Below are 119,673 nucleotides of genomic sequence, written 5' to 3'. Positions count from 1 at the left end.
TCATTTTTCTTCATTAAATGCTACGTCGATGGATGGTTAAAGAGATCTTAAATGATACGGATTAAACAGTGCAAAATTTACTCTTATTTCATAATTTTGCCTCTCAAAAACCAAAAAATTATTAAATAGGAAAATTATGTGGGCGTTTTTAGCTACGTTGGTTGAGCAATTTGCGTATTTGATTTTGTCAATTTGAAACTTAAATGAGTCTAACTTAATTCTCGTTACATTATTTTTCTTTATAAAGAGTATCAAAGATGGTTTCCAAGTTTTTTTTATTATATTATCTAAAGTTGTATTTGAATTGACGAATTTGATCTGAGAATTTTGGTTCTATAATAACAAATTCATCAAATTTATTTGGATAAATTTATGTTGCAAAAGATTTCAAATTTCTTGAACTTTTATTTGAATTGTATTTGTTGAAATGTAATAGGTTTCAAATGGAAAAAATGCAAACTGCACTCTCCCTATGATATGAGGTATGTACGCAATATCTCTTATAAAAAAAAAAAACAAAAAAATAATTTATCCTGCTATTATCTTCGGAATGAAGCAAATCACCCTCTTACCACTTACAAGAGGCGGTGTAATACATACGTCTTTTTAGTGATTTTTAAGAATAAAGCATTATTATATATAAATAGATTTATAAGATGATATATAAAAATATAGTAATAATAATACTATATATTTTACTATTTTAAAAAATAATATCAATATAAAAAATATATTATACAATATGTAATGTTAATAATATTTATACAAAAAAAGAAAGCAACATTCCCAACCTCCACAACCCCTGCCCCACCTCTCCCCCTCCAATTGCGGCCGCCGCCTCTTCCCTCCGATCCAGTTCTTCACCGCCCTCCCCATTCCCCTCTACTCTCGCCGCCACTTTCCCTTTCCACCGCCACTCTATCTCTAGCCCCCATCGTCGGCTCTCTCCTATTTCCCTCCTGTCGCCACCCCTTCCCTTCTCCATTGCCGCCGTCTTGCTGTTACGCTCTCTCTCTCTCTCTAAATATATATATTTATTTAAATATATATGTTTAACTTTAAATCATACATATAATTTATATTTTAATTGTAAATATATTATATATATATTTAAATTTAAAATTGTATATTTGATTAAATTTAACTTGATGATTTAAATTAAATAAAATAAGATTATTTTATAATTAAAAATTAAAAATAAGATTATAAAGGTAACTTTTATAATTAAAACTTAAAAATAAAAAGAAAAAGCACGTTAAGTACATAAAAACACATGAGGGGGTAAATGCTCTATTTTGAAAAAGATAGGAAGGTAAATTATCTTTTGTTTTTTAATAGGAACGTAGTTTGCTCATTTACGATATCAAAAGAGGGACGATAAATTACATTAAACCCAATTTCAAATTCATTAATGCTGAATCATTTCTAATTTTTATTTCAAATCCTCCAATCAAATCCAAATGCAGTCTAAATATACTCTTAATAACATCGATATGTTATAATTGGATGTAAGAGGTGAGCAATTACAAACAATTAGATAGTGTTGTTTAGGCAACATGTGAGGATATACCCTGGATATGGTGATTATGATAAGCGAAACCCCAAAAGACTACGATGCACACAACATCGAGAAATCTCTGGTTTTGTTTTTGGGACATTTGAATTGGTTCTTACTTTTATGCATTGTAATTATTGTATTTAATATGTAAGGAATCATTGTGTTGCATTCTATCACATGATAAATATAGCGTATATACATTTAATGGGGCTGAATTGTAACCTTTCCGGCCGGCAAAGATTCAACAACTTGGAAACGCGCAAATGAAATGAAGACAAAATGAGTGAAAATTCTGAGCCTGGAAGCAACAGTAGTTGGGGAGTGATTTGGGAATACAAAGATATAATTGACAAAAGGAACTCTTAGAACATCTGAAAGGGTGACTGAAGATAATTCGAAAGAATATATATAGGACTTGTCCTTCCACAATGTTGGAAATGGTTTTACATCCATTTCAACAAACACAAGCTAAAAACAAGCACATAAAACAATTATACACATCCCAAAAACTTTGTTGGTTATATAGATGTCACGTAAGCAATAAATGGACAGGGAGAAAAATGGTTTCATTCAACAAATTGTTCTTTACCAAATTAAGGACTGGATTAGATATGACTACCTTCATTTGTATTTTAACTTTTACCCCATGTCATATATAAATGAGTAAAATACACCCTCACATGATTTGATGTGTTACATATACTTTTTTTATAAAAAAAAATATAAAATCACATTTATTTCCTTATCTAAAAATTGTTGGATTTTGTATTTAAAATCCAATTTAACTAATAGATCAATGGTCTTGACTTTATTTAATTTGGATCAACGGTATAGATTTGAAATGGTATATTTGTATGAAATATATATTTAATATATTTATGTAGAGAGAGAGAGAGAGCGAGAGCGGAGGTGCAATGAAGGCGATGGATGGTTGGAGGGAGAGAGGCGGTAATGTGGATGAGAAAAGGAGGGCAGGGGATGGGAAGGCGAAGTGAACGGGAGAGGGGGACGGTAGTGGGGAAAGGGGTGGGCAAAGGAAGAGGGGGAGCGACAGGGAAACTGAGGGGGGCGAAAGAGGATGGGGAAGGGGAAGAGGGTCCTACGGCCTCAGTGGTGGGGGGCGATGGACGAGAAAGAGGAAGGAGGTCCTGCACTCGAGGCGGTGGCGGTGGAGGGGGTTAGGTTTTATTTATTTATTTTAATATATAATATTATAAATATATTATTATTATACATATATATTTATATATATAAAATAATATTTTATTTTTAGAACAAAATCATACTCAAAGTGCGTGCATTACACACCATCTTTGAAATTTTTGCTTTATTTTAAAAAATATTGGAGATATTTTTGTATCTCTTTTTCACAAAAATATTGTGCACATACCTCATATCACTCGGACCGCTTAAAATTTTCCCAATTTTATTATATATATGGGGTAAAATCTTGAATAATTTTCGAACCCTTCATTTGTTTCCTTTGATACACATACGAACAGAAATTAGCAAGTTCGCTTAACATGGCTGAAAGGGGAATCGGGTCACCGGGAAGTTCCATGCACGGAGTAACTGGCAAAGAACAAAGCTTCGCCTTCTCCGCGGCCAGAGATCAAACAGTCCCCACTGATTCAACAGCTCAATTTGCACTACCAGTTGATTCTGAACACAAGGCCACAGTTTTCAAGATTTATTCTTTTGCAAATCCGCACATGAGAGCTTTCCACCTCTCCTGGATTTCTTTCTTTACCTGCTTCGTCTCCACTTTTGCAGCTGCCCCCCTCGTTCCCATCATCCGCGACAACCTGAACCTGACAAAACGAGATATTGGGAATGCGGGCATAGCCTCCGTTTCAGGCAGCATTTTCTCAAGGCTAGTGATGGGAGCGGCCTGTGATTTGTTGGGCCCGAGATATGGGTGCGCGTTCTTGATCATGCTGTCGGCCCCAACAGTGTTTTGCATGTCATTTGTATCATCGGCAGGGGGATATGTGGCTGTCAGGTTCATGATTGGGTTCTCTCTGGCGACGTTTGTTTCATGCCAGTTCTGGATGAGCACTATGTTTAATGGTAAGATTATAGGGCTGGTTAATGGGACTGCCGCCGGGTGGGGGAATATGGGAGGAGGGGCGACTCAGCTGCTGATGCCGCTGCTTTATGAGGGGATCAAGAGAGCGGGAGCTACGCCATTTACTGCCTGGAGGATTGCGTTTTTCGTGCCTGGATGGATGCATGTGATCATGGGCTTCTTGGTTTTAGGCCTGGGACAAGATCTTCCGGATGGAAATCTTGGAACACTGCAGAAGCAAGGAGACGTTCCCAAAGATAAATTTTCCAAGGTCATTAATTTCATTTATAAGTTTCCATTAATAATCACAATTTAAGCCCTTTGAGCCCTGTCACGCATAAATATAAAACTTTGAGTTGCTTAACATTAAATATCAAAAGCCATATGTTAAAGGAGGAACAATTAGGACCTTCTCGAGAAACCCTTTTTAAATTCTCAAAATTAATATTCTATCTTATAATTGGCTTAAATGAGAAGTGTAGAGATTCCATTTGAGAGATTATTTGTGCTCAGGTACTTTGGTACGCCATTACAAACTACAGAACATGGATATTTGTTCTCCTGTATGGAATGTCCCTGGGCGTCGAATTAACCACGGATAACGTCATCGCCGAGTATTTTTTTGACAGGTTTGTATTAATGCTACATGACTAAGTTCTTTTCATATTGCTTAATTTCCAATGACCTATATCTATAATTGACTTCAACATGTAATTTATTTCCAGATTTGATCTCAATCTTCACACAGCCGGCACGATAGCAGCCACGTTCGGTATGGCCAACATAGTGTCCCGACCTGCCGGCGGGCTTATGTCCGATATGGCTGCACGGCGGTTTGGCATGAGGGGCAGGCTGTGGAACCTCTGGATTCTCCAAACACTTGGCGGAGTATTTTGCATTTGCCTAGGCCGAGCCAACACACTCCCACTTGCCGTCACATCAATGATCCTCTTCTCAATCGGCGCACAAGCCGCTTGCGGCGCCACCTTCGGCATCATCCCCTTTATCTCCCGGAGATCCCTCGGCGTCATCTCCGGTCTAACCGGCGCCGGAGGCAACTTCGGGGCTGGCCTGACGCAACTTCTGTTCTTCACGAGCTCAAAATACTCAACGGCGACGGGGCTGAGTCTGATGGGAATTATGATCGTTGCGTGCACAACGCCAGTGGCTTTGGTGCATTTTCCGCAGTGGGGAAGCATGTTTCTGCCGCCGAGTGAGAGGTGGAGCGAGGAGTATTACTATGGGAAGGAGTGGAACAAGGAAGAGAAGGAAAGGGGTCTGCATCAGGGAAGTCTGAAGTTTGCAGAGAACAGCCGCTCCGAGAGGGGCCGCCGGGTTGTTGCGGTGACGACGCCTCCTGATTCCATGCCGGCCTCTGCCTGAAAAAGGATATTGGAAATAATTTCTCGTGTAAGCTTATCGTTGTGATCGTGAGTGCTACTCTATAATTATGTGTTGAAACAAAAAATAGCTCATGAATATGCAAACAAACAGATAACGTACAGATCGCTAGGTTTGCAAAACACTTTCATCAAAATGTTTTGATTAACAAGAAAAACTCAAAAGGCTCATAAAAGTTCGATTTCACACCAATTTCTATCGGGTGGAAACCCCATTCGAGTTGGGTGGACTCTAAAAAATTAGAGAGAAAAGATAATAAGAAAACAAAACTGCTGCAATTTTTTTTCTCGGCATTCCCTTCCACCAACATGCAAGATAAGTACATTCCTACTAACATTCTTAACTGACAATATAATTGAACTCCAACTCCACTAACTCTAATAACTGCGATTATGTAGAACTAATAAAGTAACTGAAATCAAGCCAAAATAAAACTATCCTCAAAATTAAAACAACTGCTAAACAAACACATCATCATTCCCAGCTCATTTAAGGCCTTGTCCGCAAGGCCTATTGAAGGGCTTTGGCTTGTTGAAAGTTGAAGGGTGCTCGTCTGCTTTGTGATTTTATCTAGTAGGCGGTGTTCAGAAAGTTGATCAGCACCGGATGACATCTCAAGATGGAGCGGGTAAAATGTATTGATTAGTAGACGGGTTTGACCCTTCAGTTAATAGAGCAAGGTATTGTGGAGTCGTGCATCGGTTACCTGGTTGGAATTTGTCTTCGCAATTAAAACAGAGGCCTTTGCCTCAATGTGGTTGTATTTCTGCAGTAGTAAGACGATGAATAGGAATCGGGTTGGAAATTTTGGTGGGAATGGTCGTGGTTGTAATGGAGACGGAGAAGAGCTAAAGATTGGTTCGGAGTCGCTCTGGTCCTTGCAGTTTAACTTCCACCAATTTCGCCAAACGTATGGCTTGGGATATGCTCGGGGGCCACAGGATGGCTAGCTCTTATTGAATGTTGTCGCGCAATCCACAAAGAAAGCAATTCAATATGGTTTCAGGATTGAGATGCAGAACTTGATTGCAAAGCGGCAAAAATGTAGACTAATAGTCCAAGATAGTTGCTGAGCTAAAAAGGTGCAGCTTGGTGATTGTCATAAGAGGTTGGTCAAAACTGTAGCTCAAAGCGCGAGTAAATTCTCCCCATGTGGGAATTTGAAGGTTCTGATCATACATTCACTTGAGCCAGTGCAGTACTTCTCGCTCCATATAAAATGGAGTTGCTTGTAACCGGTGCTCTGCCGAAACATGATAGTATGTATGATATTGTTCAGCTTAGAAAAGCCAATCAAGTGGGTCGATGCCATCAAAGGCGGGCAAATGGATTTTTGGTGGCTTGAGGTTGAGTACCGATTGGGATCCTGTAGCGGTGTCTTGCAATGGTGGAGATACGATGTTATTGGAGGAGGTACCAAGGTGGAAGTTTGATGAGGCATAGTGGTTTAAGGAAGTCGAAATCTTAGGGGCCAATTGAGGTTGTCTGCTTGAGATTTGGGAGTGTCAATCGGCCATCGCCACTATTAGTTTCTCATGACGCTGGTTAGCAACTCGTTCGTCCTTCAATTGTTGTGCTAGTTGCTGCGACGATTGCAGTTTGAATTCATTGAGAAGATCATGAGTCCGACCATGGCTTCTTCAATGAAAACACCAATGATGGAAACTCGATTGGATTCAGGTGGACTCCAGAAAGTTTAGAGAGAAGAGGTAATAAGAAAACAAGACTGCTCTAATTTTTCCATCAACATGCAAGATAAGTACATTCCTACTAACATTTTTAACTAACATGCAAGATTAATATGATTTACATATTAACTATGGAATTTATATTATACTGATGCAATATGATTGACACTTTATACTGTTAATTTTCAACTCGATTCATACAAAATTTTCACCTCTCTCCAGAAAATAATTTTCGGCCAATTGAGCAGAAAGCACAAGGAATAATCAAAATTATCTCATACTTAGGATTGGAAAATATTCTTTTGATTAATTAGTGAGCTAACACGCAATATCAAAATCATTACCGAAATTCAATTTTATCAGCATTCGCTTTTGATCATATTTCCAAAGATATTTTTCTTTTAAATATTTCAGCGATTCAATTAATATATCAATACGACTAAAATTAGTAATAAATTACATCTATTCAATAAATGCATTAATATGATTAAAAATAATAACAAATTATGATAAATTACATTTATTCAGTTAATGCATTAATATGACTAAAAATAATAACAAATTATAATAATTCACATAAAATAAGACAAATACACACACGTTCAATGGAACTTGAACCCATAAACTCAAATTTCTAAAATCAATTTGGTATCCATCAAACCACATTATTTCTCAAACTGTTTCCTTTTTTTAGTCCTATTTTGCTCAAAGTAAATACAATTTTCCCATAAACCATCTCCAGCGGAAAGTAAAAAAGCAGGTCATTATCAGTCAGGGATTGCCGAGTCTTCAGTTTATTTCCAAACTTAGGAACACATCAACATCTTTTTCAAGAACAATGAACAGACAGCGACTGGACCTTCCACATTCCATGTGAAATTATCAACACAAACTGAATAATCAACCATTACTTATTTCTTATCGCAAAAATGCAAATTGAAAACCATATATTGCCTCACAAACTCAATTGTGTGGGAGGGAAAAAATGGGAAAAAAAAAACCAACCTATGTATGTTTTCTTTTTTTAAAAATGATAATTACATAATTACTGTAAGATACCTGTACACGTTCAATGAAATTCAAACTCCTGAAAATTCCAATCTTAACCACTGGACTAAAACGATACGCCTCATATAATTCACTATCGTAAGCAATTACCAAAATAAAACGGGGCAGTCCCACATACTCTTGTCTATCAAAGAATCAAAGGCATATATATATCCCCCCTCAGTTATAGCTCATTGCCAGTGATCCCCAATTCGTACTTGTCCTAGATTTCCTCTTTCCAGCCATTTAAAATATACACCGGGCAGCTGCAGCTGCAGCTGCAGTTAGCAGCTCCTCCACTCCACCCCCTCTGCCCATATATGATCAAAGAGTTGTACGTAGCAAGTGAAATCAGTAGTTGATGGGTGAAAGTGAAGAGTGCGGGCGGCGGGTGAGTGTTTCGTGCAGATGTTTGGGGGAAAAATGCGGGCACTTGGCGAAGCAGCAGCAGACCAAAGTTTACATTCTTTGGCGTTGTATTGTGATGCTTGTGTGCTGGCATGACAAGAAATGAGCTGTAATTGAGAGATCATCACATTCACAGCCCTCCAATCCAAGCTTATATTTGATAGTACTTACGTATGTGTTATGTATAGTTTGCTTCACGCTTAGATGTTATCTGGAGAAGTTCGTACTTGATGTTAATTAATTTTTAAGATTTCATTTCAAGCATTTGATTATTTCTCAAGTGGATTAATTAATGTGGATCGTTTGAACCAAAGTACGGGAATTTATGCTGATATATGTATGTCTGCAATTGATAATCCACTTGAATACATGACCGACGAACCAACGCATAGAATGTAATAATCTCCAGTTGAATATGCAAGAAAAATACTAATATTGATTACATTCAGAGTATAGTACTACGTTGTTTATATAGAAGAACTAATATCTAAACCGGTCGTCAATTATGAGAACAAATTAGCAAACTAATTAAACCATCAAGAGCCATAATTAAGTGGAGAACGCCATCTCTCGATCAACTCAAGTGTTAGCCGTGTTTGTTGAGCGCAACGTACCCCGGAATTATTAATGGTGTGAAAGAAAAGCAAAGCTTCAAACTGCACAACTTAGTTTGTCATAGTAATTAAGAGCTTGGAAATTATAATTCAGATTGGATTTGGTTGGATTTGAACTAATTATATAATAACTGTAATACACTTGTCGTATGATTGATGTACATTTTAAAAAAATGACCAGTAACATAACAAGTGCATCACACTTGATTTGATTCAGCCGAATTTGTTTTGCATAATTTTTTTTCTTAAAAGCTCAATTATGTCTTAAATACTTGACATATTAACTTATGAAACCGCACATCATGAAATCGACATGTAAAGAACTATAATAATATAAAAAGGCTGAAATTGAGTCCCAAAATGCTTCAAGAATTTGAAGAAAAAGTGAAGGTGAAGGAGGAGAAATTGGAGAAGGGTAGCCGACAGCTCGAATCCATAGAAAAGACATGCCGGGCGGGGGGGCAGTAGGTGTACGACGAATCCCCAGGCATCATTATATAGTTGCTGTTAATTCCCTCCTCACAGGTTGATATGTATATATGAAAATTAATATGTGGGAAGTTGGAAGGGAAGAGGAACAAAGGTGAAAGGATAACACGTGCAATCATATCCTCACAAGCTTCAAATTAATTACCAGTACTATTTCACTTAAAGGTGGTGCTCACTGCTCTCTCTACCCTTTGAGAAATCAGAGGTCCTTTGTATAGTTCTCATAAAGTTGAGTGGGTTATTATGATGTGTGTATATATATATATATATATCCAGCTTTTAAGGTCCTATCGTTTCATGTGTGTAGTGATATAAGATATGATGTTGCAATTGAGGGTAAAAGAAGCATGTGATGTGATGTGATGACTTCCAAATTATGGCAAGTTTTGCAGCATTGTACCACAATCTCTGTGGCTTTGACATAAAAACAGGGGGCCCTCTAAATATCATGAGCCACTTAGGGCGTATTCATAAATCAATATTTGTTGCCACTTGCTTCCAAACGGGGGAGGAGGAGGAGGTAGGTCCCTGCAGTAAATGCTGTACAGGATTTGTAGGCCGATATGAATTCTCTGTTTTATTTGAATTATGATCTGTGTGTTTAGTAAACTTGCCTTCATTCTTAAATATTTATTTAATTTGAAAACGATGAAGGATCCATCAATAATTTAATTCTTCATTGTAATCTTTTCCGGGACCTTCGAGTAATTAGAACTTAAAATACAGGTGAAATCTTTCCCACAGATCAATCCTGCCCCTCCTTTCAGGGCAATTGAATGAAATAAATCCAGGGGCATAAGGAAAGCAATTAACACGGGGAGATGTAGACAACCTAACTATACAGGTCATCATCCTCGGCTGCTGCGGCAGCAGGAGCTGCAAAGGGATCAGCTCCGGTAGCAGCGCTACTGTTCTCATTAAACCGGAATTCAGAACCAAACCCCCTTGATTGCTGCAACGTCTGAGCAAATGCCTGGTACTTGCGAATGTCAGCATCACTGACACTCCTCCGAGCATACTTCATTGATTCCTCAAAATGAGCAGCCTTAATCTCAGCTACCTCGTCTTCAACGTCTTCCTCCATTGCCTCAGGATTCTCTCTTCTTCTCCTCTCCCTCTCAATATCCTGAGAAAGACAAAACTCAGTGTTTAGAGTTTTGATTCTGCAAAAGTATACAACGCCCTAAAATAGACGGTACTTACTTTTTCAATGTTCTCTCTGATAGCATATTTGCACGCACGTTGGCATATTTCTGTAATGTCAGCACCACTGAAACCTTGTGTGTATTTAGCAAGGGCTCTAAGGTCTACGTCTTTGGAGACAGGCGACTTTCTCAAGCATGCCTTGAAGATCTGAAGCCGTGAGTCCTCATCAGGGAGAGGGATGTAAATCAACTGATCAAGACGACCAGGACGGAGAAGTGCAGGATCAATTATATCAGGCCTGTTGGTGGCACCGATAATGAAAACAGTTTTCTTCGCGTTCATGCCATCCATTTCTGTCAGAAGCTGATTAAGTACTCTGTCAGCAGCACCACCGGCATCTCCTACACTGCTTCCTCTCTGCAAGAAGAGATAGTCAATGTATTGTAAGCTAGGAAAAAGAATCCTGTTCGTCTCAATTAGTACATATCCAGATTGTAAAACAAACCTGAGTTGCAATGGAGTCCAATTCATCAAAAAATAGGACACAAGGGGCAGATTGGCGAGCCTTGTCAAAAATCTCTCTAACATTTGCTTCACTCTCTCCAAACCACATAGTTAACAGTTCAGGACCCTTGACGCTGATAAAGTTTGCTTGACATTCATTGGCAATAGCCTTGGCTAGTAAAGTTTTTCCACATCCAGGAGGACCGTAGAAAAGAACCCCCTTGGAAGGTGACATACCAAACTTTTCAAACTTCTCAGGATGTTCCACTGGATATTGAACAGTCTACATCATGACAACACATCAAAAACATGAGTTTGAAGAGAATATCAAGACTTTGCAAAATGCACACGTAAAAAGGTTGGCAGCAAAAAACATCAACATTGAGAAGTATAGATACCTCTTGCAGTTCACGCTTGACATTCTCAAGGCCTCCAATATCTTCCCAGCTAACATTGGGCACTTCAACAACCTATAGATGACACATTATCAGATCCCAATCAGAATGAATTAAAAATCAGAAAACAAGGAGAAATTCGATAAGCAAACTTACAGTTTCACGCAGGGCAGAGGGATTGCTTATTCCAAGAGCAGTCTGGAAGTGCTCATTGGTGACAGCCATGGAGTTCAGTATCTCTGCATCAATGGAATCGTCTTCCAAGTCAATCACATCCATCTTCTCCCTGATGCACTGAAGGGCAGCCTCGGTACAAAGAGCAGCTAAGTCAGCACCGACAAATCCATGTGTGTTCTTGGCAATACTTTCCAAATCAACCTGCAAAATCATCCGGCAGTTTGATTGGCATTACAAAATCTTCTATAAAGTATGAGCCCAATTAACTCAAAAGAGGCTGAGACATTCTAGCTTACTTCATCAGCAAGCTTCATGTTTTTTGTATGGATACGGAGAACCTCAAGACGCCCAACTTCATCAGGAACACCAATGTCTATTTCCCTGTCAAATCTACCAAACCTTCTTAAGGCAGGGTCAATGCTATTGGGACGGTTTGTAGCACCAATTACAATAATATGGGCACGGGCTTTCAGTCCATCCATCAATGTCAAGAGTTGGGAAACAATTCTCCTCTCAACCTCTCCATTAGTTTTCTCTCTCTTTGGAGCAATTGAATCAATTTCATCAATGAATATGATGGATGGTGCATTTTTCTCAGCTTCTTCAAATGCCTTCCTCAGATTGCTTTCACTTTCTCCTGCCAATTTTGACATAATTTCTGGCCCATTGATACAGAAGAAAAAGGCACCAGTCTCATTGGCCACTGCTCTGGCAATTAAGGTCTTTCCAGATCCTGGAGGTCCGTAAAGCAATATTCCTTTTGGAGGCTTGACCCCAATTGATTTGAAAAGTTGTGGGTGCCTAAGTGGCAGCTCTACCAACTCACGAATCTGAGCCATCTGTTTGCGAACACCACCAACATCATCATAGCCAACCTCATCCAACCGATCCTCGTCCTCCCTTTTAATGGGTTCCCCCTCACAGAAGATCTCAGTGTCAGGGGCAACAACACAATACTCGGCAGGATCAGTCTCAATAACCTTGAACTCTACACTTCTCATTCCTCCCCTAACAAGAAACAGGTCCCCTTTCCTTACTGGACGGTATGCCTCAAGGAAATATGCTGAAAAAGGAAAAGGAAACATTTAGCACCCAGAAGAATTTACAGTACTGAAATGTTCTTTAATCTTTTCCTCAATGACACTTCCATCAAGCAGGAAAATCCGGCAGAATTCCAATATACAATCAAATAAGGAAATCAAAGCTGTCAACCACTGAGCGTATCTAATGGCTTCAGCGGAGAAACTATTCCATGCAGTTAACTTATCACTACATCTCTAGCAGGGGAGCATAATTTCTCTACTTTCAGTCAATTAGGAATATAGTAAGTCTGATTGAAACAGAAAAAGACAAGTGCTGATAGTATTATGCAAATGCGGAACACATAAAAAATATTAATCAGTCGAAGCAGAATAAGAACTAGATGACTAAAAATGCATTATGTGTCAAGGACTTACGCTTCAGGTAAGCATCAAAGAGATTTCCAGTAACACCTTCAACTGTGTCATCCACAGGAAGAATGTGCACACGCTTCCCATACTTCACATCAGCACATTGATGCACAGAAACCACATCTCCGAGCCTAACCCTGAGGTTGTTTCTAACAACCTTGTTCATTCGAATCTTTGGTTCATCACATGTATCATCAGCAAGGGCAATGCATACTGTATCCTTTCTTTTCTTACCCTACAAGCAAAAGAATAACTCATAAGCCAACATAAACGTGAAAATTTTACTACCAACATATGAATTTCCAAGCAATCAAACCAACAACATCAGGTTCTTAAATTTGTACAAATATAGGAACTAATGAAGAAAGTTTTGTTACTGACACATAATGCACACAGGAAAAAAATGACGATCAATATAGTGATATAAATTACATTCTCGCATGTAAACACTTAACTAGAACTCCAAATTACCAGAGGTAAAAGTCCCATCCATCAGAGGATCCAAATCCTGTTTCATAATTCAAAAGTTCTTCAACAATATCTCCTATTCAGTCTTACATATAGGCGTCGCCATGGCTATAATTTAAATCCGTAACTCTTGCACAAACTGATAACTTGCACTCAATGTAATTAGGGGAAGGAAAAAAAATCCCACATCATAAAACAACTATATCCAAAGGTAACCATATATATCAAAAAACCAAGTGATCTTACTTTTAAAACTAATTCTGATTGAACCCACATTGTAAACCCCATAAATCTTGAAACCCCATAACATCGCCCCAATTCGAACCGCCGTTAAAATAAACATTCAAGTAAAATACATTAAAGGGAAACAAACCCACGTATCAGTGGAACACAAGAACTCATTAAAAAGATGGGGAAGAAAAAAACAAAACCTTGATTAAGATAGTGTCGCCGCGGAAAAGCTGGAGCTTTTCCATAGTTTCAGGGTGAAGACACACCACGGAATTATCATCATTGACAGCCTCATCCACCACCAGCCGATTCGGCGCCTTTTTCCTCTCCAGAATCGCTGTACTAAAATCCCTCTTCGTACCCTTACTACACATTAGAAAAGAAAACCCACAAAAAGTAACATAAAATACCAATAGAAAAAAACAAGAATGTCATTCAAGATGGACAATCATGTATGTGCATATCGAGAGAAAAAAGTTACAGAGATCCGAACATGTGTGGGAATACTTACGCATCAGAGGATTCTGCTTGATTGCTCATGGTGTCGGATTGAGAGAAACAATCTTGGTTAAGGTTTTGGCGTGATGAATGTATTGAGGAATGTGAATGAGAGATCTGGGAATTAGGGGTGAGAAGTATCAAATATATAGAGAAGATGGGCTCTGTTTCTTGTTAGGAAAGAAAGGTAAAATTTAAAAACTACTCGTGTAACTTTGATGCTTTTTCTCGACTGTTGCTTGAGCCAGGTGGACTACACGTCAGGTCTTTGTGGACTTTTGGAAAATATTTAATGTATATTTTAATAATTACACAATAAATATATTATATGATTAGTTGTTACTCATCAAATTTGATTTGAAGTAAGAAATTTTGCGTGGGTATTTAGATTATCCAATTCTCTGTCATTATCTAAAAACATTATTATTTATTACTATTGTCCTACATTTAATTTAGAGTGAATATAAAAGCAATGGAATACTTATTTTGATTGTTCAAGTGAGTATTCTGGGATACAGTTTCAAAATTTTCATTCTTGAAAACAGAGTAGTCTACTTTTGGGTTCAAAAAGCAAGGCTGAAGTGTAAAGTATGTAGATGGGCAAAGACTTGCAAAAAAGAGCCCAAAAATCAAGTTGCGGTGAGCTATTAAAAGTTCACTTGGGCTTTGCTTGTAATCCTGTCTCATTAATATTCTTCGCAACTTGAAACTCAAACATGAATCCCTTAATTCTCAAACAAGTTGACATAAAATCATTGCAACATTGAATTCTATTACAGCATAATTAAACATAAACACCCTTACAACTTAAAGGGACAGAAATCCTGTACGATGCCGTTGGTAAAGATAGCATTCTTTGATGTCAAAACATGCAATCACTGTTTCTATGATTTCATCCCATGTTTCTCCACTCTTCAAACCAACTTCGTCCCGGTTAATGGATATGCCATCATAAAGATTAACCCTATCTTCCAATCATCAACCAATAGTTTTCGATTGGGAGCTGATCATACTATATCGAATCACAAATCATTGGAACACCGTACCCTATGCTTTCCAGTATCGAATTTCAACCACAGTGTATCAAAATTCCTTTGATTGCTGGATTGGAAAGGACAGCGTTTTGATTGCACCATGAATCAACCCTCTTGCCTTAATATTATCCTCAAATTCAACTAGTAAAATATTTGTGTTGTCGTCGATGGAGCCAACAATCTTGGGCCAGATTGCCCAAATAAAGCTTACTTCACTTAGGAGAAGTCCTTGAGCTATTGCACCAATTACCTGCTTATTGGTTTGAACGAAGCTACCAAATGAGACATACAAGACTGACCCGGGAGGCTTGGAGCCAAGCCATTTGGTACAGTTTATTTCAGAACGCAGGCTCTTGAGACAATATTCACTAGGTTGTACTTCTTGGCAATGGTTTCTGGTCTATGAACAAAGTGTATCAGCAACCAATAGAATGATAGATACGAGTTCATCGACTCAAGATGAAAAATCATGCAACAGTGACTCCCCGAGCTCAACCACATGTTATGAATCCTGTCGAATTTCAGAGCAAAACCTTCCGGGATTTTAATGTATAAGACCAGAATTGCGGGCTTCAGAGGAAGAGATATGCTTGACTAGTACTATTGGTGGTAGTTACAATAATTTTGGTGGGCATATCCAGTATCAAGAAAAGTGAAGGCAAAGTCCTTTGAAGCTAGCTTGATATCGAGATGGACAAATGGATTGAGTGTTGGACACATGATTCTAACATGTTTTGTATATATGCATGAATATAATTTGGAAATAAATGTATACTAAATAAAAAATGTTTAAATATAGACTATTCTTCATATATATTCATGTGTTATTTAAGTAGCTTATCCTAATAGATTATATTAATCACATATATAAATATAAATGCGGTGATTAATTATAGAAATATCTATCTGAAGTATAATATATATTAACATTAAAGAAGCAATTGAATGTTTTTGCATGATGTGTATGTATAAGCACATTGATGTTTTTTTAACTGAGATTTGATTGGTAATCCTGTCTCATTATTATGCTTAGCAACTTGAGAGTCAAATTTCTTATTGGAATTGCATCATAAATCTCTCAGTGTCGAACAAGTTACATCAATTAATCCAAACTATAGACCAATATATATGATTGTTATGGTGATTATCGTTACAGAAAATTGACTCACTTTTAGAACAATGAAATACCAATACTCCTACAACTTTGGTGAACAAAAAGGACTAGTAACAATAATATAATACAGACAACATTATATTCCTAGATGTCAAAATATGTAATTCCGACATTTTCTCAATTCCACAAGAACATCTGAATTTCTGATGATACATTCTCCTTCTAAGCATGCATTTTATGTCTTAAATCCTGGATAAATTGATCAAAATTTCGGTTGGACGATCCCTCCTCAGCCAACGCATCATGCAGTATGCTCCTGAATTTCATCATCTCATTCCTGATGCCAACTGATGTTTTTTCGCACATTAGCTGCTTAATCTTCGATGCTACTTCTGCCCCATTAACAGATACGCCATCACAGAGATTAACTCCAATCTTCCAATTATCAACCACCAATTTTCGGTTAGTGGGCTGATCATACATTATCGGATAACAAATCATTGGAACACCACATGACATGCTTTCCAATATTGAATTCCACCCGCAGTGTGTTAGAAATCCTCCAACTGCTGGATTGGAGAGGACGGCATTTTGATTGCACCAGGGGACAATTAACCCTTTATCCTTAATATTATCCTCAAATCCATCTGGTAAAACATTTTCATTGTCATCAGTGGAGCTAACAATCTTGGGGCGAATTGCCCAAATAAAACTTACTTCACTAAGGAGAAGTCCTTGAGCTATCGCTTCAATTATCTGCTTATTGGTCTGAACAATGCTACCAAATGAGACATACAAGACTGAGCCGGGAGGCTTTGATTCGAGCCATTTGGAGCAGTCTATTTCAAAGAATAGGCTCTTGGATACACGGGTTTTGATACACTCAGAGGACAAATTGACAGGACCTATTGCATATGTTGGTTGTTTTTGGTTCAGGATAGATAGAGTGTAGAGTTCTAGTTCTTGCACTGTGTTGTGTAAGATGAAATCTGCCTTCTTAACCTCCTCAAATGCCTTGATAAGAATCTTGTGAGTGACTGTTGTGGTGTCAACTTCATGAAGATACGGCATCAAGTCCTTGTTACTAATCAACTCAACTCCAGGAATGTAATCAATGGAGTACAAGGGATCATCTGATAATCATCAAAGATGTCGAAAATACAATTTATCTAGTTGTGATATAGGAAATATGCAAAAATTCCACATGAAATTTTTTTTTGTAAATTACTCTTTTATGTTTTTTGAAATAAAGCAAAATACCATCCCATAACCAGTGGTGTAATACGAGTGCCCCCGGCATTTGTGCAAAATTTTTAAATAATAAAATCTTATGTATATATATATATTAATAAAAATATAATTATATAGACATACTTTTTTCATCTTGTTCAGTCGTCGCTCTCCCTCCCTTCAGTGCTGCGGCGCCGCTGTCGCCCCCCTATCACCACCCTCCCTTTCAAATTGTTGATTTGAATTAAATAAAATTTACACAATTGATCTATTAATTAAATTTGTTTTGAGGTTGAAATCAAGATTCAAGTTTTGAAATCAGAACATAGATAACATTTCAAATAAAAAATAAGAAATAAAAATGCGCATGTAACCCACACTATATGTGTTAGGTGTATTTTTATTTTATTTTAAAAAATATAAAAAGATAATTTACTTTATTTTCTTTTTTCTTTGTTTCTTACTTGGAGTTTTTTTTGCTGTAAATTGGAATTAACCCAATGAAGATATATTATATATTGTCGGGAAAAATAATTACAATTGTTTGGGAATTTAAATTTCAAGACCACCTAAAATTTTTCAAGATGGTTGACGTCATATATAAGATAGATGAAATGGGAAATGCAAGAAGGGAAAGCTGGGCAGATTCGGGATAATAAAAAGACACACCTGTACGTGGGAAATGACCATTTGTACTTAGAAGGTCGAAGTAATAATTACTAATAGCAAATACCAAGGCTGGCTCTGTCCAGAATGAGACGTTCACTAGGTTGTACTTCTTGGCAATCGTTGCAGGCCATGAATAAACAGTATCAGCAACCAGGAACGGCACCAACGACGGGTCAGACGACTCGATCAAATTCCCAATAAATTCATCGACACGAGATGGAAAATCATGGAACATAGACTCCCAGTACTCGTCGATGTTATGGATTCTGTCGAATTCCAAAGGAAAGCCATCGGAGATGGTCGTGTAACGTATATCAAGGCCCGAATCACGAGCTTCAGAGAAGATATCAACCTCGTTGCTATTACTTGTGCTGTTACGCTTCTGGTAGGATTTGGATATTCGATGGTGAGCATCTTCAGTATGAACAAAAGTGATGGTAAAGCCCTTTGAAGCTAGCTTGATTGCGAGATGGGTAAATGGGTTGGCGTGACCTTGGTAAGGGACTGCAATCATGATAGCATGTAGCTTCACGGCATATTTCTCCCCCATTTTTCTCTGGATGATCGAACTCAAGATAGGCCCATCGACTACTATCCTAAGTTCCCTTGGAATTGTAATATCTCCTATGATTATAAAGGTAAATAATCCAATGAAACATCTCATGGACGTCACTTTCGTTCACTTACAGATGCCGCCGGGTTTGACGTATTGGTCGACTGGGCAACGGGAAGTTTTAATTGAAAGTGACTTTAGCAGAATATGAGTTAAAGGGTAAATTACAGCAACTTTTCCTGAAGTTCGGCATAATTAATAATTTTTCAAACAAAAAAAAGATATTCATAATTATGTCAAACTTTAAAGAAGGTAGTTGTAATTTACCCTATGAATTAACTATATGACAAATATAATACATTTATTATGTTATTAATATAAAATTTAAGAAAAATAATCAATTACACTAAATATACTATATTTAATTTGTAATTAATTTGATTTAATCGAACTAAATTCAAATAAAAATTTTTATTTATCAAGCTACCAAAATGTTTCCAATGTAAAACGAAACATCCCACCACTTGGTAGTGCCGTATTGAATTGGGATTCATATGGTCACAGATTTTCAAAGCGTTAAATGTATGCTTCTGGACCATCTCTAGGAGTGGGGTTAATTTGATTAATTTGAAGGGGACACCGGTTTTGGTTGTGCCTATGATATATCAAATACATTACGTAAGTGAAATTTATTTTTGTTATAGAAAAAATAGTAAAAATTGATATGTGAAGAAAATATATTAAATTATTCCTATATCTTTTTATTTATTAAAGAGAAAGACCTGAATATGGTCAGTAGTGTAATGCACACGTCTCTTCTTTGTTTTTTTAAGTAATTTTTAAATAATATTTAAAATATAATATATACTAATATAATATTTAGAATAATAATATATTTTTTAATTTTTCATCTTCTTTCCCAATCCCAACATTTCCTCTTTGTTCTTTAGTCGGATTGCCACTGATCTTGCTCGAAATCAGTGATATGGAATGAGCGACCTCACAACAATTGACTAACTCCACCAAGATCAAGTGTTTGGGTTCCTGAGAATAGGACAATTAAATGAGCTCGTCGGGCACGTCCCCGACAACGATCCTCCGACGCTCAAGTCAGGTTGATCGAGGAAAAAGTATACGATTAAATGTGTAGATCGAAGTGTTTAAGCATTTAATTACCTCGAAATGTGGGTCTTGGGGTATTTATAAGGTTTAGCTGGATACTGTTGAATGGGCCACGTGGCCTTATCTTGCTAGCTTATGTCTCTGATCGGACGGTTATCGTTGCCGGGGTCTTCAAGTGGGTAGCTGGATTCGGGTCGAGTCCGCTCCGACCCTACCGATACAAAAGACGCGAATCCAAGATGAAAAGGCTTAAATGCCCTTAATGAAGGGTATTTTGGGCATTTCTCATGTATACTCATCAGCCACCTTCTCATATACTTTTATAGTGATTATCATTGCAAAAATTTGACTCACTTTTAGAACAATGATATACCAACTCCTACAACTTTGGTGAACAAAAAGGACTTGTAACAATAATATAATACACACAATATTATATTTCGTGTTGTCAAAGTATGTATTCTGACATTTTTTCAATTCCACAAGAACATCTAGATTTCTGATGATACATTCTCTTTCTAAACATGCATTTTATGTTTTAAGTCCTGGATAAATTGATCAAAATTTCTATTGGACGATCCCTCCTCAGCCAACGCATCATGCAGTATGCTCCTGAGTTTCATCATCTCATTCCTGATGTCAACTGATGTTTTTTCGCACATTAGCTGCTTAATCTTTGATGCTACTTCTGCCCCATTAATCGATATGCCATCACAGAGATTAACTCCAATCTTCCAATCATCAACCACCAATTTTCGGTTAGTAGGCTGATCATACATTACCGGATAACAAATCATTGGAACACCACATGACATACTTTCCAATATTGAATTCCACCCGCAGTGTGTCAGAAATCCTCCAACTGCTGGATCGGAGAGGACGGCATTTTGATTGCACCAGGGGACAATCAACCCTTTATCCTTAATATTATCCTCAAATCCAGCTGGTAAAACATTTTCACTGTCATCAATCGAGCTAACAATCTTGGGGCGAATTGCCCAAACAAAACTTACTTCACTAAGGAGAAGTCCTTGAGCTATCGCTTCAATTATCTGCTTATTGGTCTGAACAATGCTACCAAATGAGACATACAAGACTGAGCCGGGAGGCTTTGATTCGAGCCATTTGGAGCAGTCTACTTCAAAGAGCAGGCTCTTGGGCACACGGGTTTTGATACACTCAGAGGACAAATTGACAGGACCTATTGCATATGTTGGTTGTTTTTCGTTCAGGATAGATAGAGTGTAGAGTTCTAGTTCTTGCACTGTGTTGTGTAAGATGAAATCTGCCTTCTTATCCTCCTCAAATGCCTTGATAAGAATCTTGTGAGTGACTGTTGTGGTGTCCACTTCATGAAGATACGGCATCAAGTCCTTGTTACTGATCGACTCAACTCCAGGAATGTAATCAATCGAGTACACGAGATCATCTGATAATCATCCAAGATGGCAAAATACAATTTATATGGTTGTGATATAGGAAATCTGCAAAAATACCATGTGGAAATTTTTTTTGCAAATTACTCTTTGATGTTTTCTGAAATAAAACAAAATACCCTTGTATAGCCAGTGGTGTAATACGAGCGCCCGTCTGCAAGATTTTTAAATAATAATATAGTATATATATTTAATATATTAATATTTATATATAAAAATGTAATTAGGTATATTTTTTTTAATCTTGTTTCTTAGTCGTCGCTCTCCCTCCCTTCAGTGATGCCGCGCCGCTGCTGCCCACCACCCTCCCTTTCAAATTGTTAATTTGAATTAAATAAAATTTACACAATTGATCTATTAGTTAAATTTGTTTATGAAGTTGAAATCAAGATTCAAAATTTTAAATCAGAACATAAATAACGTTTCAAATCAAAAATAAGAAAAAAAAATGTGCATGTAACCCACTATATATATATGTGAGGTGTGTTTTATTTTATTTTAAAACATATAAAGAAATAATTTATTTATTTTTTCTTTACCTGGAGTTTTTTTACTATAAATTGGAATTAACCCAATGAAGATATATTATATATTGTCGGGACAAATAAAATAATTACAATGGTTTTGGTTCTAGACCACTTAAAATTTTTCAAGATGGTTGACGTCATGTGTAAGATAGATGAAATGGGAAATGCAAGAAGGCAAAGCTGGGCAGATTCGGGATAATAAAAAGACATACCTGTACGTGGAAAATGACCATTTGTACTTAGATGGTCGTAGTAATAATTATTAATAGCAAACACCAAGGCTGGTGCTGGCCAGAATGACACGTTCACTAGGTTGTACTTCTTGGCAATTGTTGCAGCCCATGAATAAACAATATCAGCAACCAAGAACGGCACCAACGACGGATCAGACGACTCGATCAAATTGCCAATAAATTCATCGACACGAGATGGAAAATCATGCAACATAGACTCTCAGTACTCGTCGATGTTATTGACTCTGTCGAATTCCAAAGGAAAACCATCGGAGATGGTCGTGTAATGTATGTCAAGGCCCGAATCACGAGCTTCAGAGAAGATATCGACCTCGTTGCTACTACTTGTGCTGTTACGCTCCTGGTAGGATTTGGATATTCGATGGTGAGCATCTTCAGTATGAACAAAAGTGATGGTAAAGCCCTTTGAAGCTAGCTTGATTGCGAGATGGGTAAACGGGTTGGCGTGACCTTGGTAAGGGACTGAAATCATGATTGCATGTGGCTTCAAGGTACATTTCTCCCCCATTTTTCTCTGGATGATCGAACTCAAGATAGGCCGATCAACTACTGTCCTAAGCTCCCTTGGAATTGTAATATCTCCAATGATTATAGAGGTAAATAATCCAATAAAAACATCTCACGGACGTCACTTTCGTTCACTTAGAGAATGCCGGCGGGTTTGATGTATTGGCCGACTGGGTAACGGGATTTTTAATTCAAACCGATTTTAGCAAAATATGAATTAAGAGTAAATTATAATCACTTCCTCAAAAATTTGGTATAATTATAAATACTTTTTTATTATTTAAAAAATTATAAAATAACTCCCTCAATTTAACTTCCGTCTAACAACGAACCCATATTCCGCTAGGTTTCTAAACAATTTTTGTGGTGGACTCATCAAAATGCCCATTTGAATTATAAATTATAATCTTATATATTCTTTACAATCTTTTAAATATATAATTTTTATTTTTTTAAAAATTTTTTAATAAGAATAAAATAGTAATATCCACCTCAGCTTTTAGGGGTTACATAATTATTTTTCATTTGAGGGGATGTTTATAATTTTTTAAACACCGAGTAAGTATAATTTACCCTATAAATTAATTATATGATAAATATAATACATTTATTATGTTATTAATATAAAATTTAAGAAACATAATCAACTACACTAAATATACTATATTTAATTTATAATTATTTGATTTAGCCAAACTAAATTCAAATAAAATTTCTTATTTATTGACGTACCAAAATGTTTCCAATGTAAAACGAAACATCCCACCACTTGGAATTGCGATTCATTTGGTCAAAGATTTTCAAAGCGTTAAATGTATGCTTCTGGACCATCTCCAGCCGTGGGGTTAATTTAATCAATTTGAAGGGGCCACCAGTTTTGGTTGTGCCCATGATATATCAAATACATTATGTAAGTGTAATTTATTTTTTGTGAATGAAAAAATGAGTAAAAAAAAAAAATGATACGTGAAAAAAAAATTATATTATTCCCATATCCTTTTTTTAATAAAGAGAAAGATTCGAAAACGGTAAGTAGCGTAATGCACTCGTCCTTCTTTGTCTTTAAGTAATTTTTAAATAATATTTAATATACTAATATAATATTTAGAATAATAATATATTTTTTAATTTTTCATCTTCTTTCTCAATCCCCACATTTCCTCTTTGTTCTTTTGTTGGATTGCGGCCCTCTCCCCCGCCACTAGCCCTTCCCCTTAATGTCATCGCCACCCGCTCTCCTGTATAATACATGTACATTTATTTATTTCCTACAAATACATATTTTACTAAACTCATACTAGCTAGTATTAATATTTAATTGAAAGAAAAATAGCAACATAAATAAATATAAAACAGTGATTCATTTCCAAAAGTTGAATAGAAAAATCCAATTATGATCTTTTTAGTTGTTTAACTTGCGTTATATTCCGACATCATGATATTTCTAAATGTCAAAATATGTAGTTCAGACATTTTGTCAATTCTTAAAAAACAACTAGATTGTTGATGATACATTCTCTTTCCCAACATGCATTTTATGTCTTAAGTCCTGGATAAATTGATCAAAGTTTCTGTTGGACGATCCCTCCTCAGACAAAGCATCATGCAGTACGCTTCTGAATTTCATTATCTCATTCCTGATGCCAATCGATGTTTTTTCACACATTAGCTGCTTAATCTTCAAAGCTATTTCTGCCCCATCTACCGAAACACCATCACAGAGATTAACTCCAATTTTCCAATCATCAACCACCAATTTTCGGTTAGTAGGCTGATCATACATTATCGGATAACAAATCAGCGGAATACCGTACCACATGCTCTCCAATATTGAATTCCATCCACAGTGCGTCAAAAATCCTCCAACTGCTGGATTGGAAAAAACAGCATTTTGATCGCACCAGGGGACAACCAACCCTTTATCCTTTAAATTATCCTCAAATCCAGCTGGTAAAACATTTTTGTTGTCATCAATGGAACGGACAATCTTGGGACGAATTACCCAAATAAAACTTACTTCACTGAGGAGAAGTCCTTGAGCTATCGCTTCAATTACCTGCTTATTGGTCGGAACATTGCTACCAAATGAGACATACAAGACTGAGCTGGGAGGCTTTGATCCAAGCCATTTGGAGCAATCTATTTCAAAGAGCAGGCTCTTGGAAACGCGGGTTTTGATACAGTCAGGAGAAAAGCTGACAGGCCCTATTGCATATGTTGGCTGTTTTTGGTTCAGGGTTGATAGAGTGTGCTGTTCTAGTTCTTGTAGTGTGTTGTGTAAGATGAAATCTGCCTTCTTAACCTCCTCGAATACCCTCAGAAGAACCTTGTGAACGATTGTTGTGGTGTCCGCTTCTCGAAGATACGGCATCAAGTCCTTGCTACTAATCGATTCAACTCCAGGAATGTAATCAATGGAGTACAAGGGATCATCTGGTAATCATTAAATATATATATATATATATATGGTCGGATTATTGTGATATAATAAATAGTAACAATGTTTTGGAATTTAAAGTTCAAGATCTAAACATACTGTTTGGTTTCATTTTTGAACCATCTCTGAGATGGGTTAAAATATGGACAATGCTTGTCTTGATTTGTTTTGAAAGTTTTGGTAGTATTTTGAAATGTTTTGAAACATTATCTCATTTATTTTTTGACAAAATAAGTCTACACTAATTATAAACCTTACAATTAAAAAAATTATATACATACTCATATATATATATATAAAAGAGACATGATTTGACAATAAATAGTAGTTTTTGTATCCCACTAAATAACATCAAATATAGCATACTTATTTTATATTATCTCCAAAAATAAATCCAAATATTAACAATATCTTTAACACATATATTTTTGTTTTTCACTTTCTATTTTCACTATTTTGATTTCATTTTTCACTAGAGGGAAAAGGCAGGGGAAATTCGGGAGATGAAAAGACACACCTGTAGGTGGAAAATGTCCATTTGCTCTAAGATGATCGAAGAAATAATAATTAATGGCCAACACTGCCGCTGGCCCTGTCCAGAAGGAGACATTTACTAGGTTGTACTTCTTCGCAATTGTTGCAGGCCATGGATAAATAGCATCAGCAACCAAGAACGGCAACAACTCCGGATCAAACGACTCAATCAAATTCCCAATAAACTCATCGACACGAGATGGAAAATCATGAAGTATAGACTCCCAGTACTCGTTGATGTTTTGGTCTCTGTCGAATTCGAGAGGAAAACCATCAGCGATGGTCGTGTAACGTATGTCAAGGCCCGAATCACGAGCTTCCGAGAAGATATCGACCTCGTCACTACTACTTGTGCTGTTAAGCTTCTGGTAGGATTTGGATATTCTATGGTGAGCATCTTGGGTATGAACAAAAGTGATGGTAAAGCCCTTTGAAGCTAGCTTGATCGCGAGATGGGTAAATGGGTTGGCGTGACCCTGATAAGGGACTGAAATCATGATTGCATGTGGCTTCACTGCAAATTTCTCACCCATTTTTGTCTGAATATCCAACTCAAGAATGACCCGTCTACTCTTATCCTAAGTTCCTTTTTGAACTTTGATAAGGTTTCCAATAAAAATATATCACATCCACGTCACTTTCTTTAACTTGGACAGTACCCCGCGTGTTTGAAGTATTGGTTGATTAGTTTGGCATGCCAAAAGGTTTCAATTTCAAATGGAAAAAGACATCTCCCATTACTTTGTAGTTCCGTGTGGAATAGCAATTCATTTATTTAAGATTCGTTTGGCTCAATAACAGAACGAAGGGAGTGGAAAAATTTTAGTTTTGATTAAGTTGTTTCGTATGAATGAAATTTGACTAAATTCCTCAAATATTTTTTCTTTTTTTTGGTACGAACAAATTAAATGAGAAAGAAAGACTAATTTTTAAAATTTTACTAATTATGCATTTCTTTTTATTTTGTATCAGAAAATAAACAAGTTAATATTATACTGAAATAATTTTAAATTACTAAAAATTTAAAAATATTAGTAATAAAAATATTCATCAAATAAGAAAATAGTATTTTTTATATGATTATCTTTTCTCTAAAATTATATTAGGGTATTATTAGTAGGAAAAGAAAAAAAGGACTAGAAGAAAATTATATATATGAGTACTAAAATAAATAAAAATAAAATATATATATATTATTTATTTTTTTGGCCTTATACGTTCACTTTGATTTCAATTTCCAATGGAAACAAATTTAGATTTTAAAGAAATTTCATATACATCAAATTTTACTTTGTTTCGTCTATTCTCCCTAACCATACGCCAAATTTTTTTTTATGCTTTCCTTTGCCTTCCACTTTTTTTCATACTTTATTTTTTCACTCCAATCAAACAAGTTTAGTAAAATATGTTTGGAATACTTAATTAAATACAAACATCTGAGGCCTAATATAAATAGCAAAAATTAAAGTTACAAGAAGTGACTAGTACTTGTGTCCTGGCTTCTGCCATGAACTTTTGCCCTCAAATCCTTAAGAAATTGATTGAAATTTCTGTGGGTCGATCCGTCTTCAGCCAATGCGTTCTGCAATATAGTCCTGATTTTCTTTATCTCATCCCTCAACCCGTTCGATATTTCTCCACTCATCAACTGCTTGATTTTCTCAGCAACTTCTTTCCTATCAATAGATGATCCATCACAAAGATTAATCCCGATCTTCCAATCATCGACCACTAGTTTCCTGTTAGTAGGCTGATCAGCGTAAAACGGGAAACATATCATTGGAACGCCGCACCATATACTCTCCAGTATCGAATTCCACCCACAATGTGTTAAAAATCCTCCAATTGCTGGACTTGATAACACTGAATTTTGGTTACACCATGAAACAATCAGTCCTCGACCTCTTATCTCATTCTTGAACCCATCAGGCAAGACATCTGTATTTTCCCGAAGCACCAATACAAAGTTTACTTCACTGAGTAGAAGCCCGTTAGCTATTTCGTCCACTAGCTGCTTGGTAATCTGAGCAAGACTGCCAAACGAGATGTACAAAACTGAGCCGGCAGGCTTGGAGTTCAGCCATTCTGTGCAGTCTGTTTCGGACCACAGGCTCTTGGGAACAACGGTTTTGGTGAAATCAGTGGAGAAGTTTATAGGGCCAATTGCGTAACTCGGCTGCTTTTTGTTTAGAGCCAGCAGCGTTTCGTGTTCGAGTTCATTCACCGTATTGATTAAGATGAAATCAGCGTGCTTTACTTGATCAAATGCCTTGAATACAATCTGATGGATAACTGTTGTTATGTGGGCATCCTGAAGATAGGACATCAAGTCCTTTGTTTTAATGGACTGAACTCCTGGGACAAAATCAATGAGATCCTCCTGATTACCTGATAATTATCAAACAAACATAACAGTCATATTGATAAAGTTTCAGCTCATAATGACTAAATATTCATAGGGAAACGCAGAATTGGGGAAAAACATACGTACCTTTGGAAGGGAAAAAGCCGTTTTCTCTAAGGAGATCCAAGTGATAGTCTATGGAAAACACCAGAGCTGGTTCTGTCCAGAACGAAACATTCAAGATGTTAAATTCCTCAGCAATAGATGCAGGCCATGAATAGAAAGTATCAGCAACCAAGAAAGGGACCAAAGATTCATTTGATTGGATTATCCTTCCAACTAATTCATGTACACGAGATGGAAAATCGCGTAAAATAGCTTCCCAGTACTCGTTGAAGTTGAGAATCCTGTCGTAGTCCAGGGGAAAGCCATCAGAAATTGTCATGTAACGTATGTCAAGACCCGATTGACGTGCCCCAGAGAAGAAATCTTCATCATCAACATGAGTAATGTTGTGGTGGGCTTTGGACAACATGTGGTGAATAAACTCAGTGTGGACAAAAGTAACTGTAAAACCATTTGAAGCAAGCTTGAGAGCCAGATTGATGAATGGGGTAATATGACCTTGGAACGAGAACGCAATCATGATCGCGTGAAGCTTTCTCTCAGCCATTCTTTGACTTAAATTCTTCCTGCAAGAATAACCGTACTGGAAAAAATATTAGTACATTGTCTGCAATGACAGAGTTAGTTTATAGATGAGATGATATTAGGGCCGGCAAATTGGCGGTTGGATCGGGTTCAAATGGGTTTGATTCAAAATGAATCAGGTTTAAAATAGATCTTAGTGTCAAAATGAGTTGGGTTGCAAATAGGTAGGGTCGGATTAATATAAACTATTTTATTAATTTGAATCTAAATATTCTAAAAATTCAAACAATGAAAAAAAAATAATATTTGAACTATTGAAAAATGTAATTTTTACTTGTAATATAATACGTCTAAACTTATATTACATGTCATTTCTGTCTAATAACCATGTGCTTTAATATTCATTTGTTAAATCATAAAGTAAAAAAATCTACTAAATATCTAATTAACAAAATACTACATTTTATCAAAATAATTCATAACATTTTGAATGCTCATCTTAAATGAACACCAAACCGTACAATCAAATTTTCATATATATGTGTCAGAGAAAAAAGGTTGTATGTGTGATAGAGATAGAGATGGGAGAGTGTGTGCGTGTATATGAAGGAAAATGAGTTGTAAGCATTTTTTTTTTTTTTTGGTCTGTGTGTATGTGTGTGTGAGTGTAGAAAAAGAAGGTTGTGTGAGAGAGAGATATGAGAGTATGTGCGTATATGAAGCAAAATGAGTTGTGAGTTTGTGTCTCAGAAATATATGTGAGAGAGTCATGTGAGAATATAAAAATGAGAAAATTATGAATTCTTTTAGTTATTTTTAATTTAGTTCATGGGTTGAACTTATTAAAATTTACATTAAACCCATTATCAATTAATATTGAATTTATTATCAACTTATATCCAATATATACAAAATATAATTTTATTTAATTTCAACCTATCTCAACTCATTTTAAAATATAACCAACTCAATCCAAAACCACCCCGATGATATTAATGCATGGTTGGTTGTTTACGAGGCGGCATCCTTGGAGAAGCTGATAGAGAAACATAAAGGCGAGTCAAGGAAGACTGTACATATAAACGTATTTGTAATCTTTGTTGCTTAGTTAGCAGAATTGTCATGTTGTTCGTTGCTGGTTGGCTGCTCTAAGAGGCATATTTTCAAGCTGCCGAACATTATGTTTAACCAAAATGATGTCCGACAAAGTGAACCTAATAGACATAGACACAAACTTGTGAATCAATGCTTTCTGGAAGCCCCACAGACCATTTAACGCAGCTTTCACATGGATGGCTCAATATTCCGCTCAAGGTTAGCATGTACTAGAATAAGGTAAATCGTAGCCGGACAAAGAGGCGTTAATTACGAGTTTAAATTAGAATTAAAAACAACGAGATTATGCATAATTTTTCTGTTGTTATTCACAAAATTAATGGTTGATGATTAATCAGTGGACTCTTGTCATATATATGGCTCATATCATGTATACTTAAAAGTAAAAAGATTTTCTGGGCTGTGATTGATAAATTTATATGAATAGTACACCAAGCTCCGCTTGCGGTTCCATCAAATAATGAAAAAGGGGAATAATTAGTTGAAGAGTTTCTATATTTTGTCACAGGGAAAAATCAATTTAACCACTGTCATAATATTTTCTTATAAAAAAAATTAAATACTTTTTTAAATAAAGCAAGAGTAAATTGCATTAAATCCTCTTCTCGCATCTTCTCTCTATTTCATCCTTAACATCCTCAACAAAACAATTGAAATTTTTCTCTGACGATCCGTCCTCCGTTAATGCATTTTGCAGCGTCTCTCTGACTTTCTTGGTTTCCTGCCTCAACTCGTCTGCCCTTTTCCCACTCATCAATACCCCAATATTCTCTGCAACTTCCTCCCTTGTAAGTGATGCTCCATCACACAGATTTATGCCAACTTTCCAATCATCAACCACCAATTTCCTGTTGGTAATTTGATCGGTGAATAATGGATAACAAATCATCGGAACACAAGCCCATATGCTTTCCACTATCGAATTCCACCCACAATGTGTCAAGAATCCTCCAGTTGCTGGATTCATCAAGACCTGATTCTGAGTGCACCATGGTACAATCAGCCCTCTATCTCTCGTCCTATCTTCAAATCCCTCCGGCAGAATCCCTCCACCTTCAGAATCCACCATTCCAGGCCGAAGAACCCAAATAAAATTCACTTGACTAAGTAAAATCCCACCTGCAATTTCAAGAATCACGTTTTTATCAGTCTTGGCAAGGCTACCAAACGAAACATACAAAACCGATCCAGCAGGCCTGGAATTCAGCCACTCCGTGCAGTTGGATTCCGGCAACAGGCTCCTTGCCACCGGGTTCTTCTTCAAATCCCCGAGGAACAAGGGCCCGATTGCATAAAATGGCTGTTTTTCTTTTAGAGCTGAAATCGCTTCTGTTTCCAGTTCTTGCACGGTGTTGCACAAAATGAAATCTGCGCTTTTAACTGTATCAAATGCCTGGAAGATTAACTTGTGTAACAACGTTAATTCTGAATCCTGCAAATATGACATAAAATCTTTTGTATTGATTGACTGGATTCCAGGCAGGTAATCGACGTTTTCCCGTCGACCATTAACTGGGACATGGCCGTTTTCTCTTAGAAGTTGCAAGTGATAATACAAAGAGAATACCAACGCTGGCTCCGTCCAGAAAGATACATCCACCAATCCGTACTTTTCAGCAATTTTTGCTGGCCAAACGGAGAAAGTATCAGAAACCAAGAAGAAATTAGAACCTGCAGAAGAATGGGACTGCATTATTTTTCCGACCAGTTCATCTACTTTCTCCGGAAATCTACACAAAAAAGCCTCCACATAAAGGTCAGTGGATCGGTCGAATTCAACAGCAAAGCCATCACTGATTGTTGTGTAATTGATGTCCAAGCCTGAACTTCGAGCTTGAGCAAAGATGTCAATGTCTGTGGAGTTGAACTGAGACTTGGAGATCTGGTGATGAACGAATTCAAGGTGGGCAAAAGTGACGGAGAAGCCCTTTGAAGCAAGCTTTATGGCCAGATTCACAAAAGGGATTATGTGGCCTTGTAGGTGAAGCGAAATCATTATGGCGTGTGGTTTCCGATTTTTGTTGCTTGCCATTGTATCTTATTGAGTGAGTATTCTACTGCTGAGCTCTGGAAACATCAACATATATACTACTTGGGTCATAAAGAGAAACAACCTCTCTTTGAGTCTCTCATGAATTTCCATACATGTCATTCTTTTTGGGTGAGTGGACTACACTAGACAAGGCACAACAGAAATTGCGTTTGGATATTTTCGAAATTTTGACTGACTTTGGTCACATTTGAATTAATTAAATGAAAAGTGTAATATATTTACGGTGTAATTGATGCATAATTTAAAAAAAAAAAAAAGACTATGAATAACATTTATTTTGTGATTGGTTTGATTTGACCCAACTTAGTTTGGATAAAAAAATTTTTTTGATGTCATACACAAATGGGAAAAAAAAGAACATTCTAGAAATTCTTAAATAAAATTCAGCTAAAATTAAAGTAATTATATCACAGATATATATTGCACTTAATCTGATGAAAATTTTCAAACTTGTTAATTGTATAATTAGTAGGATAAGATTGTAATATGATAAATTCAGTCTACTGGTCACTTTTCCTTCTGTTTCGCAGTGTATTGGTATAGATCTGGTGTTTAATTGTTATCATTTCTTTAGTAAGTCCAACTATCGTGAAACATGGATTTCCTTATTCAAAACTTTCTTTACTTGAACTTTAAATGTGTCCAAATTCATCCCCTCCAGACAGAAAGCGTAAAGATTAAACTCTATTCCTGGTTGTATCAAATTGTCCAAAACCGGAGGCATCATTATGTTGTAAGCATGTGTAGCATATTCAAATTTATGTACATAATTAATTGAAAATTTAAGAATTAGTTGTTACTTTTAAAAATAAAATCCAAGAAAACAATAGAGTGAGTTTGTCTATTACTCTTATCCCACCGGCACTATGAGCATTGGGTTGTGAGCTGAACGCTGGATGCCAGAGTCCAAACCTGAACCTTTGCTACTACTTTTAATTAGGAGTTATGAATTAATGGGCTATAAAACTAGTACTGGATGAGCTTTGTAATTGCTTCAAACAGCTATAAAGATTTTGAAAAAACTAGTATAACACTCTCTCACCCTCCTAACCACTTCAGTATCCCTTTGAAATAATACAAAAGAATAAAATAAATTTTTGGGGGTACTAAATGATTCCTTTCTGAAATAATAAATTATAAGATATATGGCGATTGGAACTTAGGTTCCTTTTTGCTTCTGCCCTTGAGATGTAAATACAAATTTTGGATTCCGGTTCCAAAATCTCATTTTCTGATGCATATATGGCCATGAAAATTAGGTTCCTTTTTGCTTTCTCGATAATAAATCCACTTATAGTTTAATTTTTCGACCACGTAACCTCATTGCAATGGTCACAATTTTTTCGAAAAATAAAGTCTCATAAATATAAATACATATCTATTTCTATAATAACTCTTCACTAATTTTATGTTTTCTAATACTCTCTTTAGTTTAAAATTATTGTTGTACCTAGAAATGTTAGTAAGGTACCTAGTAAATGTATAGTGAATGTTTTAAGGTCCGTAATGCTCTCAGCATTTAAATATGTTTTCACAATTATGCCAAATTCTCTAAAATAAGACAGCATTAAGCCTGAGTCCGAAGGAGTTGGGCCCATAGTTCTCAAATGCTCAAGTCATTACGGTGTCCAATGTTTTTTTACAGAAAAAGTGTGAAGAGTTGGGTAATAAAATTTGTATCTGACAGGGGAGAGCCAATATTTATATATGTCTATAGGTTATACGATTTCGCAAACATTCTTAATTTAAAATATGATTTACGGTGTGACAAAAGCCAGTACATACTTGAATTGAATATTGACAGGCTATGGTCACAATAGACAAAGTAGTACTTTTATCTGTGAAGAATGCTTGTTGTTGTCGCTAAGTACGGGAATCTCTTTGATACCTTGGATACTTAGTGAAATAAATAGGGGTACAATCTTTTTAATAAGCTTCTCAAAGATATTTGTTGGGAAGATTTTCTTACTAGCCTTGTATTGTAATTTCCTAAAAATAATAGCCTCTATCAATTTTGAAGCTCCCTAATATATGATGAATATACCCACATCAATTACAATGCATTTAATTAGCATGAGAAATTCACTTTAATCATCAATCCGTTCCCGAATTTGAGATTCTTATGACAACGAAAAATGAGTTTGGGAGATTATTGTTGTATATGTCGCTAAAAAATAAATTTAAAGTTTGGGATTTTTGTAAAGAATTTTTGGGTTGCTTGAGTTGAATATGGATGCATGATAAGAGGAAAAAGAAACAAACAATTTGATTTCTAAGCGAATTCCATTACATAACCTAAACACTAACAAGACCGCAACTCATGCAAGTCCAAAAGTACAAACTACTGGCTAATTCAGCCACCTCAATCAATTACATGATTGGAACAAAACCTATATTGTCTGCTCACGTAGATTTACTGCAGGGGGAGCCCAAACATGATTCAATGGTTCACCTCTTACTTCAAAGGCCAGCCCATCTTTTTTATTCATTTGGGCCTTTACATTCTCAATAAATAGATGAAAGTTTTCCTCAGATGATCCACTACTCATCAATGCATTCTTCATCGTACTACTCACCTTCTTGATTGTATTCCTCAACTCCTCCGAAGTTTGTCCACTCATCAAATACTTGACCTTGTCCTTCACCTCCTCCCGAGTTATCGATGGCCTATCACAGAGATTAATCCCGATCTTCCAATCATTAACGACTAACTTACGGTTAGTGAATTGATCCGTGAACAAAGGGAAACATATTAACGGAACTTTGCACCATATGCTTTCCAGCACCGAATTCCAACCACAGTGTGACATGAATCCTCCGATTGCAGGATGTGACATCACCTTCATCTGGCTGCACCATCGCACGATTAGCCCCCGGCCCTTGATGCTGTTTTCGAATCCAACAGGCAAAAACTTAGCATCGTTGGAGTTGACAATATCGGGCCGGACCACCCACACAAAATTCACCCCGCTCAATGCCAACCCATGGGCTATCTCCCAAATGTCTTCTTTACTAGTGGTGTGGGCGTGGCTACCGAAGGAGACGTACAAAACGGACCCATTAGGCTTCTCGTTGAGCCATGGGGTGCAGTCCGTTTCGGACCATAGACTCGTAGCCACTGTCTGGTTAGTGAAATCTGAGACGATTGGCCCAATTGCGTAGGTGGGCTGTTTCCTGTGGAGCGCAGCAAGTGTGTTGTACTCGAGTTCTCGAACTGTATTGCAAATTATGATATCAGCTTTTTTGACATCCTCAAATGCCCTGTAAATCACGCGATGCACCACCGTCCATATTTCATCAGCTTGGAGGTAAGATGTGAGGTCTGTCGGTTTAATAGTCCCCACGCCTGGAATGTAATCTATGATGTCCTGTCGTTTTTCTGGCATATATTGCAGATGCATTTATCATTTAACTTATATATATGACAAATAAAATTAAAATAGTTACCAAAAACAGTTAGTATAATTAGTTTTATATTCATATTTTTTTTAAAAAAATTTATAACATCTCTGTTCTCCCTCATTCCAATTTTTCATAAAGTTAATATTTAGAAATTTGATGAAATTTTAATAATTTACTCAACAAATATTATGAGAAAACATAAAGTCCAATTATTTAAGTCATCTAATTCAAGAGGACGAATGGTTGAAAGATTTTCTCAAATGTGAAAACTGAGAGAGGGTTTTGAGAAATTAAATGAGACAGGGACACTGGTGATATTCTTATCCAAATTAGGATGGGTAGAATCAATTCACTTGTATTATTTTTTTCAATTGTACATTAATTCCATGTCATATAATTCGATTCGATTTCGTCAAACTCGATTTAAATTAAAATTTTTAAAAAAAATTATTCAAATTATCCTAAATTTCAACATAGATCGTTGTAATTAACCAATAAAATATTACAAGAATATGTCCTCTACTTTGATTAAACAAATAAAACCTGTTCTCAATTAACATGTCAAAACCGTAATCATTAATTATGAATGAATTGAGTAGCAAGTGAGAAGGGAAAAAGAGGCATTTACCTTGAGAACCAAAGTGACCATTTTCCTTGAGGAGATCCAGGTGGTAATATAAAGACAAAACCAGCGCAGGTTCTGTCCAAAACGACACGCTAACCAAATTATGCTTCTCGGCGATCGCCGATGCCCAAACATAAAATGTATCGGCTATCAAGCACGTGACGGGCGGATCGGAGTCCGCCAAATTCGCCACCAGTTCGTCGACGTGCGCAGAGAAAACGTGAATCAGACCCTCCACAAACTGGTCGTGATTCAGAGACCGATCAAATCCCAGCGGGAACCCATCGGAAACCGTCGCGTAGCGGATGTCCAGACCTGAATCCCGTGCTCCGGCGAAAATGTCTGAGCCGTCAATCCACTTTTGGGCCCGGGAAATACGGCAATGTACGGATTGTGTGTTGACGAAGGTTATGGTGAAGCCCTGCGCCGCCAGTTTCATGGCCAGGCTCACGAACGGATTGATGTGGCCTTGGTACGGGTACGGGATCATGATCGCGTGAGGCTTCCGCGGAGTTCCTGCCATTTTTTTTTTCTTTTAAAGTTTTAAATTTTTAGTTTTTTTGGGGGGGATAGATGGTCTCAGTTTGAGGTTGTAAGGGGAAGGTTTCAAGAAAGGAAATAATGGGGCAGAGGCGGTATGTATACACGTGAGAAGAAATGTCTGTGGTCGAGAAAAAAGGAAGAAAAGAAGGCCCTAATTAATCAAGTTTTGCTTTTAATGGTCTTCTCTAATTAACAACCCTTGTTAAGATTTCTATTTTTAAGTTGTAATTGAAAACGTTAAAACTATAATGTAATAATATGAAATGGGTTGTTCGTGCCGGGATAGTTGTACCTTTTTTAATATTCACCCACTTTCAATAAATGAATATGTGCCGATATGATGCATTGCTCACCTTTTTATTTATTGGTGACAATTTGGACTTAGCTCTAAGGATTTTGGATTTTAAAATCACACATTGGCATCATTGATTTCTTGAGATAAGGGTTAGGGATGAAGTTTTATAAATAAGTTTCAGATTATTATTATGAATTTAATAGATGTATGGATATTTATTTTATGTATTTAGAGCATATTGTGAAAGGTGTAATATCAATTAATGTAATATAATTTTACTGATCAAATCGATATATTTCTTTATCTATTAATATTCATGAAATTATATAATCACTTTTAAAGAAAATTGCATTTGGATCATCACAAATTAATTGAACAAATTCATGGATTGTGTTATTTTATAAAGTGGGTTGTGGAATTAAATGGATGGAATTGCGAATTCGTTTATGACAATGGGCAGCGCACGTAACATAATTATAGAGTATTTTTTTTATCATTTACTTTATATTGTAGTGGGATTATAATGATGAGCTCATTTTTTAAATAGTAATTATAGTTCAAATTAAATATTTTATTAAAATAGAAAAAGGTATATATAATCACATTTAAGGTGGGCTGTTATGTTGGTAATCATCCCTCTACCTTCATTTTATAATCACCTTAAATAATTATTAAGCAAATAAAAAGAACTTTAGTGGAACAATCTAGATTCTAGAGTCAAACATACTTAATTTTTTTGCAATCGAATTTATCCGAAAAGGCGTTAATCATATATATATATATATATATATATATATATATATTTACAGATGTGGAAATCTATAACAACATTAGAATATCCGTAGCACTATGTTTTTAGCAAGTAAAATACAAAAAAGACAGGGATGTTAGAATAAATAAATATTTGAAAGACCATAATGCACGTGAGTGAGTGGGTCACAACGGACAATAATACTTTTCTCTGTCTGCCATCTTTCTTTATGAAGCAATGGGATTCTCACAAAGTGTGCATATAAACAAAGAAGGCAGAAGAAAATGGCCAATCAACGAGTTGGTCGGGCATGAATGAACATGATGGGCAACTTTTGGAATCAACATATTAACCTCTTTTTTTAAGAAAAATGAAGTTTATTACCACGAGAGCGTGTCAGAGTCGGACCAGCACCAGCACCAACTTATTGGTGGAATTTTTGTTTCATAAATATAAATAGACTACTTGTAATAAATTGGAATTTTAAAATTCAGGTTTTAGTTCAAATTCCCAGTTTAGAATTATCAGTTATGTCGTTCACGTCGTATCGATATGTTTTAGGATGTTCATTGTATCTGTAATTTGTTATCGCTCGGACACATTTAATGCATGTACTTTGCAGACATAGGTAGCGGGAAAAAGTGCAGTTGGTAATGAAAAATGCAGCTATTATTAACTCTGCCCATTTATTTAAGTGGGTTGAGTCATTTAGCTCAAACAACCTAAGTAAACGTAGTATAATTAGTAAATGCCTTTTTCTATTCTCATATCACAAAGTAAATAAGATATAAGGGGTTGAGTTTTAATAAAATAGTACAGGTGATTGCTAACTTATTACTTTTTTTTTTTTTTTTTTTAAAAAAAGAAAAAACTACCATCACTTATTTTCAAACTCAGCTAGTTTTATTTTTTGCGAAAGAGAAGAAAATAAAAAAGAAATAGCATGATTCGATTATTCAGAGAAGCTGCATGCCCCGTTAAAATTTCTTCTTGCGCCTCTCAATTCTGTCCTTGACATCGTCCACGAATTTGTCAAAATTCATCTGCGATGCTCCGTTTCTGCCCAATGCACTCTCCAGTTTCTTCCTCAATTTTGTAACATTCTTCCTCAATTCATTGGAAGTCTCTCCACACATTAACAACTTAATCCTTTCGGCAACTTCATCACTCGACACAAGTTTTCCTTTGCAAAGATCTATCCCAATCTTCCAATCATCCACCACGAGCTTCCGGTTTGTCGTTTGATCACCTACCAAAGGGAAACATATCAGCGGCAGTCCGACCCAAATGCTCTCCAGTGTCGAATTCCACCCACAGTGTGTCAAAAACCCTCCGACAGCAGAATGCGCTAACACGACGTTTTGTTTGCACCATGGCACGACCAAACCCTTATTTCCCACATTTTCTTGGAACCCGTTTGGCAAAAAGTCTTTAACCTCAGAGCTCACTATATCGGGCCTCAGCACCCAAATAAAACTAACACCACTAAGCAAAAGCCCGTTTGCAATTGTCTCGATATCTTCTTTGTTGCTATGGGCAAAGCTACCAAACGAGGCGTACAGAACTGAGCCCGGAGGCTTGCCGTCGAGCCAGCGGGTGCAATCTGATTCAGACCATAGGTTCATTTCCACGGCCCGGTTAGTGAAGTGTGATGGAAATATGGGCCCGATTGCATAAGTGGGATGCTTCTCTTTCAGAGCGGAAATTGGTCCGGGCTCCAGCTCTTCCGCAGTGTTAATGATTATCAAATCAGCGTTTTTCGCATCTTGAAAGGCTTTCTCGATTAGCCGGTGCATAACAGTCGAAGTGTCGGTCTCCTGGAGAAATGAGGTCAGGTCTCTGGGTTCTATCGACGCCACGCCTGGAATGTAATCTACGGTGTCTTTGCGGAGAACTAATCCAAACAAAAACAAAAACCTTAACAGGGAAAAATAAAATAATATAATTAATGTAAGTGCTAATAGTTGTTTGGATCTTCGTAGGAACTTTTTTTGATTGAGTTTTTTTATTATAAATCGCTTCATTTATCTACTTCATTCAATATACACACGTTATATGTAAAAAAAGAATTTCTAAATAAAATATTGATGTTATTTTTTATTCACATAACACATATCGATTGATTAACACTACAAGAAAACAAACTTTTAGAGACAGATTTTTTCCCAAAAATTCCTATGCGTCAAAAATTCAGTCAATATAAAGATTTATTTTATAATTTTAAGACGAAAATATTTTTCATCATTAAATCCGTATTTGAAAAATTAAATTTTCTTACGGATATATTTCCGTTTTTAATTTTCGTCTCTGATAACCTGGTCTCTTGCGGTGTAAACGGATAGAAAATGAAACACAATTAGTAATAAAACAACCCAATCAGACTCCTTGTCAGTCGTTACATATATGCGTGCACTACTGTCCAACGTAGAAATGTAAATGAAGACTTTTATGGAATCACATTCGTGAAAGCAGGAAGCTAACAATTCAATCAAACAATAAAAATCAGTCCCAGAAAATTAGGCCACTAGTTAAATTAGCTATCCGGCCAAAAATTAAAGGATGGTGCTCTTGGTGGAATCCACACAATTGTTTTTTTTTTCTTTATAATATATGGCTATTATCTATTCCACACATTCATGAAAAGTTAACCAATATGTTAATAATTTCAGACAAAAGTACACTTGAAATTTAGCATCAAATCAGTAGAACTTAAATGTAGCAACAGGTTCCGAAATTTCAAGTTACTATTTAAACAAGATATGTAAATATATATATACTTGAAATTAAGATAAAACTTTTGAATCAGGAAGATGGGAAGGAGGGTTGTCCAAGAATGTTATTCTAACTGTATAATAAAAAAAAACCTACTGCAGAATCACATGTAGAGGGGGGTGGGGGCCGGTAGGAGGGTTGCTCACCTTTCGAACCGTAATGACCATTTTTCTTCAACAAGTCCAAGTGGTAGTACAGCATGAAAACTACCGCTGGTTGAGTCCAAAATGAAACATTGACAAGCCCATATTTCCAGGCAATAGAGGATCCCCAGGTTGAAAAGGAATCGGCAACCAAGCACGTTGGCGGGGGATCAGAAGCCATCAGCTTCCCGACAAGGTCATCCACGTGCGCCGGGGAAACATGTATGCGGCCCTCTACGAACTGGTCACGGTGCAAGGACCGATCAAATGACAACGGGAATCCGTCGCTGACTGTCCTGTAACGGATATCCAGACCCGACTCACGGGAACCGGCAAATATGTCATCATCATCCTCTCCATTGCTGAGATGCTTCCGTGATTTTTTGATTTGGTCATGAGAGAACTCTGTGTTGACGAAGGTGACGGTGAAGCCCCTTGATGCGAGCTTCAAAGTTAACTGGACTGACGGATTTATGTGACCCTGGAAAGGAGGCGGGATTATGATGAAATGAGGCCTTTTCAGAGATTGATGAACTTGGTTCTCTCCCATTTCCGTAAGCTTTCAATTTACTTGACTGAATACAATTGTTACCTTAATTTATAGATAGTTGATGGTCGGTAGTCAAATTTAATAATTCATAAAAAGTTAGCTGGTCTCATTGATTACCAATGTACGTACCGTGGTCTAGTATGTAACGCCAAGTGATAAATATGTTGTACATTAATTTTGCCAATTAAGAAAAAAGAAAAAAAAAACCCCATAGAGAGTAGAACAATGTTGCTGGTGGTCCTAATGAAGATTAATTTTGTCAACTTCATTTTTACTGCTGCTATCATGGTTCCTGATCATGGGCGCATGGACATAATTTGGCCGCTTAAATGTTATGTATATATCTCAATTATTGCAATTGAGCTCTATCCATGGCACAACATGCACCAACATAAATAAGTATTTCATACAACAAAATGCAGAAAGCAAAGATTTTGATAGTACTAGAAGAATCCTTTTGCTAGCTGGTCCCAGCTGTCTTGTCATTTTTGCTTTTGATATCATTGTTAATTATCATGGGCCTACATAATTTGGCTTCTTACATGTGTAGATTTATGCTCCATCCATGGAACCACACGGTGCAATCTAGTACTATGTATGTATCTCATACAACGAAAAGAATGCAACAGCGAAACACATATATTAACCCATTTGTCATTCTGGGGTTCAAGTTCAAGGGCTTTACCATCACTTTTGCTCATCATGAATCTGTTCTAAAGCCCAACACAGCAATAAAACTGAAGTTGATACGACAGGTCTTGAAATACGCTACACAACTTAAGAGACGGTGTTCCATCCACGTTCTGAATCAGACTGCATCCTCAGCTGGATTCGCTCGAAGCCCCCCTGTCTGATCAGTTTTGTATGTCTTGTTTGGGAGTCTGGTCGGTACTAGCAAGCATGTTGAGAGTGGACGAAACAGCTTGTGGTATATATGATTGACACAAGCCATTATAATTTCTGAGATGATTTTTATTGACGCACATGAAGCCAGAGTGGTGTACATTTATACAAGTCGAAGAAGAAAACTTAATTGCTATGAACAAACTAGTAACTAAAAAGATTAACTCAACTAATTAACAGCTGCTACTCTAAACTAAAAATTCACTTATAAAGTCGCATGAGCTAAAACTCAACTTCATGAAGCAGGATAAAATGCTAGAATTAGAACGCGTCTTTGTGTCGAAGAAATGTGCCTTCTTCGCTGTGAACAGAGGATGATGACTGGAGCTTAAGTTAAGCCCCTGTATCTGTATTTCCACAGACGCTTTGAAGGAAAGAGGTCATCAAACAAGTGAATAAACATTAATTACTAGCCTGTAATGGAGCAATTTATCTTATTGCTAGTACTCATAATTTAGGCCACAATATTTTTTTAGTCCCATAAAATAAAAGTAGAATTTATTTTGATATCGCAATTATGAGATTAAAAGCGTCACTTGTCATAGTTGTGATACCCAAAAAAAATTCTATTCTTATTTTATGGAATTAAAAATATATTTTGTCGAATAATTTATTTGGTATCTATTTTGGGACTCAAGTTTGAGTTTAAGTGAGAGGGTTGTAAAATAAGGGACTCCATATTAAGAGATGACAAGCAGTAACCTACAATTATTTAATTTTTAGCAATCGGGGACTTCGGCCACCGGAATATTTAAAAGTAGTCGGAATTTATTGAGGTGGACAAAAGGGGGAACACTTTTTTATTTGGAAACTTCTTACTAGCTGGATATTTTTTTTAATTTATTTCTTTTGTGTCACATAAGTGCTTACATTAAAAAAAAAATTAAACTGCAAAGAAAATCAATTGAAGGGTATTATCCACAGAAAATAAGATATAAATATATAAAGATAAAATTATTATTTTATAAATAATATACATTATAAAAATAAATTTATAATTTTATAAAATATAAATTTAAATTTAAATCAACTATATAAATTTCAACAAATTCGTGAAGGATGTGAAATTAAGGGAAATTATAGCCGGGACTTGATTCATATTGCAAGTAAAATACTCTTCCAATGTGATTGGTGTACAATTAAGAAAAAGTGACCAATCACATAACAACTGTATCACACTTGCTATGTGATTGATTTGATTTTGCTAAACCCAATCCAAACTAAAATTTTTCATAAAATTAAAAGGTTAAATTGAGAGTCACATAAGTGGGAGAAATCATGCTACGGCAAGTTGTTAAAACTCCTATCATTCAATCGAATCTTTTGGCGGGCCGGATACTAATGTATATATTTTGTGTTGGTAACTTCATATTTTGTTCTATATATATATAAAAAAAAAACCTTCATTTTTTGTTGGGTTGTTAGGATTCCCTGTCGTGGACGCCCTATATCATTTGGCTATTGTACGCGATCAGCACCACATAGTTATAATCCACATAATGTGACGAGGTAGAAACACGCTTTAAAGTTAGTAAAATAGGCAGCTATGCATCACAAACAGCAAAGGCAAAAAATGGGTGAGAGTCATGGCAAGCCCCACGCCATAATGATCTCCGTCCCCTACCAGGGTCACATTAACCCATTTGTCAATCTAGCCCTCAAGATTGCTTCCAAGGGCTTTTCCATCACTTTTGTTCATCTTGAATTTGTTCACCACAAATTGTCCAAGGCTCATGACCATACCACTACAACTGATCAAGTCGACTTCTTTTCTGTAGCTCGCGAATCATGTCTTGACATACGTTACACAACGATTTGCGATGGTTATCCTTTGGAATTTGATCGAGATCTCCACTTTCTGGAGTACTTCAATTCCCTCTATCATGATTTTCCAGCTCGTGTCGATGAATTTGTTGGGAATATAATCCAATCCGACCCATATTCGCTACATTTCTTGGTTGCTGACACTATTTATCATTGGCCGGCAACCATTGCCCACAAGTACAACCTTGTGAACGTTTCCTTCTGGACCGAACCAGCTCTTGTATTTTCTTTAGGCTACCACTGGGATCTTCTAAGAGAAAAGGGCCATGTTCCTTGCAAAGGTACGTACGTATGCTTCCACACGCGCACACTGTCCGTGTTTTCAACCAAATTGTTAAAACATATATAATAGTGACACTGCAAAAATGTATCTAATTTCACATAATGCTGATTTTCTCTTGACCATTAGATAACAAAGAGGTGGAGATAAATTACCTTCCTGGAGTTGAATCAATCAGCACAAGGGACGTGATGTCATATCTCAGTGGAGAGGAGATTATATTGAGTGACGTTTTGTTCTTGGCATTTCAGGAAGTAAAGAAAGCAGATTTCATCCTGCACAACACAGTTCAAGAATTAGAATGTGAGACACTATCAGCTCTCAACAAATACTTGCCTAATTATGCAATTGGCCCTATTAATTTTTCCAAAATTCTCGACACCAATACTATCAGCAAAAGTTTGTGGGCAGAATCAGACTGCACTGAGTGGCTGGACTCCAAGTCCCCTGGCTCAGTTTTGTACGTGTCTTTCGGGAGTCTTGTTCAGACCAGTAAGCAGGTAATTCAAGAAATAGCTTACGGGCTTCTTCTTAGTGAAGTAAACTTTATTTGGGTGGTTCGAGAAGGTGTTGTAAGCCCTGTTAATACTAATGTTCTGCCGACCGGGTACCAGGACAAGGTTAGAGATAAAGGATTGGTAATTTCATGGTGTAATCAAATTAAAGTTCTTTCGAATCCGGCTGTTGGTGGATTCTTGACACACAACGGGTGGAACTCGACGGTAGAGAGCATGCGGTGTGGTGTTCCTATGATTTGTTACCCAATAGCCTATGATCAGCTTACTAACAGGAAACTAGTAGTTGATACTTGGAAGATCGGAATTAGTCTTTGTGATGGGACGTCGACTGTCGAAAGAAATGAAGTTGCTGAGAAGATAAAGAGCTTTATGAACGGAACTGCTGTAGAGGGTTTGAAGAAAGAGGCAGAAAAGGTTAAGGAGACGTTACGTGATGCATTACAAATTGATGGGTCGTCCGAGAGAAATTTTGATCAATTTATTAAGGACTTGAAGGAAAAAATTCATGCCACAGCTGCCAGAGAATAAACATTGGCCAGTTAGCCATGCAATTCATCATATTGCTGATGATACTTTTACTTACATTTCAGGACTCCACTCTCAGAAGTAAAATCAAAGGCTTGTAACATCGTCTGCTAGTGTCGCCGATCGTGGCGCTACAATTTTTTTTTATTATTATTTTCTACATTATTAATCACTATAGTTTGTTGTGATCTTGTAAATTTTAACCGCAGTTAATTAATATTTGTTATGATCTTTTATCTATGTTATAGTATTTGTCAGAATTTTTAGTTCTACAAAATATTTTGACATCACATGTAAAAATAATAATTAATAATCATTGTATAGTCGTAGTTAATTAATTTTTATTATGATTTTTTTAGTGTGGATTATCATATGGTGAGGGTACAACAAAGGGTAGTACTTTTGATGTAAATAATGCAAGTGGTCAGAAACATAGTTAAGTGATGTGGTCGAGGATTTTTACTAAGGGATAAAATTAAGAATTTTGTCTCGGCACAATTGCATACCAGGTGAATTGCGATTTTCCGAAAGAGGTACTATTTTAAAGGGAAATAGGTCTCACTCAATGAATAGTAACCCCTCTTAAAAAAATAATATTTTGGTATTTATAATAGCGTTGGAAGTTATATGGTGTGATGGGTTGTATTTGCTTAATGTATGTCTCATACATATCAAATTACTTTTTTATATTTATAATTTAATATATTTTTTACTAATGCACATCATTAAATAATTGCAAAATGACAACGATAGAGCATCTCATGTTTATGTGGTTAATAATGGGTCTCTCTCTCTCTCTCTCTGATGTGGTGAAGACATGGCCTGAAGTTAGGGAACTAAAATGAGAATAGCCTGAAGTTAGGGGACTAAAAGGCTTAAAGATGTGGTGAAGACATGACCTGAGGTTAGGGGACTAAAACGAAAATAGCCTGAAGTTAGGGGACGAAAATTGCCTTTAAGCCTTTTATTTTCAGTCAATCACAATGCAAGCCCCAATTTAAAAAATCACATGCTTTTTCCGACGAGTGACTCAACTTTCCGACCAAATTTTGAGATTTTTTCAGTTTTATGAGACCAAAATAGAACCCTAGTAACTTAGAGAACTAAAACAAAATTGACCTGAAATTAAGGGACGAAAATTACCTTTAATCCATTTCATTTTATGAAATAAAATCTTGTTTTAGAATATCTTGTTAATAAGCAACAAATAAAATAGATGAAACAACTTGGCATATATATGGTGAACCATACATGTCACATCATGAATTTAAATGAAATGAAATTATAAAAAATATAAAAAAAAAGAATTACATTTTGTAAAAATATTCTTATTTTTTACATTCAGGAAACAAAAAAAAAAAGGGAATTACAGCACTAAAGTTAAAACAAAATGAGATTTCCTTTTTTGCTTTTAATTTGATAGAAAATATCATAAAAGAGAACTTTGTATACTATTTAATAGAAACTAACTTTGTTGTCATATTAATTTGAAGTATTTATACATTTATAGTATCACAAGAATTACTTGTATTTTTTTTTAAATTTTAAATCTGGCCTTGGGTTTCAATCGAAGGGTTCTAACACTGTCGCAAACTTATCAGTATGATTCTTTGTACTTTTTTAGAATTGTATAGAAAAATATACACTATTACATTTTTATGTTTCATTATATTTTTAAAATTAATATAATTTCAAAAATTAATTAAATTATAAAAAATAAAAAATATATATAATTTGTGAATTGGGCCAAATTGGCCCAATTCACAAATGTTAATTGTAATTGAAACCAAATCACAATATGAATTAACAATGCCTTTATTCATTGAATATTAATTTTTTTTTTAAATAAAAGGGACCGCGGTGGCTTAAAAAATTATGTCACTGCGGTTTATCACCGCGGTGACATAATTTTTTTTTCTAATTTAAATTGTGGCACTGCATTTTTTCGGCACGGTGCCACTTAAAAATGTAAATTCTCCCAAAACACAGCAAATCTTTAATTTTTTTTTTTTTGGCATTTTTAAAATAATTTCACCCAATTTATCAAGGATTTGAAGGACAAAATTCACCCCACAACTACAAGTATTAAATAATAGTTGACTAGCTGCAAAGATGCACCGTTGATCAATCATCTTATTGCCTCTTATACATATGGCATAATTATATTTTTCGTCCTCTGCTATATATCTATTCATATTTTAGTCTTTTATATTGTTAGGTTGTAAATTAGTACTGTATATATATTTTTAATTTTCATAAATTTAGAACACATTTGGCCGGAAGGTCTCATGATTAGTTTTTTTATTTATTTTATCCAACAACTATAATTTTATAAATATATTTTATTAAGGGCCATTTTTTCACTTTTCGTCAAATAAAAAGTGAATATTTCAATTGTGTGAATGCATGCGCTTTAATGAAGTTATAGCGAGGTAAATGATTTTAATTTCACACCCCAATTTAAAAAAATTAAAAAAAAATCTAACACTCAAGAAGAGTTTTCTTTTTAAGATGGTAAAATTGAAAGTTTATATAAATTTTTTTATACTATCATTATATTCTGTTCACCCTAAAAAAACAGTCAGTTGTAAACAGAAAAGTTTTGAAAGATTTTATAAAGACAAATTTAAAAGGGTTTTCAAGAAAATATGTAATTTTTCATTTCGGGATGAAATATAAGTGTAATTAACCTGTTACTATAATCTTTTGTGTGATTTCGCAGTAGAAGAACCCGTTTCTGGTCCTGACATAAATGATATTGTCAAATTCAGCTTTGCTTCTGCTCTCATCACATATTTGGCTGCTTGTACATGTTACGTCGGTTTCATCATTTCAACTCCATCAGGATCATACAGAGAGATAAGTGAAACAACAAACAGAAACGAAGGCTGAGAATCGCGGCAAGCCTCATGCTTCGGTCCTCATCACATATTTGGCTACTTGTACATGTTTTACATCAATTTCATGATTTCAGCTCCATCCATGGAACTACACAGCGTGATCCAGCTAGTACTATGTATGTTTCTCATACAACGAAAAGAATGCAACAGCACACAGATATATCAACCCATTTGTCATTCTGAGGTTCAAGTTCAAGGGCTAGCCATCACTTTCGCAATAAAACAGAAGTCTATTCGTTCTCTGAAGCTCGGAAACAGGTCTTGATATACGCTACACACGTTAAGTGACAGTGTTTTATCCATGTTCTTAATCAGACGGCACCCTCAGCTGGATTCACTCTAAGCCCCCCTGTCTGATCAGGTTTGTATGTCTTGTTTGGGAGTCACGTGGGGACTAGCGAGCATGTAGGTAGTTGACGAAACAGCTTATGGACGAGTACTGCTTCTAAGTGAAGTATACTTTATTTGGGTGGTACGATGAGGTGAAGTCAGCTGTGCTGATACTAATAATCAACGTTTTGCTGGTTGAATGAGGATTTCATTGAAGATAAAGAGCTGATAGTTTCATGGTGCATCAAATTATATATGGTTCTCTCTGATTCAGCAGTTGCGGGAGGAAATAATCTATATTGAAGAGCATGTAGTGCAGTAGGTACCCCAATGATAAACCTACTAACAGAATGCAGAATGATATTCATAGAGATATTTCGACTTTGAAGGAAAAAGGTCATTAAACATTTCAGTTTTACCCCATCGCTTAAGTCACCCTTTTTCTTTTGGAAAATTCTAATCGGTGCTTGATTTGATTGAATTTGAACTAATTATACGGCAAGTGCAATACACTTACCATATGATTGGTGTACAATTTAGGAAAAGTGATCAATTGCATAACAAATTGGTGAAGTTAGTGAAACCAAAGCTAAATTGAGAGTCACAGAAGTGACAGAAATCATGGTAGGACATGTTGTTAAACTCCTATCATTCAATCGAATCTTTTGGGGGCCGGATCCTAATATAATTTGTATTGTCAAATTCATTTTTTGTCGGGTTGTTAGTACCCCGTCCTGCACGCATTAATTCATTTGTCTATTTGTACGTGATATGGCGTGTGAATCAGCACCACCAGTTGTTACAATCCACATAATGTGATGTACAAAGTACGAACACTGTCTGAAGTTAATAAATTTAGGTAGCTATGCATCACAACAGCAAAGGAAGATAATGGGTGAGAGTCATGGCAAGCCCCACGCCATAATGATCTCCGTCCCCTACCAGGGTCACATTAACCCATTTGTCAATCTAGCCCTCAAGATTGCTTCCAAGGGCTTTTCCATCACTTTTGTTCATCTTGAATTTGTTCACCACAAATTGTCCAAGGTTCATGACCATACCACTACAGCTGATCAAGTCGACTTCTTTTTTGTAGCTCGCGAATCAGGTCTTGACATACGTTACACAACGATTAGCGATGGTTATCCTTTGGAATTTGATCGAGATCTCCACCAATTGGAGTACTTCAATACCCTCTTTCATGATTTTCCAGCTCGTGTCGATGAATTTGTTGGGAATATAATCCAATCCGACCCATTTTCGGTACATTTCTTGGTTACTGACACTATTTATCATTGGCCGGCAACCATTGCCCACAAGTACAACCTTGTGAACGTTTCATTCTGGACCGAACTAGCTCTCGTATTTTCTTTAGGCTACCACTGGGATCTTCTAAGAGAAAAGGGCCATGTTCCTTGCAAAGGTATGCTTCCACACACACTTTCTGTGTTCTCAACCAAATTGTTAAAACATAAGATCGAGTGACACTGCAATAGTGTATCTAATTTCACAAAAGGCTGCTTTCTCTCGATTATCAGATAACAAAGAGGTGGAGATAAATTACCTTCCTGGAATTGAATCAATCAGCACAAGGGACGTGATGTCATATCTCAGGGAAGAGGAGATTGTATTGAGTGAAGTTTTGTTCGTGGCATTTCAGGAAGTAAAGAAGGCAGATTTTGTCCTGCACAACACAGTTCAAGAATTAGAATCTGAGACACTATCAGCTCTCAACAAATACTTGCCTAATTATGCAATTGGCCCTATTAATTTTTCCAAAATTCTCGACACCAATACTATCAGCAAAAGTTTGTGGCCAGAATCAGACTGCACTGAGTGGCTGGACTCCAAGGCCCCTGGCTCAGTTTTGTACGTGTCTTTCGGGAGTCTTGTTCAGACCAGTAAGCAGGTAATTCAAGAAATAGCTTACGGGCTTCTTCTTAGTGAAGTAAACTTTATTTGGGTGGTTCGAGAAGGTATTGTAAGCCCTGGTGATACTAATGTTCTGCCGGCCGGGTACCAGGACAAGGTTAGAGATAAAGGATTGGTAATTTCATGGTGTAATCAAATTAAAGTTCTTTCAAATCCGGCTGTTGGAGGATTCTTGACACACAACGGGTGGAACTCGACGGTAGAGAGCATGTGGTGTGGTGTTCCTATGATTTGTTGCCCGATAACCTATGACCAACTTACTAACAGGAAACTAGTAGTTGATACTTGGAAGATTGGAATTAGTCTTTGTGATGGGACGTCGACTGTCGAAAGAAATGAAGTTGCTGAGAAGATAAAGAGCTTTATGAAAGGAACTGCTTTAGAGGGTTTGAAGAAAGAGGCAGAAAAGGTTAAGGAGACTTTACATGATGCATTACAAATTGATGGGTCCTCGGAGAGAAATTTTCATCAATTTATTAAGGATTTGAAGGGAAAAATCCATGCCACAGCTGCAAGAGAATAAACATTGGCCAGTTAGCCATGCAATTCATCGTATTGCCGATGATACTTTACTTACATTTCAGGACTCAACTCTCAGAAGTAAAATCAAAGGCTTTGTAATATGGTCTGTTGTCGTCAACAGTGGTACTACAAAAGAAAATTGATATTCACTATATTATTAATCTGTACCACTTAAAAATAATAATAAAATAATATTATTTATTATGATTAGACAAAATCGATACGAAAATTTAAATTTTAACCACGTTTAATTAATATTTGTTATGATCTTTTACCTGTGCTATAGTATTTACCATAATTTTTTGTTGTACAAATTGAACCATAATATTTTATATATCACTCAATTTCTCCCTTCGAAAACGATCCCGACTCCGGCCTTCTGACCAAAGCTCGCCTTTGCCAACCCATAATTTTCTTTCAACCAATTTCCATTTCCATTCACTCATCTTCAACCAATTTTCACTTCCATATGGGCATAGAGAGAGAGAAATGTGAAAGAGGGGTTTTTTTCTTTTTAAACTTTTCCTTATATCAATCACTCTACGAGGATGCCACATTTTTAATTGAAGCCTAGTTGACAGTCGGAATCCTAAGTCTCAATTTGCTCGACTAAAATTTGATAATTTTTTATCTGAAAGATTAAAATTCCCACTAAATTAAAACTTATAAGATTACAATTGACAATCCAATATTTATGGGACTAATTTTACCACCCCTATACACAGAAGATTAATATTCTTACAATTTCGCCATATAGTTAAGCAATTGAAAAATGATAATGATAGAGCACGTCATGATTACATGACTAAAAATACCACAGCCTTCTAAATTAGAGGGCTATAATTACAATTTAATTAGTTAATGTACAATTCACACGCAATTTTCCCTTAAGTTTACTCACTTTCTAGTAATCTTTGGGAGTTAACTTTCATGGTAGAAGAGTCCGTTGTTGGTCTTGACATACATGATACTTTCAAATTCATTTTTGCTTCTGTTCTCATCACACAATTACATGTTACGTCAATTTCATCATTTCAGCTCCATCCACGTCCCACACAATGTAAATACAGCTGGCTATATATAGATGCATCAGGGTCATACAACGACACGAGTGAAACAGCAAACAGAAACAATGGCCGAGTGTCACCGCAAGCCGCACGCTATCATGATCTCAATCCCATACCAGGGCCATATTAACCCCTTCGTCAATCTAGCTCTCAAGATTGCTTCAAAGGGCTTTTCCATCACTTTCGTTCATTTCGAATCTGTTCACCACAGGGTGTCTAAAGCCCACCATCTCCATTGCAATAAAACCCAAGTCGATATCTTTTCTGAAGCACGGGAATCAGGTCTTGACATACGCTACACGACTATTAGCGATGGCTTGCCGGTGGAATTCGATAGATATTCCAACTTTGAAGAGTACTGGGGAAGGATATTGCGTGATTTTCCAGCTCGTGTAGATGAATTTGTCGGAAAGATTATCCAGTCTGATCCATATGTGGACTATTTCTTCGTAGCCGACACTTTTTTCCCTTACCCTGCAACCATTGCTGAGAAGTACAACCTTGTCAATGTCTCACTCTGGACTCAACCAGCCTTGGTTTTTACTCTAGCTTACCACTTGGACCTTCTGAGAGAGAATGGGCATTTCCCATGTAAAGGTATGCAAAAATATATCTATCTTCTCCGGCCTCTTCCATGTATTTATTAATTAGTTTCTCTAAATGTCTTCTTAATTTCTTGATTATTAGATAACATCCACGAGGAAGTAAATTATATTCCTGGAGTCAAGCCGATAAGTACAAGAGACTTGGTTTCAGTTATGAAGGAATCGGAACAAGGATATCACACAATGCTCACATCTTTATTCATGGCATCTGACCAAGCGAAGAAGGCAGACTTTATACTGCATAACACTGTGCATGAATTAGAAGCCGATACGCTGTCAGCTCTAAACAAATACCAGCCTAACTATGCAATTGGCCCTATTAATTTTTTTAAAAATTTGCCCACATATACTGTCAGCAAGAATTTATGGTCTGAATCGGACTGCACTGAGTGGCTCAAGTCCAAGCTTCCCGGCTCAGTTTTGTACGTCTCGTTCGGGAGCTTTGTGCACACTAGCAGGCAGGTAATTGAAGAAATAGCCTATGGGCTGCTTCTTAGCCAAGTAAATTTCATTTGGGCCATTCGAGAAGGAATTCTGAGTTCCGGTGATACTAATATTATGCCTAATGGATATGAGGATGAGGTTGAAGATAAAGGGTTGATAATTCCTTGGTGTAATCAAATCAGGGTTCTCTCTAATCCAGCCGTTGGAGGATTCTTGACACATAACGGGTGGAATTCGACAATAGAGAGCATGTGGTGTGCTGTTCCGATGATTTGCTATCCATTTTCGTATGATCAACCTACCAATAGGAAGCTAGTGGTCGATGATTGGAAGTGTGGGATTAGTCTTTGTGATGGAACATCTGTTGACAGGAAGGAAGTTGCTGAGAAGATAAAGAGCTTTATGAGTGGAGCTGCTTCAAAGAGCTTTAGGCAAGAGGCAGATAAGGTGAAGACGATTCTGCATCACGCCTTGGAAGTTGATGGATCGTCTGAGAGGAATTTCGATCAATTTATCAAGGATTTGAAGGACAAAATTCATTCTACAACTACAAGTATTAAATAATAGTTGACTAGCTGCAAAGATGCACTGTTGATCAATCATCTTATTGCCTCTGATTATTTGTAGTTGTATTATACATATGGCATAATTATATTTTTCGATTTTAGTCTTTTATATTGTTAGGTTGTAGTACTGTATATATATTTTTAATTTTTCGCAAATTTAGAACACATTTGGCCAGAAGGTCTCATGATTAGTTTTTTTTATTTATTTTATCCAAACAACTAATTTTAGGACAATATTTTATCAAGGGCTATTTTTTCACTTTTCAACAAATAAAAAGTGAATATCTCAATTGTGTGAACGCACGCGCTTTAATGAACTTATAGCAAGGTAAAAGATTTTAATTTCACACCCCAATTTAAAAAAATTAAAAAAAAATCTAATTTCTTCATAAAAAAAAAGTTGAAAGATGGGTAAAATTGAAAGTTTATATAATTTTTTTTATACTATCATCATATTTTGTTCAACCTAAAAAAGGAGTCAGTTGTAAATGGAAAAGTCTTGAAAGAGTATAATTTAAAAGGGTTTTCAAGAAAATTTGTAATTTTTCATTTCGGGATGAAATATAAGTGTAATTAACCTGTTACTATAATCTTTTGTGTGATTTGGCAGTAGAAGAGCCCGTTTCTGGTCCTGACATACATGATATTGTCAAATTCAGTTTTGCTTCTCCTCTCATCATATATTTGGCTGCTTGTACATGTTACGTCGGTTTCATCATTTCATCTCCATCCACGGCGCCCAGAAGTTAAATACAGCTCGTTATGCATCAGGATCATACAGCGAGATAAGTGAAACAACAAACAGAAACGATGGCTGAGAATCGCGGCAAGCCCCACGCTATCATGATCTCTGTCCCATACCAGGGCCATATTAACCCCTTCGTCAATCTAGCCCTCAAGATTGCTTCAAAGGGCTTTTCCATCACTTTTGTTCATTTTGAATTTGTTCACCACAGGTTGTCTAAAGCCCACCATCTCCATTGCAATAAAACCCAAGTCGATATCTTTTCTGAAGCACGGGAATCAGGTCTTGACATACGCTACACGACTATTAGCGATGGCTTTCCTTTGGAATTCGATAGAGATGCCAACTATGAAGAGTTCTGGGGAAGGGTACTGCATGAATTTCCATCTCGTGTTGATGAATTTGTCAGGAAGACAATCAAGTCTGATCCATATTTGCTCCATTTCCTGGTAGCTGACACTGTTTTTTCTTGGCCTGCAACCATTGCTGAGAAGTACAACCTTGTCAATGTCTCACTTTGGACTGAACCAGCGTTGGTTTTTACTCTAGCTTACCACGTGGACCTTCTAATAGAAAATGGTCATTTCCCATGTAAAGGTACGTAAAAAATTTTCTTCTTCACCCTCTTCCGTGCATTTATGAGTTAGTTTCTCAAATGCCTTGTTAATTTCTTGATTATCAGTTAACAATATCCACGAGGAAGTTAATTACGTGCCTGGAGTTAAGTCAATAAGTACAAGAGACTTGATTTCAGTTAGTATGGAATCGGCACAAGGATATAATTATACAATGCTCGAATCTGTATTCATGGCGTTTGAGCAAGTGAAGAAGGCAGATTTTATACTACATAACACTGTGCATGAATTGGAAGCCGAAACACTGTCAGTTCTAAACAAATACCAGCCTAACTATGCAATTGGCCCTATTAACTTTTTTAAAAATTTGCCCACATATACTGTCAGCAAGAGTTTATGGTCTGAATCAGACTGCAGCGAGTGGCTCGAGTCCAAGCCCCCCGACTCAGTTTTGTACGTCTCGTTCGGGAGCTTTGTGCACACTAGCAGGCAGGTAATTGAAGAAATAGCCTATGGGCTGCTTCTTAGTGAAGTACATTTCATTTGGGTGGTTCGAGAAGGAATTCTGAGCTCCTCGGATACTAAAATTATGCCTGATGGGTATGAAGATGAGGTCAAAGATAAAGGGTTGATAATTCCATGGTCTAACCAAATCAGGGTTCTCTCAAATCCAGCCGTTGGAGGATTCTTGACACACAACGGGTGGAATTCTACGATAGAGAGCTTGTGGTGTGGTGTTCCGATGATTTGTTATCCATTCTTGTTTGATCAACCTACCAATAGGAAGCTAGTGGTCAATGATTGGAAGTGTGGGATTAGTCTTTGTGATGGAACATCTGTTGATAGGAAGGAAGTTGCTGAGAAGATAAAGAGCTTTATGAGTGGAGCTCCTTCCAAGAGGTTTAGGCAAGAGGCGAATAAGGTGAAGACGATTTTGCATCACGCCTTGGAAGTTGATGGGTCCTCGGAGAAAAATTTCAATCAATTTATCAAGGATTTGAAAGACAAAATTCAATCTGGAACAAGTAATTAATGATCAATAACATCGAATGATCGTATTGGTTTTTATTATTTGTCAGTTGTATTATAATCCAAATGTTCGACTTTAGTTTTGTTGTATCATTTATGAAAGATGATGTCTAAAATATTACTTTGGACCTTTTGTTATAACTCTATTTTCATTTGTTACGAGAGCAAGAATATATGTTCTACAAATACTAAGAATACGCTTATAAATTTAATTAACGTACTTGATTTAATGAGTGAAATACAATGCAAAATTGAAGACAAAATTACAAGAGAATATGTAAACCAATAGAATATTTCATTAAATATACAGTCAGTAATATATCATTTAAAAAATAATAAAACATGCATAAAGCAAAATACAAAACTATAGCAAAAAAATCCAAACTGCCAGTAATATTCATATATATATATATGATAAATAATAAAATAGAGAGGTGTCGTCCCATAATAAACGAAACAGAAAAAATCGGTATCCTCTTCAAATCGAATCATTTCGGCGGTCCAAGTACATCTTAATTGGTCCTCTCGAATTATTTTTGAATCTTTAATGACATAGTTTGGTTTGTAGTGCCGGCCATTGTGGTCCAATCAGATTCCATCTTTAGCATATTCGGGGTTCCAATGGCAATCCAACCTTAATCATTCAGCTGCATGTCCATATCGTAGAACAAGTTTAACAACACACACAAACATGGCATCAAGGGTCAAACTCCACCCCATCATAATCCCATTCCCTTGCATCAATCTTGTACTCAAGCTTGCTTCAAAGGGCTTTCTCGTTACGTTTGTTCATCTTGAATTTGTTCACCACACGTTGTCTAAATCCCGTCATGACGAACAACTGACCAAGTCGATTTATTCTCCGATGCCCGTCAATCAGGTCTTGACATACGTTACGCAACAATCAATGATGGTTTTCCTCTGGAATACAACCGATTTCTCCACCTGGAGGAGTACTAGGGAGTCCATGTTGCGAGATTTTCCAGCTCTTGTCGATGAATTTGTCGGGAAAATAATCAAATCCGACCCATGTTTTAGTCCATTTCTTGGTTGCAGACACTCTTAATTCATGGCCTGAAACAATTGCTGAGAAGTACAACCTTGTGAATGTCTCAGTTTCAGACAGAAACAGCATTGGTGTTTTCTTTGATCTACCACTCGGAACTTCCAAAACGGTCATTTCCCATGCAAAGGTTCGCATAAACTGAAAACACGTATATATAAATACTAGCTAGTACTATTAATTAATAACTTAAATTTCACATATGCGTACTTTTTTTTTGGCTCAGATAATATTGAGGAAATAAATTACATTCCTGGAGTGGAGTCAATAAATACAAGAGACTTCATGCCTTATCTTAAAGAAGGCCTTACTGACATGGTTCACAAAAAGTTGTGTTCACTGCATTCAAGGAAGTGAACAAGGCAATTATACTACATAACACAGTTCAAGAATTAGAATCCGAGATACTGTCAGCTCTAAACAAATACCACCGCAACTATGCAATTGGCCCCGTTAACTTCTCCAAGAATCTTACCACAAATAGTATTATGATCAGCAAGAGTTTATTGCCTGAATCAGATTGCACACAGTGGCTAAACTCCGAGTCCCCTGGCTCAGTTCTGTACGTCTCGTTCGGGAGTCTGTTGAAACAGATCAAAAAAATGTAGCCAACAATAAAACAGAAAATCGAGAGAGAAGCCATTAGTTTCTGGAAATCTGTATGTTTCTAATAATGTGAAAAATGAAGGGGAAGAACCCTTTAAACACAGAGCCTAAACACCGCCATAAGCACAACTAATTCTCGGCTAATCCTAACAGAAAATTAGCTGACGTTAACCAAATCAGAAACATAATAAACAACAGAGCTAACAACTCAGCTAGTAAAAACATAAGATAAAGAAAAACGTGAAAACAAGAAACGCGAGTTCCCCTGCTGCGCTAAGCTAATTTATCCCTTGTCCATCATCATAACGCCTGATGCTATCATCTGTAGGAGGTCCTATGGCTGTTTCACCACATGAATATTCTACAGTCTTGTTCAGATTAGTAAGCATGTTTTTGAAGCAATAGCTTACGGGCTTCTGCTTAGTGAAGTTAACTTCATTTGGGTGGTTCGGCCTGGAATCGTGGCCTCTGATGATGCTAACGGTTTACCAGCTGGATTTGAGGACGCAGTTCAAGATAGAGGGTTGGTCGTTCCATGGTGCAATCAGGTTATGGTCCTCTCAAATCCAGCTGCTGGAGGGTTCTTTACACACTGTGGGTGGAATTCTGTATTGGAGAGCATCTGGTATGGTACTCCAATGATTTGTCATCCGATAAGGAATGATCAACCTACTAACAGGAACTAGTGGTTGATGATTGGAAGATTGGGATTAATCTTTGTGACGGATCATATATTGACAGAGAAGAAGTTGCTCTGAAGATTAAACGCTTGATGAGTGGAACTATCTTAAAGGGCTTAAATCAACGTATCATGGAAGTAAGGGTGAAATTGCATGATGGAGTACACATGGATGGATCGTCAGAGAGAAAGTTTGGCCGATGAATCAAGGATTTGAAGGAAAAATTTGAAGCCACAATTACTGAAAAGTAAATAAGCCTTGACTAGCTAGTCATGCTATGTCAAGTTTTATAAATTTGCTGGACTTCTTTATTCTCTATTCTTAATTCGTTCATTTGTTCTTCTTCATTGATTCAATTCCGTTACCGCGTGCTGAGTTTCATGTGTTTGTACTCCACCACTTGTGCAGGCCCCTTTGAGTTTTATTCTTGTGAATGTACTCTATATATTAGTTAATACATTCTTACAAATAAAACTGCTAGGCATTTCAGGCGGCGCTTGTCAATGTTGTTTTCTATTAATAAAGACAAATATAGATAAATAATCATATTTTCGCTGTACATTTTTTAGAACCTTGTGTCTGTCATATCGGTACCTGCATCTTGTTGTATTCATTTCCCTGCATCATAATGATATTCAAACCATTCTTCTTGGTCCAGCAGTCGTTTGTTATTTTCTTTGATTCGAAATCGTTTGACTTGTAATAGCAGTCACGGAATTTGAATTGGACTTGGCAAGCTCCATCAATGACTCCTTGCAACTCTTATATTGGCCAAATCTAAATCAACCTTGTGTATATAGATAGAACTTCGGGACAACCTTGTATCAAAATTGGACCAAGTCTAATATTTGCAAAATCAAACAGAAAAATGTCCGAATCGTGTCCAAAACCTCACGCCATTATGCTGGCACTTCCATACCAAGGTCATATTACTCCCTTTGTCAATCTAGCTCTGAAACTTGCTTCAAAGGGCATCGTTGTAACTTTCGTCCACCTCGAATTTATACACCACACGTTATCCCAATCCCAGCAGAGTAGTAGTGATCTGTTTTCTGAAGCACGAGAATGTGGTCTTGAAGTACGTTACACAACGATTGATGATGGTTTTTCCCTGGAATTCGATCGAGTTGTCCACTCAGACGAGTACTGGGAGTCCATGTTGCGAGATTTCCCCGGCCGTGTTGAGGAATTTGTTGTTAAGACAATCCAGTCTGATGATCCTTCGTTTGCCCATTTCTTGATTGCTGACACTTTCTATACATGGCCAGCAGCCATTGCCAAGAAACACAATCTCTTGAATGTATCTTTCTGGACAGAACCAGCGTTGATGTTCTCTTTAGCTTACCACATGAATCTTCTGAAAGAAAATGGACATTTTCCATGTAAAGGTATATGCTTCTGATCATCATCTCCTTAACAGCAGCAGATTTACTAACGTTCATTTATGTGTTTTCTTATTATCAGACCATGTGGAGGAGGAGATAAATTACCTGCCAGGAGTTGAGGAAATTAGTACAAAGGATTTGATGTCATATCTTAAAGCAACGGATACAGCAACCATAGTGGACAAGGTTGTGCCCAAGGCATTTGAGGAGGTGAAGAAAGCAGATTTTATCTTACACAACACAGTTCATGAATTAGAATCTGAGACACTGTCAGCTCTGAACAAGTACCAGCCAAATTATGCAGTTGGCCCTATTAATTTCTCCAAAACTCTTGCCACAATCACTGTTAGCAAGAGTTTACGGTCTGAATTAGACTGCACCAACTGGCTCAACTCTAAGTCCCCTGGTTCGGTTCTGTACGTCTCGTTTGGTAGTCATGTGCAGACTAGTAAGCAGGTAATTGAAGAAATAGCATATGGGCTTCTTCTTAGTGAAGTAAATTTTATTTGGGTGGTTCGAGCGGATGCTGTCAGCTCGGCTGATGATGTTCTGCCGCCTGGATATGTCAACGAGATTAAAGATAAAGGATTGATAGTTCCGTGGTGTAATCAAATGATGGTTCTCTCACATCTGGCTGTTGGAGGGTTCTTGACACATTGTGGGTGGAATTCTGTGTTGGAGAGCATATGGTGTGGTACACCGATGATTTGTTATCCTATAATGTACGATCAACCTACTAATAGGAAACTACTGGTTGATGATTGGAAGATCGGGATTAATCTTTGTGACGAAACATCTGTTGAAAGGAAGGAGGTTGCTGAGAAGATAAAGAGCTTTATAAGTGGAGCTGCTTCAAAGAGCTTAAGAGAAGAGGCAAAAAAGGTAAATGCCATTTTGCAGAATGCGTTGGAGAGTGACGGGTCGTCCGAGAGAAATTTCGATCAATTTGTCGAGGATTTGAAAGTCAAAATAATTGCTTGTAATGAGTAAACTCATTGAAGCCAATCCATTTAATTTCCAGGCAAAAGTGCTATTATACCAGTATCATGTTATCATACTAAGTACATTAACGTAGAAAGCGCATTTCCTTACATTTATTTCCCATCCAAATAATGGAAAAGAAAATTTTGCTTTATTTATCTTAGTTAGCTTGGAATCATTTGTGCTCATCCACACACGGCAAAAGAAATGTATGCAATCTCACCAATACTAGATTCTGTAGGAAAACTTTCCAGTCTATTTTTATACAGCAGAAATGAACTTCTGACTTTATAACGTAGAGCAGCATCATACACCTCTAGCTACACATTTCAGCTAAGACAAAGCTCAGATTACACCCATTAGATTCTAAAGTTCACTACTGATATTTAAATCCGAGAAGGAAGCAATTTAGCAAGGTTCAGCTGTTGGCACAGGTTCTTTCTCATCCAGCCCAAAGAATGTTTGCTACAAGGCAGTTCAAACCACCAAGGCTATTGCTAAGAATTTGATCATCGCTGTTATCAGTATGTGCAAAGCTAACAGACCTAAAGAGTCAGGCTGTGCCATGAAAAATCAGAATTAGATTATATGCCCCAAGTCATCACAATAAACTTGATATAATCATCTGAAGTTGAGCTGTCAGAACACAAATGAAAATTTCAGAACAGCTGGTAGTTCAGGAGTATACTCCAGATACAAAAGGCTAAATACCCAATAATGAGAAAAGAGAAAATCAGTACTTAGTGAAAGCTCACCCAAGATATGTCATCAGTAAGCCCACCAAAATCCATAGTGGTGGTCTGTGAACTGTGATCAGAACTGCTACAATCGCCATCATGTCTCACAAGTAGGATGTATATTCTTCACTTTTTCCTCTTCAGTCTCTTTGTTGTCCACTACTTCCAAATATTCAGCAGCATCAGCAATCAATAAACCCTAGCAGTGGCAGCTGTGTTTACACAGCTCTTGATGTTCGGCCTATAGCATAGATTTGGAAATCAGAGTTATTAATATGATCACTGTTATGTTACTCTGGTTCCGGATACTACTACATTCAGTTATAACAAAAGCAAAAATCTGTTTGAAATATACCAAAAAAGAAGATTTAGTAACAGAACAATACTTGTTATACAGAAAACTGGGAACATGATTACTGCACCCATAGAACAATTGATTCTTTTGTTCATTTTATCAATTGGGTGACTACTTACCTTTTGGTTAGGGTATCAACTTGAGAAGTTCTTTACAGGAGACAACCATAGTGGCTGGAGACATAGATCACCTGTCAGAAAGATGAATGGCCACCATACCACGAGCTTATTTACTTACAGGATTTTTAACCAAGGAAACACCAGGATTTGTTTGTATAGGGCTTCTCATTTACTTCAGTTAGGGTTGCTATGATCTAGCACATGTCGTTCCCAGTCTGATGGCACTCCAAAGGGATTTTTCTCCAGCCATCCTATTTCATTAACTGCCACATCTTCTGAATGTTCCATAAGTATAGGGCTTCTCATTTACTTCAGCCTCTGGTTTTCACTTTAGAAAGCAAAAGTCTGTACATACAGTCGCCACGGTCTAGCACATGTCGTTCCCAGTCTGATGGCACTCCAAAGGGATTTTTCTCCAGCCATCCTAATTCATTAACTGCCACATCTTCTGAATGTTCCATAAGTACAAGCTTTCCCTTACCATATTCTAAAAATTCATTTTTCATTCTCAGAGCGACAGCTTCTATATCAGATTGAAGAAATACCTACACCAAGAAAGGTTTGATCATCTTGTCACAACAAAATCATTCAATCCAAAGAAGAACAGGTTGAGCAATGAAATGGTTGGTTTTTTCTATTTGTAAAGCAATATCAGCATCTTCAATGCATAGAAATGGTAGTTGGATGAGCAAAATGATTAAGGAAATCATATCCCCATGAATAAGCTCATTAATTGTCAAAAGAATGGCATCGTCAAAACTCTCAAAAGAAAAGAACAGAACAGAAATAAGAATAAAACTAAGACTATAATAGCAAGATGAGAGAATCAAGAATCTATAACTATAAGCTAAGGTAAAATAGAAGAATGTAGTTTCTCCCTTCAGGTAATGCATCTTTGAACTTATCCCTTACTGATGGAATGTATATACTAATGTCATTCAAATACAATGAGTCAATTTCAAACAGTTGGACAGGGCAATACCTGGCCTCCAAACTTTAACATATCAGCTATTGCTTCAACTAATGGACTCTGCAACATTCTCCACCGGTATTCTGGCTTGTTGAAATCAGGGTTTGGACACTGAAAAGAGAAAGAATTTTGCGGAGTAAGAAGACACGTTTGGCATCTACCACTCAACATGATCGGGACAACACTGGGAGGATATTAAATTCAGCAACAGAAAATTGATGGAGCATAGATAGTTAAAAATCTTCAGTAAGAAAAAAGGTCTGCCTTTCTATTAGATGGAAAGACTACAAACTGCAAAATGAGAAAATAAAAGAGCAGTTTCCATAATAACATGTGATGGGCATAACTAGAAGGCTCATACCCATTACCTGTATTGATACAAGAACCAAGTCTCCTGGGTAACTAGAAACTATAGACCGAAAAGTAGATGTTGCATTCGTCGCAATAAAGTGCCTACAACATAATATTCCAGATAAGGATTACTAAAAGCTAATTTGATTAGATAAAGTCAGCAGCATTATATCTTCCCCCACCTCACCCCCAGACTGCACCATGGGGGAAGTGGTAGCAGCACTTAGGTGGCTTTATCATATAGCATAAGACGCTTCTAGCATATATCGGAAAGAATAAGTTTAATTTTTTTAAAAACACAATGCAAAAGTCTGATACTTGAGAGTTACATAGGATTCTCGCATGTTGGATAAGCAAATTTTTCGCCACAAACTTATAACTAATAGCACCATACAAATCCATATTCAATTCGCATCAGCATGTGCAAGTGCAGGTGCAAGTTGCAATGCAGGAGAACAGGAAGTTGTCCAAATAAAATATTGCAACTTCCTAAACCATATTACTGCAGCTACCTTAATAGTAATGCAAATTGATCTTTGGTCTTGATCCTCAGGCTGCGGACACCCTTATCCTTTAATGAAATTGTTTGTTATCTTTTATTGTTTACAATGGGAGCTAGATGTGTTAGTTAACTGATGCTAAGTATTAGCCAAGTAAAATTGAACTCATAAATAAAGAAGAGTTCAGCGGGTGGTAAAATAGTGATAATAATGGATTTTTGATAAAACTACACGGCAAAGGCATAGTTGAACAGGGATGAAATACATACACATTATGGAGGTCAAGACGATGAATATCTTCTAAACAACGATCCACCAGCTGAAGAAGTAACCAGATGCCAAAATGAGTAAGTCCAGACAACTTCAAATTCAAGGAACCAATTCATTATAGAAAATAGAAGACCTTCGCATTTATCTCTAGCCCAAGAAAATTCATATCTTTCCTCCTCCTTGCCATTCCAACTAGAAACAAACCATTCCCTGTTGTTTCCCAACCAAATATTAATTTCAGCAAGACAGCATTCATGATAATAAATTCACAGACTAAGATTAATCAATCCAAAAATATAAATTCAAAGAGCAATTATTCAAAAATGGAAGTTTCAGCAGATTAACATTCATTTCTGAGAAATGATACAATTTTCTCCAAATAGGATTCTATTGAAGATCTAAAAGTTTTGCATGTTTAGGATCTCTGAAGAAAGGACTTCATTCAAACTTCCATTTACTCTCTGACCCCTGAATCTTAAGATGCAGTTCCTAAGATAAACATTCCTAGTGCATGGCCACCTCATCTACAATGTTTTTAGCTATTAGAGAAATGAAAGTTTTTGTATTTTAATATCTCTAACGCGCTAGGAGGTACTCCCTCTCTCTCTCTTCCCCTCCTTTTCTAAGTGAGTATTGAAGAGAACATTCAAACAATTTTTAATTCCACAGTGTCAAGAAAGCTTGAACAAGAAATTCAAAAACACTGTACAGCTTCAAAATGAAACATCAAATCATGAACAAAAAACTTCTTATCCATCAAAATTAGGCAGTGCTTTTCTTTACCTTTTTCCTTTTGTTTCCTCTTTTGGTGTTTCTCTTGTCTGTGTTATAGAGGATGTCATATAAGGAGACGTAATAGCCAGAAAAACCTTAGGTCGAGAGCAAGTATCTATGCAGGTATACTTAATATTACTATTCAGCCTACAGAAGTTATAATATGTCGTGGGAAACATGGTCATATGAGAATTACCGCTTCCGACATCAACAACCAGAGGTCTAGTTGGATCACCGTAGGTGACGCTCCAGTCTACCTGATAGGGATATGCCTGCAAAGTTCAAACAATTATAAGGTACACAGTTCTCCAAGAATAGAAAATGATCGGTCACATATTGCTCCAGAACAGCATTATTATCAGCAGTACCTGCAATTTTTCGTGAACTAAAATTTTTGTTGTTATCATCTCTTTTCAGAAGTTCAGCAAAAAGGCATAGGATGAGATACACCTCTTTAAGATGGATATGATTTAAAAGAAGCAAACCCTTCTATCAATTAAGATAACTGAAAGAGCTTGAACAAGAAGAAGAAAAGATGATTTGATATGAATACTGATATAAGTCATGAAAAGATTGACATGAGATCTTGATGGCAAAACATTTCAGGTAAATTTTTCAAGTTACTCCAGTACAGTTTATCCCTTTTGGAGGTCAACTCTTACATCATTTAAGGTATGTTGATTGCTAAAGTTTCACAGTATAAAGATGAATGAACAGGGTCAATCGAAGACATAGGTTCTTCGAAATTATTCTGAGCTTTATCTTGATTCAGTGAGCTATGGAAAAGATCATTATGCCTCACTTTCAACATAAACTACAATAGACAACACATTCTGCATCATGGTTTTTGTGTTGGTAAATAACATCCTCAAAGATAATTATGCACGTGCATATCAAACCGCAAATGTAAACCTTGATCCAGATCTATGGTGTGTCAGTGGGAAGAAGAAAAAGGATGTATGCTGGATCTTGAGAATTTCCAGATCAGGTAGGATCTTGCAGATGTTAATTCAAATTGAAAAGAGGCCTGTTTTGTGATTCCAAACTTTCCACCTCAACATGATGAATCCATCTGCACATAAAGTCAAGACTGAGTTTTGGGACTTACTCTATCTAATGCCAGGAGCCCTGGAAGCTTTCTTCCTTTAAGAACCTCCCACACAACAGCAGCAGTTTTGACAAAATTATCATTCGAAAAAGACTTTGATTTCCCCAATAATTCCTCGAATTCTATTTTTCCAACAAAAGTGATGTCGCAACTGCTCAGATTACCCAGTGTTTCTGCCAGTTCTAATGTTCCACCTTTATCCTGTTTTGATGAGCTGAATCTCGATGGGCCAATCCAAATTATTTTCTGGAAAACTTGAAGAAACTTTTGTCAGTGCAAACAGATAGAAGCTGTAAATTCCACAGAACACAATTTCACATGGGGAAATCAGGAGGTACATTTAAAGCAAACTCAATGATGATTAATGAGTTCACGGAAACCCATCAATCATGAACCTGTGTATATGAGTGCTAAGTTTTCCCTCTGCAGCGAATTATAACGTAAAATACTCTGTTTACAACGTGGGTTCTTATTGTTATGGTAATGACTGCAAAATTGAAAGCACTTTTTGGATCCTGTGGTGACACATCATGTGAATATATCCACTGTCTGGCAAAAAGACCAGAAATCAACCAAGTGCAGGAGGAAGACAGAGAGGAATCAGGTTAGATATTCATCTGGATGACAAGTATATCTTCCACTCATCCCTTTGCTACAGCTAAATGGTTTCTTCCCACTAACTTATTACATCAGAAATCTAGAAATTGCAGTGTTAGACTCTGGATAAGATGAGTAGAACATATTATTTTACTATTGATTGGCATAAAAAAAGTGCTTTTAGAGGGAAAAAACAAATTCTTGAGTATGATAACATAATTTTAAGAAGTTGAAAAGCACCTTGCATTTTGAAGCTAAATAGATCATTTCTTGTAACGATCTTGGCCCAATATCAACAGGTTGCCAACCTGTAAGGAGAAAATTTTGAAAGCATGAGGCACAGTCAAAATTTGAAATCAATAGAAAATTTTGTATTGACTTTTCAAATTCGATGATAACATATGAAATTACAAGTATCTAAAGCAATTAAGATCATGAAACTTGGGGTGTTCATTTTTGTGCAAAGAAAGAATCTTGGTAAGTCATATGTTTACCTTCAGAAATAGAATAAGCTGAAAATATCTCTATCTGATTCAAGGGATGATTTTTTATGCACCAAAAGTCTTTTGGAACAACAAGGGGAATGTTTCTCAACTTTGCGGTCTCCACTATACTGACTGCTTCTTTTAATGCTCCAAGTTCCACGAATTTCATGGGAACAGGTACTCCTAAGGCATGCATTATTTGAAAGGCCATACTTCCAACAAAGATTAAACCATCACATGTAGATGTCAATGAATGCAAGGCAGCAACTTTGTCTGCAAGATTGCCTCCACCTATCTGCAGGTATAATTGAAACTCCATGAATAATATATCAGAGGATTTCTGACAGATATATCCATTAATTTCAAAGAAATTCATTTGTGTAGAGTGTATATGAGTACAATGGCCATATAGGGCTTTTCAGTTGTCTTGATGATTTTCTTCAGCTTATGTAGGCCCTCCTCAAAGTAAAATCCAGCAATGTAGGCATTGCAAAAACTAGCAATACCAACAGTTGAAGCAAGAACTTTGTGAGATTCAGAAAAGGCATCATTAACAACTATATCAACCCCAGATGCAAGTTCTTTGGCAAAGTTTGAACAGTTGGCCCGTTCCCCCTTATAGTGGAAAAGATTCGCAAGCAAAAGAATGTCAGATCTTTTACTCTCTCCCACTCCTGAATGCATGCATACTGAAACATATTTCACTGGTACAACTTGGAGTTCAAGCACTGATGACAAAAATTCTGGAATACGGAGAAGACATCAGTAAAGAAGCACTTAACATGTAATTGCCAAAAAATGTATTCGAAAAACTAGAATGATCCTAAAACTAGTAAAATAATGCTGAACCTGCAACAGATTCCACCGAAGGACAAGGTTCCGAACTAGACTTAGAATTGATAGTCTCTCTCCAGCCACCCACCAGAACTACTTTTGCACCTGCTTCATGTAAGTACTTAATCGTGGAAAAAGCATTTGCTGGTGGTGATTGATGTCCTTTCCTTCCTTGAAGTAAAACCATTGAATCGAATCTCACCATGACGACTTTTCCGAATAGCTCTTCCTTGGGAAAATTCCTAAGAGTTTGTATGTGTGGAAAAACAGTAAAGTTTCCACGACCACAAACGGCATCCTGGAGAAAAATATATTAAAGACAATGTAATGACCCTGCACTACCAGTGCCACCTCAAGCAAACCTGAGCAGGAAACTATAGATTCTTTTAAATATTTTTCCTGCTAAAGTCAAATTTTGGTCTGGATGCTCTTCGTCAGTCTTTTATTCACGCTCTTTTGTATTATCAACCAGAAATAATATCAGAAGGCACAATGTGACTAATAATACTTTGTAACATTCACCAGACATCGGCAGTTCCCTCCTTAAACTTTTCGAGGAGATACTTTACAAGTATGTTTCCCGGAATGGCCAATTTAATGTAAAGCAAGTTCACTAATAAAAGCATGATCTTTTTTTCCACACATACATTAGTATTTTTGTCGTGTTTATTTCATTTGATGCAATTCCAGTGACTGATGAAATGCCAAGCACCAACTTTCAAGATGTTTTACACTCTGTATTACTTCACAAGCCATTTATAACGTTCAACAGCCAAGCGTGATACTGATTTTCATCAAAAGGAAAAAAGCATGTAATAATAACATGACATGAAATCTGCACAGAGAAACGAACAGAACGAAACAGAAAGAAAAAAAAGGGATGACTGGAGTCTAATTAACTACCTTCTCTGTAAGCGAATGCTCAGCTTGATCAACCACCTTACAACTAACTGTTCACAAAATAAAAGCAGACTAAAACATCAGGTGTTGATTTCAGTAAAATATGATGGCGAAGATCGCATTACACGAATATCGCAAAAGGATTAACCTGGCAAAGAAAACAGAACGACGCTGCATTCCTTTCTCTTCAATGCAGTACGATTTCTCGGATGAAAACATGATTTTTCCGGTGGAAATTTGAGTGAATCGAAGGCGCAAGTTTTACTATTTGAATTCTTGAAGTAGAGTTTTGGCTGGGGAAAAGTAAGAACCTGATTCATCATGCTCAGCCTCTATTTGGCAGTCGGATTTTCCTTGTTCTATTTCACCTGACCTGCTCGTCCCTCAAACACAGTCTATCAACGGATAGCAAATTGCGCTTCATTGCACTTGCATCCTTCACGCTATTACGAAGTTCTATTCTAATCCCCCATAGTTTTTATATTTTCAAATCCGCCCCGAAACTTTTCTCCCTTCCCCAACAATCTCAAATAATCTTTTCTAGTCTATTTTAAAAGCATTAGCGTAGTATCAGCCCAAGCCCACTTATAAAACGCTTAAGCCCACTAATAAAACAGCCCAAGACCACTTTATATTATTGACATCCCAAGCCCAGAGCCCATTTGCATATAACCAACAAACACACACCCGCCTGGGATCAACAATCAATACCACTCCACAAAGTCGCCGGCCGGCGATTTATCTCTTTTCAGCGACAACGAAAGACTTAAAGAGAGAACCATGGGCGTAGGTTTCATCGTCGGCGTGGTCGGAGTTCTGATCCTCTCACACGCGGCCTACTCCACCATTCAGTGTACCTTAACCTACTGTTTGTCTATTCAAATCTAATACCCGTTTGCTCAGAACATGAAATACTTAGTCGATGTTGATTTTGTATTTGCAGATAGGTCTCTGCTCAAGATCACGGGAGAGGAGTTCTCTGGACCCCCCATCAATGTAATTTCTTTAAGCCCATCTTGAGATTTGCTTCCTTTTGTATAAATTTTGGTGGATTTATTCAGATAAATTGGTCTTCTCTAATTTCTTTTCCTTCTTTTCTTTGAGTATTTTCAGGTTCTGGTGGAACTGATAGCGGGACCAGTTTTGTGCTTGTGGGCTGCTTTAACGGTGCCTGGAAAGTTTTTGTCGATACTTCCCCATTCAGATGAGAACAGGTAATTATTTAAGTCTTATTTTCTTCTCCGTGTTATTGTTCAGAAATTAATGTAATTCTGTCAAGTATTCATATTCCGGACAATTGGAAGACTGAATTTTGAGTAGAAGGGCGGTGAGAGCATAGCAAATCTATTGATTTATTTTCTTAGTTTTCAAGATTGATTGCATAAATCATGTAAAAAAACCATGTTCCTGTGAGGGTTTATATCTTTTCAGTTAGGAGTGGACATATACAACCGCTTGGCAGTCTTGCTATTATGTGAATCTAACACCATTTGATGTCCCTTGTGGTCTTGGTTTTTAGTTTTCATTTACTATATTCTGTGTTGTCGTGAGATGAGCTGCTTTATTCAAGCAGTTGATAATTCCCGGTGAGACCAGTTCAAAAACACGTCTCTAAAAAGTTCCTAGTTTTGGGCTGGAAGTTTGTAAATATTACAATTATATAGTACTTTAACAGGCACAACATTTAGTTATTTCAGCTCTTTTTTTGCTTGTGGCGTGAAAGAACCATTAAATTGAATGTGTATCAATAGGTTTTAGGATTTTGCTTGATATCATATTCTTTCCATTGATGGCTTATGGTCTGATCATAAGAAAGTTGCTGCTTTCTGCGAGTACAACGGAACACATGACAAGTTTTAAAATTATAATATGCCTATGAATATTGACTTCTCTCATTGTTGATCAAATGTCCTGTCATAGAGTGGATAATTTTACCGTACATGTTTGAGGTTTCTACAAAAGTATCCTACACATCCTTATGTTTTAGAAAAAACTGTTCACTCTCTCCACCAAAAATTAAGTACCGTTCAAATTATATGAAGGATTGCTGAATGGCAGATGTATGCTAAAACAAAAGGCAAAAAGTAGGATATTAATGAATGCAAAAGCAGCTTGAGGATATCTCTCTTGCCAGTCAACCCTAGTCATCGGAGATTCATAAGCATTTACCATCATTAATTTGATTGGCTTCCTCCTAGCCAGTTAAACCCTATTAAGCACTGTTATTCTGCAATTCTGGGATGAATATGCTATGCTTCTGAATTCTAATGTCTTTTCTTCCTTCTCATTTGTGGAAGCAGGGTCGTAACTTTACCTGCCAATCTGGACTTCATGATCTTTAATCATCGTGGGAAAGCATTTCCTCTGGAGTTGGATTTGAAGGTCTACTGATGCGCAGCGGCATAGCATATTGGTTTAACCAATGAGATATTGGATCAAAATCATGGACCAGATGTGAATCTTACTGAAAAACTAGAATGGAGTTATTTAACTGTGTAAATCGTGACATGAGGCACAACTGAATTGCACAATATATTTTCCATTTAGTGGGCTGCAAGGACGAACTCCAGGGTTGGCATTCTCTTTTTTATCTGTTTGTACTGTTTCAAATGCTTTGAATTTTGACTTGTTCTGGTGCTATGGTACGTGTAATCTGTTATACAGTCTTGTGGATGGTAAATTAGAATGGTTAAGCTCTTCTTCAAAGACTGCATCTTTGTACTTCAGAAACTGATAAACATACTCAAGTGTAGCAATGTGTTCTTGAAGCATATCCTGAAAGTTCACTGTCATGCAAAGTAATCAAGTTTATGTCCATTACTAAAACACAGAATATTGACAAAAAGTGTAGTTTGTTCAACATAATTAAACTAAAAAAGCTGCAATGCTGATTTATGAGCTTTTGTTGAAGTTTATATTTTAGCAAAAAGTCTTGGTTAAAAAGCTGTACGGAATAGGCCATTGCCTTTTTTTCCATCTGAAAAATAAAAAATAGTTTCCCACCAATATTTCTTACTAAGAAAATACTAAAGAAAGAAAATAAATGAAAATTAATAATGAATGTTACTTGTATTGTAATAAAGGTAGCAGTTCTTATTTTCTTGTTTTAAGCTAATAAGAGAGTAAGAAAGGAGTATATATAGAAGGCAAAGAATGTCAAAACAATAAAAAGACTAGAAAAATAAGGGAAATACGAAATTTTGAAGGCAGCTGAAATGACGGAAATGGGAACGGATACCCTTGATAAGATAATCAGATAACCAATTCCGTAAGAACTACAGAGGCTGGGCTGAGGAGTGAGAAGAGAGAGAGTGAGAGAGAGAGAGAGAGAGAGAGAGTGAGAGAGAGAGAGAGAGTCGGAGAGAAATGGAGAAGTACTTTGGCAACGCATATCGGGGAGACCCGGGTGTTCCTCACGCGGACCCGGAACGCTTCATGAACATATGGATCGGGTCGGCTACCTTCTCCGCCCTCACCTGGTTCAACCCTTACATGTGGCAACTCTCCAACCAATTCAAGTATTCACCAGTGCTTTTCTCCTTGTTTCACACCCACACCTACCTGCTCGTCTCTGTTCTTATGTTTATTTGTCAAGTTTTTTAAATTTTTCGTTAATTTCAGATACATTCAATTATCGTGTATATACTCAAGTGGGTGTTGTATGTCGTAATTAATGTTTGAATTGATGTTTTTCGTGCTCTATGGATGTGTTGTTTCTGTTTTCTGCTTCTTCAGACATTGAATGGGTATATACCAGGGTTGGGTTTTTATTTGAAACTTACTCGGTGTGAATGAATAAAAATAACCTCGTTGATTCAGCCAAAAAGAAAGAAAAGAACAGACTTAGATGCTGCTGTACTGCTACAAAAATTATCCTTTGTACTTGGAGAATATGCTTGCTTTGAATTGAACTCACCTTTTCTGTTGCCTGAGGAAATTGTTCTACTTGTGTTACAAATATAATCTTTTTGGCATTCGTTTTTGTTGCAAGTTTGATTTTTTTGTGCAGTTGGCATGACAAAGCAATGCTATTTGAACAATATCACTGGAAGAAAGCCCATGAAAAGAATCAACCATACAAATTTAAGGTACTTCTACTGAATTTGAGTTTGAAATTCTGAAGAAAAGCCATGTTGAAGGATAGTCAGGCATCTGTTGGCTGTCCATCTTGTGATATATTATCAGGCTTCAGTACTGTCATCCGAATTTGTTTCTCACGTAGCTTTTTGTCATTTTCTGACAGTGGAACCAAATGCCCAAAGAAGTACGAGAGTCGTACTACTTCAACTGGCCTGTCTACTTCCCTTAGTGTCCTTCCTGCAGCAACAAGGGCTCTTATGTTCTGGTTTTCTCAAAATAGACATTTTAAAATTCACATCTTCCACCCTGCCCGCTCAAAATGATATTTTAGGTTGAAGCATTTTTCTTTTTCAAGTTTTTGAAACAATTCTTAGTGCTTCTTCATCCTGTGTATTAAGATTACACAAGTTGTGTGTACAATCAATTGAGCCCTAAAGTTAAGTTGCATTTGGTATTCTATTTGTTGAAAGATGACCTTGCTGACCCTTCTCATTATTGGTCTCATGAGCTGTTTGGTTATTTGTTTTCATCTATTCTTCTGCTTAATAAAGGTTTACATCATACACACTGAAATTAAATCTAGATTCATCAACTTCTGTTGCTCTTTGTTTGTTTGTAAATACAGGGGTATGTAATGAAAAATGGAACATTACTTCTAATATGGAAGTGCTTTGTTGGACAGCAATTGAGTGAAGCATGCAAAGCAATTTGCTAGTTTTCTTCTCTAGGTTAAAGTGTAATGTTGATGATTCATAAGTTTATCAGGCCATGTTAAGTGGTTCATTTTTCAGGGAGCGAGATGTACACTTAGTTTTAGTTACTATTAACAAGAATTGTTTAAAATATCTTCTAAATGAACCATGTCAGTTCTCTTTTCCTACTTTATATCTTAGTCTACTTGAAATTGTCTTAAGACATAGTTGAACGTGTGTGATGATCGTGGCATGTAACGTAAGTTTGCCAGTGAATCGAACCCAATATTGAGTTAAATATTCATTCATACTCCAATTAGGGGTCATGTAATCCTTTTATCTATTGACATCAGTGGTATCTGTTTTCATGGACTGGACTTTCACCTGGTTTGCATTATAAGAATGTCTCGTCCTGTGCAATAATAGCTTGCAAGAAACGATAGAAGCAAATACTTTCTACAGTTTCTCTTTCCACACCATATTTCTTGATTCTATACAGAACTAACCAATGTAAAGCTAGTAAGTAACTTGGACAAAAAAGAATCACAGGTTGTGTGAAACTAGAGCGCAGTGCTTTGCTCCTGTTATCATACCGTATTGAAATCCCTTTTGTTAGCGTCCTTCCAAATCTCGTCTTGCAGAATCTTTTTCAACTCCTCAGGTGGGCACGGTACTGCAAGTGCACCCGTCTGCTGGAACCCATATTCTTCTTCTGCCAGCTTCAGCAACCTCAAGAATGCAGGTTGTTTCAGGAGGCACAGGTCCGCAACAAACCTTGTGGGCTTCTCCTCCTCATTGTTGACTGCTAGGACAGCAAAATGCCCTTCCTTCACATCATCCGGCACCGTTTCTTTTGCTTCTACTTCTTCACATTCAAATCTTCTGAAGATTTCCAGTACTCTTCTTGATATGTGAAGATGGTTCTGCAGTCTCTTAACCAGAAGTTTGAACGCAATGAAGCCTTTTCTCCTCTCTGTCGCCATTGCTGTATAAGTTCAGGGCTGTCTTAGAAACAATTAGAATCTTTCTCGCCAACCAGTTTCAAGAGTGGTGGAGGGAATTCTTTGATTTATATACTAGATTGCGTTGGGGGAGGAAGCTTCCTAGAATTAGATGATAAGCAAATAGACCCAGTGTTGGGTATTAGCATACGGATACGACTGTTTCTCGGTGTTCAACTGCAGCATTTAATGTGCATTTTCCTATGTGTTTCTTGGCACACTGTCATAGTTTGAACCAGGAACCACCTGTCTTGGGTGACCAACATGCAGAATGAGCTAGTTTGCTCTATTACATGCTGCACTCTGGTTGTGCATGTTCGTCGTAATTAATACGTAATGTGGTGTATGGTTGCAGTGTTTTGATGTTTTTAATAATTACCTTCCTCTTGAATATAAATGAATAACATTGCAATAAAAGTTACTCAAGCTTGTGTAATGGTTTAATTTAAAAAAATAAACAATAAGATGTCGGTGATTGTAAGTTTCACGACACTTTTATCTATCGCATGGGGTTGCTGAATTTTGCACTTGTTGCTTGAATTGTGTAATAGAAAACAGTCAAGGATAAAGAACTGAGATTCATCGTAGATGGAGTTCCACACATATATAGAGCTAAATCAGGTTAATTGCAATCCTACGACCTGCTAAACTCTCTTAATGATATGGGAACTAGATCTTAAACACCGACACGTCTGGTACGTACTTCCGTACTCGCTTTAGGGGGGGCAGGAAAAGTACATATTTGGCTGGGCGAGCAAGAATAATACAACTATGGGGCCGAAAACCTATCGTAGAATCACTCGTCCAAAGGGTATGCTGATTGAGGCATGTGGTATTAATTTGTTGTCCTGGAATAAGAAATATCTAGTTCAATAATATTTACTATGTAATAAACGTAAAGAATGAATTTGTAAGGTATGCACCGAAGTTGTCTCGCTTGAGGTACTTTTCCAAAAAAAATCTTGAAATTCTATCAAGATGGACAGTACTTCATACAACGGTGTCTATTTAGAATACCAAATTTGAACGAAGATAAAGTTCAACCATAGATCAATTTGATGTCAATGTACATGTAAATTGATACACACACATATGGTAGTAAGTAAAACCATAACCGGAAAATATAAATAACAAGAATATATGGTGACACAAAGATCTGATCGACCATGTAAAGCTGGATCTCCCTTACAAGGACAATGCTCATACTTCCTTACTGTTTTCCTTTGCTTCCAATTACAGACTGAAGGTCAGTATACGTGCATGGGATGACCAGAATCCCCATTTGTTCAAAACCGAACTCTTCCTCAGCTTTCTGTAAGAGCTCCAGAAATCCAGGATCAGCTAAACAACTTACTTCTACAATAAACCTTCTTGACTCACCAGCTTCAACTGCACGCACGGGAAAATGCCCTTCCTTCACGTCATCTGGCAGCATACACTCGCCGTCTTCAAGATCATCAACGGCATGGTTAAGATCATAATGGATGGATGACTTGTGGATCTTTCTTAGCATTTCCCGCACATGATTGAAGATCGCTGCACCTCCTTTCATCCTGGAAAAATTGAACATGGGAACAGAATGCTGCTAATGGTGAGCCAAGAAAGTTTAGCTCGAGAAACCTATATAAAGATGAAACTAAGCTGTGGAGGGGAACAAAAGATCTGGTTCTGATAGATATATGCAAGCCAATTTCATGTGTTATGCAACAGAGAACCTCTGATGCATCGCTTTCAACTGTACATGCATCTGGATTAGAGAGCGATCAATATTAGAATCGATAGTTCAAGGATGTTGTAGTATGTAGGGGGACCATCGATAGTGTTTAAATGCTCCCATCTTCACTTGTACAGTGGATGTACTTCATGGAGGTTACTAGTACCAGACTATCGAGTTGCTTAATAAATACTGAACACGAGTGAGTTCGTTTAAGCTTTTAGATTGAAGACTAGAAACCGTTGCTATTGAGTGAAAGGGCTATTGCTGTTGGCAAGAAGCTGATAACTATCGCCCTCTGCGAAACATGTACACATACTATATACCAATGGGATAATAATGCTTTAAGTACAAGGTGGAAAGCAAGGCAGTTGTTCTAGCTGGCGGACTCACACTTAGTCTGATGTTATCCAAGATTACCACGCAGCTCGAATTCTTGTAGATTCATTGGCTGCTATACTGCAGTTGTACTAAATTTTTCCTCCTGGGAGGAATACAGAGACCTGTGGCATTTATCGTGTCTTTAGGGGTGATATCATACAAGAATGGGGGAGATGAGACTGGGGGGAAGCAAGAGAGTTAAAACCCTCCCAACAAATGCGACTCCAAGGTTTTGAACCTTACTCATTGGTAAAATCCACTTTAGAGTCCAGCTCGCTTACCACTGAATCAACAACTTGTTGATATGGGCACATCTCTATGGATGTCAAGATTTTCAACCTAAATAGGGAAAGTTAACAAGGAACGAGAAAAGGGGATAATAATGTTTGGTAACTGGTTTTATAAAAAAAAAAAAAGAACTTCCTGAAAGAGGTATTGAGCCTAACAAAGATATTCCAGCTAAGCCTCGACGTGCAATCGTACCAGAATATCATAGTCTGGAGGGGGCTTCAATTATAGATAGTATTCAAAATTGCAGAGAGCTAACTCAGTGTGCAAATAAGGAAAACCAATAGCAACTATACCATTTAGTCATAGTCATTATCATGTTCATGGATGAGGTTTACGTACTAAAAACCAGACCAAGAAACCTATCAATGAAAGTAAAAGACAAACGTTTGACATCAAAAGAAGGAAATCTGCAAGAACTAGACACATGGGAGGGGTCTGGTTATTAGCTTGACAAGTCGAAACATGTTGAGATTTTATCAAGTTTCCCTGCCATCTCTTCTTTTTTCTCAACCAAATACTGAGTAATGCATCCTTTGCTCCACAACCGACCATGTCTTCATCACTGTTAGGAGACAAATGCTGTTCTTTCCAATAGAACTAATAGTAGTAACAGTATGCTTATGGTGGACTCAAAAAATTGGAGATTGTGGGACGACTTGTCTCCTTCTGCGGCCTCTAGAAATCAACAAGGGTTGGAGTTTACTATTACATGAGATGGAGAGATGTGATAATAATAATGTAATAATATCTACAGTTCACTAGTCAGTGTCGCAACTACCAATTTATCAGAAAATTAACCAGTTGAAGGTTTATATGCACTGGTCATAGTGAAGCACTTCTGTTAGCTAAATGAGGAAGTGGATGAGTAATAGTAAACCAGCAGGAAGTTGTAACGATATACTTTCTTCAAATTTCAAGTGTAATTTCCTCCCAAACTGCACATGAACAATTGCGCAAACTGAAATAAACCCCTATTGATTCAGAATCGTGATTTTTGCTGACCATGCATATGAGAATTGCAAACTTGGAGATGAAAAAAATGGTTTCTGCTCCTGATGTGTTTTCAAAACTGCATGCCGCATCAGAAAGTCAAGGAGTTGTTTAGGAGCTTCTGATGTGGGATGAGTATTAAGGTTGCCAAAATCATGCACAATCGACCAATCTGATTCCATTCACTTCTAGTGTTTGCAAGAACTCATTAATACACAACATTCTTCATCCATAAACAACTAAAAAAGTACAAAAGCATTATGGGAATACCATGAAGACCTCATTACTGTACAACATTCTTCATCCATAAACAACTAAAAGCATAGAAAAGCATTTATTGTTATACCATGATTCAACCACTACCAGTAGTATCTGTAAACTATATATACACACGTAAGGGATCATGCTTCAGAAGAACACCTGGATCTATATAATCAGACAGTAAGTTTAAGCTCAAAAGGATCCCTGGATCACTAGTACAGAGGAAGACCTGAAAACCAGTCACCATGGTAACTGGTGGGCCTCTCCTGCAATGCTGCTCCATCACCTCGACCTTCTCCGGCCTCCACATAGCCGTCCCTGCTGACCCAACACTATCACCTGGATTACATGCACACCCATAACCAAGATTATACTTGCATGGAAATAGATATGATTTGCAAATTAAAAATCACTTATAGCATACACGCAGTTGCATAAGACAACACTTGATTTAATTGGCGGAACTTCAACAAGTACAGCCACAGAAACGTAAACGACGAACAATTACACAGTAGCTCATCCAAAAATTGCATCTTTTTAAGCAAACTGGGCTTATAGCATGCCCACGTAACATTAGTCAAAATCCCAAAGAGGGCCCATGAATTAACCATCAAAAAGGAAAGCAGAGAAATTAACAGGGGTGATGGGAGTAGAGTGCTTACAGTTTCAGCGGCAGGCCCCGTTGGGCGCTCAGCATCCTGCAACGAGTTCAAGGAGGACATATGAGAGCAAAGATGAGGTGAACAACGTCGGAACATAGGAGAAAAAGGAGGAGGAGGAAGAAGAAAAGAAGGGCGAAGCGGAAGAGAACAAGGAAGAAAAGGAAGAGGATGAGACAATAGAAGAAAAGGAAAGTGGGGGAATCATCGACGGCAACGACTAGCATTATTTGAGCTGTTTGGCCATAGAAGCTCCGATCTGGAGTGTTGTGTTTGCAGGAAAAATGTGGGTTTTGATGATTGAAATCGCCATTTTATGTTCCTTTCAGTCATTTTCAGTTGAATGTTTTCTTTCAAGAAATCGATATATCTGGATTCAGTGAGAAGATTTTACTGCTTTTTTGTGGTTATAACCTTACTGTTCGTTTAAAAATTTTATTTAATTATGTACACTCGATTCAGACTCTGCTACATATACTACACATATAACTATGAGGTGTTTACTTTTTTTTAAGAAAATATTATAAAGTTAAAAAGAAAATGATAATTAAAAATTATATTATTTTGAAAATTACAAATTTGAATATTTTTTTATTTTCATCATATTTATGAGTTCCATTAAATTTTAAAATTAGTGTTGGAAGAAAAAGAAGAAGAAATCATTATATAACAAATTTAATATTAGATTGAGGTGTTGATAATTTTCTAAAATAACGTTAACTAAAACATCTGTAGTCCAGTTTCAGTAGGGACAACTGGCAAGTGGAAAAGAAACGAAGATATCCATCCCAGCCCAGACCATTAGTATTCTTATATGGGCCTAACATTAAAACCCAAATTCATTCCAATCACCACAGCCCAATAAAGTAAAGCCCATCATATTTATCAAGAATCCATCAGCCCAGCACTAGGGGAACACACCTACCCTATATTCAAAATATCACACACATTGTTTTACTTTGACTTTCAGTAGAGAAACGGATTGGAGTTTCAGTTTGGAGCCCCACACGTTTGACAGCCGAAACACGAGAACTAGACAATTAGACTAGTAAGCTCGTGCTTATCCAAAAATGCAAGGCAAAGTCAAAAAGGGGGCTGAATCTTCAGTGCTAAAACACTCGTGTTTTCCCATGTTAGAATTGAACGTTCAGACACATACGACTCCAAGGTTGTTCAGAATGGAAGGCGTGTTCGAGTTCGACTGTGGTTTTTGGACTAAAATATGAAGGAGGATGGAAGGCTTGTGTATAATTGTATGAGACTTTTCGGGACATTAAAGATAATTGTCTCGACTTTTGGTGTGTTGCTATAACTGGTGTGGGACGCTTTTTTCCTAGTTAAGATTTGAGAATTATGTGTTGTATAAATTCAAGAATTGTATTAATATTAGTTTATAGTTGACTGTAACTAGTGGGCTCTGTTTCGTTCTGGATGAATCTAATCGAGTCGAACATATTATTCATCAAAACTTTAAGAATTATATCTGAAAGTAATTGAATCGAGTTCAAAGAAATTTTAATTAGATCAAGTACTATAAAACGAGGCATAATTTTTATAATTCATTTACTAGCCTGGCCAAATTTGAGCAGGATTTCAAAACTTATCAAATGAAAAATTACGTTCAAATTTAATTAGTTTTATTTAACAAAATAGAGTTTTTATCGACTAATGCTGAATTAAATATATATATATATATTTCTAAATCTTGTCCATAAAAACTCACATCTGATTATTAAACATATCTCAACTTTTTAAGAACGTAGGGAGGAAAAATGAAGCTGAATCTGCGGTTCAAATGAGTGCACTACACCACCCCCCATGGAATCATAAATCAATCCACACTATGCTATGCTGGCAATTCCTGAGTCCTCTTTCAACCTTAGTTAAGATGCCATTGCCAGCACATAGACATAAAATTCAAAAATCCAACGTTGCTCCAAGACTGAATGACGTGGAGCGGGTCCCATTATCATCAATTTTCTGTTGGGTCCCACTAATAAATTCTTTTTCTCCTTCTTTCTTTTTCCCTTAAGAACTACTCGTGTTAAAAATATTCCAGCAGATTCTGGAAGCCCGAAACCCATTTCATACTCGGACCCAGAATTCATGATGTAGGTCATCATTCACCATACATGTCATGCATGAAACATTCCATACCATACATGCCAGATGAACATACATACATGATGTACATGCATAAGAAGAAGCCAAGAAGTTAGGCTCATTCACAGTCAGAGCTGAGTCAGAGGCACTCCAAGGTCAATCCCATGGCCACTCCTCCACCTTGTTTTTATTTTGTACATATATTAATTACATATTTATATGTATGGTGGATGGTTGGTAGTTCTTGTGATGATGATGTATGTACACATGACTCCACATATTTATCTAATATATATCTTTCCCTAAATAATATGGCCGTCAAAATTAGGTTATATATTCAGCTATTACTTAATTAATTAATTTTGAAATTAGGGTTAGCATGATGGATGAGTTTGGAGAGAGATCTCTTAATTTGATCTGAACTGGACCATGCAACTAGCTAGCTAGGGTTTTTATTAGGCATATAAATAGGTTGTGCCCGAGACTTATGTATCTACGCACCTTCAATTTCAACTGAATTAATTAAGGGTAAATTATAATAAATTTTCTTGATATTTCGTATAATTATAAATATTTTTTTTTGTTTGAAAATTTATTAATATTTTTATCATGATATTTGATGAAATTAATTATGTAATCTTTATATAGATGTTTGGAGTTGTCAACTTGTCATTGCTAAATGTACTTTTTCAAAAGATATAAAAAGTTAGTAAAAAAACAGACGAGATACATGAAATTTTTTTTAAAAAAATTACAAAAAAATATTATCCACTTTTAAGCCAATAAAATAGTTTAAAAAAATTTAAGAAATTGATAAATTATAATCAATTTATAAGTACATTTTGATCAGTTTACCATAAAAATTTAATAAAAATCTAATGCAAACTTACGAATTGAATTAGTTATTAAACAGTCGTTAAAATCAATGATGTATTGATAATTTTTTAAATAATGATAGAGTGATTATTACTCATTGTACCTCTGGACTGACTCTATTGGGGCACCTAGTGATCTGGTTCAGCTATCAATCATCTCCTAGGAGGGTACAATGTAGATAGCATGTCTATGAATTTGTTGAAATGTTATCTATATATATATAATTATGAAAATATTATACAAGCTCTTCACATACATCGTACATGTAAATGTATCACATTTAAAATGTAATAGAAGATTCATGAACCCGATATTAATTTATATTATTACAGTGGTTGACAATGTTACTTTTGGTAATCAATTGATCTGGACAACTTTTTCACTGTCTATATATAGGTTCATCTACTTTATTTCATTGTTTCTTTTAATATCAGCCGACTTTAATTATGAACACCTAATGTTTAATTAATTATTCAATCTGCCATTTCGTCCATTTGGCATCAATGTTAGTTGCCATCTGTATGTAATTTTTCCCATATCATGATTTCAAGTCATTTTCCATAAGATTCTCCATGCTATATTTTTATGAAGAAAATATTAAGAGAAAATATAAAGAATTTAAGTACATTTTCTTTATCACAACAAGTATTTTCTTTTATTTAATTTTAATTTACATAAAAATATGCATTTGACGATAATGATCATATTCGTACAAACTTTTTTTTTTTTCTTTTTTAGGACTATATTAAAATTAAATGGGTAAATTATGACGAGTTTGGAGGTTTGGAATAATTATTTGTCACTCATTATTATTCGAAAAATTACGGATACCTTCATAATTTTGACGATTATCCAAATACTAGCTCAATTCGTTAGTTTTTATTAAGTTTTTGATTCATTTTTTTATGATGAATTGGTTAAAATATTCTTGTAGACTGTAAAATATAACATTACTAAGATTTTAATATTTTTCATCTTTTATAGATTTTTCATATACCTTGTTCGTCTTTTTAATAATTTTTCAATTATTTTTAAGACATAAATACATCAAGGACAAAATTGGGCAATTTCAAATATTTGTCCAAGAATTACATAACTTCATCAAATATCACGGTGTATTCATAATTTTTTTAGAGGAATATTCATAATTATCCAAACTTGAGGAGACATTATTGTAATTTACCCTAAATTAAATATATTGCAATTTTTATAGTTTTCTTTTTTGAAGAAATTAAAAGTGCATTTCCAAATATGAAAAAAATATATAAGAAAAAAATGCTATAATATTATACTTTTTATGATTAATTATAGCTAGACTCTATAAAATTTTGAAATTACACTTTCTCCAAGAATACTTTTAAATATTTTTCATCTAAATCTCAATGGAAGGGTACTGTTGTAAATGGAATATTCGTAGAGGGGGATACCAATATAATTTGATATCAATAAAAAAAATATTTAAATTATAATTTAACCCTCATTTAATATTTAATATAATTTATCGGAAAGAGTACAATTGTAAATAAAAAATTCTCGAAGATGGTGTAAGTATAATTTTTTTTTAGAGACAGTATAATTTTATATTTTTAAAAAAAATAAATATAATTAATAACTCTATTTTTTTGGTACGTACCCCGTATATATGAAGGCATGCGCCGAGTAATTAGGACGTGGCATCTGATACTTAATTAGGCAGTTGGTGTGTGTTTGGTCGGTAAAAAGGAAAATTGGACGATGAAATATCCAATCATTGAACTTCCCGACCTCGCAATATTTGTAAATTCAGAGAACATCGTTGTATTTTGTTTTATTATTTATTTTGAGTATATTTGTTAATTTAAAAACATCGATGTATAGAATAATGTATTTAAATTTCGATGATTTAATAATAAATTCAATCTTATTAAATATGTATATATATGTATATGTATATAAATTCATGGTTGTTTATGTTCGTCAGCCTGATTTATTTAATTATTAAACTAAGTTCACTAATTCTCCAATTAAGTGGAATTTAATTTTTCAAGTTGAAAAATCTGTCTGGTTATAGAATTAACATAATTAAGTAAAATCTAATTAAACCCTTATACGACTGGATCTCTTTAATTCAACCTACAATTGACTGACTAAAAATCACACGTACGTTCAAATTTATGGGATATGTTAATTCAAGTTTATTTATTTAATTAATTGGTTTGAACAAGAATAACACCACCATCTAGATTTTGACCAACTTGTTCAAAAACATGACCCCAATTTCAATTCGTGTTTCATTAAATTATTCTAATTATATGTATTTTAACTATGATATATATATATATATATAGATAGATATATATGTCTTCGTCATGTAAAATGAGAAGCTGAGAAAAAATCTTGCAAACTAATTGAAAAGCTAATTTTTCATTACAAAATAATATTGTAGGATTTAATGTAATTTAACTTTTTGTAATTGCAAATAAGTAAATTATCTCTTTATGGGGAAAAAAACATCAATTTATCTCCCTGTTTGTTTTTAATAGATTATTTACTTTCCTTGATTAAAGAGGTAAATTGCTTTATTTTAAAAAATATAGGCATATATTTTGCTTCTTTTTTTTCATAGGAGGGTAATTTGCTCATTTGTAATATCATTGAATGATTGTTTGCATTTTGCCCTAATATTATATCTGTGTTTGTCTTTTTCCACAAACTTCTTTTTTTTATCATATCATACTACCGTTCCTTTTGAATATGTTTGTACGGATCGCTTGCCACAGAAACTAGTGTATAGTTATATATATATATATATATATTATGTAAATAGCTATATAGAATTCATGTCATCTATATATTAAAGAAATAATAAATATATGCGTATATAATATGGATATATTAAATAAAATGTGAGAAAACTTTTACAATTTTAGAGTAAAAATCCCAAACTATAATATATAGAGCATATTATCTTCCGAAATTCTTGTATTTTTCAGGGGTAAGCCTCATATGAAAGTTCGACCTAGTACAAATATTAATATCTATATTATTATTAAAAAAAACCTTTTGACCGTATCAATTTTTATTATCCTAATTTATCTTTTATTTACTTTTTATTCTTTTTTTTTTTAAAAAGAGCTATCCACAATAATAATTTTAATATTTTTTAAATTATTTTATAATTATAATTTTTTCCTCTCTCAACCACTACTCAACATCTCTTAACACCCTACTCCATGTTTACCCTCACACACCTTCTTCATGTTTTTTTTTCCTTTACTTACAAACTTTCATATTTTTAATAAATTCATAAATTATAATTTATTTTTTATCTATGACTCTAGCCTACATTTATTTTTTATGACAAACTTCTTTCTTTCTCTCCATCTTAAACTACGTTTATACTTTTTCATAATTTTTTTAAATTTCATATTATGATTTTTTTTATATGCTCGCGGAGATTGCATGCGCCAACGACTAGTAATATTAATAATTGGGTAGACAAATACCAATATATAAAACTTAATTAGGGGCTTAATTGAAAATAAAAAAGGAAAAAAATAAAAAAGACAGGGGGAATTCCCCTGGTTATAATTAACATCACAATCAAAATCTTTAACGGGCATTGATTAAGAGTCGCTGTTAAACGTGGAAAATGATGTATGCAAATGCGTAACATGTTTCCTAATTATGCCCACAATTGGCTGCTCTGCCTCTGCCTCTCCCTCTGCTCCACTTTAATTTGCCACCCACAATTTCAAACGCAAACGTAACTCCTTGCATCATATTTTTTGTTTCTATTACATATATGTTTTTTTCTATTTTAGTAATAATTCGTCCTTTTCAACATTAATTACTTGACACGAAGTATGACGATGCACCCATGTCGCCCACCACGCGCACTCGCATATATATATATATATATATATATATTAACCTAGTTGTTATAGTATATTATACTTATGTATATATAATAAATAATTATTTATATTTTAAAAATAATATGAGAAGAAGAATTTTAGTAGGATTGGATGAAAAATATAAGAATAATTTTTATAATTTAAAAAATTGGTATTGTGATGTAAGTAATCGCTATTTGTAAGTAAAAATGGAGTCTCTTTCTTATATAGTATAGATGATAATCATGTATATTAACATCTCATAAATTTGAATGATTTATCAACTCAATCGATACACCAAATAAGAAAATAATTTATATAAAGTGATGCAAATATTTTCACGTTTGATGGGATTCGAACAATAATTTCAAACTTGTTCATAAAATATGTGTATTGTTTATAGTGGTCAATTTTTGGAGAAGTGCCCATGATATTATATATATATTATTTTTCTAACGAAGCCGTTTATTGGAAAAATAATCTTGCATTAAGAATTGGTTGGAGGGAAGGCCTTTTCCATGCTTAGCCTTTGGCATTTTCAATTTGTTGTACATGATTTAGTGTGAGGCGTACATCTCCATTTATTTGACTTGGACTATTTAGAAGCCGGTTTTTGGATCATTTTAATATTATGTATGCCTAAATAATTAAATATAAAGGAATTAAATATTATGCCGTGATTGCAAATTTAGACTTTTTCGTATTTCTTTTCCCTCTTAAATACGAGAATTTCCTACAAACACATTAAAATAATTCCTCAAAAATTTTGAATAGGAACGACTTATCAAATATATATATATATATATATATATATGTATTGTGGGATGCTCATTTAGATTGATATGAAAACGTGTAAACTTATGCTAATACAAATGATTGAACCCTCTCTAAAAACAATTAAGAGATGCATGATGAGATGATCTCTAAATATAATTTCCATGCTTCAAATAACCAATAATTAATTAAAATAATAAGTTCGTGTACATTAATATAAGTTTGGATAAGATTTAGGACAAAACTTTAGTTTGATTAATCTGTAGCTTATCACAACGCGAGTCTTTAAAAAAAATAGTGTGTGCAATGTGAACTGTGAGGCGAATAAAAGTGTTAGTGTAGAGTTCCACAAGTTGCAGGAATTTAAGCTCTGCAAGCAAATTAATTCATTCAAGTAACAACTTTATCCTTTTTTTTGTATTTCATTTGCCAATTTATTAATATATGTGATGCTCTTGACTCCACATCCATGATTAGGGTTGTTGCATTTTATCAAAATGTTGTAATTTATTAAATAAATTTTAGATTTATAACAATAATATGATTAATTATCTACTTAGTTTAGTGTGCTTATTTTTTTTTATCTTAATTAACATAATTTTTTATTTTGAAGCAAAATTGTGATCGCGTTTCACTCGAACGATTATATTAAACGCTTTTTGAATAATAATTGATAAAAATGTCATTTTTTATGTATATATTAGACAAAATAGATAATTGCATCTATACATCCCTGACCTGTAGCTTGTTCAAAATAATTACACATGCATTCAGAAACAACGTCAATATTATTTACACAAATCACCATTTTTTAAAAAAAAAATGACACATACACCCCCCCAAAATTTCAGTATATTACACAAACTATCCTTATTTTTTTAGTGCTAGGAATGATTTCTGTAATTATATAAAAAATTGAAGTGATTTGTATAAATAAATCATAATTCAAAGATGTAAATGTAATTATTTTTAGAAAAAATATTGCAATTTTAGAATAAACAAAATGATATGCATACTTCTTCATGTCTGATGATTCTTCCTACACCCCCGAAAGGTGCAAATATCTCTCTCTCTATATATAGTAATAGTCAAATTGATGGGTTGTAATTCTTTTCAACAAAACATGGGATTTGAAAGTGACAGCACTCTCATGAAAAGTATTTCCTTATGTTTCACTCCACAAGGAAACATTACCAATCATGTTTTCTACATTTAAATTCCACATACACACACGCACACTTGTTTTTCAGCAAATTGATGTAGTTGGTCGGAACGGGAAAAAAGAAAATGAAAAAAACGACTACTGAAAACAACAAGTAAAGGAGCTTAGCCTCTTTGTATCAACGAAAAGTCGCATTTAAGCTCTACGATTTTTCTTTTACAACTCGAGATTTTTAATAAATTAAGCAGCTGTTAAAAGTTCTTAAAAGACGTTAAACAATCAGATTTCAGTGTGTGGTTGGGACGTTAAACCATTTTCTGGGACTGGAAGCTGCTGGAAGACTGTTGTATCATGACTTCCAAAACCTGTCTTCCACGCCATGCAAACTATTTACTCCGGAGGAATTAAATTAACAAAAAAAGGCAAACATTAATTATGTTAGAAAGCTCTTCATCTTTTTCCCCTTTTGTTTATAGATGTAATCGATCGCTAGACTATTCAATATATCGAAATATTTAAGTGTGATCGAGTATTGTACCACAAATTTTAAATTAAAATAAAATAATATAAAAGTAGACATAGCATAACTTAAACCTTTAGATCATGATGTCTTAACCTAATAGTTAAAATTGAGGTTTTATGAATAAATTCGAGGCCATGAGTTTAAATTTTACCAAACGTATGAATATTTATTTTATTTATGTGAATTTTATAGTAATATAAACTTATTATTTAATTATATTTAATAATTTATTAATATTGATATAATTATATAATCACAATTTTTATAAAATATACGTGCTCCATTACATCTGGTCAAGAAAGAAAAAGAAAAGATTGAACTACTATACTAATGAACACAAATATGATTTTGACTGAAAATGGGATCCTGGAGGACGGTAATTTTTAAATAGTGGAGGCTAGAGATCCAACCACCGGCCGTACGGACTTATAAAATTGCCATCTCCTTCAAATAATGAGTAAATTAATGACATGGACAAGACATATATAAATATGATTTTGTGAGAGCAAAAAGTTACAGGGCCACGTGGAATCCGTCTACCCACTGCCTTAATTAGTACTAATTAACATCGCTGTCGTGTTATAAGATAAGATAAACAACATAATTAGCTTAGCAAAATTGAGTATATATTTAATTAACTAACAATTATAAAACAATACAGCGTACAAGTCAAACAACAGAACAACCTAACAAACACCGGCCACCTAGCACCCGGGTCTGATTTAATATTTCTACTACACTGTAATAATATATTTATAATATTTTATCCTACAAGGAAATTTTGTTCTCGTATATGTTTTTCCCTCCTCCTCATCATTCTAAGTATTTATATACATTTTGAAAATTTCAATTAATTCATGTTCACATCACGGAGCATCCATTAGGGTTTTCGTCGCTGAACATTTGATCGTTTATGTTCATATACGTTGGTGGCGGAGGAGGAGGTCCGTGTGCGTATTGTACGACGTAGCCCGTATTAGGATAACCATGGTTAGCGTAACCATGATAAACTTGGTTAGGGTAAGCTTGATGATGGTACATTTGGACGCCGTAGTCTTGGTTGGAATAACTCTGATTGTACATGGGCATGGCGTAGTACGTTTGTGGATTGAGGCCATGGTACTCCAGTTTGTTAATTTCCAATTTTGCCCCTTCCACGGCCTTGCTTCCTTCTCCACCTCCGCCCGCAGCTTTCGACTCCGCTTCTTTCTTGCCACCGTCACCACCGCCTTCTTTTTTGTCTTCCTTCTTGTCTCCTCCTCCTTCTTTCTCCTTTTTGTCTCCTCCGCTTCCTTCTTTTTCCTTCTTGTCACCACCACCATCGTCTTTCTTTGGAGGAACTATTTCTATATTCTTTTTGAGCTTCTCTTTCAAATAAGCTATAAGTTCCTTCACCTCCATGGTTCCGGTCACCGTGACCAAATCTTTCGGTAAATCCGTTTTTACTGAATTAACCCCTGTTAAACAGAAAATCACATCCGTACATCTATTTTAGATAGATATATATACACACACACACGTAATAAATAATAATTAATATATAAGTTGGTTTTCGTAAATAAAATTGAAAAATATTTGATGCTGTACCTAACTCAAAAAAGGGGCATAAATGTCACATTTAATTATGTACTGACTTTGAAATTTAATTAAATAATGCAAATTAAGTGTAATAAACTCTGGCCAACTCACCATCAATGTTCTTAAATATGACCCTCTTTATCTTGTGGGCGCATCCGTCACAGTGCAGTCTGATTTTCATCACCACTGTACTAACCACAGGCTGAAAGATAACAACACGAAATAAATAAATTAAAATCAAAATTAATAAAATAAATGTAATTAATTAATTAATGAATTAATCAATCTACCTCTTTGGGTTTCTTATCCTCGGCCTTTTTTTCTTCTGCCTTCTTGTCTGAAGATTTCTCGTCGGCCTTCTTGTCGCCGGCGGCATCCTTCTTGGGCTGAGGGGAGACGAGCTCCACCTTCTTCTTGGTCTTGTATTCAACTCTCTCACGGAGCCAGGCGGGGTCCGCATTTCCGGTCACAGTCAACTTGTTGGCCGCACAGTCAGCCTTCACTTTCTCAACACCTTCACAAATTGGACCACAAAACGTACAAAACTTTTCAGGCCCCACGCCTCTTAACTCGTCTTTATTAAAAATAAACGTCAATGAAAAAAGTTTACGTTTTGAATTGAATTGATAGAAATGAAAAGGTAACGGAAAAATTAAAAGTTCGGACCGTTAGTTGTGGATCTTCATCTAAAGATTGTTCCTTGAGAGCTCCGAAAAGTCCTATGTTGGTAGCGACCAAATCAAGAAACCATTGACATATATTGTCCTATCATCCTTAAGTAGAAAATTTTAAATTATTTAAATTTAATCGAATCAAACTAATTAAATAGTATATATATATATTTATATTAATTATTTTTTTAAATTATATATTAGTAATATATTATATTTACGAGATAATTGATTCGTTCTAATTAAACTTGAGTTGAATTAAAAAATTTCTATTTTGCATATTCAAAGAAAAAAGGAAGTAGAAAAAACCCACTTGGAATTAGGTGGAGGAGTCTATAAAGTTTGCTAAAATTCTTGGTAATTTCTTTTTTATTTTTATTTTTCTTGTTCCTAAATTTACAAGGAAAGGTTCAACTTTGGAAATGGGGGACAGGTATGAGTGGTAAGAAATTCAGTACCTTCGAAATGGCTAACGGCCCGTCTGACTTTCTTGGCACAGCCTTCGCAATGCAAGTCCAGCTTCAAAACAACGGTGGTTGGCCCCTCATCTTTCTTCCCTCCGACTTCCGCCGCCTTCTTCTCTCCGCCCTCCGCAGCCGCCTTCTTCCCTCCGTCATCTTTCTGAAAAACCACAGCCCACAAAGAGAAACAAACAATTCAGCGAAACCGTAATTCCTTTGATCACAGAAAAGTAGTAGAATTTTAGGGATTGGGAGAGATGAATTAATTACCTCACCCATTTGAAGATTTTCGCTCTCTCCTATTTCTCAAGAATTACAGATTCTAGTGTGGGAATGGAAATGAAAATGGAGAATGGTTTGAAGAGAGAGAAATGGAGGCAACCGCCGCAATATATAGAGAACAAACGGAAACTTAGCGGAGTTTCTGATGAAGTCATCCAGCCCTGTCCCACCAAATAAAATCAATTCTTAAAAAAAAAATAATATTTCAGACAAAGGTTTTGGTATGTACATGTATGTCCATGTATGGATGTGAATGTCATGGCATGGGTGATGGGTATGTGATGCCCGCCTGATTTGACCCGATCTGGAATTCAGTATCGTGGCAAACCAGCTAACTTTGACTAAGGGCATCATGTATTACTATTCTGCCCCTTAAAATTTCACCACGTTCCAAGGTTGTTTGGCGTGCATTGCATTATACTAAATCACAGTTAACAAAATTCCAAAACCTATTATTTTACAAACGATAATAATTTAAATTTTATGATAATTTATGTGAAGATAATCCGAATAGTACAATGATTAGAATGAGTTGGTGCATATATTTAATTGATAGCTGATATGCTTTTCTTTAATTTGCGTTGCTACAAAGACGTATGTATGTGTCCATGAGTGCGTTTAGCTTTTTCATCGAATGCTTAATCATAGCATTCCAATATATTTACGACAAAATTTAGAATAATTATATATTCAATGTCGCTTTGCATTGAAACATAGAACAAGTTATTCTCGGAGGCGATCAATATAAATAATTTGAGGCGAATTGGTGTTTAGTTTGAAGAATTATAGTTGAAAATGATGTCTCGTATTTGATTCATCGTCTAAAAAAATAACGAGGATATTATTTTTCAAAAAATTGAAAGTAATTGATTTTTTATAAAATCAATTAATTATGTCATTCAACGTACCGAGATAACTAATAAACTGCATCAATAGTTTCGTACCAAAATATACGTTAGAAGATAACAAAGTAAAATTATCATATGAGATTAGACAAAAATCTACATACAAATTTGGGATCTTACGAAATCACTTTTTTATTAGGCCAAATCACATTAGCCCTTTGGAATTTGTTATTATTATAATTATTCCCTCATTTGAAAAATAAAAAATAAATACCTTTATGTTAATGATCGTTTAACAAATAATCACTTGTGACAGCATTAAAAAAAACTCGTGTAACAGCTCATTGTAATGGGATATTTGTTAGATAGTCGTCAATTTTGAAGTGATATTTGTAATTTTACAAACAACAAAAATTATTTATAATTATGACAAAATTCAAAAGAGCCCATTGCAATTTACTATTTTCTGTACCCGGGAAAAAAGAAAGAAAAAGGGAGAAATTGCTTTTGTGGAAGGCAAGAGAATGAAAGGGACTTTTTGTTTTGTTCAAAACAATTACACGTCGGAATCTAAACCATTGAACATTTTCAAAATTTCTACAAAAATATAACAGGAGAAGATTTTACAGTGAGCAGAAAATGTGTTGGTTAAGCTTTGTTGAGTAGCTTTCAATCGTTTTCTTGAAAGTCGTATTTATATGAAGCAGTAGTAATCGTACTGCAATCTTCTCATCTCACCGCTCAGGTACTACAACAAATACAATCCTCTCTCGTAATAAGTGGTTGGCTAGTACTCATCCCCCCCCCCCCCCCCCCCCCTCTCTTATTTGTACTGTGCACGGATTTTACAAAGCACTCACTGCTCATGTCCATTTATGTAAGAATAGATTACAGCCACTCCTTCTATTGATATTTAATATAATTATAAATATTTTTTATTATTTAAAAAATTATAAATATTCTCATGATATTTGATAAAATTATGTAATTCTTACATGAAGGTATAAAATTATTAATTTTACCTTTATTATATTTTTTTGTTTTCTTTAAAAAAATTAAAAATTTATAAAAAAAATTCAAACGGGATTGATGGAAATTTTTTTAAAATTATAAAAAATTCTCGACTTAGTTTATAAAAAAAATTAAAATTTAATTTACAGGAGCATTTTGATCAATTTAACATAGAAAATAGATAAATATATAACGGATTGACTAATTATTAAACGACCGTTAAAATAAAGAGTGTATTAGTAATTTTTCAAACAACAAAAAGATGTTTGTAATTATGTCAAATTTGTCGTTGTAATTTAACCTTTATGTAATATAATAATACAACACGTGGCCCAGGTTGGGCACCAAATCTGGTTCTTTCCTTAACCGATTCGCGACTTATCTACTTCTATCATTGAAATATTATTTCATATGAAATAATTACATTATATCATTTTACATGATCTGAATCGATTTTAATTTTAATTTATGTATAATATATAGTTTATTTATTTTTTTCATAATAAGAAGCGATTTTGAGTAAAAAAAATATTTTTATGATTACATTTAAAAAATATTCTTAATCCGATCGTTCATCTTCCGTCTTTACAATAATATTAAGAAATAGCTTACTAGTTATGCGATCGGCAACGTTTAACATAAAATTAAGGAACAATTATACTCCCATCTTATAAGATTTGGTGTAATTACATATAAACATTATGTGGTTTGAAAAATTACACCTAACAATCTTGAGGTTTGCTTTTGTTTAACAAAAAAGTCTTTTCGTTAATACAAATTTATTGAATTTGTTTATATGAACAAAAAAATTAAATAAAAAATTGATATTTATCCTCAATTGATTTGTTGTTGATCAAATAGTTTTTTCCAACTAAACTGTCTTTATAATGGTGACGATATCCCTCCTCATATGCACATATTAGTACGTGAAGATGTATGAGCGTAATCTGGTCGAAAAAAAATTTATTTGACTTGTAATAGATCAATAATAAGTCAATCAGAGAGTAAATATAATATTTTTTTCAATTTTTTAGTTAATATAAATAAATTTGGTGATTTTTTTTTGACTAATTGAGTGACTTATTTGCTAGATGGAAGTAATTTAAGGGGTGTTAACTATATATAATTTCTCAAAAATTACATGAAATTTACGTATAATTATACTAAATTTCAAATAAAGGGAGTATAATTATCCCTAAAATTAATAGTAGGGGATTGCAACATGTGGTGGATAAATGTGGTAGGCAGTAGGTTGATTAATGTAGATGGCATAGGGGGCAGCAAAGATTATGAATTTGTGGTATCCTTAGACATGAATGTGAACTGAATAAAATTGCGTCCCATTTCCCTTCTTTTTTCTGCTTCTAACAACATAGAAATATTCAATTTGTGTCGTCGTGGCGGGACTACTGCTACTTAATGTTGTTATTACAATATTTGTAAAGAGAGAATCAATTACTACGCGAAAAGAAAGGTAGGCAATAATTAATGTTAGTGGTAAAAAGTCTGATAATTGTGGGCTAGCAGTAGCTGTATCAAATGGACATGTTTATAACTTTGACAAAATTACGGCGTCGGACATCTCGGAATTAAAGCCTCTCTGTTGACCACTAATTCTGAATATAATGAGTATGAGATAGCATATGTAGATATTTATTTCATAAATTGAATTTTATTAATTTTTATTATTATATTAAATTATTAATTAATATTTTGATACACCGAGATATCTATAGTTTTTGAAAGAAAAACAAATTTGGCATTTGGATGTGAGATATTATAAAAACATTTTAATATTTGAATGTTAATGTACTACATAAATGTTGTTGTAATGAATTAATTTTATCCAGAAAAAAAAAATACGGGCTTGACTTTTTAAATGTATATATAATTATGTCATAACAACCCGAATTGTTAAAATATATATTAAAATAATTTAACTATTCACATCACAATTTAATTGACTGCAACTATTTATAATTATAACTTTTGATGTCATTGAGGAAGAACTCATATTTTTCCCATATTCCAATTCGGCTTTTACATTATTCCAATGGTCAATTGCCTTTGCCTCTACAAAGGGTTGTAACATATTTTTAGTTCCCACAGTTCAAAGTCGAATTAGAACAACTTAATGTCTTTTTTAATCAATCGATCATGATTACATCATGAATTTTAATCATTAATATGTATACCAATATTACGTATTTATAATTAATAAATAATTACTATTCAATAAATAATAAATTATTATTATTAAATTTGATTAATACCCACCCATTGATACGACTCAAATTCCTGACCAAGACGTCATGGGACATCAGTTTCGCCTATTAGCATTAGGTTAAGCCTCATTCACTGGAACAACAAAAATCTCATACTATTAAGCGAAAATTGCACTTTTGATTCCATATAATAGAGGGTGTTGCATTTTTAGTTCCAGAGTTTACGAATTTAACACATTTAATCTCGTAAGCTAAAAATGATAGCTTTGGGATAAAAAATGCTATAAAATAAAATTTTATAAGATTAAATGTGTCGCAATTTTTTATATCAAATGAGAGAAAAAATACTATAATTTTTTATCCTACAAAGTTAAATGTACTTAAGTCGTAAACTGAAAAAAATGTAACACTTTATAATGTGTTGCACCAAAAGTGGAATTTTGGACGGTAGTAAAACAGAGAACATAAGTTGATCTGGGAATTTAGAGTCTAATGGGCCTTATTTGGTTGAAGGAGTCACATGAACTCTCCTCTTCTCAAGTAATTTGGGCTTTTTGGCCCTTTTAGAATAGATTCATTGTTGATTTCGTATCCCCTTGAGCTTGAACTTTGAAATCGACGAAGATGTGAGAGTTCAGTTAGTAGCTGGCACGGCTACATTGTGCATTAACTTCTGCTGGAACGCATGACAGAATAAGGCAGCCGAATTCAAAGGTCCGAGGCTTCGGCGAGGGATCACTTTTCCTTCATTCACTAATATGATGAAGAAATCACATCACTAAAGATTTTGATTTAATCGGCGACAGCGGTAGCTATTTCACGTGTTTCTTTGATTGAATTGGAGAAGTTCCAAAGACGATTAGCTCGGCGAATTACCGGAGTCTTCTACACTGCGTGGTGAGTGTCTGCAAGTCACATTGGAGTATGTTTATGCGTCTACCTTATTGGAAAGTTGGTTTGTTCTTTTCGTTGTTGTTTATTTGCTTCTATTCTGAAATGCATAATTACGCGGATGCTCTTCTTTGGGAATTTAGCTTGCAATTCTCTGATAAGGATGGTGATTTTTGCATGTTTAATGTGTTTGTGAGCTGTCTATTTCGTATCATTAATTTGGAAATCTGATGATAAAAGGATTTCCGGATTTGTATAGGTTTCTGTGAATTAATGACGAGTAGGAACTGTAACTAGCAGCATTTTTCTTGGGTGTTGGATGGGAAAGTTAAGATGAGGAAAGGAGAGTAATAAATAATAGTGTTAAAATCACTCAGAGATAAGTAGCCTAGATAGAACCGATAGATTGATCGAAATGTACATACATGAAAACTTTACCATTATGTTTTGATTAAGTTATTGGTGGTGAATCATTTCAAATCTATTTCACTTATTTTGATAATTTTGAGTCATAGAGGATTTCGAATTCTTAGCACATGGTCTTTAAGCATTAGCATTACATATTAACTAATAAAGCCACATGGCCTTACTATACAATTATATACTATACAATACAGAAAATAAAATAGAAACTACGACCACCTAGTACACTGTCAGGTGTCACCTCAAGCCCCCTGCATTCTTTCTACTATCTTCTTTAGTTGGGTACAAATGTGCCTACGTACCCAACTCCGACGATAAAAAAGGCCCCTGCTTGTAGTAATAAATATATAAAAAAATGGTTGTGCCCAAATAATATGTTGTAGATCGCGCAATGAAGCAGGTAGAGTCCTACCACAAGCTCCAAGATTTGAACCCTATTGATTACATCAATTTTGTTGGGTTAGTAAAGAAGAATGATGCAATAAATCATGAATAATTTTCATCTATGCACATGTGTTGTTCTTGGATACCTTAATGGTTTGTTTTATTTATGAAGTGACTTTCTAAATTCTGTGGTGCTTAATGCACTATATTACCTTTCTCCGGTGCGTGAGCGCGGCCTCTTGGATGCTTTTGTATTATGCTTCTGCTTCATTGTGTTCCCTAGCTTTTCAGTCACAACCCATTCATTAACTCGGTTGGCTTCAAGGAGTCCTATTATAGCTGCCTTTGATCTATGAAGAGACATGACATTCTCGAACAATATCCAGAAAACGAGAAGATGGATAGATCTGTGATAAAATAGTAGAAACTGCCAATGGTTAATATATGACGATATTCTGATAAATATGTAACAGAAAATTGAATTCTTCTTATGTGGAACTTCCTGCCTTAGGGTGGAAGCTGCATTGAGAATGGTAATGCCTGCTGGAAGATAAATAGCTAGTGGCTTTGGGAGATGGACTTCAGGAACTAAGATCGTTGCTGGGATTACGATGCAGTAGAAGAAAAAGGTAACCCAATGTGCAATTATCTTCCTTACAAAGAAGAATGCATAGATCACATGCCATTTCTTCCAGATGGACACACGCTGCATTAGGCGAGGGAGGAAATATGTGAATTGCATGGAAATTCATAATCATAGTCATAGTACTAGTTAGTTGCTGCGAATTAACACAGGAAATAGTTATAGATTTCGACCTCACAAATGATGATCTCCTTAAACATTTTCCTGAAGAGGTTAGCAGGTCCGCATGACCAACGATGCTGTTGATATCTGTATGCCTTGAATGTACTTGGTAATTCATTTTTCACCTGATAAGGATAATGAGTTCAACTTTTATGTTCTTTTATACTGTAAGGGTAAATAGTGTGGCAACAGTTTCAAGTTTCTGACACTTACTGCTAGGTCGCCCACGAAGAGGAACTTCCACCCTTTGAGGCTAGCTCTGACGGCAAGGTCCATATCTTCAACTGTGGTTCTATCTTTCCATCCACCTGCATCATTTATTGCCCTCATCCGCCAAACACCAGCAGTCCCTACAATTGAAATCAAATATCTTATTGTGTTACTCATAGTTTTTTTTTACTAGAAATGGAGTCCTTTAAACTGAAACATAAGTTGTGGGTAACCGTTGAATCCAAAGAATGAGCATGTTGAAGAGCCCACTTCTTGCTCAACACTAAAGTGATAGTCTAGAGACATCTCTTGGAGGCGAGTCATCAAACATTCATCTGCATTAACTGCGAATTAAACTGCTGTTAGTACCTTGAAGACAAGCTTCTAATACCAAGTGAATCTGTTGACTCTGATCTTCAGTTATGATAATGTGGCATATGATTTTAGTGCTTTTATTTTGATCCATACTTTGAACATTTCAGTGATTCGTTGACCTCTCGATATTTCCGTAATCAATTTATTCCGTATTCAGAGATCTTTCAGAATGACACACATGATAGTTTAGTGAGCCTTACCAAATTTCCACCTGGCCTGAACCAAGCCCAACTCTGGGTTCTCAAGTAGGTAGGGGATGGTCCTCCAGAGAAAATCTTCTTCTGGCTGAAAATCTGCGTCAAAGATTATGACAAATTCACAATCCTCAACATAATGCTTCTTTAGACCTTCTCGAAGGGCACCTGCCTTATAACCATTCCTATTGTTCCTTGTCTCATACTTGACATTGACCCCTTTCTCTATCCATTTTCGGCACTCAAGTTCCACCATTGTCTGCATATGCTTTTTATAATCATTTTACAGACACATAATTTTCAGAGGATCAAAATTAAGTTTGTACTCTGGGATAAGAAAAGATACCCTTAAGACTTCATTGGTTGAGTCATCCAGAACCTGCACGATGAGCCGATCTGAAGGCCACGAAAGTGCCGATACTGCTCCAATAGATAGCTTATAAACCTGAGACAAAATAAACGTGTTGGATTTGGTTCTCCTGTGTAGTTCAAATTACAGTGTGGTTTTATTCTCTACTCCTGCAGCCCTCTTGATTTTTGAGGCATAAGCTCCACTCCAGATAATTCTATTACTGTAATAAGTTTGATGATGTTGAGTCCCTTTTCATTTTTCCTTCAGCAGAAGTAGACAATTATGTGGTGCTTGGGGGGATAATGTTCCTCCGAAGCTATTAAAGTAGACATAATTGGTACCTATTTCGTGTTTAATGTATAATACTTGTCGCAAAGGTGGATATATAGAGAATAAATTATGCATTGTGAGAGTATAGATTACATTAGATTGTCTTTGTAGGATTTATCATATCTTTATAAATGCTGTGTTACACTTTACATAGAAATCATCTAGCTGGAGTTTTAATAGGTTAAATCTGCATATTCAGTTCTTTATGCAGTCTTTACTCTGGTTGAAATGTTGATGACGTATGTTACATGCTGTGCCACAAAATAATATTTTCTATATTGATGCTGAATTTAATCATTTAGACATTAATGAAAGGTTCTCTAGACATGGATATACTCAATCTTGCAAAAATTGGTGAGACAAAATATTTCTGCTGGAAAGTAAAGATCTAGTATAAGTTTTAAGCCAATCTTAAGCAATTTCTCTCAACCTCACAGGACATGCTTAACAAAAGTTGGAACCATGGAGAGAAGAGCATTTGCTTCCCAGAAAAAAGAACACTTTACCCTATATTCTATTAATTTGGACTTAAAGTACATGAATACACACACTCACTTTCGTATGTATTCATATATACATACACACACACACACACACATATTTTTGTATGTATATGTAAGCAGGGCTGTCAATAATTACGTCTCACTAATATAAAACTCTTCCCTTCCATTAATAAGATGCTTAACTGATGAATTCTACCAGTACTCTATTTTCGAAAAGAAATTAGTATGCCAATTCATTTTAGGAAAATCTGTCTCATGTATTTGATGCTCAATATATGACTAAATAAAACATAAGTAGATATTTTACCTCTTTCTCATTAAACATTGGGATCTGAACCAACACCTTGGGGTAGTTTTTGTTTTTCTCTAGGTCTTCTTTGATGGCATCTAGCTGATACTTGGTATATCTTTTCTTCCCCAAGCATTTGACACATGCAATCACAATAGCCATGTAAACGCGTTCAATGAAAAGCATAATAGACATGCCTATGCATATGTAAACTGCAAAACGTAGAAGAGGCACAATTATTGGAACTCGGATGCTATCCCAAGCATGAATGAGCCTCATCGTTGGATCATAGGTCTCATTCATCTCTACCTCACGGAAGACTATGTCTCTCATGGTGAAATAGTTGATTTATGATGTGAAAAGAAGAAAGAAACTGAATCTAGAGTCACACACACACACACAGAGGAAAAATAGTTGGATGGGGAAAAGGGTAAGAGGGAATCGGTGGCTGTGTCTGTGTGCAGATGAAAAAGAGTAGTCTCGACTCATGATGCTTTTGGCAATTCAAGTTTTTGCTTTAAATAGGCATAGGGAAGTGCAGAGTTATAGTAAAGACACACCGTTAGTGCTTAGTGAAGAATGCAGAACAAGAAGTAATCTACTCCAAGTAAAGTTCCTCTTTGTGAGAGACACACGGTGTGCATGCAAGTGAAGTTGCTGCAACGTAGCACTTGCTAGCTGTAGTTTTGGCCTTTTCCGCCGACAAGGCAGTTGAGCGAGTAAATTCAGATCATTTTATTAAATATCTTCTGTTTTTTTATTAATTAATGGCAATGTCATTATGACTGAGTGGGAGAGAGTTGATCCATTAGGTGCATTTTCTCGCACTAGAGCAGTTCCTTGTTTAACCTCTATAGCTATTCGTTTTGTCTTACAGATAAATCTTTTTGGTTTGACTCGCGCCCCATGATTATTTCTTTTGACATTGACATATATGAGTTACTGAGCTATGTTATGGTATGTAAAAATTTCGATGAGGATAAAAGTTAAAATCACAAATAGTACGAAGAAAGCACATTTAATAAATGATACAGTAAAAAGGATCTTTTATGGTTTAGTAACAGCTTCAGAACTGCATTTGCGTAAATAGAGGATGCACTCAAGAGAAACGTGCTTAGTTTTGGAATCTTATGAACATGGAAAAACATGCATAGCATGCATCCAAGTCAAATGTTGTCATGGACTCCCAATTGCCTCATCTACTGTGTCAACTTCTTCATGGATCAATTTACTGTGCAAAGTAATTGTGACACGTAATATGATAAATGTCGTTACTTGCATGTATCCAGCTCATTTTTTGGACTGTTTCAGTGATGAAATATTGGGTTCAGTAATTTTGAGTAAAGAGTGAGTTTAATGAGTACGAGATTATAATTATGAACCATAAAGATTGATATTTTGGTTTATTTTTAAGTTTCTGCTAGTTTGTCATATATTAGAAAAATTAATACATTTAGTAGGGAAGCAATTACTGTAGGTTGCCTACTGAAAATATAAAACATAACCAAATTGGAGTCCAATGAATCCTCAAATGATAAATTAGTTCTTATACAGGGAAATGACTTACATTATCAACTATGTGGGCCATGGACTAGAAACAGAACTCAAATTACTGACTGACCTGGATGATTGTATTTTTTTTTTTTTGTTCTTCCTTAGGCCAATCTATAAAAATGATTTGATAAAAAAAGCCTCTATTACAAGTCCTAAGATTCTGGTGGCAATTCTACTTGCAGTTGTCAAACTTTTGTAGTGTTTGTGAATGGCAGGATTAGAAAAGCATTAGCTACTTGGGATTAAATAGTCAGGCTTCTAGATCTTCCTTTCATCTCTTTTGCCCATGTGATTGTACATTCTTGTCATTAGAGTACCATAAATGTTTACATCTCATTGCACATTGTTTTGCAGTAGTAGAACTCTTACATTGTTCCGATGTTTTACATTCATCAAGTCTTTCAATTGTAGGAATACAGTTGATGTTTCTTTATTAATTTATCGTTGCAAGTATAGATTTCCTCAATTAGGATTCTGGTAGATGTTGAGTATTTGTGCCAAATTACAACTGCAGCTCCAGAAGTCAAGTCACTGAGAGGGTGATTGATAGCATGTAGAGTGAGATAATGAGGAGTACAGGTTGAAGACTTGTGGATTGGGGGAAGAAGAAGAATATGGGCAGAATTACTAGGGAATTGGTTGTTCTGTTTAACTAGGAGAGTTTTCAATTGTTACTTGCATTACTAGAGATTCCATAGTTAATTTCAACTCTAGCATTTCCTGATTCACTTCTTTTAGGGCCTATAAACTATGCCTCAATCCTCATTGAAACAGCATTTTTGTATTTTTTATATTAATCAGCTTTGATCTTCTTTTGTATTTGTTATCCTACATCACTTTTAGTAGTAGCAATCTTTTTACCTGTGTTGTTTATTAAGATATCACACAGGCATTTGGCTAAATGAATTCGCCAGAAATAATTCAGATTACTTGTTGACCTTGTTCATTGGCATGTCTGTTAAGGACTGATTTTTTTCTTTTTTTGGTCTTAATTTCTACACTATAGAAAAATACGACATTCTTTCATTCACTTGTAAATACCTTGCCACCTATATATGATTTATCATTGGCCTCAAAAGAAATTCAGATTTCAAGGATCTTTAACATGCTTGGCAGTGTGCAGACAGTCTCGATAGCAGCTGGCAAGTCTCTTTGTGAATGATATTTGCTTCATTCACTTGTCAAAAACAAACTTGCCATGTTCTGAAAAATTTTCTGCATGGTATCCAATTCTTGCGTGCAACACTTAGGATAATCAGAGATACGTTTGGGCATCAGATAATTAGCAGTACCATATGCCAGGAGTAGGCAGCCTGGAGAATGTTTGGTATCAATTTAGAGTAGCAGGAGAGAAATTCCATCACCAAATGCACTGTTTGTCTAATCTAGCGGAGTCCTCTTTTAGTTATTTAGTTTCTTGATCCATATGTGCGTATAGTTTGGAATAGTAACATCGAATTGGAAGATGAAAACTGTTTGCTCAAAATTTCTTTTGCACAGATTCTTCACACTTTTACAGTTTTACTGCTATACCCCTTTCTCTACCCAAGAAAACAGAAAAATGATATAGGGTCTTTTCTTACTGGTAATCTCTGGCCTTGCAGATCCAACTGTGTGCCGGAGTGGGGTAAAGTATTGGTTTATCACTTTATTTTGATATCGAGTAAATAACAACAAGCTCTTTTAAAGTTTGATATCATTACAAATACCTTTAGTTGACTGAAATATAAACTAAAAAAAAAATAAAAAAACTATGCTATGTATTATGTTTGATTAAATTGAACTAATAAAAAATAAGTAAATATTTATCAAAAGTTTGTAATAATTCACATAGTTTAATCAATGTAATATATATAAACAATTAAGATAAAAAGAAAATGGCAAATGTTACTCTAATTTTTTTTTCAAAAAAAGCGAGTTTAATGAAAAATAAAAAATATATGCACAAAGTTGAAAAACAATTGATCTCATGATCTTGTATAATAAATAATTAATATTATATTTAACTCAATTGAAAATGGATGTCATACCACTTTTTTTCAATATGTACATTACTTAGTGTTTTTTAGTTTTAAAATTCTTTAAGTGATAGGATATATCAGTTATGTTTTTCTCTAGAAAAGTATCAAAAGAAATGTACATATATAAACAACTTTCAAAACGACATCCTCCGATATTGGAATAGAAATTTGTTTATTAATAAACAAGTTCCGATATCAATATTTTCAATCAAAAATTTCTCATAGAAATATTTTACTTATTTGTTCATTTTCTTTTTTCAGATCTACTTATCATTATACATAAATATTTAAATTCCAAACAAATATATATATATTATGTTAACACATTATTTAAGAATGTGTAAAGCATCAAAATGAAAAATTGACTCACACACACAAAACACGAGACGTGTAATTTAGTGATAATTTATAATAAAAATATTGGAATTGATTGCTTGTGATGGTCCAGCCTTCAACTTCACTTACAAGAAGACGACGTATATATGGATCATAGGAGTAGTAGTGAGAAGGTAGCTGCCCGACATGTACACCCTATGGCTCTTCAGATGTACTACTAGTTGTTAGTATCTGAATTGTGATAGTTCCATTGGTTGAGACAATTGGACTTCACGTGCTTCATCCTTTTCATCACGTGCGACACCCTTCAATCACAAATAAAGCAACAGGGCTTGTTCTCTACTTGCATCCATCCTTACATATATATATAATGTTGTTTTGAAGCTGATAGTGAAGAATGAAGATGGAAGAGATGATTTTGATGCCTTCAACTTTTTCTGCATTTGCACCTGCACCTCTCTCCTACCTCTCCTCTCTCCATCCCTCTCATCAAGAGAGGTGCAGGTGTTGGTGCAGAAGAAATACGTAAGGTGATATATATACATATCCATCCCACATTCCTCTTCATTTTTATGTACAAACTGTGTGGCTTTTCCATTCTCAAATTATGATCTCAACTCATCATGCATTTCATCTTATTACAACATATATATATCTATATATATATATATATGATGATTTTGAGATTCACTTTTTAGCTGTAATTAATTGTAAATCCCATCCACCATCCCACTACTCAAATTATATGTAATCTTTCCCATCAACACACACATACACACAATCAAAAAGGTTTACTACGTCTACATCCTCTCTAAATTTTTTTCCAAAATTTTTTAAAATTATATTTATATTCCCTTTGAAAATTCACTATTTACACTTTATGTTAGAAGTTGGATGAAAAATGCTGACATTAATAAAAAAATTACATAAATTTTTAATTTTACCCCTTGTTTGACATTCCAATGTAATAGATTTGTATTTACAGAGAGAAAAATGTAATCATTTTAACTTTATTCTATATATAGATATTAGATCTATTCCTTTATAAGTATTAAACTATTAAATGATGGGCAATTAAAATTTTTTGTAATTTTTTTGCTAACGGCGATAATTTTCATCTAAATCCTAAGAGAAGGGAAATCTTTTGAGAGGGTTTAAGTATAATTTCAAAACTTTTTAAAGAAAAGTATAATTTTACATTTTTATTGAGTCTATATGTAATTAATTAAAACAACCCCAAAAAATGATATGTTATCTTATGCGTTCATGGGATGGATGTTTTATAGACCTATAGTGAATTAATCATCTGTATAATTATTGTCGCACAAAAATCAAAATGAAATGCTATGTTGGTCTCTCTTTTGAATTATTTATTTATTTTTTTAAGAAAAAGTGTTTTGACATAGTTAACAAATGATACCACATATGCATGTAATAAGTTTTGGACGATTTTATCTAATTTTTGTACATCACACCTAAATTGGGCATGTTAACATTTATTGTGTTTAATTAAAGTGATTAAACTGAAATTTTTCAATGGCAACAGTTTATAAACTTCAATAAGCTTATTTATTCATAAAGAAATATTAATTTCATGGGTACTTTTATTTATTAAATTATAATTACATACGAGGTGGAGATGTGGCCCAATATATGTCTGGGCTTTTGCATTTGAAGTCTGGATAGTCTGGTACTCACGGCCCAGAAGTTTCCTTTACCTCCACGACGTCGTTCCTTCACAATCTAGGGTTCTGCTTTTGCAATCCCTAATTTCACAATTCGCTTAGAGTGCGTAGACGAATGGGTGGAAACTGCAAAATTTTTTTAAATTTGATCATCTTCTTTCATGTTGAATTAGATGAGCATTGCAAATCCTTGTCTTTTTTTTCTTTTCACCCTTTTGTTTCTTTATTTTATGGTGATGTGTGATTATAATTCTCCAAATTGATTTTATTGTATAAAACAAACAAGCATAATTAATGGGCTGAATTTTACAGAGAATTCTTATATAAATTCAAGTAATTGTATACGTTCTTTGATAATCTAATCACACTGTGCAGACTGTTGCATATTTCAAATTGGGCCTGTAATAATTATTTGTACACGGATATCAAAGTCTCATCAATTTAGTGCTGAAGTAGATCATAAATGTACACACTTCAGTATAATATTTTTTAATTTCAAGAATTCTTCAATTTCAGTGGTTTTCTTTAGCTGCAACAAACAAGAAAATATTTTGCATTGACTTTTTGGGTTTCTCCGTATTTCACTTTCGTTTCTTTAAATTCAAATCTAAGTGAGGAATTCTCAAATATGGAGTATCATGAGATGCTACTTTATAATTACAGCTAGATTTCCTGTAATTTGAAAATTAAATAAATTAATGCATATTTTTGCTAATAAATTGAGTTATTTGCTAGTTAAAATTTACCTAATTTATTAATATCGGCAAAAAAATTTGAATAAAAGTTCACTTTTACCTCCATTTGACTTATTAATGCATGCAACGAGATATATTACCTTTATAAGTAGTTTGGACAGAAAAAATTTATTTGAACTGTAACAAGTCAGTAGTAAGTCAGTCGGTGATAATACTAATTTAACTTTTTGCTAACGGAGGAATCTATTTCTCCAACGGGAAAAAAGGTCGGCGACTCTAGATGCAATTTTTCAAGTCATAGGAAGTTTACGTGTAATTATATCAAATCTTATAAGAGAGCAGTAAAATAAAAAAAAAAGAAAAAGAAAAAGGACAACAAGATAATCATTCAACCATTAATAACAGTTCCCCCTCATCGTTATGATTAAAATCTCCCCCTTAGGCTATGAAACAAAAAACAAGGAAGTGGACCACTAACAATTGAGTAAGTGGATGGCCACACAAAACCTTAGATTAAAGAATAGGAAGGAACCACAAGCACCCTATCCTATCCATGCACAACATACAATCTGCCATTATCAATGATGCTGTCATTTTCCCAGTTTCAGACCATCTTTTCTCCTCATGCACCTCCACCACCAACCCCTCTTATTACCTCCTTGTAATATGAGATCTAATGACACTTTGTCCTGTTTTTGGCTCTTCCGAAGGTCTCTTTCGCCTTTGTGCAACCACCACGTGAAGTTGGGCAATAATGGTTTTCTGCCTTCTTCTTTATGTTGTTCTCAATCACTGTCGTAATAGACATAGAAGATGCTCAGTCACGTATGATCTCCAAGATTTTGATCTGTCACGTGCGGTTTTCTTGGATGTTTCATCTTGTATAGACTTGAGATGATCAAAGTTCACACGGATATTATATTCATTGCTGTACTTGTGAGTGACGAAAACTTGGAACATGACATGTTTCCACATATGATCCATATATTAGGTGACGGACCGGGCGAGTTTCAGACCTGAAAAGCATAACCTGCCCATGGATATATGGCCTTACAATTCATTACTTGGCAACTTGTGAGTAAAGTATCATACATTTATCTATGCACGTCGGTTTGTTGTTATGCTTGTTCGTAGTCAAAGATCCATTAGTCAAAAAGTCGAGTTATAAATAGATTTGAGGCTGTAATTAGATAATCCAGATGCTATACTATATCAAGATATAGACAATACAAGGGAGCCAAAAAATCACTTGGGAGCTAGGTGTTTGAGATGTACGTCATTCTAGTTGTGTTTTTCCTTAGCCTCATTGACCGTCTCGACCCTGATTTTCACCAGTCCGTGCAGAGGAATTCGAACTTGATGCCACCATATTCACAGCTTGGCCATGCGTGAACCGTTGTAATTGTATCATCCGTCCATATATGCCATCAGGATAGTTTTTCAACAGATGGGAATGGGAACCTTGTTCTGCCACTTTCCCATCATCAAGGACCGCAATGACGTGGGCGTTTCTGATTGTTGATAGTCTGTGTGCAACCACAATTGTTGTCTTTCCAGCACAAGCACGGTCTAGTGCTTCTTGTATGCACCTTTCTGACTCGGCATCAAGGGCGCTGGTGGCTTCATCAAGCAACATTATATCTGGTTTCCTCAGGAAGGCTCGAGCAATGGCTATCCTTTGCTTCTGTCCTCCGGACAGCTGCACTCCTCTTTCCCCGGCAAACGTTTTGTATCCATCATGCAATGAGGATATGAATTTATGGGCGTTTGCCAAGGTTGCTGCCTCGATTATCTCTGCTTCTGTGGCTGACTCGTTACCATAAGCTATATTTTCGTAGATTGTTGTGGCAAAGAGGCACGGTTCTTGTGGCACTATGGCAATGTGGCGTCTCAGTGACTTGAGATTGTATTTTCTGATATCCTTTCCATCAATCATAACCCGTCCAGACGATGGTTCGTAGAATCTCTGTACAAGTGCAATGACTGAACTCTTACCACAGCCACTAGGTCCCACTAGAGCAAGAGTTTTCCCTGCTCGAGCACGAAGATTTAGATCACGGAAGACTGAAATGTCAGGCCGTGTGGGGTATGAGAAGTCCACATGCTTGAATTCTACTTCGCCACGTAACCGGTCTGGGACGGCAGTGGCATCTGGATCATCAGGCTCAATTTCAGTCTTACGGTCAAGGAGGTCGAAGACCGAGCGCATTGCACGACCACCCTTGATGAAATCGGGGGCGAGGGTCAGTGTTTCAGCAGCACCATTAGCAGAGACCATGAGGACCATGAAAACACGGATCGTCTTTGAGAAGTCAGAGATTCCATGCTTGACAAGCCAAGAGGCGTACCATAGCCCGAGCGCATAGGAAGCATAGAGCAAGAATTGCGCGATCCCATAACCGCTCCCGGCTATCTGTCCTTTCCAGAAGCAACGGCGTAGAGGAGTCTGAAGGCTGGAGGTGAAAAGACCAACAATTTTGGCTTCTGAGTTGAAAGCAGCAACTGTTCTTATGTTAGCCACGGATTCCCCTGCCAGCTGCGTCGCCTTAGCATGTGCAGCCTCTAGATCACCAGAGAATCCATTCATGAACATTTTCTGTTCAAAGCGAATTGATAGTCAATGAGTATTTTCTAGAGTTTAGTCATTTATGATCAACTGCGCCAACTTCTCATAAAGTGAACTGGTAAATTTGCCACATTGTTGTTTGTAGTGAACTAAGATGTGAAAATTAGCTAACCTGTAAGACAGTTGCTGCCACGACAACAGGAAAGACTGCAATGAGTACGAGGGCGAGACGCCATTGCAATACGAATCCGGCAGTGCAGGCAACAAGCATAAGAGCAGAATTCTGCATTATAACAGAAATCCGGTCCCCAATTGCTGATCTGACATTATTTGCATCAAGAGCCAGCCTTGCCGAAACTCTAGAGCTTTCATTCTCTTCCTGATCAAACCATGCCATTTCATTTTTTAGCACCGCGGCAAACATTTTTTCCCTCACACGTTTTGTTAAGTTCTCTCCCACCGTATCCCAGAAATAGTGCTGCAATGTGTTGAATATGAGGGCGGCTGATGACACACCGATTAATAGGTAGCAGTATTTTGCAATTTCCCTAATCATATAAGCATGATCCGGATTGTAGTAGACGCTGAGAACAGCACTCAGCACATATGCAAAGAACGCACTGAGAGAACCACAAACGACAGAGCCTATGGAACCAACCAAAGCATAAGCCCATTCAGGAGAATTCATCTTTGCAAGGCGCAAGAACGAGCTTGCTTGCTCCTTAAATGGAAGCTTTTCAATCCGATAATTAGGATATGCAGCATCCAGGGAGAGGCTGAAGTCAGAGGTAGAGAAGTCGGACAATCTTCTCGAGTAAGGCGATCTGCCGTAGGAAGAATTTCTCGTAATTATTGGTGAGCTTACTGAGTTCCTCGCACTAGAAGGCCTGCACAATAACAATCACATCACTAAATATGCTATCAACTTAGAAAGTTTGGAAACATTTTATTCGGGATATCAAGAAGGTGGGATCATTTTAAGTGTACCTCGCACTACTTTTTCTGGCATTGCTGAGAGCAGCTTCATGAGCTGCTTCTTGCATTTTGATGAGCTTGGCATAGACACTGTTTTCTCCTCTAGCAATAAGGTCATCGTGTGTCCCGATCTCAGACACGCTACCTTGCTGCAAGACGGCAACAAGGTCAGCTTTCCGAATGGTCGAGAGGCGATGGGCAATCACTAGAGTGGTCCTTCCAATCATGAAACGGTCTAGTGCTTCTTGGACCAGCTTTTCTGATTCAGAATCTAATGCACTAGTTGCTTCATCCAAGAGTAGGATGGCTGGGTTCTTTAGCATTGCCCTTGCTATAGCTATTCTCTGCTTCTGTCCACCTGAGAGTTGCAACCCCCTGTCTCCAACCTGCCATTGTCGAATTAATATTTTGTTGATGCTTTCAAAAGAGACGTCCAACAAGTGAAATTCTGTTCCATTTAATGACTACTTTAAAGTAAATAAGGCCTGAGCCTATTTTCTACTTAATACAAGTGTGAGGTTACCAGGTCTATGTTTCTCCCTGACCAATGCTTGATGCACGAATAAATTCCTGAATCACATTTTAGCTCACAATTTTCACTCAAACCAAGGAAATAAACATGACACTTTCTGGTATTAGGCTTTCAGAAACTGATTGTTTTGACAAACCCGTATTGGTGCAAAATAATCCGAATATTTCCTCCAAGCCTGTAAAATCTTAGCAGTTATTTTTTACAATTATTATATGTCCCGAGGTGGAATCCAAACATACTATAGTCTTATTATGCTAGCATTATTTTCTCCCTTCTGCTTTCATTCTCATCCCAGGATTAAGAAGCTTCTGGTTTCTACACGAGTGAATACGAACCGACCATACAACCGCACATGCATTATTGACTGAAACCATGTTACCTTTTTTTTAAATGCATGACCAAACACTGCCACACTTTTGACTTAATAAACAATGTTAGGTTGGTTTGTTGACCAAATAACCCATTCAGACCCTGATGCAATAAAATATCAAGAGCAAACCACATTCCCCAATGCCCAGTGTGGGATCCATGACCAAATTCACATCTTAGGCAATGAATCATATCTCGATCCGGAAATGTCTAAAATGTGTGGCCAAGAAGATGTTTCAATATTGCAAATAAATTTTGGATCTCTATCCATCAGTCTAGAATGGGCTCATGGATCAATCCTACCATGTGAGTTGATATATCAGATGAAATCATAATTGAAGTGTTATTTTGAGCTTTAAATGCTTTCCATAATGAACTAACTAACCTGAGTATCATAGCCATCTGGGAGCTTGACAATAAATGAATGCGCATTAGCGACTCTGGCAGCCTCTTCAATTTCAATAAGAGTCGCATCAGGTCGACCCAATAGTATGTTTTCTTTGATGGTGGTGGCAAACAGTGCAGGTTCTTGGCTTACCAGCCCAATTTGCTGCCTCAGCCATCTCAACTTCAGTATTTTTATGTCATGTCCATCTAGCAGAACTTGCCCTGCGAAGTTGCAAGTGCTTAGCAAGAGAAGCTTTTTACCCCCTAAGAACCACTATCTCCACTGTGCACAAGGATTAGAAGAACTAAGAACCAAAAACTGCCAGACATGTAATGGAGTTCTCCACCGTAAGATTGAAACAATAATGAACGAGAATAAGACAAGATTTATTAAAAATGGATCATCACCTGAAGTAGGATCATAAAATCTCTCAATTAGGGATACGATTGTGCTTTTTCCGGAGCCGCTGCTTCCAACCAAGGCTATTGTCTTCCCAGCCGGAACAGTCAAGGAGAAATTGTTGAGTATTTGAGTTTCTGGCCTTGAGGGGTAGGAGAAGTCCACATTTTTAAGCTCCAACTGTCCTGTAATGGATTCCAACTCCAAACCTGATTCACTGTTTCTGTCGACTTCTGGTTTGTGATCGATAATGCGGAAGATTTTGGCAGCTGCAACTCTTGCCTTTGCAAATGCAGCCATACTTGGAGCAGACTGCCCCAACGCCCTATCAATTTAATTGGATTCATTAAGTAAAAGAAATACAAATAGAACATCAAGTTTTGCTGCAAAAAGTTCATCAGAATGGACTAATAACTTACAGCCCACCAATCATGACAGCAAACATTGTTGCAATGGCAAGACCTCCATTGGTGAAATGGTGCCTAACCAGGTATCCTCCATACCAAAGAAGAAGGGCATAACAGCAAAAAACAGTAAAATAAGTAGCTCCAAGTCCCATTCCTTTGGCAAATCCAATTCTGTACCCAATCTTTTGGGCAACTCTCAGAGCTGCAGAATAGGACTGTAATGCTCTTGACTCGCCTACAAATGCCAACACCGTCCGAATTTGGGCTACCGTCTGCAAAATTGATATCAATTCAGATATACACAATGAAGAAAAGAGCATTTGTTTTGTTAAGCTAAGATCATTTCAAGAACTATTCATATTTTTCACCTGTTCCACAATGTTTCCTGCTTGTGACAGAGCTTCTTGGCTCTTGCTGGAGAACTTCGCTAACATGGCCGTGTGGATACCCCCAATTACAGCTATCAGTGGAACTACAGCAAGAGTGACCAGGGCCAGTTGCCATACTGCAGTGAAACCCACCACAAACCCAGACACAAATGTGGCCATGTAGTGCAAGAAATTACCCAACTGAAAAGAACCAAAATAAGAAAAAGGGCCTAATCAGAAACCAAAATCGCAGGACTTTTACACATTTTACAAACGAAAAATCAAGAAAAGACCACTTGTTGGGTTTTCCCTATTTCTTCTTCACCTTTTCACTAATGGCATCTTGGACCATCACTGCATCAGTGTTAATGGCGAAAACTACATCAGATGTCCGGACCTCTGTATCAAAGTACTGAATATCTTGGTTCAAAGCAGCCTCTAAGTACTTGATCCTCATCTTTGTTGACTGCCTCTCTCCAGTCCACATCCAGCACGATATTTCTGCACCCAATCAAATCATCCCAATATATCAATCAAGAAACTTGAACAAAATCTCCAGAACCATTGCTTAAATGACCCAAAGAATGCATTTTTATGTCCTTTTTCCCGAACTTACCTGCCCATGAAGATGCCCATATCGCAGCTCCCACAACAAGAAAATAAAGTGCATACTGCAAATAACCATCAGCACAAAGAGAGAGATTACATTGCTTCCCTTTTCTCCAATTTTTCCAAGGAAAACAAACAATCCAGGCACTGTTATTCAAACAACTTACCTTCAATACTTCCTGTGTCATCTTATCAACATCGTTCGCATTGGAGCCAAAAGAATTAACAAGATCAGCAAAGAATCTAAGGAACAGAGGCAATGAGCTGCCATGAACAATCGCACCCACAGAACCAATTGCCATTAGAACATAGTCCAGCCCATCCGCAAACCGGAACAGCTCACTGAGCCCAACAGGCGGCGGCGAACCGGGCTTCTCCGGCTCACCACCCCCATCTTTCTTGCCGTCAGTGGTTGAAACCTCCATCACTGCCGCTGTTTCTCTCCTCTCCACAGAATCTTGGGAGGGCCCTTCTCCCTGTTTGACTATTTGTGCGGTAGGTTCAGTTGAAACAGCAGTGGATGGTATAGTGTTAGTATTAATGCGGTTGTGGGCTTTAATAGAAGGAGGGTTGTTGCTGTCAGCAGCTGAGTTCTCAGAGTGAGCTGACACAACAAGCTCAAGCCCTTGCATTTCAGACCATCTCCACTGCTCTACCGTCTTTATCTCCTCAATATCCTGTTCTATCATTTTTCCTTTTTTTTTTTTTTTTCCCTGTCTTTTTAAATTATCTGTACAATTACAATTACCAAAAATCAACCCTTTACGTTGTCTTTCCACACTACCTAATATTTCTCTCAGTTTTATTTCCAAGATTTCATTTTTCTCTCTCCTTGTCTTATCTTACTATAATTTAAATCTGGTTTCCTCCTCCTTCAACGGCCAAGAATGTTCATACTAATTACTGCTAGATTAGAAAGAAACTGCTTTGTGAAGCTTGATTAATTACTCTTTTCTTGTTTACTTTATTCATAAGTTATTTATTCTTCTCTTTTCTTTTCTTTCTTTTTACAACAGGGACATGATTGCTTTAGCTGCATCCGTAAAAAACAGGGACACACACACACACGCACAAGTGACAGAAAATTGACAGATGATGGGAGAGTGAGGGCCAAGGGCAAGGCTAGAGAGAGAAGCGGAATGATGGGTGAGAAAGAGAGAAAGGCACCCGACAAAGAATACTGTGTGTAAACTTCAGATTGGGTTTTTGACCAAAGACAGATTCCCATGATGTATGGAGCACAATCAAAACATACGTATTCATACCAAAAAAATAATAATGTAATAACTAAACTCATACCATGTATGTATTCACCTATACCTAGTATTTGCTTAAATGTCCCTCTTCCCCCCACCAATTGTTTTTAAACTCATAATTAATTACCTTACTGTTTTTGACTTGAAGAATACATTATAAATGATGGAGAAGCTGTGGCTTCCAGTCCAAGTTAAAACTCGCGGGGGGTTGGGGGGTGGGGGCCTATGCCTATGCCTCTGCCTATGGTAAGAAAGTCCATGTTCAAACCATTCCTCATTGTCTATCTCCGATAAATCCGGCAGTCTTTTCTTATTATTTTATACTCCACAGTCACCCCTCTTTCTTTTTCTTTTATATTTTTTTTCTCTTCTTAATTTATTGCTCATTTTGGGCAATTTTCAAATGTTCTAATTCGAGATTCTATCATATATATATATATATATATGTGGATATTTGTCCTAATTTATTAAAAATAAAAAATATTATATTATTTTATTTGTTAAGATATGATCATATACTTGTTGTTTTATACAAAATATATATTCTGAATTTTATTTAAATTAATTGATTATATTCACAAATTTACAAGAATTATAATACCGAAATTGGCTGTCATTTTTGAATGATTCCCTAAGGAGGTGATTGAATAAATATAATGAGGAATCTTGAGATAATATGATGATTTTCTGACAAAATTATTGATTATCTAGGTGCTGTAATGTACTTGTCCTGAAACTTTATTTAATTTTAGGGATGCATGCATTGGTTTTTGGTGGAAGTATGTGGTGTATTACCTGACAAATTAGAGCTTGAAGATGAAGCGTTGAGGACAAAATTTAGTGGGCACTTGATTGGATCCTACTCCCCTCTTTTTCTCTCCCACAATAATTAGTGGAATTATAATACATTTATACTTTACCCTCTCTATATATTACACCTTTCATAATTAACCTCATTAATAAAATAATGGACCATATTATTAAATACAAATATTATTTAATAATTTGTGTCTCGATTTTACTAATTTCTTTTGTAGCAATATATGTGGCGTGGACTATGAAAAAAAAGTATAATGGCACATTGAAAGAGAAGCCTAACTAACTACATAGTCGTAATTTTGAAAGATTGTGAATTTTGTCAAAAAAATTTATAATTTAATTGACGAAATCGAAACTTTGACCATGGATTCAAGTCACATTAAAGTGTCCGTGTTAATTTATTTAATATTAATTATTAGTTTTAGTTCTATATAATAAATATTGATACTTAATAATGTATATTAATTATTAATTAAAAAAATTAAGATAGAAATGTGAGGTGGCACGCAACGTGATGAGTTGCTCCGGGCAGGCGCTTCATATGGATTTCTGTAAAGTAGAAAAACCCGAGTACGGGTTAGTCAGCTTTGTTTGTAAGAAGGCAGAAGCGAGGTTGAAATGAGAGCTGTCACTGCAAATTCTTTGAGACAGTCTTAAATTCTGCTAAGTTGCAGTTATGAATTCTGAAATACAGCTAACGGAGCTCTTTTTTTTTCCATCGACAAACGTGTTGGATACTTTGATTGCTTAGCTTTTTACCGCCTAAAACAAAGTTGGTGAAAACTTTTACAACGTGGGGTGAAGTGTAATAACTTTGTACTTGACGAATACCTTTTAATCAAGTTTGGATTAAGGCTGAAACTGAAATGCCATCCCCGTAATTATAGATGAAAATTTCTATTCAAATTAAATTAATTATAAAGTAAGTGTTTTTATCGTATGATTCTGTATACTATTAATACACGAAATGTATTATATTTATTATAATTAGTTCAAATCCGATTTAAATTAAAATTTTACGTATAGATTTTAGAAGCCTGAGGGGTATTAGGGAAGAATGTGTAAACATTTCAAAATATATAATCACTGCAATTCAGTTGGAGTCTGAGCAAAGGAACAAAAAAAGGAGTTGGAATTGGAATGGATTATTAATTATATTTGGCGTGCACGTCATTGAAGTTTCTCCTCTGAACTTCATTATGTCTGTTAATGTATCAGGACTGTATTTGTTCTTACCTATACTTCAAGGTAATGGGTTTCGTATGTCGCAAGTACTTGGTATCGAGTTTTATGTGTAAAGTTTATTTTATTTTTTACTCAATTAAATACACATACACTATACTACTAAATAAATACATAATATCATTTTTATATAAGTAACATGTATAAATCCAACCAAGTCACATAAATCCAATATCAAGATCGATGTGGGATTTAAGTCTTATATCTCGCAATTAGGACCACAATAGTTATTTAATCTTTTGTCATTCATATTGCAATAACAGAGTGGCTGTATGATAAAATACAAGATCGTAATAATATTTAATTCTTCTTATAATTATTTACTTACTACCTAAAAAGAAGAAAAAGATCAAGGGGACAATTAACCAATAACAATGTGGCGGTTGAAAAATATAAATACAACTGAATAAGGTCATGAGTTCGAATTTTACTTAATGTGTGGAATGTTGTCTGCTGTATAGAATGAGGTGTTGTTTACTGTAATAATAGGTATTATTGAATAAGATATAATTACTATAATAGTCTTTGTTAGATATTAATGTCAACAAAAATGATTGTACATGTAATCGATTTGTTTCGATTAATAATAATTCATCCTTCTTATTTTTTAAAAAAAATATTAGTTCCAATTAATTTCTTCCAAGTTAGGTGTAATTGCGGGGGGGGGGGGGGGGCAGAGCCCGGTTATTATGATTGATATTTTAAATTCAATCAACATATAGTTATAATATTATGTACTAAATACATCAATATTTTTAAATCAATCAACAATTTCAAAATAAATAAGTACTATTATTAAAAGTAAATTAAATGCCTACATTGTAGAGTCTGAGTGTAGGAATTTTTGATTGTGAGACATCAATCTCATCACTCACATAAAAAATAATTGGTAAATTAATTTATACTTAATCATCATTAAATATCATATTAGGAGCTAATCACCTTAATTTGGGGGACGGGGGGACTACACAAGTCAAAATAATTGTTCTCTCTCCGTCATAATTAGGGTAATTAAAGGGGACCAATCTCACTTCCAAATATAGATGAGAAATTAATTTAAAAACAAAGCCCCAGTATAAGAATTGAATGGGCATTGAAATTCAGAGATCGCATGTGAATGTTAATTATACTATTCCATTGTCTTGCTTGTGCTCTTCTTTTCATCATAATAATAATGTAACCTTAGATTAATCACCCTATCTAATCCTTAATTAATTACTATTTATATTTAATTAGCATATCGCAGGTCCACAACGTGGCTTCCAGCAGCAGCTAATCCAACAATTATACCACCATCACATCAATCTTTCGCTTTCCCCTTTTCCTAAATCTCTTTTTCTAAATTCAACACAATTACTGCTCATTAAATACTAATAAATTAACTAACAATCCCTCGCCTGATCGGTGAAATTGGGGTCAATTTAAATTTTAGAATATAAATAAATATTTAGTCTACTCTTAATTTTTTTATTTATTTTGAATTTATTGATTGGTATATGTTGGTTGATTTAAAATTATCGATATATATTTCTTTAAAAAAACTAAAATAAATTCATTTAAGAATTATCTTTCTTATTTCTCAACCAAAATTTGATAACATTAATTTGAAATCCACATATTCCGAAATTATGTGGGTTGAGGACAATGATGTTATGTGAGGGGGAGATAAAGCTAATGGGTCCATACTTGAAAACTTTGGGTTGTCCGCAGTAATTTGTATGAACGCCGGACTACTGCTTACAGCTTACCATGGCTTCAAAAATTTCATTCCTTTTCATGCAAACTGTTAAAATTTTACCATTTTTTATATTATAAAAACTAAAATATATAATTACACATGAAATATTTGAATTTCCTTGGAAACCTTTCATTATTTCCACATTAATGTTTTATTTATACAAGTCAAATTTATTTTTTCGTGTAATTATATAAATCACCCATGACAATAAAAAAATATGAATAATTAATGTAATGATGTTGATGTTTCTGAATTGTATGTGTAATTATTAAAAAAAATATGTATAATTTATGTAAATGACGTTAATATTTATTATTATATATGTATTATTTTTTTAAAAAATATAAATAATTATAGATCATAAAATATAAACGTGATTATCCCATTAAAGAAATTGGAGCGCTAGACCTGATAGAACAATTAACTCTAGCACGTGGAGCCTATTGATAGTTGAATAAAATTTCATGATTTCTTACAAGGATATTTACCCTATAAGTTGTTGGCCTAAATAGGTACAAATCCTTAGCCAGGTATTTCCAATCATTACTGTTATTCCATATATATATAATTTAGAATTAAAGGATATATGATATTTCATATATTCTTGTAAATGGGTGTCTGCCAATTACGGATACTCCAATCAAATTACACAAAAATGCAGATTTGGATATCCTCAATGGATATAGCATGTTCCTACCTAGGACATACTCTCAAGTCCTAAGCAAACATGATTTTTGTGTATCAAGACAACTACTGCTATATATCCTCATTGATCTGCCTATGAAATGAAGACAGTAGTGTAGGCTAATTTCTTAGCAATAAGTCAATGGTTTGTCAAATTAATTCTTACCAATATTTCCTTAATGTTTTGGCAGCAGGTCAGCTGTCTCCATAAATTCCACCTGCTCTTTCCAGAAAGAACCCTCCTCACACTTTTTTTTTAGTTGGCTGTATTCCCACCATATCATATCATACCATCCACATTAATAATGCTGAACAAAATATATATGCAGGCTACCATCATACCCACATTATTACCAACTCATTACAATTAATCAACTCAGATTCTTGAAGCATCTTCTACCCTCAAAAAGTTATAGCCCAAAACCAAATACATACTCCAGCTCATTTGAAAGATTTGGTTTTAATTGAAGACAGAAATTAGTACATAGTTTTATTAATTTGATGTTAGTTATTGTTTTCAAATTATGATGTAATAAAGAATTTTTATAGGAAAAAGGAATTAAAATAGTGAAAAAGTAGTAAAGTGGGAAAGAATATATATTAATGTAGAGTTGATTCTATTTGTGGGTGCATGGTTAGTGGGATTCCTTTAGAGAGAAGAATCAGAAAAAGGGTTGTGGTTTATTTAATTAGAAGGAATCCTTAAGGGGAGCAAACCTGCAATTAATGAAACTAATCTTTTTTATAAATATATATATATATATGTAAGTGGATTTTGGTGCTGTTCTAAGGTAGCTTCCACAGTGGGGCAAATGGGCGTTGGGGTTTCCTCATTCAACCATTATTAATTTATACACATTGCACATGCGTTCAGGCATCTTTTCGACAACTCACATGCAATTCAATATATACATATATATATGGACTTACTTCTACTTGTATGTATTCATACGCACACACTCACTCATATATATATATATAGTACATACTCTTATACACATATATGTCACTAACAAGTGTAGTTAAAATATTTTTCATGATAAATAAATAAAATTTTGTTTAATTATAATTAAAAATAGTTATTTACCACCCAGTGTGTATAATCATAAAATAAGAGTTAGTTTGAAAGGAAAAGGTAATGTAATAAAAATGTGGGTTATTATAGTGAATTGGTAGGGTAGTAGTGGTGGGTGTGATTGTGATGGTGATGTGTGTAGTCGAGTTATCAATTTAATGAAAGTTGACCTTTTCAACCAAATGACAAAAACACTATGCCATCTACCTCTATTCTTCATTTAATAAATAATAATTAAATCTTTTTCTTTTTCAAAAAATAAATATTAATATTCCATTAGCTTAGTGGGGAGTTGGTATCTGTATCCATGCGTCAACTCAAAATCTTCATTAATTGCATTTCTGCCCCCTTTTTCTCATCCTCCATCGCACCCCTTTTTCTCCCTTTTTTTTTTTTACTTGTTCAATAATTCTCTTCACCCTTTTTTTTTTTATATAATAATAATAATACTGAAATATG

At 35.4% G+C, this 119,673-nt stretch overlaps 22 protein-coding genes, 2 long non-coding RNA genes and 1 pseudogene across 31 annotated transcripts; 10 read left to right on the top strand and 15 right to left on the bottom strand.

The window, feature by feature from the left end:
- Positions 1-2,871: 2,871 nt before the first annotated feature.
- LOC105174283 (high affinity nitrate transporter 2.4-like) lies at positions 2,872-5,130 on the top strand. The gene is made up of 3 exons (XM_011096328.3): positions 2,872-3,897; positions 4,140-4,255; positions 4,352-5,130. Exons 1-3 carry the CDS (start codon positions 3,082-3,084, stop codon positions 5,007-5,009), a joined length of 1,590 nt encoding a protein of 529 aa, XP_011094630.1. The 5' UTR covers positions 2,872-3,081; the 3' UTR covers positions 5,010-5,130.
- A 4,797-nt stretch (positions 5,131-9,927) lies between these two features.
- LOC105174282 (cell division cycle protein 48 homolog) lies at positions 9,928-14,316 on the bottom strand. Its single transcript, XM_011096326.3, has 9 exons — positions 14,157-14,316; positions 13,846-14,011; positions 12,953-13,181; positions 11,792-12,558; positions 11,475-11,696; positions 11,322-11,393; positions 10,925-11,206; positions 10,477-10,836; positions 9,928-10,399 (listed from the first exon to the last, which is right to left on the bottom strand). The coding sequence occupies exons 1-9, from the start codon at positions 14,183-14,185 to the stop codon at positions 10,106-10,108; spliced, it is 2,421 nt and encodes an 806-aa protein (XP_011094628.1). The 5' UTR covers positions 14,186-14,316; the 3' UTR covers positions 9,928-10,105.
- A 1,963-nt stretch (positions 14,317-16,279) lies between these two features.
- Positions 16,280-18,810, bottom strand: LOC105174360 (UDP-glycosyltransferase 86A1). Its single transcript, XM_011096438.3, has 2 exons — positions 18,191-18,810; positions 16,280-17,424 (listed from the first exon to the last, which is right to left on the bottom strand). The coding sequence occupies exons 1-2, from the start codon at positions 18,738-18,740 to the stop codon at positions 16,514-16,516; spliced, it is 1,461 nt and encodes a 486-aa protein (XP_011094740.1). The 5' UTR covers positions 18,741-18,810; the 3' UTR covers positions 16,280-16,513.
- Positions 18,811-20,383: 1,573 nt separating this feature from the next.
- Positions 20,384-22,791, bottom strand: LOC105174359 (UDP-glycosyltransferase 86A1-like; annotated as a pseudogene).
- A 1,140-nt stretch (positions 22,792-23,931) lies between these two features.
- On the bottom strand, positions 23,932-26,147 carry LOC105174358 (UDP-glycosyltransferase 86A1). The gene is made up of 2 exons (XM_011096436.3): positions 25,544-26,147; positions 23,932-25,022 (listed from the first exon to the last, which is right to left on the bottom strand). The coding sequence occupies exons 1-2, from the start codon at positions 26,091-26,093 to the stop codon at positions 24,085-24,087; spliced, it is 1,488 nt and encodes a 495-aa protein (XP_011094738.2). The 5' UTR covers positions 26,094-26,147; the 3' UTR covers positions 23,932-24,084.
- An 807-nt stretch (positions 26,148-26,954) lies between these two features.
- LOC105174281 (UDP-glycosyltransferase 86A1) lies at positions 26,955-28,698 on the bottom strand. The gene is made up of 2 exons (XM_011096325.3): positions 28,052-28,698; positions 26,955-27,948 (listed from the first exon to the last, which is right to left on the bottom strand). The coding sequence occupies exons 1-2, from the start codon at positions 28,575-28,577 to the stop codon at positions 27,029-27,031; spliced, it is 1,446 nt and encodes a 481-aa protein (XP_011094627.2). The 5' UTR covers positions 28,578-28,698; the 3' UTR covers positions 26,955-27,028.
- Positions 28,699-30,148: 1,450 nt separating this feature from the next.
- Positions 30,149-31,786, bottom strand: LOC105174357 (UDP-glycosyltransferase 86A1). The gene has a single exon (XM_011096435.3). It carries the CDS (start codon positions 31,701-31,703, stop codon positions 30,264-30,266), a length of 1,440 nt encoding a protein of 479 aa, XP_011094737.1. The 5' UTR covers positions 31,704-31,786; the 3' UTR covers positions 30,149-30,263.
- Positions 31,787-33,965: 2,179 nt separating this feature from the next.
- Positions 33,966-36,425, bottom strand: LOC105174280 (UDP-glycosyltransferase 86A1). Its single transcript, XM_011096324.3, has 2 exons — positions 35,755-36,425; positions 33,966-35,103 (listed from the first exon to the last, which is right to left on the bottom strand). Exons 1-2 carry the CDS (start codon positions 36,272-36,274, stop codon positions 34,115-34,117), a joined length of 1,509 nt encoding a protein of 502 aa, XP_011094626.1. The 5' UTR covers positions 36,275-36,425; the 3' UTR covers positions 33,966-34,114.
- A 1,653-nt stretch (positions 36,426-38,078) lies between these two features.
- On the bottom strand, positions 38,079-40,838 carry LOC105174277 (UDP-glycosyltransferase 86A1). The gene is made up of 2 exons (XM_011096323.3): positions 40,259-40,838; positions 38,079-39,234 (listed from the first exon to the last, which is right to left on the bottom strand). Exons 1-2 carry the CDS (start codon positions 40,803-40,805, stop codon positions 38,318-38,320), a joined length of 1,464 nt encoding a protein of 487 aa, XP_011094625.1. The 5' UTR covers positions 40,806-40,838; the 3' UTR covers positions 38,079-38,317.
- A 2,428-nt stretch (positions 40,839-43,266) lies between these two features.
- Positions 43,267-45,084, top strand: LOC105174275 (UDP-glycosyltransferase 86A1). Of its 2 annotated transcripts, XM_088875731.1 has the most exons (3): positions 43,267-43,813; positions 43,942-44,312; positions 44,427-45,084. In XM_088875731.1, exons 1-3 carry the CDS (start codon positions 43,282-43,284, stop codon positions 44,856-44,858), a joined length of 1,335 nt encoding a protein of 444 aa, XP_088731857.1. In that variant the 5' UTR covers positions 43,267-43,281; the 3' UTR covers positions 44,859-45,084. The 2 variants fall into 2 exon arrangements, with proteins under 2 accessions (XP_088731857.1, XP_011094623.2); XM_011096321.3 differs by having other exon boundaries at positions 43,942-45,084.
- A 3,892-nt stretch (positions 45,085-48,976) lies between these two features.
- Positions 48,977-50,790, top strand: LOC105174276 (UDP-glycosyltransferase 86A1). The gene is made up of 2 exons (XM_011096322.3): positions 48,977-49,508; positions 49,624-50,790. Exons 1-2 carry the CDS (start codon positions 48,977-48,979, stop codon positions 50,538-50,540), a joined length of 1,449 nt encoding a protein of 482 aa, XP_011094624.1. The 3' UTR covers positions 50,541-50,790.
- An 835-nt stretch (positions 50,791-51,625) lies between these two features.
- Positions 51,626-53,406, top strand: LOC105174274 (UDP-glycosyltransferase 86A1). The gene is made up of 2 exons (XM_011096320.3): positions 51,626-52,203; positions 52,294-53,406. The coding sequence occupies exons 1-2, from the start codon at positions 51,672-51,674 to the stop codon at positions 53,217-53,219; spliced, it is 1,458 nt and encodes a 485-aa protein (XP_011094622.2). The 5' UTR covers positions 51,626-51,671; the 3' UTR covers positions 53,220-53,406.
- A 424-nt stretch (positions 53,407-53,830) lies between these two features.
- LOC105174356 (UDP-glycosyltransferase 86A1) lies at positions 53,831-55,711 on the top strand. Its single transcript, XM_088875258.1, has 2 exons — positions 53,831-54,563; positions 54,649-55,711. The coding sequence occupies exons 1-2, from the start codon at positions 54,032-54,034 to the stop codon at positions 55,572-55,574; spliced, it is 1,458 nt and encodes a 485-aa protein (XP_088731384.1). The 5' UTR covers positions 53,831-54,031; the 3' UTR covers positions 55,575-55,711.
- Positions 55,712-56,261: 550 nt separating this feature from the next.
- LOC105174355 (UDP-glycosyltransferase 86A1) lies at positions 56,262-58,423 on the top strand. Its single transcript, XM_088875231.1, is given in 10 exon segments — positions 56,262-56,402; positions 56,405-56,527; positions 56,529-56,600; positions 56,602-56,685; positions 56,687-56,736; positions 56,738-56,763; positions 56,860-56,949; positions 56,952-57,216; positions 57,607-57,917; positions 57,920-58,423. Coding segments are annotated over 10 exon segments (1,413 nt in total). The 3' UTR covers positions 58,171-58,423.
- Positions 58,424-58,611: 188 nt separating this feature from the next.
- LOC105174273 (UDP-glycosyltransferase 86A1) lies at positions 58,612-60,463 on the top strand. Its single transcript, XM_011096319.3, has 2 exons — positions 58,612-59,307; positions 59,384-60,463. Exons 1-2 carry the CDS (start codon positions 58,788-58,790, stop codon positions 60,292-60,294), a joined length of 1,431 nt encoding a protein of 476 aa, XP_011094621.1. The 5' UTR covers positions 58,612-58,787; the 3' UTR covers positions 60,295-60,463.
- Positions 60,464-60,493: 30 nt separating this feature from the next.
- LOC105174272 (uncharacterized) lies at positions 60,494-68,717 on the bottom strand. 6 transcript variants are annotated; one of them, XM_020697858.2, is made up of 15 exons: positions 68,434-68,708; positions 68,289-68,335; positions 67,401-67,683; positions 66,951-67,294; positions 66,561-66,846; positions 66,307-66,374; positions 65,470-65,715; positions 64,558-64,633; positions 63,721-63,797; positions 63,587-63,636; positions 62,835-62,919; positions 62,479-62,577; positions 61,497-62,041; positions 61,041-61,263; positions 60,494-60,921 (listed from the first exon to the last, which is right to left on the bottom strand). In XM_020697858.2, the coding sequence occupies exons 1-13, from the start codon at positions 68,606-68,608 to the stop codon at positions 61,808-61,810; spliced, it is 2,070 nt and encodes a 689-aa protein (XP_020553517.2). In that variant the 5' UTR covers positions 68,609-68,708; the 3' UTR covers positions 60,494-60,921; positions 61,041-61,263; positions 61,497-61,807. The 6 variants fall into 6 exon arrangements, with proteins under 6 accessions (XP_020553517.2, XP_020553516.2, XP_088731568.1 ...); XM_020697857.2 differs by having other exon boundaries at positions 60,494-60,843; XM_088875442.1 differs by having other exon boundaries at positions 60,494-60,843; positions 67,401-67,627; positions 68,434-68,524.
- A 250-nt stretch (positions 68,718-68,967) lies between these two features.
- On the top strand, positions 68,968-70,991 carry LOC105174271 (membrane magnesium transporter-like protein). The gene is made up of 4 exons (XM_011096312.3): positions 68,968-69,138; positions 69,229-69,281; positions 69,399-69,499; positions 70,586-70,991. The coding sequence occupies exons 1-4, from the start codon at positions 69,066-69,068 to the stop codon at positions 70,674-70,676; spliced, it is 318 nt and encodes a 105-aa protein (XP_011094614.1). The 5' UTR covers positions 68,968-69,065; the 3' UTR covers positions 70,677-70,991.
- A 517-nt stretch (positions 70,992-71,508) lies between these two features.
- Positions 71,509-72,857, top strand: LOC105174269 (actin T1-like protein). Its single transcript, XM_011096311.3, has 3 exons — positions 71,509-71,803; positions 72,295-72,373; positions 72,529-72,857. The coding sequence occupies exons 1-3, from the start codon at positions 71,652-71,654 to the stop codon at positions 72,592-72,594; spliced, it is 297 nt and encodes a 98-aa protein (XP_011094613.1). The 5' UTR covers positions 71,509-71,651; the 3' UTR covers positions 72,595-72,857.
- A 787-nt stretch (positions 72,858-73,644) lies between these two features.
- Positions 73,645-74,040, bottom strand: LOC105174268 (protein SMALL AUXIN UP-REGULATED RNA 54). Its single transcript, XM_088875230.1, has one exon. It carries the CDS (start codon positions 74,038-74,040, stop codon positions 73,645-73,647), a length of 396 nt encoding a protein of 131 aa, XP_088731356.1.
- Positions 74,041-75,268: 1,228 nt separating this feature from the next.
- On the bottom strand, positions 75,269-75,610 carry LOC110012932 (protein SMALL AUXIN UP-REGULATED RNA 12-like). Its single transcript, XM_020698069.1, has one exon. It carries the CDS (start codon positions 75,608-75,610, stop codon positions 75,269-75,271), a length of 342 nt encoding a protein of 113 aa, XP_020553728.1.
- Positions 75,611-77,642: 2,032 nt separating this feature from the next.
- On the bottom strand, positions 77,643-78,793 carry LOC105174267 (uncharacterized). The gene is made up of 2 exons (XR_002287989.2): positions 78,358-78,793; positions 77,643-78,034 (listed from the first exon to the last, which is right to left on the bottom strand). It is a non-coding gene; the product is annotated as an uncharacterized LOC105174267 (long non-coding RNA).
- Positions 78,794-88,271: 9,478 nt separating this feature from the next.
- LOC105174266 (heavy metal-associated isoprenylated plant protein 6) lies at positions 88,272-90,805 on the bottom strand. Its single transcript, XM_011096309.3, has 5 exons — positions 90,648-90,805; positions 90,375-90,537; positions 89,536-89,759; positions 89,357-89,447; positions 88,272-89,124 (listed from the first exon to the last, which is right to left on the bottom strand). The coding sequence occupies exons 1-5, from the start codon at positions 90,654-90,656 to the stop codon at positions 88,529-88,531; spliced, it is 1,083 nt and encodes a 360-aa protein (XP_011094611.2). The 5' UTR covers positions 90,657-90,805; the 3' UTR covers positions 88,272-88,528.
- A 4,483-nt stretch (positions 90,806-95,288) lies between these two features.
- Positions 95,289-101,869, top strand: LOC110012801 (uncharacterized). Its single transcript, XR_002287990.2, has 3 exons — positions 95,289-95,637; positions 96,950-97,067; positions 101,565-101,869. It is a non-coding gene; the product is annotated as an uncharacterized LOC110012801 (long non-coding RNA).
- On the bottom strand, positions 96,151-100,070 carry LOC105174265 (glucomannan 4-beta-mannosyltransferase 1). 2 transcript variants are annotated; one of them, XM_011096308.3, is made up of 9 exons: positions 99,515-100,066; positions 98,369-98,467; positions 98,029-98,281; positions 97,687-97,797; positions 97,457-97,593; positions 97,255-97,368; positions 96,945-97,144; positions 96,651-96,845; positions 96,151-96,488 (listed from the first exon to the last, which is right to left on the bottom strand). In XM_011096308.3, exons 1-9 carry the CDS (start codon positions 99,827-99,829, stop codon positions 96,329-96,331), a joined length of 1,584 nt encoding a protein of 527 aa, XP_011094610.1. In that variant the 5' UTR covers positions 99,830-100,066; the 3' UTR covers positions 96,151-96,328. The 2 variants fall into 2 exon arrangements, with proteins under 2 accessions (XP_011094610.1, XP_088731650.1); XM_088875524.1 differs by having other exon boundaries at positions 96,651-97,144; positions 99,515-100,070.
- Positions 101,870-106,932: 5,063 nt separating the features above from the next.
- LOC105174264 (ABC transporter B family member 1) lies at positions 106,933-113,349 on the bottom strand. Its single transcript, XM_011096307.3, has 10 exons — positions 112,568-113,349; positions 112,408-112,462; positions 112,117-112,292; positions 111,792-111,992; positions 111,436-111,695; positions 111,025-111,341; positions 110,615-110,838; positions 109,341-109,714; positions 108,526-109,240; positions 106,933-108,383 (listed from the first exon to the last, which is right to left on the bottom strand). The coding sequence occupies exons 1-10, from the start codon at positions 113,087-113,089 to the stop codon at positions 107,091-107,093; spliced, it is 4,137 nt and encodes a 1,378-aa protein (XP_011094609.1). The 5' UTR covers positions 113,090-113,349; the 3' UTR covers positions 106,933-107,090.
- Positions 113,350-119,673: the final 6,324 nt, after the last annotated feature.

This window comes from Sesamum indicum, linkage group LG11 (genome assembly GCF_026168435.1).
Source record: "Sesamum indicum cultivar Baizhima isolate 11 linkage group LG11, ASM2616843v1, whole genome shotgun sequence".
NCBI lineage: Eukaryota > Viridiplantae > Streptophyta > Magnoliopsida > Lamiales > Pedaliaceae > Sesamum > Sesamum indicum.
Note: the sequence above shows the minus strand (reverse complement) of the source record. Positions and strands in the feature narration are given on the sequence as shown.

Coding starts and splice junctions, on each gene's coding strand:
- LOC105174283 (XM_011096328.3), top strand. CDS start 3,082: ATGGCTGAAAGGGGAATCGGGTCACCGGGAAGTTCCATGCACGGAGTA. Junction 3,898..4,139: donor CCAAAGATAAATTTTCCAAG/GTCATTAATTTC, acceptor ATTTGTGCTCAG/GTACTTTGGTACGCCATTAC. Junction 4,256..4,351: donor GCCGAGTATTTTTTTGACAG/GTTTGTATTAAT, acceptor ATTTATTTCCAG/ATTTGATCTCAATCTTCACA.
- LOC105174282 (XM_011096326.3), bottom strand. CDS start 14,185: ATGAGCAATCAAGCAGAATCCTCTGATGC. Junction 14,012..14,156: donor CAAGCAGAATCCTCTGATGC/GTAAGTATTCCC, acceptor TCTAATGTGTAG/TAAGGGTACGAAGAGGGATT. Junction 11,394..11,474: donor CCTCTGCCCTGCGTGAAACT/GTAAGTTTGCTT, acceptor TGTCATCTATAG/GTTGTTGAAGTGCCCAATGT.
- LOC105174360 (XM_011096438.3), bottom strand. CDS start 18,740: ATGGGGGAGAAATATGCCGTGAAGCTACATGCTATCATGATTGCAGTC. Junction 17,425..18,190: donor TGGTCATTTCCCACGTACAG/GTGTGTCTTTTT, acceptor GATGATTATCAG/ATGATCCCTTGTACTCCATT.
- LOC105174358 (XM_011096436.3), bottom strand. CDS start 26,093: ATGGGTGAGAAATTTGCAGTGAAGCCACATGCAATCATGATTTCAGTC. Junction 25,023..25,543: donor TGGACATTTTCCACCTACAG/GTGTGTCTTTTC, acceptor AATGATTACCAG/ATGATCCCTTGTACTCCATT.
- LOC105174281 (XM_011096325.3), bottom strand. CDS start 28,577: ATGGCTGAGAGAAAGCTTCACGCGATCATGATTGCGTTCTCGTTCCAA. Junction 27,949..28,051: donor CGGCTTTTTCCCTTCCAAAG/GTACGTATGTTT, acceptor GATAATTATCAG/GTAATCAGGAGGATCTCATT.
- LOC105174357 (XM_011096435.3), bottom strand. CDS start 31,703: ATGGCAAGCAACAAAAATCGGAAACCACACGCCATAATGATTTCGCTT.
- LOC105174280 (XM_011096324.3), bottom strand. CDS start 36,274: ATGGCAGGAACTCCGCGGAAGCCTCACGCGATCATGATCCCGTACCCG. Junction 35,104..35,754: donor TGGTCACTTTGGTTCTCAAG/GTAAATGCCTCT, acceptor AATATATGCCAG/AAAAACGACAGGACATCATA.
- LOC105174277 (XM_011096323.3), bottom strand. CDS start 40,805: ATGGGAGAGAACCAAGTTCATCAATCTCTGAAAAGGCCTCATTTCATC. Junction 39,235..40,258: donor TGGTCATTACGGTTCGAAAG/GTGAGCAACCCT, acceptor TGTTTGGATTAG/TTCTCCGCAAAGACACCGTA.
- LOC105174275 (XM_011096321.3), top strand. CDS start 43,282: ATGGGTGAGAGTCATGGCAAGCCCCACGCCATAATGATCTCCGTCCCC. Junction 43,814..43,941: donor GGGCCATGTTCCTTGCAAAG/GTACGTACGTAT, acceptor CTTGACCATTAG/ATAACAAAGAGGTGGAGATA.
- LOC105174276 (XM_011096322.3), top strand. CDS start 48,977: ATGGGTGAGAGTCATGGCAAGCCCCACGCCATAATGATCTCCGTCCCC. Junction 49,509..49,623: donor GGGCCATGTTCCTTGCAAAG/GTATGCTTCCAC, acceptor CTCGATTATCAG/ATAACAAAGAGGTGGAGATA.
- LOC105174274 (XM_011096320.3), top strand. CDS start 51,672: ATGGCCGAGTGTCACCGCAAGCCGCACGCTATCATGATCTCAATCCCA. Junction 52,204..52,293: donor TGGGCATTTCCCATGTAAAG/GTATGCAAAAAT, acceptor CTTGATTATTAG/ATAACATCCACGAGGAAGTA.
- LOC105174356 (XM_088875258.1), top strand. CDS start 54,032: ATGGCTGAGAATCGCGGCAAGCCCCACGCTATCATGATCTCTGTCCCA. Junction 54,564..54,648: donor TGGTCATTTCCCATGTAAAG/GTACGTAAAAAA, acceptor CTTGATTATCAG/TTAACAATATCCACGAGGAA.
- LOC105174273 (XM_011096319.3), top strand. CDS start 58,788: ATGTCCGAATCGTGTCCAAAACCTCACGCCATTATGCTGGCACTTCCA. Junction 59,308..59,383: donor TGGACATTTTCCATGTAAAG/GTATATGCTTCT, acceptor TCTTATTATCAG/ACCATGTGGAGGAGGAGATA.
- LOC105174272 (XM_020697858.2), bottom strand. CDS start 68,608: ATGATGAATCAGGTTCTTACTTTTCCCCAGCCAAAACTCTACTTCAAG. Junction 68,336..68,433: donor CGTTCTGTTTTCTTTGCCAG/GTTAATCCTTTT, acceptor TTTTGTGAACAG/TTAGTTGTAAGGTGGTTGAT. Junction 62,042..62,478: donor TGTTAAAGTTTGGAGGCCAG/GTATTGCCCTGT, acceptor TTCTTGGTGTAG/GTATTTCTTCAATCTGATAT.
- LOC105174271 (XM_011096312.3), top strand. CDS start 69,066: ATGGGCGTAGGTTTCATCGTCGGCGTGGTCGGAGTTCTGATCCTCTCA. Junction 69,282..69,398: donor TCTCTGGACCCCCCATCAAT/GTAATTTCTTTA, acceptor GAGTATTTTCAG/GTTCTGGTGGAACTGATAGC. Junction 69,500..70,585: donor CCCCATTCAGATGAGAACAG/GTAATTATTTAA, acceptor TTGTGGAAGCAG/GGTCGTAACTTTACCTGCCA.
- LOC105174269 (XM_011096311.3), top strand. CDS start 71,652: ATGGAGAAGTACTTTGGCAACGCATATCGGGGAGACCCGGGTGTTCCT. Junction 71,804..72,294: donor CAACTCTCCAACCAATTCAA/GTATTCACCAGT, acceptor TTTTTTGTGCAG/TTGGCATGACAAAGCAATGC. Junction 72,374..72,528: donor ATCAACCATACAAATTTAAG/GTACTTCTACTG, acceptor ATTTTCTGACAG/TGGAACCAAATGCCCAAAGA.
- LOC105174268 (XM_088875230.1), bottom strand. CDS start 74,040: ATGGCGACAGAGAGGAGAAAAGGCTTCATTGCGTTCAAACTTCTGGTT.
- LOC110012932 (XM_020698069.1), bottom strand. CDS start 75,610: ATGAAAGGAGGTGCAGCGATCTTCAATCATGTGCGGGAAATGCTAAGA.
- LOC105174266 (XM_011096309.3), bottom strand. Junction 89,448..89,535: donor AGGATAAGAAACCCAAAGAG/GTAGATTGATTA, acceptor GTTATCTTTCAG/CCTGTGGTTAGTACAGTGGT. Junction 89,125..89,356: donor CATATTTAAGAACATTGATG/GTGAGTTGGCCA, acceptor TCTGTTTAACAG/GGGTTAATTCAGTAAAAACG.
- LOC105174265 (XM_088875524.1), bottom strand. CDS start 99,829: ATGAGAGACATAGTCTTCCGTGAGGTAGAGATGAATGAGACCTATGAT. Junction 98,468..99,514: donor CAATGTTTAATGAGAAAGAG/GTAAAATATCTA, acceptor ATTTTGTCTCAG/GTTTATAAGCTATCTATTGG. Junction 97,145..97,254: donor AGGAGATCATCATTTGTGAG/GTCGAAATCTAT, acceptor CGCCTAATGCAG/CGTGTGTCCATCTGGAAGAA.
- LOC105174264 (XM_011096307.3), bottom strand. CDS start 113,089: ATGATAGAACAGGATATTGAGGAGATAAAGACGGTAGAGCAGTGGAGA. Junction 111,696..111,791: donor CAGGAAACATTGTGGAACAG/GTGAAAAATATG, acceptor TCAATTTTGCAG/ACGGTAGCCCAAATTCGGAC. Junction 111,342..111,435: donor GCTGTCATGATTGGTGGGCT/GTAAGTTATTAG, acceptor TTAAATTGATAG/GGCGTTGGGGCAGTCTGCTC.